This window comes from Tetrao urogallus, assembly GCF_951394365.1.
Source record: "Tetrao urogallus genome assembly, chromosome: 8".
Taxonomy (NCBI): domain Eukaryota; kingdom Metazoa; phylum Chordata; class Aves; order Galliformes; family Phasianidae; genus Tetrao; species Tetrao urogallus.
Window position 1 is genome coordinate 31028669 of NC_136821.1, and position 144179 is coordinate 31172847.

The following is a 144179-nucleotide window of genomic DNA, read 5'->3' on the forward strand; positions in this document are numbered from 1 at the left end:
GACTTTCCTCCTTCTGATGTTCACACTGGGCTTTGCTGCTGATTGTTGCCTCAGGCAGTGCCTGGGGAGATGGTACTGCACTGAGATGCAGCAAATGTCTGCCAGACTGGTTACACCTTTCTTCTTGGTGCTGTGATTATCTTGGCATGTGACACATGTAAAACAACCAAGTACATTTTATCTTCTGTGCAACAATTAAAATCTCAACGCTGTGTTCCTTTCCTTAATGTATTTTCATTAAGGAAAGCGTAAAGTTTATTCATCTCCACACTACAGTCAGAGGCAGCTTGCAGTCCTTCATGATTGTATCAGATCAGGAAGACAAAAATTGTCCTAAGCTGTCACACCTCTAGTGTTAAAACCAGGCATCTTGAACAGACGAGTTCTCAAAGTCAACCCTTAAACATGATTCCTGATACCCTGTTTAAAATATTTTTTGTTAAGATACTATTAGCAACCATCCACAATGTTAATGTATGATACATCCCTAATCCTTGAATGTACTCCTGCTTTTCATCGTAAGAGAATTCTTACGGCACTATTTTTTGTATTACCATGCAAAAATAAAAACAGAACAAGCAGAAAAAAACCCTAGTTAATTTATTCTGACCTTTGCACATTGTCTTATCTAAACTTACTAATAGGCCAACTAATTTTTAGAGGAAAACTGAGCTTCAGGTGCATTATTATGACAAAGAGCTTTACAGTGCTTTAAGGCTTTAACATGCGGTGAGATGCAGTGCAAAGTTTGGGCAGCACTAAAATTCTGGATCTTCAAAATCTCATTGATGTGTTTGCAAAGAGTACAAAATGCATGGTGCATATTAAGATTGTTGTTCTGCCTGAATAGTACAAACGTGGGCCGCTTCTGTTTAGGTTTCAGAGAATGAAAAATTGCATTCTATTTGGATCTGACGTACGTAATCATATTTTATGGACAATGCTAATTGACTAATTAATCTAGGTTAGATCCAGTCACTTCTCTCATCAGTTCTAACCAAGTTATGATAAAGCTCAAGCATCTTATGTCTTTTTGATTTACTGTTTTTTGTTTTATTTTTTATTTTTTTTACTAGGAGTTGGAAACAGAAATGTGAAGGAAGCATTCTGAAGTATTGGAGTAACCTGGCTTGGTGAATTAAGTAAGTACTTGAGAACAAAAACCAAATGCTATTAGGTGTCACTCTGGGAAGTTGTTACAAACTATTGTGACGAGTTGTTTCTTTTTTTTCTGAAGACAATTTTATATTTACTGGAATAGTAGTTGAATGAACTGGATATTTCATAGGGAAAAACTTTTTTAAAAAGGAGAAAGAGTGGGGGGTGACAACAGTTGCTACAACTATTTGCTGAGTTGACTTTAAATCTTTCTAATCATGGAAATAAGTGCTGAAATATATTTGCTAGACAAAAACTTGCTACTGCTAAGGTAAATCATTCTTCATTTCAAAACATGAAAGTGAATTTCAGGCAGTTATGCTTTTGTGAATAAAAATGTGCATTTCCTTTGAATCTACCTCTACCAATAACCACTGCTAGCATTTACACATTTTCCCACCTCCTATAGTCTAACAGATTGTATAGGGCCTTTAAACAAGTATCTGTTCTTGATTCTTACATTTCACGTATCAATATGAGCAGTAATATCTTAGATTGCACACCGCAGATGGTATTGTCTTGCACATTCTGTGCCCTAGGGACACTTTTAAATTCAGCTTTTAAATGAGGAATGAATTCAAGCTAGGCTGAAGCTACCTTTGAAGCGTCTAAGGGTGTTAATATTATATACTGGAATTATTTACAACCTTACTTAATAAACCGTGTGCCCTTCATGATCACGTAGGCTAGATTTAAGAGATAATGCTGCCTACAGGAATTACTCAAATGAGAGACTTAACGCAATTAGAATTATCCTAGAAACTAAAGCACTGTGGGGCTAATACCCCAGGCACAGTTAATGTGAGCGTAAATTAAAATAGACCAGCTCTTCAGATGGAGCGATCCAGGCAACAGTTAGAGTTAGTGGAAATGTACGTTCAAGAGATATCTCTTCTCCTTGTGTATAGTTACAATTTATCATGACTGAAAGAAAGGAATGCATGTTGCTTCTGAAACTTATTTGTGATAGTTACTAAGGGAGGAGGGGTACAAGAAGAAAAAGTAGATAAGGAGTTTTTCTTTTTATTGCTGCTATCCACTTGCATCTAAAAAAAGTAAAACACGATGGATTTTGCAACGGAATGCAATCAAGAGAGAAAATAAAACCCATTAAAATGTTTACAATCTCGTTTTTAAAAAGTAATGATGAGCCTTCCAGTCCCTGTAATGCAGTTTGCCCAGTGTAATCATACACTGAAATTTGCTTCCTCAGGGCACTCCAGCTGATAACTGTCTTTTTTTTTTTTTTTTTAATTCCTCCTTCTCCGAACAAGAACGCTGGTCTGCTGTCCAAACGGTTGAGTCTGAAATAAGTTATTCAGCGTCAGACTGCATTATGAAAATATTTTGTTGTCGTGCTCCTTGTGCATTGCTTAATTTATGCATGCTTTTTTAGAACACATTATCAGGCCAGGCTTGGCTGCACCAGGCACTGGTACATGAACAGCAGTTGCTGCTGCAAACTTCAAACATCTGTTCCAGGTCCTGCTAGGGGTGATGTACCCCAGGTGTGTACTGCTCTACCTTAGTTTGTTTTTTGTTTTTTTATCCTTCTGGGGTACAGTTCTATTTTCTTCTATTTTCTCTTATGGTTCTAATGCCTGCTAATTTTTCAAACGTTATCTAGAGCAGGTTTGATCTATTTGCAAAAACCCCTTTTTTTTTTTTTTTTTTTTTTTCTGTAAGCATTTCTGACATATAGGTTGGTACATTTGTTACAAAATCCACTGGGTGATTAGGTTGATGTGCACTTTTACAGGCCGAGGGAACTGCAGCACAATCCGTGTGAGATCTGTCTTGTACAGGTAGCGTTTTGATGAAATGGTGTAATCAGTAGTTCCTTCTAATGGGAAACAATCAAGGGTGAAGTTCCAAAGTCAGGTGTGAGATGTCACTGTGTGTATGCAATTCCAGCTGCTGGTAGTGCTGTGGCAGAAATTGTGTTTGGCTCATTGAGAGTGCTTTCTTTGAAACCTCGCATCAAAACTGCGTTAACAGGAATGTTGTTTTTAATTGATCCTTTGTCATATTTCTCTTCTCCACGTATAGTCTCAAACCCAAGTTGATTATATCAGAAAAATATGAAATTAATCTTTCTCTGCTATGCATTCGTATCTGTCCAAATCGGTCAAGTTACGTAAGTGTGGAATTTGAAAATTCCTCAACAGTTTGAGCATGGGTGGGTATTCCCCATGGCATTTACTATTCAGTCTCTTCTTGCTCCTGTAATGTTTCTGCTGGTCACTGCTGTGACAAAAGCAGCAGACAACAGCATCTGAGTTGAGCTTCAAAAGACAGACTTATGCAGTGACTTTGCTATTGCCATGAACCACTGTTTAGGGCAGTCCAACTGGGAACATGGCCACTCCAGCACACACAATTTCTAACCTGACTTTGGAGTCTTCTTCTGTGTTCTTCAAGAGGAATTGCTGAGAGTTAAGCTCTCCCTAGCTACCTGTGTGATCTTCCAGGGCAACTCCACTGTCTTATGTGAAGTAGAATAAATTTGACCTTTCAGGCCTTGTACTTCATTAACGAAATGGGTACAATTAACCCTTACGCTTAGAAGTTCTGTTTCTATTCCTTTCTTACAGGTACATAAGATCCATACTGCTATCTTGATTCTGAAAGGAGTCCCTTGCTTCAGTTCTCATTCAAAACACTGAGGGTAAGAAGACTCATTCTGTGAGTACTATGAAAAGCCAGACACGCAGGCCAAGAATTTAATCTCCATAACTTTTTCATTGCTTCTTAAAAATCCGTTTCTGGAAAAATAATCTTTCCAACAGTTTATTTTTGAAAGGTGTTTTAAAAATTCTTTTTACAATAAATAAAATATTAACAATCTTTCTTTTATTATCTTTGTTAAAATATTTATAGCTAATCTTACTTTTAGTGAACTGCAATAAAAATTTAATCATCGTTGTGCAACTGAGGCAACCTTACTGATTAATACAGCAAGTTGGGAAGTTAGCATTTTACTGTAATATAATCAGCATCTTCAGAGTGATGCGCTTAGCATCCTTTCTATTTTATTAAATATTGAAATGTGAACATGAATCTTGCTTAAATGACTGCAGATCAGTTAGAAGCAAACAGCAAGCCAACAGTAGCCCTCTTACTTTCCAATTGCTTATGAAGCAAACGTGAAACTATTTATCAGTTGTAATTCTCGCAGCTCTGAGTGCTGCTATTCAGCTTTTTTGTTTTCCTGTGTTATATCTGTAGATTATAGAGTATTTGATACTAAAATAATCATGATGATTGCTAAAACTAAGTCTAGATAGGATCTAAGAGTAAAGAAGCCTGCTTTGTGCAGTGCTGGCTCAGATGTTGGATCTGTTAGTAACTGCAGGTCTTTGGTCTCTGAGAAACTGAATAGTGTGAGGATTCAATTAATTGAAATGGATCTTTGAATGCTGGGTTAGCATTTGTAAGGGGCTGGTGTTCTGCAGCCGAGACTGGGATCAGCCACGCAGTGCAATCTGGAGATTCTCCTGTTGAGCACGCCTAGCATGCTGCTCACTTTGACTTGCGTTTATCTCTCATTCCATATGGAAAAGGAAAAGGAGGAGCAGTGAAAATAGAGGGAAGAGAAATAAAGAACATGCGGTGCAAGCATTATGTTAGGAAAGCAGGCAGCACGCTGGGTGTGAGGACTGACCTCAGCCTGGAGACTATTGATGAAGGGGCTGGAGGAAGACAGCAGTTCAGGGAAGTCAGCCTTACTGCTTTGGTGGCACTGGAGCATGCTAAACTTCTATAATGAATGAAAATGAATGGCTGCGTAGATATGTTTTGTGCAGAAAAGGCTTAATTTACTCACTGCATTTATTACTAAGATACATTTCCCTTTAGGAGTACAATTATGTATGTATGAAGTATTGTTTACAAATGCTAAGTTTTCTGTAGATACTCTCTGGAGTTGTATCATTTTGACAGAGCAGTTAAAAACATGCCTACCTAACTACAGGATTTAACCCATTAACTTCTGCAGCTCTGCTAATTAAAATGAACTTAGACAAGCAATTATTTACTTCCCAGAGCCGATTCCTGACTTGATGATGTTGTGCAGTAAATGTCTTACAAGTCCTGTATACTGTAGGAGATAATGTGCTGGAAGCATTACAGTAGATAGCACAGTGGGTAGTGGGATCAGCAACAGTACTGCTTTACTATAGCGTTTGCATTGTGTTTCATGCCTGCAGTAAATTATTCCTCTGTTATGTAAATGGAGATAGGTCCCTGCTACGTGACTGTCTGCATGCATGTAATTGTTTCTAATTCTAGTTGGTAGAATGGCAGATAATTGGTACTTCAAGGAAATCAAAGATGATTTAAATTCGAACGTCTTACGGGCATGCTAATTTAGCATTTACTGCACCTGAAGAAATTATAGCTTCTCATCTTAGGAAAATTTTATGAGAAAACACTGTTTCGAACACGAGCAGAAAAATGCCTGAAGTCTCGCCGGAGAGGAAGTCCTAATACATTTGTGATCTCAATAGAGTATGATTTACTGGGCTTCAGACATGAATGAGAGCATTGGATATGCATATAAATCTGTGAGAGTGAAAGGTGTTTTTAATACTGGCCAAATAACTTTTTCCTTTACTATTGCTGGAAAATGTGGAGCTAAAATACTCGCAATTGCATGAAAGTTGTTAAACTCTGCCGATCAAGAATTCCTTTCCAACTGCCTTTCCAACAACAAACAAGAAAACCTCTAACAGCTGTTAATTTGCACAGAACTTAAAATATTTGGAAAAATAGATATATCTCTGAAAAATATCATATGATGTATTTCTAACAGTTGTGTAGAAACAAACAAGCCATTTCAGCTTTTAAGTAACACGATGCACTGTATAGTTGCTTGAAAATACTTGAGAGCACAAAGTCCTGCTGGATGTTACTGCACCTGCTTATTTGAAAGCTTGTTGTGGATTTACAGGGCCTTGTATGCAGCGTAACGGGGCACTGGATTCTCCAGAATAAAGAAAAAATTATCTAGTGACATACAGTACTGTGAAGAGAGATTAAGGTCGCAGTCAGCAAATTTGCATGTATTTCTTGAACTTGTCTTCCTTGCTGTTTTGTTTGTACGTCAGAAATAATCTCAGTTAAAACATTAATTCACATAAAATATCAGCACAACTCGAAGTTGAATGCCTGCCGGTGCAGGACAATAGTTATTGTAAAGATATCCAGGATGGCTGCTCCAAAGCTGCTTTTCTCAGCAGGGGTGATTGTAAAGTTGTCAGATGTGCTTTGCAGACGTGTCACCTCTTACATTAAGAGATCACCATTAATAATTCTTGAATTCTTAGATGCAGAAGTGAGTGTAGGCGAGGGAAGAGGAGGTCTGGGGTGTATCTCTCATCAGACTAGAGGCAGATTTGGGTGCAGGGATGGGATGACTGTAGCCCTTGGGATCAGCAGCCTGTGTTGTGCTCTTCCACCCATCTTCTTAGAACATTATTTTTATTTTTAAGAGACAGTTTAGTGTAACTCGTTGTTTATACTTGGGTTTGAAAAAAGTATGAACTATCTAGTATGCAATCAAAGAAGAGTTTTGAAATGCAACGTTCTGTGCTTAGTAAGACCCCTCATAGGAAGTCACTAAGCAAATAATTTATTCCACATATTTTTAATGTAACTGATTATTATATTGAAGAAGCAGCTTCTGTGGAAGAAAAAAGCTGAAGAAGCTTTTCTGTGAGAGTAATGGAAAGTTTTTGTATCTGCTACAACTTCATTTTGCCAGCAGAGAATTCAGAATGTCAGATGTGTTGACTTTCTTCTCAGAAACGCAGAATCTGTGCTATGTGGCTTTGGTGAAAGGCTTGGACTTTGTGGCAGCTGCAGCTTTCTTAGGAGTGAATTATGACTGTGGGATTACCTCTTCACTGTGAGTAACAATGTAGCTCACTTTTTAATTGCATGTTTATGTCCTCATTTGGGATGTATTGTGCTTAAAAATTGGAAAAAAAGAGGAAATATTCTGAATCTCTAGGTTGGGCCTGGAGGATGGGTTCAACAATCCTTCGCAGCAAGATGCATGTGCTAAAACATTTCATATTGCATTGCTATGGGAGGCAGGTCTGCACTGAGTTGGGCGAGGAGGGCAGTGATTTCTGAAAGCACTTGGAATTCATTGTAATTACCTGACTGTTAATTACATACTTATGGTTGCTGTAGTACAGAGAGCAAGGAAAATGAAAAACAAAAAATAAATACTAAGCATCTTTTTTTAATTATATTTTTTTTTTACTGAGTATTTGTTAATTGAGCACCTTCCTAACGAGATCTATAGTGATGAACTTGTAAATACACACAAGCCCTGTGCTGCAACTCTAAACAGGCTTATGATGTCAGGGGTCAACAACAAGCAAATGCGTATTGAAAACAAACATATTGAGCAGATACTGTTTCTTCTTCTCCTGTTTCCTTTACAAGACAGTTGCTGTAGTGCAGTGCGTGCAGTGATGTGGCCGTGATGTGGACGGGAGCACATTTCCTTCTCCACTAATTCTCTACCTAGAACAATTAAAGATGAGAACTCCAGTATGTACAATAACTTAACAAAATATTTTTTTGAGTCATTTTGACATAACTTTAATTGAATATAGAAGTAAAAAGATAATATGCAGTTATGTTGGCATATATAGTGCTGGTCTGATCTACTCAAGTGGGAATTTCTTGCAACCTCATTAAGAAGTCATTGGAACCATACTGAACTCTGAGAGGCCACATGAGAAGGTTTCAGTGGGTTGCTGATGAATCTTAGATTCAAAAATGTATTTTTCTATCTAAATATTTCTTCCTCTTTCTGTATAAAAACTCATTATTACTTTCAACTGAAGAAGCAAGAAGGTACTTGTACAAGAATTGAGACTATTGCAAGCATTATTTCTGTATATGAATCTCCAATTTCACCTCTGAAAATTTAACATCTCTACTTGTAAGGCTGACCTATTAACTCTACTTAGGCATTACAGCATTATTCTTTTTGTAAACTCTTTCTTCCCACAGAATACTTCTTAGTATCTGTCTTCCCCTGTAACTTAGGAAATCACGTTATGAAATCATTTCAAGTTCATTAAGACTAGCAAAAATATTCTTGTTGATTTGAGTGAAGCTTGGATCAGGGTTAAAAGGTTAATTACGCATTCTTTCTTCTCCCTAGTTTTATTTCTCTTTACTGTTGTTCGGAGCCCTTTCAAATTTAGTATATAGTTTGATTTCCACTGAATTCCTTTGTACTCTCTGAAATTACAAGATTGGAGTAGCACTAAATAGCAATTTTCATGGATGCTCATAGTTTCAGAGTAAATTAGTCTGGTAGCACTTTTTAAGTCTTTAAAGTTCCTTGACTGTAGCACAATGAATATGTTTTCCATTTTATTCATTGCTTATAATTCTTTTGAGAAGTGAAATGTTCTCAGAAGAGTTTGTGGTAGAAACATTAAGAAGCTATTGTGTTCCTCTTTGTGTCTCTTTAGATGCTCGATTCTCTAATTGTTTTGCTACTTTTTGTGGTTGATCAGATAAGATTCAGAGAACGATGAAATCGTCCTTTGCTGCTTTTATATGTGTATCTCCAATGTTATTCTCTCTTCCTGCAAGCCTCCAAACTTTTCTTAGCTTTTGTTTTGTATGAAATAGTAGGTGGGATCATTACTTCAATTTCATTTCTTCCTTATGTCCCGCCTAGATCCTGTGTGTTCAGCCTTTACAAATATTCCCTCAGCAAGTGCTACAACAAATGCATGCAGTCAGTATTTGTAGTTGTGCTGTTGTTATTGCTGTTTTAGATAACGTCTTCACTGCCGAATACATTAAATCATTTTTCAGTCTACTTCCATCTAAAAACTGATCTCATGAAACAGAGCAAGTAGTCTGGTCTTTGGCTTCTTAATTTCACATTTTATTTACTTTTTCTGAGGGCATTGATCTGTGAATGCCTCCTCTTCTGATCCACATGCAATGCCTCTGCAGTCAGTGATCCTGATCCTTAGCAGAACTCTTTTTAATCTCTTTGCTCTGCTCTTAACTCTTAAAGAAAAAAAAAAAAAAAAAAAAAAAAACCAACAAAAACAACCCCCCCAAAAGACCCCAACAAACAATTTGTGTTTCCACAATTCTCCTGTGATACATTGTGGTGTGTTGTTATTATGGATGTGAATTCACAATCTTGTGCTTATCTACGTTTGTTTGTTCATTCATGCATTGTTTATTCTGTGCCTCAGTCCTTGCATTTCTTCTTTGTGTAGGGTAGTTATGGATATCATTCCAGTTTCACGACTCTCTTGTTGAATTTACAGTTGAGGGACACCACTGGTAACAAACAATTAAGTTTTATCATTTTTTCCTTTTTACCTCAGATGTTCTCTCTGGAGTAGGCTTCTTTGAGGTTTCGAATGTGCGTGTTTTCTCCCACGTATTAAATAGGTTTTTTTTAATCATGCAGTTTCAAGTCTATTCTGATCATCTTATCAAAATGGTTATTAACAGATCTGTGGTATCATGTACTGTTTCTTTTTGTCTCTTTACGGTGCTGATTATGTGGCTCTTTCCTACTCGTTCATTTATTCACGTATTTCCAAATTCAACACGTAATAGAAAAATAAGTAGGAAATAACTCCCTCATCCACCAAAATTCACTACTGCTCGTTATTCCTCTGAGTACTTTTAAATTGCTTTGTTCAATTTCCTTTGAAAATGAAATCCCCTTAATAAAATTACTGTATATAAAAAAAGCAATGAAAGTGCACATTGCTTTTAGGAAATGTAATGTTTACACTTTGCAAAGAGCATAAAGGTGATTTTGGCTTTCAAATGATGAGAGTTTAAGAAAACTGCTGTGATTTATTTTCTATGTGGACTACTGCAGGAGAGAATTTGTACTTGGCAGTATGAAGAAACGCTTGATGGACTCCTCTTCAGATCAAATGGCAAAGAGAAGGTTTTTCAACCTTCTGAGCCCCCTTCATTAAAAAAGATCATTGCAACATTTATTCTGGGACTAATTTTACATCAAGACAGCCTCTTTGCTTCAGTGATGCAAACTTGCGTAGTGTTAAGGACGATGTAAATGATTGAAATCAGAAAGGAATGCATGCACGCGTGCTCAAACCATCGGGATTCTGTCATCTGTGCATTTTCTCAACTGTCCTTGTCCTTTAGAATCACTTGTGTTAGATTTGCATGTGCTGTTTTGTTTTGCCTCCTGCTTCCAGCTTCTAAGCAGAAAACTCAGCATGGGTGCAGCCAAACAAGAAAAGGTTACAGCAGATCAATTTGTATCTGCAAATGCTGGCACGTAGCTCAAGGCTGGGAATAGTGGAATGGATGTCATGGAGGTGGCAGAGCAGGAAGGAAGAAATGAGGCAATCTGTGATGTGCAGAAAGTACTTCAAGGGACCATGAAGGTTTTCATGGAGAAATCATCTGACTTTTCATGACATAAATACTGCAGTGTGTAACTCCATGTTGCCCATCCTGGTCCAGTTTTCTTATAAACAGAAATAAAACCCATCTTTCCATAAGAGAAAATGTAGACCACACTCACCTTTCTCCTGCTATTGCTAGGAGGAAGTTGGAAGGAATACCACCAGTATTAGCTTACACTCTGATGTGGAAAAAGTTGTAAGACTTAGTTTTATGTATGTAGAAGGCTGTAATTTTTTTTTCTTTGTATTTAATGATGGGTGAATGAGCAGTGGTACAAAGGGCAACTCCAGGTGTGCTTGTGATGTCCTGGACTCCAGCAGGACTGCTGCCAGCAGCCCCTGGGGCTCTCATAATAACAGACTTCTGTGCTGTCAGTATGGGCCGTGTTACAGTACTTTTGGGTCATCTCACAGAAAAAGTGTCACCATTAATTCGAGCTGTAAAGATTTCTCTAGCTAACTCCTCTTCAAGGTGTTGAAAAAAACTTCTGAATAGACAGCGTGTGATTGGTTTCTTTTAACTTGATGTGTAGGAATACTATTCCAAGGAGATATGGAGTTATACCTTACAATTTCAACTCCTAGATTTTAAGTAATTGTGAGTACTGGAGTAGAGTTTGAAGGTAAAATTGCTCTATAATATGAAAGAGAATTGTCCCTGAAATGGTGCACTGAGTCAAAAAGAAGAAGGAAGAAGCTTTAAAGAAGCTTTAGTGCAGGAGGAGGGCTTTGAGGAGTCATACCGTTGTTAATTATATTGCTGATCGGAGTTTAGAAATGAAATCTTTCAAGTGGCAATAAAGTTTTGTAACCTTGAGAGACGTCATATTAAGGTTGCTTAGTGTTTTTTAGGCTGAAAATAAAGCAGAGCACAAAAAAAAGAACCAAAAAACCAACAACTAGAGGTATTGGAGACTTGGAACTGATAGCCTCTGGATAGTTGTAGGAAATGTAGACTGTGAGAGAAGCCATGATGTTCAGTGAATGAAGTCATGGTTTTTAAAACTTCAACTTTACAAGGCGAATTAAAGGGAGGTCTGACTAGCAGCTTTGCTGAAGCAATGGAGGGGTTCTATCCAATTGCTTTTATTTTACGAAATTCTTTCTAGGAAGACATTGATTGAAATGATTTAATAGCTGATTACCAAAATAGAAGTGAAAAGAAGCTGTAACAACTTGTAAAAGATGTACTTGGAACAGAAATCTCTTACTTTTAAGACAAACCTCTAGATTGTACCATTAAATATGAAGTACACACCTTTGCTTTAATCCCGAAACAGTCAAAACGAAGTGTGGACAATAGGAAATAAAATAGCTTGAATCCTGAAGGAGCTACCTGACTTTTTCATCTACATTTTAATGTATTTAGTATTGGAGTATATCGAGTGAGAAAAGCACAGTAGTCCTTTTTATTTAATTGAATCAACTATTTTGCTCTAAAATGAGTGAGATTATTCGTGAAATTTTTTTGCAAATCTGGAAAGTATCTTTACTTGACTGAATATTTATGAAACATTTGTATTCACATGTGTTCTTGTTCATCACGTTAAATTTGACACTATGTGGGACCAAATATTTGAAAGTTATAATGAAAAATAATGCTCATTAGCTTATTGAGTTGAAAACCAGGCTATTGCTTATTGGTTTGTTTTATACTCTGAGTTCTGCATCCTATTTTCATCGTGTCTCTCTGAACATCTTGCGTTTTGATTTGTCTTTAAGAATGTGGTTTATGCTTCGTAATTTAGATAGTAAGTAACATTCTCTATTGTCTCATGGAATAATAAGCACCAACAGTGTTCAAGAAGTTTACATGTCAGGCACTTGAACTCTACTGGCACTTTCTGACCTGGAAACTAGATAAGGAATTTTATTAAATCACATTTATCAAGTTCTCTCTAGTGCTGCAGGATATACAGGAGTTTTTGTGCTTTTTTTTTTTTTTTTAGGGTTATTTGTTGTTTGTTTTTGTTTTGTTTTAGTTTTCCATGACTTCTTGGTGAAAAATAGAAAACAAAACTTCAGGGAAACAACTGTAAGGGAACTGGAACTAAGAAGACGGCAGGTAGAAATGGAAGCATTCAGGGCCAGGCTGGATGGGACTGTAAGCAGCCTGGTCTAGAGGGAGGTGTCCCTGCCTATAGCAGGGGGTTGGAACCAGATGGTCTTAAAGCTCCCTTCCAACCCAAACCATTCTATCATTCTATGAAATTAACTGAGACCATATTTAAGTAGAAATATGGGCAAGAAAACAAGTTTATTGGGAATAAGTAAATTCTTGAAGCTGTAGTGTAGTTTTAGAAATCCTCACTGGCTATAGCCATTCACTGCTATTCCTTTTTATAAATAGTTTTCACTGACTGTCTTTTATCTAAGATGACTCATGATCCAGTTTCCAAGATACTGAGTAAGCAAGCAAATCCAAATTGATCTGGAGGAGTCAATACCATAAGCTGTAAGTTTACTTTGGAAGTGTTGGTACAATTTCCCTTGTAATCCTACGCTCAACACCAGATAAAACTGGTCTGTATTTGTCCAAACCCTCCTGATTCTGCTGACCTGCCAGAAAGCTGATAAGGATCTGCATTGTTTAACTTGAGGGGACGTTCAATCACTTCACCACTTATCTAATCAGTATTTTGCACGTGTCTTTTCTACATATGCATTCATGTTACTAACTCATGCTGGTTAGGTACACTTGAAGTTAACCTGGGACATGTCAGTGACATCTAAAGAAACAGATAAGTCGCTTGCTGTAAGAGAAAAAAAAAATTGTAGTATCTGTTTGCATTGAAGCAAAATCACTGCAATGTTTAGAAACTACCAGCCCAAAGGGAAATTAAACCTATTGGTTAGTGTGTTCTCTATTTGGAGAGGCAGTAGGAAGAACTTCTTCCCTTGTCTTAAAAAATAAAGCTCTGTATCATTAATAAATCAGATTGTATTCCATATTTAAAAAGTCTGTGTAAAGGCTTGAGAAGAAACAGGTAAGCTTCTTTCCTAGCATCACATGCACTTGTAAGATCTTGAGTTTCCCAGCTTTCCTTTATGTATATAGTATGTGTATCTATATATTTTTAGCATTTATGTGGGATATGTCTTTCTATCTAGTGAAAGTAGCTTTATTTCCTTGAACTGCTTCACTGCCATTGACACTTTTGCACAATTTCATGTCAAGTCATTTTCAATCTAGAATTAGACGACAAGTCTAATTCTACAAGTACAGCATTTTGTTTTGCATTTGTTCTTCTTTGTCATATGTAACAGAAATGCAATGGGCTAAGACCAACGTGCCATTTCATGTTGAGAACACTGCAACATCAAACAGTCTAAGAGAAATTTCTTCAATGTGAATACTTGATTTAAAAGGAGTAACTGCTTGGGAAGGTAATGTTTAAACCTGAACTGAGCTGCTTCTGTCTGACTAATGAAAAAAGATAAATAATTGGTGTAATACAGCTATGTCTAATATACTCCTTGAAAGGTAAATCTGTAAATGTATGGATTGTGTAGAGAAAATATATTGTATTATTTTGGTATATACTAGTCTAGGTAATTCAGTTCTCAGAAAGAGAATAAGAAAATGTGGTTGTCCAGCTGGTTTTAGCAATGGTTTGCAGGTCTCTTGTTGGATTCCTAACTCTACAAAGCATGTTCCACATGGTTGACAGGGGGTTATTTATACAAGCATGTCAAAATTTTAAATGTTAGAAGAAAACTTAATAGAATTGTGAGATACCCAGTGAATAATAGATTGCTTGTAAAGGTTTTGGAGGATCTCTGTGTGTGTCCAGCTATCGCTCAGTCATTTCAGCTGGTTACTGACACACACTTCAACATATGCAGCTCCAGGCCTTATCTTTTCCTGAATGAAGTTAACAATTAACTACCGGTATTAATAAGCAACATCTTGTGCAATGCTTAAAAGCAGCCTTCTACCTAAAGCGATGAGCAGTGCTCACAGTCACACAAAGGTGTCGAGAATCACCAGAATGTTTGGCTAACGTTTCATTTTAGACTTGCAATGATTTCAGTGAGTTTGTTCTCGAATCTATTATTCATGCTCCTGTGGCACATCTTTGCTAGCAGTAGTTTCAAGATGCTGTTGCAGATAGATGTGTTAAGAACATACCAGATAGAAAACAAAGCAGTTATGGGCCCTTTACAGCATGCAAGGGATAGATGTGTTGATGATGACCAGCTAAAAATAGTTCTGTGCTGCAGAGCAACAAAATGCAGTTTTAGAAAGAAGTTAAATTACACCTTGTGATTTGATCCAATTCCGAGGTGGCTGGTAATGGTTGAAGAGCTCATGTAGAAGGAATGCTAATGAAAATAATTTGCTGCTTCTCTTTTTCTTTCCCTCTCCATATCACGATTTTGTCCTGTTTTAGAAACCTTCGGTGAGGTTATGGAAGCTCGAAAGAAATATGAAAAGATTTTCCATCACTGCTTGATCAAATTTCTACTGATATCCAAGATGATATTTCAATATGTTTACCTCTACTTGGTTGTTTCCTGTGTATTACAAGAAATAGTGAGCTGAATGTTCTGGCTCGTTGTAATGGGATGCATTTGGCATTGATATGTTTCAATAGAATGTCGGGTTGGAGCGCTGTATGAGGGCTGTACTGAAAGTAATATTCTGTTGGCCCGCGATGTCAGAGGTGGATGTTGGTGGTATGGCAGTAGAGGTTGAACCTTCCCGTTAATATCCCGTTAGATCGTGTTGCCATGTGACAGATGGCAGCAGAGGGACAGGTTGACACAATGGCATCTGTGCCACTGAATTCCTCCATATGGAAAAAAAGCACCCACTGACATTGATACTTGCTGGAGACCAAGCACGGTGAAGGGGTGGGTGGCACATTTCAGCAGTGATGAAATGATGGTCAGTCACCTCCGCTGGAGCAGATATTTACAAGCACGGCACACAGGCTCTTGCTCATTGCTGGTGAAAATGCATAACTGATGGTGGTAACTATGTTAAAAAATAGTATTTTGTACTTGAGAATTTGCTCTCTCAGATTGTGCTTTTTGTCCTGCTTTAGTTTTTGTGGAAATAAGTAAGCGACATTACTATTTGAGCACCCTGTGAAATAGTTTCCTTTAAAATGGAAGCTGGTAAAAAATCAGAAAGGCCTGGCCTTTTTGGTTTTAGCTAGGAAATGGAGTGGTGCATTCCATCTTTATGGATCTACTGGATACATGTACACCTTTGAAGTGAAAACGGCCAAGTGATAGTGTGAGCAATTGCAGGTGCTGCTATCAAGCCAATATTTGTGAGGATGCTTTGTGCTTAATTTTATGTCTGCTATCTTTATCTGTAAGGACGGAAAATATTGCTTTCAGTTCAGGATGAAGAATGGCTTTAAAGTATGGAATTCAGTTCTGAATTGTGTAATTATGCTTAATTATAATCATCAGGATTAAATAAGGGAAGAATCTCCAGGTGTGGTCAGACGTGCCCAGGTTTGTGTGTCTTGTTTGCATTTTTAATGCAATTTTGCGCATAAAAAGCTGGAGAGAACTGTATAATTTTTTTAGTTGTTTTTTTCACGTCTTCAAAAATAAGTCCAAATTTGAAAATAAATAAAGTGCATTGAATATAATCACTAAGCATTGGAATGCATTTCAGGCTTACAGATCTTCATGCTCCATTGTCTCTTCCATCTGGCTTACTGGGAGACGTATGTGCCACGGCTGAGAGGCATTCACTGTGCTGGTACTCGCACTAAGGAGTCTTGCTAGCAGCTCTAATGATGAACTGCAGATAATGCTCATCTAACTTGGAAGTGATCTATCCAGTCTTCCTTGTTGACACTTTGCAGTGTTTGTTTCGAGGAAGTTTTGTGCGTCGTAGTCCCTCCAATTGTGTTTTTGTTGCTTGCTGTAAGCCAAAGCTGCATTAGCTCTATCAGGCACATGGGGCTGAGAATTGGATTTTTGTGCAAATTTTAAGATTGAAGTTCCTCTTTGTGACAGTACTTGGAAGGTCCCTGTTTCAGTTACTTTGGCTTCAGTGGCAGTTTTGAGGCAAAGAAGATTTCAGTGACCTGGGTGAAGGACTACAAGTGCATACTGCAGACAGCTGTATTACAGCTCACTTCTGCTGAGTTAGCTTTGCTTCACTCTTCTAGGAGTTGCTTGTTTCAAATTCATGAATTCTATTGACTCGTAAAGAGCAATGTGAAATGTAATGGTTCATTATTTGGCCTTGCAGGAGGATTATATGTCATGAGAGACCACAGGAACAGTGTATAACCTGAGCCATGTTCATGTAAGCTAGGCAATATATCATGTCTCAAGTCCTGGCTCCAGCTGGAAAAAGAAATCCTGACAAGGCGATGAAGGGGAAAATAAATAGGAGCCATGGATAGCTCTGGCAATATTTATTCTTGCATAAACTCAGGCTATCATGCTTCTCTTCAGCCAAGTTCCGGTGTAAGGTCAGGATATGGTATTCCTCCTCGTCTGTTTTCAAAAGTGAATGCAGATATATTGATTATTTGTCATATTTAGGCAAAGCTGGGATTTGGTATTCATTGCTGTAATTTGCATTAATCGCTGAAGGCAGCATGCAGCTTGTGTTCTTGGGAGCAAGGAGCACAGTATCAAATGGCTGCGGGGATGCTGAGACAAAAGAAATTTGGCAGTGGCTCTCTATTATAAACTGTAATTGATTATTTTGCGTAGAATTATGTATTTTCTTACTAGTAGCTTTATATGTGTTTAATCAGTGCATTTTATCTATTGAAATGTGCTCAAGCTGTTAAAATCACAGCAGCTTGTGCAGGACTTGTTCTACAGCTTTGAATACTATCTCAGTGATTACTTGTACTCACTGTGCAGTGCTGTGTGTACCTCATAGAGATTTTTTGATGGGCTGCCATACACAAGCTACTTGTTATTAGCTATGGAAAATGCACTGATAGAAGGATTAAAAATTGTTTTTGGAGAGACTGGATATTTTTTTGCCTAAAGACGTCGAAGTTGCGTATTTATTGTATGTGAAGCAGTCTTTCAATGAGAAATTTATGGCACTTTCAATGAATACTGTATTGCCTTCGTGTTTGTTGCCCTGTATCTGAGCTTGATACTGAGACAGTAGTATAAGGGAAGGGGAGCTCAGAACATCAAGTGGTGTGTGAGCGAGTAACAACTGCTGCCTTTGTCTTGGTAAAAAAAAAATCCCCTTTTTGGCTGAGATTGTAGGAACAAATGTAATACTATGTAAATTGAGTTATTTTTCCAACACGCGTGTCTTCAGAAGAGATGCTACATTTGTTTGCTTTAGGTTGATCTTTCTTAATCAGGCTGTTGCAAGTATAACTGTGTGTGGGCAACTGCAAATATTTGATCTGTTATCCCGCACTTCCATATGCATATGCAAACACGCTTGAGGGTATATGATTATTCATATTGACTACTTGAAGACTAAGAAAAGAATTAGGAGTTACTACATCAGCTGAGCAGTAGTCATAAATGGTTGCTGATAGGAAATCCATGAGAAACAGCAAATGCTTTAAAAATTCAGTAAAAATTACGGTATGTTTTAGTATTGCCTAGACCTAATGTGAGGTTACTCCCCTCCTTCCAAATACACTTGTAAGTCAGATGAACTCTGTAATTTATGGAGTAGCTGAAATGTTTCAATAATTCTCTGGTTTTCTGGTCTTGTAACTCAATATATTTCTATAATATATTGCTTAATATTTTCTTGGGTGCTTCAGGTGGAATATAAGGCTGCCTTGCATAATACTGATACATTACACTGTAATTGATTTTTGTTCTTTCCATTTTCTACTACAAACTCATTCCTTGTTTGCTTTCTGTTATTGATGCTCTGCACTAAGCTAATAATTTCAATATTTTCACATACACCCCCAAATCAATTTGAAATGGTTATCGTATGCTTGCTTCTTTTTAGAGGTGAGTATTTGCCCTCCCATTTTAGTTTTTACTCCATTTTAAAAGCTCTATTTATCCAATCTCTGCTGTGGTTTAGCCAGGCAATGTAAAACCATTTGCATTACTGCAAACGGGGCTTAAAAAATGTTTCACGTTATTGATTTCAAATAGCACTGATATAGGATGGCAGGAATTAATATAGGAGGTGAGCAGTAGGGGTGCAAGGGTGGAGGTTTGGCAGAGATGAATGAATCCAGTAAGTTCAGAAACACAAGGAAATTAGGAAAGAGGAGCTGATTGGGAATGAAGAGCATACTGTTGATTTAGAAGGCAGAAGTGCTGGGAAAGGAGGTCTGGAAGAGATGGGAGCCTCCATTAAATAGAAAAAAAAATGTCATCAGTTTAAAAATACACTGACTAAAGATGACCTTGGGTTAAAATAGCCAAAGGGAAAGAAGAAAGGGTGCTTGTGTATAAGCAGAGGAGGGCGAGTGACACCGAGTGTGCTCCGAGTGAGCTGAGGAATTCAGCTCGCTGCCAGTGTTAACTCCAGACACCAAGCACTTACAGCTCAGCTTACCAGATGGCTGCCAAACTGACTGCACTGATGTCAATTTGGACTGCATCGGGGTCACTAACGCACAGATTTCATATTTCCATCTTACTTTCTTCTCTCTCTCTCCCCAGTTTTTTAAACTAGCTTCCCTTGCTTTCTTTAAGGAAAAAAATATTCGTATTTTGCTGTCAGAGGACAGGAGAGTCTTGTGTACTACTTTTTTTGTTAGGATAAACATTTTACTTCAAATAGTTGAGAAAGAGTTATTTGTTGACAAGTCAAACTGAAATTTCTTTGCAGCAGCTTAAATCAAAGGAGGTAGTCTTTAAAGAAAATGATAATGACTTTAAAGGCGTCTGAAAATCAATGAAGTGTTTAATTAAAAAAAAAAAAAACAAAATGCAGCTAAAACTTGCTGTACGATACTTCGTATTACTGAAGGAGCAGTAGTGACATTTTGAGCGTATCAAGTAAATCACTGTTCTCTTGCAACATCTTTGACATTTCCTTTATAAAAGCATATATGTGTATTTACAGAAATAAATACATGGAGGGACAAACAGGATCTGACATAAAAGGGATGCTACCATGTAAGACTCTGAAGGGCAGTGTCTTCAGTAAATGTGTAAGTGAGCATTTAGCAACCAAGCAGACAATTGGAGTTAGGCAGTTTGTAGAGAATACGGAGGTTCATCCTTCTGGCTCAATAGCTACACTGGTTTGTCCTTTAAAAGAAATTGTATTTTTCTGTAACACTGTTACATTCTTGTTGATAATAGAGGCTGGTTGGCTGTGCCAAACTTGAGATAAGGTTTTGGTGTGTGAAACAAAATGTCACTTCTTAGCTCATGTTTGTGTTCTATTCCTTCTTTACAGAAACAAAACAGAGGCAAGAGTTGATCCCTTTCCTGCATTTCTCAGTTCACCCCCCCCCCCCCCCCCCCAATGCTGACATGTCTCTTACTTACAGCTTGTCAATTCCTGCAGTATTTTAGACTTGTTCAGCAGCTTATTGAATACGTCAAAATATTTTGGTGTATCTTCTCACACAATGCAGCCACATACTCAGATGTTATTTGCACTGTACTGCAGAGATGAAAAGCTTGACGTTCATTTAAATGTGTTGATTTCTGTCCATGTTTCTGAATCAAGTGATAAATACGGGAGAAATAAATTCTCCCTCTTGCTTTGCAATTTCTCAGCATTTCATTTAATTTCTGTCAATGTGAAACATGATGTAAGGCATCAAAGTGGAAGAAGTAGCAGGATATTGCATGTGACAGTGGTAAGCAGGAGCCGCTCAATGAGATAATTTGCAAGTATCTCATTTATTATTCAGAGAAAGAGAAGACAAGAATTACAATTTCCTCTATCGATATAAAATAGCAACAAAACGAGAAATGAGGAACCAAACTGACATGTGGTACACGTTTTTTAGGTTCGCCAGCATTGTTGTGAGAGCTGCAAGCATTTCCTCAGTGCTCTTTATAAGAGCAGGGTTTCACTGTCCGTATCGGGCCAGAACCTGAGCTGATTTAATCTGTCCTTGCTCTATTGCCTTCAGATGAAACACCACAACTAACAACTTAAGAATGAGTGTTGTGCATTCGTACACTTCGTTGCTTTCCGTCATAACCTGGCTTGCTAGCAAAGATCTATCATTCATATTACAAAGGTATTCTGTCATATTAAGCAAATGGTGGAAATGTGAGTTCTCAGGTCCAAGCAGGCCAAGTCAAATTAATTTTCTGTGCACGTGTCTCCAACATACTCATAAAACACAGTGTAATATTCTTTACATCTTAGAAGTTGAGAGACTGGTAGAAAAAATTCAACAAGCCCTGCTTGACAATACCATTATCTGTTTGGTTAACAATTTTTCTCCTGCTAAGTCACTTCACATTATTAAATAAAATACTAATAAACTTTTAAACATCATACAATGTCACGTGCAGCCAATATCTATAACAAATATATGAAGAGTCAATTATTAGTCTCATTAAATATATCTGCACTTCACAAAAGAATGTCAGCTACCTACTTTCCATCAGGAAAAAGAAAAAAAAAAACCACACAAAACCCACTGAGATGTACTCTAAGTCTTCAGGCAGTAAAATGTCAATAAATACAGAGGATTAACATCAAGCTGAGTTTACTACCGCAGGATTTATGTAAGAGTTGTATAGAAAAGAGAAAATGGTATCTAACTCAAACAAAAGAAACCACTTTAGCCCTTCCCTTGTTGGTAAAAACAAACAAAAACCAAAAAACAGCTTACACTGTCAGACAGTTTTGCTAAGTGGTCCCAGCCCCAATCTGCTGGAGTTTGAGGAGCATTTGGACAATGCTCTCAGACATGGGGTTTGAATTTTGAGTGGCCCTTTGTGTAGCCAAGTGTTGGATGTGACCATCCTTGCTGATCCCATGAAATATCCCTGGGATACTCTGTGATTCTAATTCAGCTTTTTTCTTTATCTTGAGAAATAAGTGCTCTGTAAGTGCAGGTATTATGATGAATCACCATCCTAATGCATTTTCTCGAACTGTAATATGCTTGTCCGTCACAAGTGAATTATTGAGTAAACAGAAACCCATCCAAAGCCAGGAGAATTATTGCCTCTGTCAGAGAGGAAATCTCCAGCACATTAAATTGTTTGTTATAATGTTGATAGTCTTTAAAGTCTAGAAATTCATCCCAAAATTTCATTGTAAGTACAAGTTTTGTTAATGTGAAGAGTCATCATGGAGACGTACAGGGAATAAAGGGCCTTCCTGTAGATTTCTGTGTAAAACTGTTTGTAACAGGGACGTAAGAGGTGAACTGTAGGAAAGGGGCAAGTTGGAGACCACCAATGTATTTCTAGCCTGCTTTTATCTGTGTTTCTAGTTATTGTACATTATGATTTAAATACCACTTACAGAAAGCTTACTCGTGTCTTCACAGCACTATTTCTGAATAACAGAGGTGTTTACGGCAAAATGCATTTTTTGGTCATAATAAACTCAGAGTGGTTTTTAGTTAATTGAAACTGATGATATGTATCAGCATTAAAGCCAGGTAATGGTTTCACCTCGGCAGTGGGGGGGAAATATGGTGCGCAATATAATTTTTTTTAATTTCAAAATCTGTATTTTGACAGCTTTAGTTGTCCCAGGGGTTTCTGCATCTTCCACATTCTTTAAATTACTTCCAGTATTCCAGTATTATGAAGTGGTTTGTTGTTTTTTTTGCGTTTTTTTTTTCTTCAGATTTTCTTTTCTTATGATGAACTTTTATCAAAATGCCAATTTTAATTAACTTGTAGTTTTCTGATGTTCGTATGACCTCAAATGTAATTCTCTCCAGGAATCAAAAAAAAAACCCTGATACTTCATTTTAAGAAGAATGAGTAATTGGTAAGAACAAAATATCAGGACAGTTTCAAATTGAATTCATGTAGCAGCTTTAGACTCCCGCCATTACAGCAGGCTATCTGTCCATCTGCTCTTACAGCTTGTCCAGTGTCTCAGAGAATAAGTGAGTGTGAAAATGAATGGATTAAGTCAAATTAGTATCTACTGGGCCTTATATCTTCCTAATCACAACAATTAATAGAATTCTTATACTCATGATGCATGAGAATTTCCGTTCTTAGTGTTATTATATCAAACTTAATCTTTGGATACTTTAAATGTACAATGCTTCACCTAGGTGCAAAATAAATTGTTAAATGGTCAGTGCTAAAGCTACTGTATGCCTGGCCTTCTCGCTATCCCTTAATCTCCATCACTTATCATGCTTAGACTTATAAATTATTTTTTAAATGATTTTTTTAATATTGTTCTGTGAGGACAAAATATGTGGAGCACACAAGTAACCTCTTGGAGGCGGTGCTGTAATTCATGGGTTAATGTCATGTGCCCTAACTCCCACCAAGTCAGTAAATCCTTCGCTTTTTCATTTCCCTTTTGTTTTATTTCATTCCTGAGATGAAGAAACAAAAACAAATTATTTTGATTCTTGTTTTTCCATCTCTCTTTTTTTTGTTCAAGTTCAGTCATCTTGTCTGTAAGCATACTGAAACTGTGATAATGATGTTAGTAGGAATACTGAGGTTTTTCTCTTCATGTTTTTTCAAGAAGTTATCCAAGTAGATGGTGTATTTTAACTGTGCGTATTTCTTTTATTTTATATTGTCCAATTTCACAGATGTCTATCGAACCTCTCATTGTTTGCCTTTAGAATTTATTATATATTTCTACTGGATTAAAAAAGAATAAATTTTTTTTTCTAGAATGTGTAGGTATTTTTAATCATCCATTCTTTGAAGTGCTGCTATACTAACAGTGTTGCAGTTTATGGACTGTAATTAATCTGCTTGAAAAAAGGGAGTACAGAGGCTCGAACGGACCATTTTCTGTCCTTATTTTCTGTCAGACCGCCAAACCTGTTGTAAGCCTGCATGGGAACATGCAGAAATATAGCAAACAAAGTATGTGCTTCTATCTACTGCAGCTGAGTGACTATCTGGAAGACACTGCTGTTTCCAGTTAGCCACGTGGGTTTTTTTTTTTTAGGAGGAGTGTTTTGTGCTTTTGTTTTGCTTTCCTTTTGGAAGAAGTGTTCCCCCATCATCATTAATCTCTAGATTCTTAATTGATAAAGAATTCCAGACCAGATGGACCATCCATCTAGTCCATTCAGAGTACATGGACCTTAGGGGACAAATATGAAGGCTCATGGGGCATCTAATTTTCTTGCCAGGTTTGCAATATGTATCTGAATGCAAGCGTAAAAAGTGCACATGCAGACAAAACCATGTACATCAGCATGACTGCCCAGTAGGTGAACAGTTCATCTCAACAGTATCTCCCAGTGGGAGTTAGTCAGTAACTCACTGCCTTAATTGACTTCTCTTGAATGTATTGATTTGCAAACTATAAAGATTACAGAATTAGAGAAAAAAAAAGTTGTGCTTATTTTATTGAGACTAATGAGAACTGCCTTCATGACAGCCTTAACTGAACTGTTACCTTTTTCACAGCAGGGGCAATCCTGAGAAAGAATAAAATAAATTCATTCTGCTTATACTGCTGAGAAACCATGAGCTAACTGCAAAGATCATGATCCTTAGATGTGAGGAATAGAAAAACAGGTCTTTAGCATGATTTTTGATAATCTGTGGCAGTGTCAGCTGCTTGCCCTTCTCTGTCTTTATGGTTTACTGAGGAGAAAAAAAAACCATCAACCGAAACAATGCCTGTAGGAGAGTGTGGAGGTTTGTTTTGATGTGAAACAGGACACCCCCCTCTGCCCATGCAATGTCACTGTAGGTTTGTGGGATGAATGTACCTGCACACACTGAAAAGAAGGATACCTGTTGTCTTACTGGTCCGTAGGCATCTCTTGGATTAAGAAATAGGCTTGTTGAGTGTGTTATGGGATTATCAGTTGCCATTGCTAACGTACACTGTTCTTTCTATTACTTGAGCTTCTGCTGACTAGATGTCTCACATGAGTACAAAACAAATTGTGCTTGACATAAAATTTGTTGGGGTTAAGTGATTTACGTAAACTATTTCAGTGTGTCTAATGAACAAAATTTACTGGGTCGCTTGAGGCTCTATTAAGTTGAGCACGTCCAAACACATTTGCTTTTCAGGGTTCAGATACTTTTATAAAACTGTTGACTCAAATTCACTAACAAGTTTGGAAAATTCTTTTACGAACAATCTCAGCTGTTGAATTGGAAGGTAAAACCTTGGCAGATGCACTCAAAAACAAGTTCTTTTTGTAGTGCGTGGCAGGATGATAACACCTAAGTTTTACAGAACGTTCATGTAATAGGCATAGCAGAACGTTTACCTTTTGGCAGAAGATTCTCTCTCACATCATTTTCCAGATGATAAACCTACACTTAGGTTTTTAATGCTTCATGTTTTGCGAAGTTTCTGATGGAATAGGTTCTGAAAATCAGGAAGCGTATCCTGTCCTCTCTTAAATCATCATGTCACCGAATGTTCTGTTTTCTGCATTACACGACAGTGGGAGGCACCCTGTTAAATCTCTGTCAGGTTATGCATGCATGTACTGCTCCCTGAGTTGTCCTGTTACTTTTCAGATCGTGTGAACTGTTGTCTTTATGACCTACAGCTTGGACAAATATTTCTCTTTTCCATCATGTCTTATGAGCCTGCTCTAACATCACTGCCTATTGAGATGAGTTCTTAGTTCCAGATAGGCTGGCTGCTTGTGCCCGCAAGACTGTCTTACTGTTAGACTTCAGAAGATTATTTTTTTTTTAATCCATGATAATGGAAACCAGTTTTCTGTGTCAGCATGGAGCCATCAGTTTATATACTCTGCTTATATCTGGGAAATGTTACTTCTATACCAGAAGTAACGTAATCTTTAATTATTGCATTCTCTTCTGTGTTTTGGTTGTATGAAGTTTGAACATTACATACACTATACCAATTTATTTAATATTAATTTAGTGGCTCTTTCTGTGCATGCTTACATCTGCACTATTTTACATTGCCACAAAGAATTTCTGTCTTCTCATGAAGGCAGGGTGAACAAATGGAAAACTACACTCAGAAGATCCTGAAAGATACATATTTTTTTCTTTTGCACTTGGCAGACAATGAAGTGTTTGCTATCAGCCAGGTCTTTCTCTCTCTTTGCCACTCTGAAAATTAATCTCTGGAGGAAAATCACTCTTCTAGTCTGCACATTCTCTTAAAATTGAGTTTCAAAAAAAGTGAATCAGCTTTTTTGGCTTTGAGATGTCATTATTGCTCCAAGAAGATTGTGGTTGTGGAAAGAAAATTCCAATTATTCTGAAAGTAAAAAGCAATCTAACAGTATCTACCTCGTATTGGACAGTGATGAATTGGCCTCATTTGATAGTGTCATTTTAGAATATTTTTGTATCAATTTCATTATATCTACTGAAAACAATGCAGTTGACTTAGTGATTAAAGCCAGTCATAAAAGCCAGAAAAAATATGCTTAAAAGGGAGGTAGCAAATAGAAATAATTTCCATACACTCCCATGAAGTACTGTAAAAAATGTAATTCTTTTTAAGTCACTGTGTAAAAAAAATCACTTTATAATTTTTTTTTTGTGTGTAGTTCTCATCATGATTTCTAAAATATTGCTATTATATTAAAACTATTGCTGACGATCTCCTATAGGTCTTACGGTTCACTATGATTGCATGTACATCTTTCTATTTCTCCAGTGCCTTTATTGATAAATTACCAGGGAACATCCCAGCTACTTTTTCATACAGTATGTTGTCTGTGCAGTGCTGGCAACAAATGGGATGTTTTTCTGTCAGATATTTTAGACAGTTCTCCCAGATAGATGTGAGGCAAGATATTTCTGGTGAATTTCATTTTTCATGTTATTCAGATCAAGGTAGAATAGAAAGATGAGGTATTACAGAACGCAGTGGCAGATGGGGAGCCACTGTAGCTATGCTTACCCTGAAAGTGAGTGCTGAGAGTTCTGGAAGGCTGGAAAGCTCAGGCGTTTGAAAATGGGCTCGCAGTGTTTTGCTTTTTGGTCACCAATTCACAGCTGATGCAGATGGGTAATAACTGAAAGCTATCATTGTGGTGTGGTAGTCTGCTGTCTTAATAAAGTCATATTATAGTGCTGAAGCCAGACAAGAGGGATAAATGATCACCTCCCAGTCTAGACTTCAGATAGCCATAAATTGAGGAGAAATGGCCTTAAGTTGCACCAGGGTAAGTTTAGGTTGGATATTAGGAAAAATTTCTTGACGTGAGAGGTTCTTAAGCACTGAAATAGCCTCCCCAGGGAGGTGATTGAGTCACCATCCCTGGATGTGTTTAAAATGCACTTGGATGTGGTGCTCAGGGACGTGATTTAGTGGAGAGTTATTAGGGTAGCGTGGTTAGGTTGTGGTTGGACTCTATGATCTTTAAGGTCTTTTCTAATGTGAGTGATTCTAAATAGCAGTATGCCACTGTGAAAAAGTCAACAGGAGCTGGCTGGATGATCCTCACTTCCCAAACGTCTTTCTAGGAAAAATGGATTGAATGGTAGAGATCAAATGACAGGAAGAAAAAATTCTCTTTGGGGAAAGCAAGCCAATGAGTTTGAGGACACTAATTCAAGTGAAGAATTTTCTCCTCTCCTGGAATGCTTATAGATTTTCCCCGTGGGTCTGAATGATTCCACTTACCTTGCAGCTTCATCTGCAAAAAGTTGCCAATAAAAGATTTGCAAAATAACCAGCAATAAAAAGAGCCAGTTATAAACAAGCTGCAGGCGCTTATGGAAGGCCTGAATTCCAGCTGGCAGGCAGGCATGACTTGTTATTCTGAACAGTATAGCTTCACAAACCCCAGCACTGTGCACTTGACCAAGAATTATATTTAGGGCGAAAAGAAATGGCCATGAAACCAGCTACTGCATAGCTTCATGTGAAATATTTAATGTTAATATATATAAAGTAAAATAAAAGAAAGAAAGGAGAGTTTTATCTATGGAAGGTGCAAAGTTTTCGTAATGCTTGAAAAAAATCACATAATTGGAGCAAGGATATCCTAGGCTACTGGTGATTTTTCTCCATTTAGTTCCTGCTCTTTTTCTGTGGTATGAAGTGGTGGGAAGATTCATGACTGAAGGAAGCAGGTCCAAATGTTCTCTTTTTTATTTTGGTTGAGTTGGTTTTCTTCAGCTCTTACATACGTGTTCTTATCTGTAGAAATCTTAGCTTTTATTCCTCACTCGACTGTTTATTCTAACCATTCATGTATCTTTTAAAAACGGACTCAGAATCTCTCAGCATTCACACTGACTGCCTGCACATTGCCCACTGCCTTTGGCTGCTATCCTATCACAGCCCTAACTTGCACCTTTTGCTAAAAACTGACCTCATGAACAATGTTTTTCTTATGAAACACACTAAAATATAAGGTAAATATTATTGAAGAGAAAAAAAAAAAAAAGGAATGGTTTTATCATTAGGCATGTTTTCAAATTTATGACCTGACTTGATTAGTTCTTTGGTAGATGCATCTCATCAATGAGAAAATAACGTGATAGAGTTATAGGGCTTGTGGTCAAAAAGAAAGTGAGCGCCTTACTTGTACTGAAAGACATAAGAAATACACTGTAGTCTTCACAGATCTTTTTAAGGATGTGTGTGGTTGTTAACTTTTAATCCTAAGAAATGTTGGTGGTTGCTTTTCTGTGTTTCCCTGAGCAGAACAAATGATGTAGAATGTATTACACTTCTCTGATGGGATTAAATGGTTTGCTCACTAGAATTAATTGGTTCCACTTTGATGGTATGGCTGAACCTTAGAGGTAAACCAAATATATTGGCGTAATTGAGACCAAAATACATCTAATTAGGAGGAGAGTCTGTTGGCATAAGCTACAGTAGAGAAATACTTGAATGGATAGTTGAATAGAAGTCTTAGTGAAGAGAAAGAGAAATCAAATGCAAGTAGAAGCTTTGCTTCACTTGAAACTTATGCAAGCTGAAAGCATTAAAAATCCTGTATGGTGAACAGAAGTCCTGACCGCTACAGACTGGGTCTAACATCTCAAGTTACTTGTGAGCTGTTATAGCTAACTTCCCAACCAATAGTTACGCTTCTAACAGTTAAAAAAAAACTGAAAATGGATTATTTTATCCAAAACAGTTATCTTCATTTTATTCATCAAGATAGTTAAGGTGCGTGACTGTGCTTATAAGCCTGAATTACCAACGGTTTGGATCCGTTTGAGACAGAGAACAGAAAAAATGGATCCTGGGACTGATTCTAAGTAGTTCAAATTAAAATGCTTGTTCTCTTTTTGAGGCTTGGTTGATTTGAATCTCTGTTGGTTTTGCTTTAAAGGCAATATCTGACTTTTGATTTTTCCATTTAAATTCCAAATCATAGTGAAAATGAGAGCAGAACTTTTTCAGCTGGTGCTCCGCTAGTCCACACAACTTGGTATGATCTATAAGAAAGAATGCTGGTGTATTTGGTCTTATAAAAATCCGCAGTAAATCTTGCTGTCAAGTGGGAATAAGGATTATTTGTCATATACAAAATGAAAACAAGAATTAAGAGATAAAGCTGTACTTGCCAAATCATTACCCGCTAAAAGGATTAATTATCAATTAAATATTGGACAAAAATAAAATGAATAATTAAAAACTGAAAGGAATTCCTCTGAGATGGTGCAAAATAAAATCAGTGAAAATATACGTGCCTCCTTCCCTTTCCTATCCTTCAGCCTCCAAATATCTCTAAGTAACTTTTAGCCGTGCTTAAAACAGACTACGGCACCAGGCAGGTCTTTAATAGGGTCCACTATTGTACTTGAGTTTAAGGAGAAACATTTTTGCAGCTTGTGCTTTTTTTTTTCTGCCCTGGTTATTTACCATCTCCCAACACTCCTCCCACGATGAATTTCTACTTTTGGAAGAATATTTTTGGTATTCTTGCACATTGAATTCCATGCCTCTTAAAGGAAGATGACTTGGAGTTATAACTGACACATCAGAAATCTCATTCAAATGAAAAAGGAAACTGTAGTCAAGTAGCAGAATGATTTATGAGTACCACAATGTATGTATGTACCTATATATGATGCCACGTATCAGTGTTTTGTTGTAAGGGTTTATTGTAGTCACATGGAATTTGATGTGACAGCTTTAAAAAAAACTTAAATTCAGGCTAACTGATGGATAATAAATGACCAGAAACTTGTTTTTGAATGGATTTTCAGCATTTAATGAATTTTCTTTTACATCTTCACATTTTCTTTCTGTAATATTAGAAGATGAGGAAACAAACAAATTTCTAATTAAAGTCTGGGGGGGTGGAAGGGGGGAGGGGAATGTCCCATTGAAGAACTATCATCAGCATGAATCACTGCACTAAAAAGAGAAAGATTTGATTTTCTGCAATTCAGCGTCAAGTGAACTAAGCAATCACTACCTGGTATTAACATGGAGGAAAAAAGAAAAAAAACTATTTTTGTAGTAGAGAAAGAAGCTGATGCAAACTGAATATGAATCTGTCACTTTTTTAATCTTTGAATCTGTAGTAGAAAAAGTGCTAGGAGTTGTAGCAACAATGACGGGAAAAAGCAGGGTAAGAAGTTCCATGATGGATTTTATTGCTCTGCCAACACTTGGGAACTAATTACGTGTTCTCACCTGCCTGCTGTCTCCAGCCTTTTGTTAATTCTTTTGTGATCTGTGAAATTTCTGTTGCCTCGTAGCGTGTGATCAAGTTAGAGCATGTGCAGACATACAGATGTGATGCATTGGGCGGCAAGGTCCTGTCTTTGGAGTTTTGCCTTAGGGATGGTGGAGTAAAACATTTGTAAGAGAAGTGTTCTTCATTACTGTTCCCTCCAAAGAACTTAAGCAACTCAGCTTGGAAAGTTTCAGAATTTCACAGGGCTTTATTAGATAGAGGTCAGAAACAAAACTGTTACAATATTTCTGACCAGGATAGGAGAGGGATTTAATTTATTTTTGCTAAAAATAAGTATTTTATTTTTTCCTTGAATCTTAAGATAGCTGCTTCTTTCATGAGCTACCTAAATAGGATGTTGATAAATTAGGAGTTTGGCTCGTCTAATGGTTAGACTATTATCTGCCTAAAAAAAATGATCAATTTAAAATGCAAGTAGAATTCACTAGTGCACCACTGTAATCCAGTGACAGTCGCTGTCAGGAAAGTGGAATGAATACAGATGAACATGGGCACTGAGGCTGAAGGCTTTAATGGGAAAGAAGCCTCCTTCCTGCTCCAATTAACTAGACCTTGCTCAATATGGTTTTAGTAAGGAAAGTTAGGACACAGTGCTAAATGTACTCTTATGTGTTCTAGGTGAAGGAGACAGTCAAATTGGGATAAGTATTAAATTTTCTGCTCAGTTTATAGGACCCTACTTGACAATGAATTGTCTCTATGAGAAGAATGACGTGGAATTTGTTTTGTCTTCATGCTTCAGATGCTGAAATTCAGCGGCACACCCTTGCTTCATATGCTCTTTCGTGTCAGCCTGCCCCTCTGCTGCCGTCTGTCACACAGCAACACAGTGTGGTGGAGTATTGGTGGGAAGGTACTGCCATACCACCATCTGCCTTTGGCATCGTGAGCCAACATAATATAGGAGACATAGCTTTTGGAGTAGCCCTTGCATTTAGAGTTTATGAACATAGAACAGTTGTATTTACCATTTACTCTCTTTCTCTGTCCGTGTTGTTACAGTTCCTGAATAGCTAGAATACTGAAAAGATGCAAGTAATTTTGGCTGTACCTATTAAAGAGAAAAAAAAGGATCACTTATTTATTCATCCTGAAATTCAATTTTAGCATGTCTTCTGCTAACCAGTTCTGGTAATTCTTCATTGCAATTGAGCCACCATACAGAATCTTCCTCCGCACAAGAAAATTGTTTGATTAGTTTTTTTAATTGTAGCTGTCGTTTGTCTATTTTTCACTGTTAAGGTTCTTCCCCATCCTAAAATACTACTTTACAAGAGGATATAGCAGTGTAAAAAAATCCTACTGAGAATATAAGCTTAGCAGAATCTTGAAGAAACTTTCTATTTTCTTCAGACTATTCTGTGCTTTATGATTCATTACTAATGCTTAAATTTCTTGTCTATGTAGTGAAACCCAAGCAGATGCAAACATTTCAAACTACCCTGGTTTGCTTATTGTCCTTAGGCCATCATAGCTGCATTGTCACTACATAAAATATCAGCACGTATTTTATTAAACGTGGGAAGTACCCACAGAATAATATTTGTGGGCGATAGTTTCAAAGAGCTTCAAGGAAGTTGGCATTTTGAAATTAAATGGTTTCTATGTGCTGCTGGAGCTGTTGGCTGCGTGGAGAGCATAGCCTTCTCAGTAAATGTTAGTGCTGGCAGATAAAGCATGAAGTACTCAGCTTTGACTAAATCAAACATACAGTCTAAGATATAGTTTGTCTTAATTTTTGCTTCAAGACATCAGTATCCACTTAGAATAAAACAGTAATGTATTACAAGTAAGTGCAAGCAGTTACAAAACGTCTGCATTAAGGAAGACACATGCTTTGCCCTGGTCAGGCTGCATCTTGACTATTGTGTTGAATTTTGGGCCCCTCACTACAAGAAAGACATTGGGAACCCTGCAGCCTCAGAGAAGGGCATCGGAGCTGGTGAAGGGGTCTGGAGTGCAAGCCTTGGGGGAACAGCTGAGGGATCTGGGGTGGTTTAGTTTGGAGAAGAGGAAGCCTTATTGCTGTCTACCACTGCCTGAAGGGAGGTTGTAGTGAGGTGGGAGTCAGCCTCTTCTACCTAACTAGCAATAAAGCTTGAGGGAATGACCTCAAGTTGAATTCAAGTTGGACATTAGGAAAAACTTCTCCGAGAGAGTGGTGAGGCGTTGGGTGGGCTGCCCAGGGAGGTGGTGGAGTCACTGACTTGGGACGTATTTGAGAAACATTTAGCTGTTGTACTGAGGAATGTGGTTTAAAGGGAAATATTGGAAATGGATGGATAGATGGACTGCATGATCTTAAAGGTCTTTTCCAACCTGGCTGGTTCTATGGTAAATTCTTCTTCAGTGAAAAGATTTTCTATTTTGGCTGAATGTCTCTCCTTTGTATTTGGTTATTATCGCTATGGTGGGTCGTTTTTTCAACAGCAACTGCTTCAATGGCTTGAAAAATATGGACTAAGTGGGGGATGAATTCTTACAAATAACGTAAAACAGAGCTTCTTGAAATATCACAGATGCTGAGCTGCTGATTTATCGAACGGCTTAGAAAAAGCAGTGATGTAATTGGCTCTATCTTTTATCCTGTTTTCTTTGATCTATCCTTGCTGGAGTGAGTGACTGCTTGCCATTTTCAAGCAAGATGCAATGCCTCAAATTGCTCACGCAAGGCTTTTAGTTAAGTTCAGCATGAATTGAAGCAGAGGGAGGATGCATAATGGAACAGGATCCATTTGGGATTGCAGGAGAACTGGCAGCCTGCCTTGCTTGATTATGGTTAAGTCTCCTTTTAAAGAGCAATACCTGATTGCTCTTCAAAGCTGTGTCAGTTGGAAATCTCCTTTGGGACTCTGAGAAGATCATAAGTACTTTTCATGAAGGACAGAAATGACAAATGTAGTAAGGTATTTTATTCGATTACAGTATTTGGGTTGTTATAATGATTTATTTAACTGATGTGGAGCTAGAATGTGAAGAATGAAACTGTTCACTTGCTGAAAAATTGTTTTAGTTATTGTTTCTACACTTGGTCATGTTCGTCATACGTTTGGGCTTTTTTGTTAGCAGATGGTAAAAAGAGAAAAGAAAACATTTTTAATAACAGTTGTAAATAGGATAAAGGGAAATAGCTTTTAACTAGAAGAGGGAAAATTTGTATCAGATGTTAGAAAGAAAATAATTTATTCAGCGGGTGGAGATGCACTGGTGTATGGGGGCCCAGAGAAGCAACTGGTCAACAACTGGGCTGGATGGGGCCCTGCCCATGGCAGGAGGTTGTAACTGGGTGGGCTTTCAGGTTCTTTCCAGCCCAAGTCATTCTGTGAATCTGGAACTTCTCCAGAGATAGTCAAGTTCTGTATATTCCTGAAAGGAATTTTCAAGTAATGAAATGTTTATTTACAATGGATATAACTCCTGACGTTTCTAGGTTTTGCTGTTGTTTTTTTGTGTGTGTTTTATTATCATTGTTGTGTTTAGAAGAGTGGAGTAAGCTGAAAAGAACACCGTGAAGGGGAAAAAGTAAAATATTTCACCAAATGGCTGATTTTAGAAAGTAGACAGAAGTTTCTCAGAGGGCAGCTGTGTTATAGTAAGTTCCTGGGCCACTAGTGATGAAGTCAAACATGGGCAATAAATTTGTTTCAAGTAGGACTGTACAGTTTATGGCTTGGCCGTAGCCTCCAACAATGTGTGTATTTCTATAGGACATAGAATATGCAGTGATCAGTAGTACAAGTCACTTGACTGTTGGTATATAAAATACTGTACTTGGAATTGCTATTTAAGAATGCCTGTGAATGCTGATAATCTATAGCAGAGTGTGTGGAATTCTTGCATAGATTCTTGTCCGTTTTTTCCCTAGAATCACTAGTTATTGAAGACATGTTTTGCATATATAGAATCATAGACTCTTTAGAGTTGAAAGGGACCTGTAAAGGTCATCTAGTCCAACTCCCCTGCAATGAACAGGGACATGCACAGCTAGGTCAGATTGCCCAGGGCCTAATCCAGCCTTGAAAGTCTCCAGGGACAGGGCATCAACCACATCTCGGCAACCTGTTCCGGTGCCTCACCATTCTCACTATGAAAAACTTCTTCCTTCTTCCTCATATCCAACCTAGATCTCCCTTCTTGTCCTGTCTTTCCTCTTGTCCTGTCACCATTTGTTCTGCTAAAGAGTCTGTCCCTTCTTTCCTGTAGCTCCCCTTTAGATATTGAAAGGCTGCTATCAGGTCACCTCGGAGCCTTCTGTTTTCCAGGCTGAACAGTCCCAGCTCTCTCAGCCTGTCCTTGTAGGAGAGGTGTTCCATCCCTTGGATCATTTTTGTGACTCTTTGTTGAATATGCTCCAACAGATCCTTGTTTCTCCTGTACTGAGCACTGCACATCTGGATGCAGTACTTCAAGTGAGGCATCACCACTGCAGAGCAGAGGAACAGGATTACCTCCCTTGACCTGCTGGCTGAGCTTCTTTTGATGCGGCCCAGGACAATGTTAGCTTTCTGGGCAGCAAGAGCACACTACTGGCTCATGACCAGCTTCCCATCCACCAGGCTGTGCTTAATTCTTAAAACCCCCAGCTTGTATCGGTAGTGATGTCTGCCTCGACCCAGGTGCAAGACTGCAAGGTGCATTTGGATTTGTTGAACCTCACGTGGCTCACTGAAACTGGGCCTGCTGCTCAGCCTGTCTAGGTCCCTCTGGATGGCTTCCTGTCCCTTTGGTGCATTGGCTGCACCCCACAGCTTGGTGTCATCACTAAACTTGCTGAGGGTGTACTTGACCCCACTATCAGTGTCACTGATGAAGTTATTAAATAGTATTGGTCCCATCACTGACCCCTGTGGGAGCCCACTCATCACTGATCTCCATCCAGTCATTGAGCCGTTCACCATCACTCTGACTCGATCCTGCAGCCAGTTCTTCATTCATGGAACAGCCCACCCATGCAGATTCTTCCAATTTGGAGAGAAGGATGTTGTGGGCCTTACTGAAGTCAAGATGAATGACATCAGTGACTCTTCCCTTGTCCTTTGATGCAGTGGCACCATCATAGACACTCACTAGGTTGGTCAAGCAGTATTTGCCCTTGGTGAAGCCATGCAGGTTCTCCCGTATCAGCTCCCTGCCTCCCAAGAACCTTAGGATAGCTTCCAGGAGGATCTGCTCCGTGATCTTTCCTGGCACAGAGATGAGACAGATGAAAAATATTTTACATGTTATATATGTAAATTTAAGTTTAAATGTTTAAAGTATTATATATGTTGCATGTAATATAATATAATATATATACATATAACATATATTTGTATGTAAATATAATACATATATATAAGAGATGCTGGTAAGATGTCAGATGGTTTCAGTCAGTTGGAACTCATAAAAACTTAATTCTATACACTGTTGAATGAATGTAGAGAATTCTAGTGTACGTCTATTATACTTTATAATTCTAGTATACGTCTGTAGTATAGTATATGTCTATTCTTGACATCTCTAGTTCATAAAGTTCTGATTGATTTTATTGCTTCGATTACTGAATGTCCTGAGATGTATGTCATCTTACATTGCACTATTGCAGAAAAAATAAATATGCAGTGGCATACTTCAGTATTGTAACAGACATTTTATGAATTTGAGTTTGGATTGTACCATTCAAAATTTCGAGGGTGGAAATACCGTTGAAAAAATCACAAGGGAAGTCTTGTCTTTCCGATACAGTATATTCAGTGTCCTAGGCTGCCACTGAAGTTGCTATCTGGAACCTTCAGAAAACTCTGGCATGGAAAGACTAAGATAGTATTTTCATCACTGATAAAGGAGATGGCACATTTGGGATGTCCACTGGTGCAGGAAACAAGGGTGTTTCGTTTCAGTTCACCTTAATAATTCAAATCTTAACTGTCAATAGGTATACAGCTCTCCTTGTAAGTCTCTCTGTGAACTGTTAAAGTAAAAAGGAATCAAGTTGATGAGGAAAGAGAGGTCTGAAAGCTCCTTTCAACTGACAGGTTATTTGGACACTGAATTGTGTAGACTAATTATTTTGCCTTTCTGTCACCTCCAAACTTCCCATCGCTGAACTTACTGTGTCATAACTCTGACTCCCAGTCCTTGTGGTTTCATACAATCTGGAAGGAATCTCCTAGACACAGCTTTGTTAGGCAGTAACGTATAGGGGGACGGAGGGAACATCAGAGGGCATTTAGAGATTTTGCTCTTGTTCAAAACCAGGATCTTGAACCTCCTTGACTCATCTCAAATTTAGATCTCGGTTCTGCTTTTTTTTTTTTTTTTTAATACATATATAATGATAACAAACATGTGTTAAGTGGCTGTTTAATATTTCAAGATGTTATTCAATTTAAATCTTGTCATTCACACCATGCAGGTGGCTTAATTTGTATCTTCTCTAGCCATATCTTCCTGTAGAGATGAAGACAACTCTCTGTGATTGCTAGGCTAAACTATGAGATTGTTCTTTAAGGCTTCCATTGTTTGAGTCAGCAGATTGTTGTGAGAGAAAATGAGGAGTGGTTCTGATTTGAAATTAGGACCGATGGCTGCAACATAACGAGTTGAGGCCACTCATTCTTGTGGATCCTTTCCAACTCGTGATGTTCTATGCTTCCTTCAAGTGCCTAGTTGTTTTTCCAAGCAAATTAAGGTCTTATGTAGACGTTTAAGACCTTAAGATACATACGTAAGGGATGAGGGTAAGTTTATCCTGGTATTATTACTGAGTATAACAATTTAACAGAATGATGCTCTGGTCCTGGAAAAAAAAAAAAAAAAAATCTGATAATCTGACGCTGAAAATCTGATTCAAAAATTGCCTTAAATCTTCCACTTCATTTTTTAGAGACAACATGAAGTTGTGTTTTCTGTACAGATAGTCTCTCTTGGATTTTAAGTTTTTTATGGCAGTGACTGTATTTGTAGTCATTGTGCAGTCCAGCACGACAAAACAACTCTACTTAATTCATGGCAATTGGTTTATATCTGTTCAATCTATTAAAGTAGCACACATACCAAGTAAAATGACAGCAGTATTACTCAACATCATTGCAATCAATGACATATGGTGAAACGTTAGGCTAAACATCTAAGAAGCATTTTATCAGAACAAGGACATGATCTCAATTTTGCTTTTGTCCTTTGTTTGCACAGCTGTGCTTAAGCACTGGTGTATTGAACGCAATATTAATTTGTCTGATTTATTCTTAAATGAGCAAATAAACGTTTCCCTCTTACAACTAATAAAATGGTTGACAAATGACGCAGTGTGATTGCTTTGGTTGAGTAAAGGCTTCACTGCCCTCGGCAAAGAAGGCAGCAGTCCAAAGGCAGGTTGAACTGCTGCATATGATCAAGTTTTAAGATGAAGGGAAAGAGCAAGCAGTATGGTGCATTGCACTTTTACGGTTTCTTAGCATACCTTCTGTTTTATAAAGTATGGTGATGTGAATAATAGAAATTCGTTTTGTTGAAAGTTGTATTTGTGAGGAATGCACTTAGCTATTAAAGTAACTATTGCAGTAGGAGAGAATACGATTTTGAAATAGCCTTTCAGAAAAGGCCACGTTTTAATTCAAGCAATCCCAGTGTTTGAAAAATATTGACAAAATATTGGCTGCTAAAGGAATTGTGGAATACAATTTGTTCCCCTTGGGAGGCAGCCCGTGCCTCGAGCTGAGGCAAATTAACTGTTTTTATTGAGAGTGGGAGAAGAGAATTCGCGACTTAAATAGTTTGTAACCTTGCAAATGCAAAACCTCTTGGTCCCTATGAGCAATATTTTACCTTGCAGTCCTGCCTCAGTGTCTACAGTGCATTACAGTGCAGAGTATCTAATTCAGTGTTGTCCACGAGGGTTCCCAAGCAGAAGCAAGCCGTGTACATCACCTGGTGACGCTGAACTTATCCTGAGTTTCCCCAGATCCACTCCTGATGCTTCTCCCTTTTCCTGCTCTTCCCTTGTCTTTCCATCTGGGATGAGGCAGCTTGGCTTTCATGATGCAAGTACAAAACGTTCCCCACACCTTTGAGGTATCAGTGGTCTGTGTAACCTTGTGTGGTGATGTGTGACTGGTGAGATGAGAGGAATTACAAAGGAGCAGGAATAACCACGCTGCAGCATTTTTCCCCAAGCCTTAATTTTTTGAAGGACGAACAATAGCTACTCTGTTGCTGTTCAGAGCATTTCTCTAGCTCTGGAAAAATTGGCTTTCTGTCTGCTTTGTGCCATCAGATCTGTGCAAAACAACTGAATTGGGAATGCAGCCTGGTCTCAGTAGTACGTCTACTTCTCTGCCTGTGTACCAGCGTAGATAACAAGAAAGTCTTCATAAATATATCAGTAAAACATATTTAGTGCTGTGTAGTTTCTTAACTGACAAAATAAGATGATTTGAGCTTCTGCTCCACTCTTTTTCTTCTTGCTTATCAAATAAAGGCCGTATGATTTGGAAAGTTGGGATTGCCTTCAGAGGGTTCCAGTCCAATAATGAAGTAATTTAGTATTAGTATCTGAATCCCCACAGTAGCACAAGTAAAGCTGAGGCATTATGCCTGAGTTGGTAGATCCTCCATATGTTTGTTTGTATTTGCTCCTTGAGGTATTGCACTATCAACAGAAACTGAAATGTAGCATAGCATTCATCAGGGACAACAAAAGTAATAATTCAGAGATTGATTCATAAATACTGAGGCAGAGGGGACCTGTTATGATTATGCAGTTTGGTCTTCTGCAGAAGACAAACTTTTGCTTGCATAAATCCCTCCTGAGCATAGGTGCAGCTTTCTATTTATCTAAATACAATAGAAAAGGAGATTTATTTCAAGGAACAATATTGCCTTTGAAAACAGCGTAGTCACTTTGTAGCTATGAGAACTGAGACAAGATCATTTACCTGAAATGCTAGTGAGGTAATCATTTATCAATGATAAGATTTTCATGAGTCATTTGAATTCTGCTGGAATTCTTGACTTTATTTATTAATTTTTCTTTATTAATTATATATCAGTATAAGTACAGAAATTTCTTTTATTACTTAAATAGAACACTAGAATAATAAAAGAAATTACAAAAATTCTCTCAAATAAGCATGTGTTGGGAAGAAACACAAAACTGAATTAATCCTAGCTTTAACATACGACTGATCTGAAGAAGAAAAAATTTAAGAGTTGCCTTTTCGTGAAATGTGTAGGAGTTTACAGATCCAGCTACATCAAGTCATGTAGATCCGCAGTCGGCGGGCCTCCCCAGCAGACTTTACACCTAGTGCACTCTCTGGTTGCGTCCTGACCGCATTTCAAGGTACAGCCTAGCTGAGTGCCATCCTGGACGATTCTGCTGTGAAAGGGGGGCCTGACCAGCTGGTTGGTGTGGGGACAAGGGGTAATGGAGAATCGCAGTCATAGAACGGCTTGGGTTGGAAGGGACCTTAAGCATCATCTCGTTTCAACCGTTTGCTCTGGGGCAGGGTGCCAGCCACCCGATCAGGCTGTGCTGGGCCGGATCCAACCTGGCCTTGACTGCCTCCAGGATGGGGCATCCACAGGTTCTCTGAGCAGAGTGGACCAGCGCCTGATCACCTGTGTGAGAAACTAAGGGCGTGTATTCTGCACAGCCTTCAATAACTGTATTTAAGCAGCGTGCATGCCCAGTTCATATGCCTGTGAGTCAGGTATGTACTTTCAGCTCTGCATATATCAAGCGACCAGACAATAACTTTTCCTAGCGTTGTTACATTTTTGCTGCTTTTTCTCGCTAAGTTATTTACGTAAATCTGTTTTTGGCATTGTCCAGTACAAAAGATTGACAAGCCTGTGATTCTGTCAGAATAGTCGCTTTTCATGAGCTTTGATTTGTCTGGTCTCAAATATTCATTTAAAAATTAGTAGTTTTACATTCTGAGGGAATTATTGCATTTTTTATTTATGCTGGGTTGTATTTATAGGTTCTTTTAAATCAGAATTTTGACCTAGTTTTTCAGGTTCTGTTGCAGATTGCGTTGCACATAGGAAAAAGAAAAAGTAAACTTATTTCTTGACTTTTTAAAAACAGAATACCCATTAAAAGCCTCCTTTATGAACAGGTGGGATTTTGTTTGGTCGGTCTTTGGGCTCTTTACACGATGGAATAAAAATTAGGAAGACCATACAGCTGTTTATAATTTAGACTGCTTTATATTAATTTGTGAGGTGTGAAGGCTCATAAATAGTAATAGTAAATACTTGTTCTGATACATTTAAAAGAGTATAATAAATTCCAGAGAAAACAGAGATGTGCAAATATACCCAACAAAGCAGTGGGTTATTATATAACATATTTACATAAAACTTATTGACTCATTTTTACTAACAATCGAATACATAATTATTAAAATTTTATGACTCTTTGAAATTAATTGGAGAATTTCAATGTGAGATTTATGGCATCTGTGGGGTGTCTTGGAGCTGGTTTCAAATAATGAGAGTAGCACCATTTTTAGGTATCTACAAACTGTTTTGTGGCACTTTCAATATGTTGCTGCAGGCTTTGGATGGACTCTAATGGACTTTCATTGAATATTAAAGAATTTGTGATGTTAATGTCAGTTGTCTTTTGAAAAGCTGCTGTGTGGATGGGATACAGAACGTCATGATTCTCTGACATCTTTCTAGGTTCTTCTCTAATAGTGTTTTCTGTGCAGGAAAAGTACTGTGTCCAGTTTTGGGCCCCTCACTGCAAGAAAGACATTGAGGCCCTGGAACGTGTTCAAAGGAGGGCAACAAAGCTGGTGAGGGGTCTGGAACACAGGGCTGATGAGGAGAGGCTGAAGGAGCTGGGAATGTTCAGCCTGGAGAAGAGGAGGCTCAGGGGAGACCTCACTGCTCTCTGTAAGTTCTAGTTCTATTAGTTCTATAAGTTCAGTTCTATTCCTGAAGGGAGGTTGTAGTGAGCTGGGGGTCGGCCTCTTCTCTCTTGTCAGTAGTGATAGGACCAGAGGGAATAGCTTCAAGCTACGGCAGGGGAGATTCAGGCTGGACATCAGGAAGTATTACTTTTCAGAAAGGGTGGTCAGGCACTGGAATGGACTGCCAAGGGAGATGGTGGAGTCACCACCCCTCGGGGTGTTCAAGGAAAGGCTGGATGTTGTGTTGAGGGACATGGTTTAGTGGGAGCTATTTGGGAATAGGCGAACGGTTGGACTGGATGATCTTTTAGGTCTTTTCCAACCTTGGTGATTCTGTGATTCTGTGAAAAGGAAGTGTGATAATAATGGAGTTTTTCCAAAGGTAGAAGAAAATACATCCTCTAATACAGACTATAGTTATTTGTGGAATTTTTATCTGCTTTGTCTTTATTCTGCACTCGATACTTGGGGAAAATACTTGCATGAAAAGAGATGTGCTGCTGATTAAAATGCATTAATTTTACATGACTAAATAATCATCATTAATTTAATTCCATACAGCGTAAAATGGCTAATTCTTCCTTCAGCCAGTTCGCATTTAAATTGATAAAGGAGATAAAAGCGGTTTAGATAATCTCATTAACTGTGTAAAGATATATTCTGATTGTGTGCGTGTGAATCTCATTCCCTTAATCAATCATAACGTAACAAACACTATGGTGAGACGATGCTCAAACTGCCCTGGAAAACAGAAATAATGAAATGTGAATTGAAGCATCCCCAGAGGAACAGTAGCTCTCAGTTTGCGTGAGACAACACTTTTTGCTAGGAACTACACTTCAACCCGCCGTGTCTGGGCAGTGCTGGTTCTGTACCTCTAGGTTTAATTTATGGTGGCTGCATTTTAGAGCCTGTACAAATTAGAGACTTCTCCTTATTACCTTCTCTATGTGTCATCCGATAATCTACCTCTTTACTGGTTCCTTCTCATTTTGTTGCACCAATTTCTCAAAGTCCTCCCCGAAATTTTGAGTAACACTTTTTCTCTAGCTTGACAATTGCTCCGAAAAGCTCTGCTATTCTAATGATTGTTATTTATCTACTAATTCCTACCTTCCCTTCTACTAGAACAGCCGTTAACTCTTGAAACAGGGAGTTAATCAGCCTAATGAGTCATATTAAATGGCTTCCATAGTTGTCATTTATTAATAATTCAGAGAACTACCCAAATGGTTGCCATTAGTTTATGTTCGCTTTCATGCTGGCTGTGTTGGATACAGTAGCTACAGTGCGTTGAAAATATCATGTGAGGATGTGGGTGGAAATTGGTGGCTGTTCTCAAATACATTGTGCTGCTGGCTTTTCGGGAGATAAGCAGAATATACAGCATTATTTGTATGTGCAGTCATAAACTCAGAAGGCGGTGATGTGGATTTAGTATTCAAAATAAAAACGTAAGGGCCTTCGGAAGTACTGCTTTCCTTTTCCTGTCTATCAGCTCAGTGTGCCTAAGGGAAAGCGTTCTCATCTTCTGGTGCATCCAACGGGCGACATCCGAGCCCAGAGATAACTGGGACACCGCTGTTCTCTTGGCAGGCAGGAGTGAGAAGTGTGCTGTGTTCTGAAGGCTTAGGCAGAGTTTGGGTGGTTCATAGATTCGTAGAAAACTAAGAATGTGTTACAATATTGTCACCTAATGTAATTTAGAAAGTGCACGGAAACTTTGGCAAGCAGGCAGTATAGTACTGCAAGAAGCTGAGGTTTTTACAGTAGTTCAAGTTCAAAATTATGAATAGAGAAACTGAGAATCAGAGATAATTTGATGCAACATAGTTAATAAAAATAAGCAGTATCTTTTTACTAGCGTCAAATTTGAAAACATGTAAGTGTATGAAATTGGGATAATGTCACTCAAAGTCTCATTAAGAATTCCTATTTTGTCTTGGTAACATCTGTCATTATCAAAATGAAATTCAGCAGTCATTATTGCAGTCCCTCTCGTTAGAGAAAAAACTACTTTTGTATATCTTAGTGCGGCAGTTAAAAATCCCTGTGGGGAATTCAATTTGGATCCTTTATAGCAGCAGCATAAACTAATATATTCCAGAGAAGTTAAATTGTCTGTGACTGTTCCAACAGGATGTTAGATAAATCCCAAAGTGTTACCTCCAGAAAAGTCAAATGTCGTGGGTTGCAAAGCTGGAGTAAGAACTGCATTTTAATTGCTCTGTAATTGAAGCAATAAAGCACATTATGAACTGGCATCGGGCTGTCCATTTTTATATCTGCCACTAGGTTGTACACACAGCATTTCTCTGTGATTACACAGGGTAGCAGAGCCAGGTATTGAAAGGATTTAAAGCTGGTTGTAATGTGTGGATCGGCTCCGCATGTTACTAACTGCGTGCACGCAAGAGCAAAGCATGGCTTGTCTTGCATCTCCTCGGCTCTTGCCATCAGGGCTGCGGGGTGTTTGCTGGCCTGAGAGTTTTCTGGCAGCATCGCTCCTATCTGACACATTGCTCACAATGGGTGCCAATGTATAGGCATACTGCAGAGCGTGGCGAATATTTGAGCTCTCGCTTAGGAAATTCATACACCAAGTTCTGTGTAATTCTTTTTGCAGGTTGTCTCTTGTAGGATTTGCTAAGCTTTTTTCCTGCTTGTATTTTCTTTATGTTTTGTACAATTGTGCAGTGCCAGCTGATGATGGGTGTTTCAAATGTCAGTGGCGCTTGTCCAACTAAAAGGTTCACGGGATCATATAATCCTTACAGCTGGAAAAGACTGCTAAGATCATCTGGTCCAACCATCCACCCATCCCCACCATGCCCACTAAGCCACGTCCTACGTTCCCATTTGCATATCTCAGTGTGCCCGTTGGAGACTGAAGGACAGTGGATTGAGCTTGATTAGAAGCATGAAATACAATATTTTTGAATGGTCGGGCTCATAGGTATGTCATTAAGGGGAAGATGCAGTGCAGGAAGAAAGCGATGATTGTTCCACGTGAAATCTTGGCCGCTGGGTTTTCTTTTTAAAGAAATGTTGCTGAATAATTTGGTGAGAGGAAGATGTCTGAGTTTTAAGTTCAAAGCCATTGTATGGCTTAAATGAATCCATTTTTATTTTTCTTATTGCCTGTGTTTTATAGAATATTTAGCTGTACTATTCCACAGTAGTACTTCTACAGTATTTTGTTATATTCATTCATTCTGATTTTTTTTTGGATGTAAATGTAAAGGAAATAATCTCTGATAATAAATCAGGACAAAAGATTTATCTGAAAGACTTAGGAAAAGTGACTGTCAGAACTTTTAACCAAATGAAAGATTGCTGGTCCCCCAAATCTTCCAAATGTAACAATTTGTCCATGGTACCAGTTTATTCACAAAGATCACTTGGTCGCAAATGGGAAGCATTGGATGCATTTTTCAGTATTGATTAATAGCATGTTACCATCTGAGATGTGCATGAATGTACGAGGAAGGAAATGAGATGTGATCACTTAGAACAATCCAAGTCCTTTCCGTGCAGCATACACAGCTGTAACTGCAGCTTTATTGGTGTACTTGTGGACATAAATTTATAAGACCTGCTATCTGCCATATAAATTCAATTCAGTAGAAAAAGGTGGGAAGTTCTGTTGACCTGGCTGCTAATGTTGCACATGTGGCTGCTTCTTCTGTATGTGGGAAATGGCAGATTATCTTCCCAGTTTTGAATTTAACTAAAGAATTTTAGTCTAACAATATTTTTCTTACAATCAGAAGACAGGACAGTCAGTTAAAATATTGCCTGCTCCCTTACTTCCTTCTTTTTCTGGCCTATCCTTGATAAAAATATTTGTGACTACGGGTTTTATCTTTACTATGATAGTTTATTTTTTACAAGCAGTGATTTTGTTTGAAGAAAAAAAAAAAACAACAAGCAAATATGCTCCTTATATTACATACTGTTATTGACTTAGCTTAGAAAAAAGACCGTTGAATACATAAAATAAATACAAACGTATGAATGACTGCTAAAACATGGAGCTGGCAGTAGCTGTGACATCTGGGAGGCCTTCAGAAATTTGAAATTTCACTTCACTGTGAACTTAGTAAATAAATAGGATGGTAAAGCAAGAAGCAATTAATAATAAAGTGACCTCTTCAATTATTAACTGGCAAAGCTCCCAAAAGCACTACAGTAAGTGAAGCATAGTTGGAATAAAAGAGGCTTGTATGTAACTTTGCTCTAGGTTATACTTTATAAATTTAATTTAAGATAAATGGATTGTTGAAAAGCATTTGACTTCCTAGACTATTATTGCTACAACCACATTGAGTGATTTGCAGATAGAAACTGAATGAGAGGCTTGACTGTGTCTTAATCCATTCTCACTATCACTTTTCTGTCTTCCCCGAACAGCATCAGTTGGCTCTTGTTAAAAGTCCAATCCCTGCACAGTGCACGTGCAATTCTCAATTTAGCCCATTCTCCAGCTGTTTTATACATAAAGCCCTGCGTGACTTTTTAGGAGCATTTTACTGCTGTTGCTTTGTAGTGCCTTTCATCAGCATGGAATGAGTACGGAAATAAATTTTGAAACAATTGGAAGAAATAGAATAAAAGCCTATAAAACGAGCAGTGAGCAACTTGGACGGTGCATTTAATATCTGCAGGACTGTGGTCTGCTGCGCCCCTTTGTGACCCAACTTTCAGACTTCGTCATGCTGAAAAGTGTTGTTTTTGTCCTTCTTCCAGCTGAACTTCGTATTTTCTTGAAGCCTTGGGTAAACTGCTCTGGATAATAGGAGTATAGATGAAAGAGAGTTAAGTAAGTTTCCCTATTTATTTTTTTTTTCTTTTATGTCATCTTGCTTTTTTTGAAATGATTTACTGTGCCAGAATATTCTGAAGTCTTTCCCTATGCCTATCTTTAGAAGCATAAATTTGAGGGTTCTTATTCTGCAACAGATACTGCATTACTTCCAAAATGATACGCTCCCTTGAAGGAGAGAATGTTCTGGTAGATATGCTTTTCCAGAGGAAGTTAGGCCACTGAGAGGAATAAAGGTGTATTTGGGGTGAATTGTTGTCTGCCCGCATTTGGAAACCTGATTAAAGCTTGACATCTCCATTCTTCTGCATATCCATTGCCATGTATACCTCGTAGTAACAGCCAAAGCCTCTGTATAAAGTGTAGTACTGAAGTCAGGTAACTTGTCATCTGGCATCATGCAAGATATGTCATTGCCTCCATTTATTATCGTATGGCTTCTTAATACGTTTTAATTATTCCTACCTTTGTTTATGCGTACCTGGAAAGGAAACTCCCTCAAACTCAGGGCTGGGTGATAAAAACCAAAGGTTTCACTTGGACCCTACATGTAAGTCAATGTCTGATGTACATAAAGGAAAGCAGTAAGTTCCAATAATTTTTTTTTTGTCAGAACTGAATGAAAAACAGAACAAAACAAAACGTGAGAAGGTCCAGCAAAGCAGCTGTGATATTCTAATTTGTGTCTGTTACAGGCAAAAACTTTTGCATTCATTACACACCCAACTCCTCCACTGAAGAAAAAAGAATTGCTATGTGAAGAATTTATCTGAATCAACCCCATAATTTAATCAAAATATTGAAATGTGAGCATTTTCAAAAGCAAGACTATGCTATGAGCTGCAAGTTAATTTGACACGAGAGAAAAAAATGGTGCTAAAAGCACACTGCTGTGGTAGAGAATGTGGAGAGGCAATTGGAGCAGAAATAGCAAGACTTCACTAACAGAGAGATAATTTGAAATGCAAGTGTAATTGTACTAAATTAAACTGAAATCAACATTATCAACTAAACTGAAAACTGAAACGTGTTGTTAGAAGCATTTTACATTTCATAATTTTGTTCTGATTATTGAGAATGGCAAAAGCATTTAAAAATAGAGTTGTGTAGATGTAGTTCTTGTGTGTAGGGTAAGAGGGTTCAGCTTGAGCAGAATCATGATTAAGCGTACATGATACAGACAGCTGGTAGGAAGACAAAGAATCCAGGGGTGTTGTGCTCTTGTAGACACTATTTTACTGAGGGATGGCTTCAGTTCAGCTCTCATAGGGGGGACTGCCAATTGGTGCTGTGCTTAAGGGTCTGCTGTTTTCTGCACTGACATCTGACAACTGAGATGTTTGTTGCTGCCATCGGTAGACATGAGTGGGCCATTAGAAAATACGAAGTTAATAATACTTCTGTATAGCTAAAGTTCAGTGGAAAAAGTCAGGACAGGTTTGTGTGGAGCATTCAAGTTCTAGATTTGAGTTTTTCAGAAGTACTTTTTGACATCAAATAGGATGGAAATGGTCAGTGTTGTTCCTTAAGATAACAGTTGTACTGGCAGGTCTGAAGAGCTGGATTCCGTCTGAGGAGGTTTGTAGGAACAGAGATGAATCCTAAATCTCATCCTGTCTTGCAAGTGAGCTAGAACATGTCTGTAACATCTGAACAAAAGGCACAAGTGAATTGCTCGTTTTATAATCTTTAAAGCACAATAACTGCACAATCTGCACAACTGATCTCAATGATGCCAAGAATAGGCATTCCTCTATTTATTCCATGTGCACAAACCCTTTTGAGAAACCTTCTTACAGAGAGAGATGGAAAGGTACTCCCTCATGTACTCACATACATTGCTTTATTTTATTCTATTCTTTTGGTGTCAGAGGTTTTATTGTTATTGTGTACATTTGAAAAGTGCTTTTGATTTTTTTATGTTGTACATCTGCTAATTTTTGCAAGTTCCTTTAGTAATACAGAAAAGCCCCAAAGCCGCCTTGTCTACCCATGAAGTTTTCTGTACTACTAACGCTCCAATTTGCACATGAAAATTGAGATAAAAACTTGGTGGTTTTGCTAATCACTGTAAAACAAAAAACTTTAGAGAAGGCTCTAAACAACAATACAAAATGCATTTCTTTTGCTTAGATAGTTTGCAACATTAATAAGATCACAGAATTAAGCGTGGAAAGCTGTTGCCTATGATACAGAGCCATTAAACTACTCTCTTTGCAGAAAAAACAGTGATCACAACATTTCACATCTGTTCTTGTTCAACCTTAAAGCATAGAAAGAAATGAAATATTACAGGGAAAAAAAAAAACAAAAACAACAGCTCGGTGTGCTGCTGCACAGGATGGCAGGTTCTATACTTTTCTTCGTGCTGTGAAATCACTTTTCATACCCACTTAGAAATTATAACAAATGCAGCATTGTCCTAAATGTGCATTTAAGCACAATGCAGAAATAGACCAAACAGCTATGTGACTGTATCTGACTTAAATGCTGTTGCCAGAATGCTTCTCTGAAAAAGTCACAGCTAGTTTATCTCCTCGTTACCTCTGCTCATGCCAGTAAATACTGGTGACAAATGTTACATGGAAACGAAAGGATTTTCATATCCTATTAATATAAAGATTACTTCTATTGGAAATCAACGTACTGCCCTTGCTCTGCTAGTTTACCTACCTAGAATGTTCTTCAGAGGTTACAAAATGAGTTCATTTAATTTTGCTTGGTTTCTAGGGCCGAAGAAGGGGCTGAGTGTGCTCTAACACAGTGGTTCATTCTATGGCCTGCATTCATTGCTCATTGGAGAGTCAGAGGTGCCTTGCTGTTGAATAGTGGGAATCCAGACACCTGTACTTTTGCTCCTAGTTACTCGGCGGTACAAGTTTAATGTTACTTTTATTAGAGATCAATATCAAAAAAGCATGCAAATTATCACCAATCTCCTTGAGAGATTATAATGATGAAAAGTAAGCTAAATGATTTTTGGGATGCCTGTGGATGACTTTGCAGGGGAAGAAAGTTCTGCAACATCCGCAAGACAAAATCAACTCATCTGAAATAGGTGGCACAGTTTGTTGGTGTTGCTTTTAAAGAGGTTATTCTCATGTCTGACCTCAAAGTATATATTCTGTGTAACATGACATGGAAGTGACAACAATCAGTTGTTTGGTTTCTTGTTTACCAGAAACTTCACGGACAGAATGTCATCTCATTGTTTTGCCATCAGCTTACGGTTGAGTCTTCCAAACTATTAGCATTAACACATTTTAAGGTCTCTCTTCTTCCAGTTATCTGGTACATATATCAACTGTGTCTTCATTAGCAAGTCATGGGGCACACCAGTGGAACTTCGTAGGTTCTACCCTGCCCTGTGATGAGAAATCCCTTGATTTCTTGAAAACAACTTCTGTGGTCTGAAATGCAGGCATGAGCATACCAAAAATTGGTGGAGATAATTGTTTTGAACTACAGCTGTGCCATAATTTAATGTAATGGCTGTGCTTCTGTAAGCTTGAAGCTCTGGAAGGGAAGGTCGGAGTCTAGAGGACTGATGAAACAGTTCTTTACAAAGTCTCATAATGACTCATCTGCTCCATCTCTTGTTTGCAGAAGTGTGTTTGTGACTTTAATGCTTAATGTTTAATCAAACTGAAAGTCCTTTATGATTAATTAAGCTTTAATTAAGTCTTTTAACGTTTATCAGTTACAAAAGAGGAGGAAACTGATATTTATTCACATCAGCAAACAGAGCAGTGTTTTTGCTGAGCTGAGCAGAGTTGGTGTTTATAGCCATGGAAAAGTCACTGAAAACCAGACTGCATACAAATTACTGTAGTACACAAAAGGGAAAAAGAGTATTGCACCCATTTATTAAAGCGTTATTGATGAATTTTACTAGTTTAACTAGCTGGATATGCAACAGGATGCATCTCAGCTCAGGCCAATGGAAAAATGTCCACTGGTTTAAATAGAGGCCGTTTCAAGTATTGATGAAGATTAGCTTTGTGATTCATTCATACAAAAATGAATGTACATTATGCCACCTGCTTCCTCTCCTCACTGTCCTACCCTACAATCTCCCTTTCAGAAAGTCAGAAAAATGATAAATAATATCATAAAGGAGAGAATGAGTTGCAGTCAGCTCTTGGGTCTGCATTTACGCACTTCAGTGTGCAAATCCGTGAGTACAACAGAGGAGACAGAGTATGCATCAGTTTAATCTTAAGAAACCAAAATCGTAAAGAAAAGGAATGGAGGGAGGAAGACAAAAAGCAGAAACAAGTCTTAGTTTATTTTAGAAACCCAATCTTAATATCTATTTCTTGGGTGAATAAAGTGGATAAAGTTGAAGAGAGCTGCCAGTTATCTGCTCTGAATAACAAGTTCCTTCTTTTTTGAGTAGTTTTCCCATTGTTTGTGGCTGCCACATTTAATTGTGCTCGTGTAGTCCTTTAATTTGCATGAAAGAAGATAATATAATTGAAAAACTCTGGAGTAAGACAAGTTCAGATTACTAGCGGAGGCAAGTTAATTTGTTATTCATTAAATGCTAATGAACCTGGCACCTATGTTTTATTTGTTTCACTCAATTTGAAATTGGAAAGGTCTTGTAGCACAGCTAAGCCTATGATAAACAGAGGTGTTAAATTAAACTCTTGTTTTCCCCGATGTTCCACTAGAATAAGCAAGTTTGTAAAACCAGGTAACTAAATATGTGTGTAGTGAAGCATCCTCAAAAGGCAAACGTAAAACAGTTAAGGAGCTGATTCTGTATTCAGGTTCCTTCAAAAATTATTGCTGAGCTTGTTGACGTTTGGAACTTGGTTTTGTTGTGGGTTCTGTATAGAATGGGTGAAGTTCTGGTGCACTGAGGCTTTTGCAGGGAATCTGGCTTGAAGTACGGGGGCACATTCTGCCTTTTTACATCTGCTCTCAGTTGTCTACAATAAGAATAAATGTAAAAACATGGAATAGCCTTTTATTATCACTGATACTCCTGATCAGTCTACAGTTGTTCATAAAAGTTCTCAAGGCATGCAGACATATATGGCTTATTTTCTCTTAAGCTGCTAAAATGAATTTGAAGACAATTATTTGTATTCATGTATTTTATATGTTATTTTGGCCTTAGTGTCTTTGTTACTTGTTTGAAGTAGGTATAATTATATTTAGCCTTTAGTTAAAATATATTTTAGGTTATTTACTGCATATTATTATACTCTAGAATAGGAGTAAACTTCATTTTTGATGACATCTTCCACTTCTGAAAAGTTGGTTTCATTTTGTACTAATCTTTATTCACTGTACCTTCAAAGTATACAGAGCCTGGAAAGTAAATCAAGCAGAAGCCAAATTGCACACGTTACTTCAAGGATGTATCTTAGAAACACCGGAAAACATCCACAAACAGGTCTACAAACCTTGCCTGTGCAAAGCACTGTTTCTGTCACGTGTTTGAAGGACCTTTCATGGTTTTGAATGTGGAATAAAATGACGAAAATATGGTTTTATTTTGTTTGAGTTAATTATCCCACTTGTTTTTTTCAATATTAGTAATGTGTACAAACCCTAGAACATACATGTGGTGAGCTTTTCTTAGGTGAAATGACTGCACATTGGCTTTAAGTTGAACAGAAATTTGGCTTATTCTATTTAAATTGGTCTGGTAAAATAGTGTGAAAAATAAATGAGAAATAATTTTATTGACTATGAAGTTATTCGTATGAAACATACTGTTATTTTATTTCAGTGAAATTTGAGGGTGTTCTTGTTTGATAAGTGTAGGAAAAGTGTAAGGAAGTGTAAGAAAAAAATACCTGAAATGTATGTACTGTAATTTGGGATTGTTCTTTCTATTCACAGCATTGTCTTGAGAACAACTGGAACATTTCATTCCTGGCATCTGTGAATAAAGCTCTGGATCACCCAAAACCTCATAGACTTGCATAAAATAAGTGGTGACAGAGGGAAGAGACTGAGAATTCAGGTGGAAAGAAGGAAGGCAGTTCTTGAGAGTGAGAGATATGGTGAGATTTTCTTTCTATCGGTTGTCAATGCATGTTACTCGCTGCAGAGTCAGAGGGTTTGAAATGTGCGATTTATGTCTGTGAAAAATGCAGTACTCAAACTGCTTTCACAGTCAGTTCTTTAGAATGGATACTGGTGATTGACAGCCATGTTTCAGAAGGTTAACCAACACCTATTAAATGAGCATCCAACACTGGTTTGTTATCTCAAGTTTATTGCAGTTATTCCACTTGGTGGTGTATGCACAAATGAATGTGAAATCAGACTGTTTTTTAACCGTGTTTTTACCATTAACATCACCTCGTGGTGTTTCTTTCCCCAGACTCATCGATCTCAAAAACAAAATGCTCAAAGATAATGGGTTGTGTGTGTATGTGTGTGTATATATATATATATATATATATTTTTTTTTTAAATTTATAAGTTGTCGTGAAGGTATTGTTTGTTTATAGAAGTTTACTTAGAAAACTAAGCTTGGTTTCTGAGCTAACCTGACAAGTTGTCATTGAAGAGAAAATAGAAGTAGATTAATTTCAGTTATGATTAATGGTATGTTGAGAAGAACGAAAAAAACCCCAAAACTTTGCTCTAATAAGTTATAGTGTTTGCATCTTTAGAAGACTGGAATTTTCCAGGCTGGGTTCTCGTAAGACATGAAATACATTGATTTTTAAAAATAAATGTCTTCTCTTTTGAAGCCTATTCTTCTTACCTTGTGTCTCTTTTAAGTTATCCTGGCTCTAACAGCATCATTTTGATTTTCTTCCATTTGGTCTCCAACTTCTGTACTGCTTCATACAGCCGCTTAGTGGCTGTATATATATTTTTATTTCTGCCCTGCCAGTGACTCATGGAAAAAAGAGAACTCATCTTGAAGATTAAATGAAAAAATGCCCACGTTATTGTGCTGAATCAAAGAAATTGTTATCTTTGCTCTTTCTAATGTGAAGCAAAAGCTGGACAAACACATTTTTCAAAAGGAGATCCTGCTCTCCATGATGAGTATTCCTGGAATCAGTAACTATTGGTAACACATGCAATGTTTATTTCATAATCTTTGCTCATTTTCTGAGACATTCTGGTGGAATGTTGCTTTTCTGTAAGACTGAGCAGAGACCCTCAAACAGCCTTATCATACCACCGAGTAATTATTTATCACTGGGACCTCCTGATGCTTTTGCACTTCCTTGCGTCTGATAGTGGTGCTCATTGAAGCTAGATCTCTTATTTAGAAATGATTATATTAAGGACAAATGAAGACATTCCACTTGAAGAGGCACTGACCTGATACTTTCTAAACACTGAATTAATGGAAAAACCTAAAGATCACAAAGACAACACTTTTGTCTATATCTCTTTTAGGTGATACTTTTGGGTAAAGTTGCAGATCATTGCTTTATGTAGTTGTACAATCCATTTATTTGGGATTGGCGAGCAGCTGAATGCTGCATTTATATCCATTAAGTCTAGAATTGCTAAATTATTCATTATGGTGTATCCAAAAATATATCTGAACTAGATTACAGGATCCCTGATCCTGTAATTCCAGTGGTTTCTCCTTTGCAGTTCAGTATTTGTTGGTGTTGGAATCTGGTGTTGCGAATAGAAGACTCACAATTCACTAAATAAGGTTACTGATTTGAAACAGTATCTGAAACAGTAGGATGGAAAGCATTTCAAAGTACATGTCTCAGTTGCACCTCTAAGTTCAAAGCACACAGGAATATATTGTATTCATATGCTTATTTTGTGATTACTTTTTAAACCATGTGCTCTAAATTTGGGATTTTTTTTTAATTTTTTTTTTTCAGGTTCTGCGGCCATTGTGGAAAAAAAAAAAAAAAAAAAAACAAAAAATGGGGAGAAGATAAAACCTCCCTTTGATCTCTGTTCCACTCTCATTTTAATGCATCTTCATATTAAAGCAGTGACATCTCATTTTCATCCGAAGACTTTTGGAAATGGATCTCCTAAAAAGATGTCAGCAAACAGGCAAGTGAGTAAAAATAGATAAACTAGTTTTACAAAATGCCCTCTGCAGAGTTCACTGATTATGGAAATCGTAGTGAAATCTGAGAGTGGTTTTAAGCTTACACAAGTTGTTACTTGAACTGTGATCTTTCCAGACATCCTACTCTATTCCAGGTTATTTTTCTGTGTTGGATGAGTGACTTTTTTTTTTTTTTTCAGAGATATGTGCTTGTTTTAAGGGAGATACAAGAAGTCTGCTTGTCTTCTAGTACACTTGCATTTCTTCTATATTTATTTAGTTATTTCAAATCTAAATAGTTTTTTCCTCTCTTCTTTCTGTCACTTCTTTCCTGGCCCTTCATCCCCAACTCATTTTTCTGTGGAAACCTTTTCCATTTATCCGTCTTGAGATAGCAACAGAGGTATTTGAACTTTTCAAGTCAAAGTGTGTATGTGAATTCAAAGAAATGCATGGAACAACACTGTGAGACCTGTGAAGTATAATTATTTTGTTAAGTGGTTGGGTGAAATTGAATTCTTCAACTTGTACAATTGAAGAAAACTGGTTTCCAGTCCTGGTTCTAATACACTCTACTTCAGTAGTCACGTCTGAACAGCCCCCAAAATACCTTCTTTGACAACATTCTGCTTTGGAGAAAGCATTCTGCTTTACATTGCTTGACAACAATCTGCTTTGGAGTGTGAGGTAAAAGTAAACAGTTTATAGCTGCTGAAAATGAGTAAATACACAGAAGTCATTCTTATGCCATAAATATCTGTTTTCACATTGTAAGAGTGCTACTGCAATTTGTCCCTATATGTGAAGGCAGTATCACAACCCTTATTAAGAAAGTATAAACTATTGCTAATAATTCCATGTTTTGAAAAAATTATCAGAATACAGTATTAAAATAAAAATTAACTGCTTCCTTGATATTATTCAGTTATTCAGTTTTGGAAATTCTCTTGATCAGCCTTTTAGCATGGAAAGTTTTAGTTATCCAGAAAATGTGATTAACTTTCCTAATTCAAATTCAGAGTGGTGAGAGTTGTTTATTAGGTCCTGCCACCTCTCTGATGTTATCGACGGCTAAAGAAAGAAAAACCAATGCTTTAGATGCTGTCTGACTTACTTATTGCACACCTATTTCATTAAGAAATCCAGGTCATTACTATTAGTGGTTGTCTCAAGACTGATTGCCTTGTAGAAGCAATGGTTATGAGTCTCAGTATTAAAAGCTGTTAATTTAAACACACGAATTTATCTTGAGGTTTTTCTCTTCCACTTGTCCCATTTTCACGGTGTTTCTTTTTACCAAAACTTTCTGATACTTGTAGAATATCATTTATTTTGCTCTGTGATGGTTAGGATTTTGTCGGCAGTCTGTTCAGGCAAAATATTCTTTGTGGTCTCATGGCTGCCATTGCGCTCAGTTAATCCATGGTTATGTAGGCAGATAAGGAAACTCGTATCTGAATAAATTCCGGAAAAAATAATTTACAAACTACAGGAGGTTTAAGATGCTATACCAGAAAGAAGCAGTGAATGCCTCCTCAGTAAGATCAACTATGTTTAACTTTCATGTCAGTATTCTTAAGCAGTAAATCCAAACTTTTTACGTGTTTATTACTACTCTGGCCCCAAATGTATGCTCCTATCTGCAAAGGAGGTCCACTGACTCTACAGAGTGCCAGTAATGAATTAAACAGGTAATGTAAAAAATCTCTGGAGTGATTCCTTTCCAAAGACAAAGGTAGCATTCAACAATTTGTACCCATGGGTTTGAAAGTGCCAGTGGGACTGGTTTTCCCATCTTTTTCCGTATCATCCAAAGGTAAAGCAATGTTCAGAGGACATAAGGCACAAGTAGCCTTTAGCTTACTGAAGCTAGTGCTACGTGAATAGTAGTGCTATGTGCCAACTAAGAACTGATGTGTTTCTCTGTTACTGAAAACATTCCCTATCCTTTTCTGTACTTGACTGGAAAGATCTGATTTGAGACACTTTGTCCTAAGGCTTTTGAGAAACTTTGTCCTATGGCTTTTGAGACAGAGCTTGTGTGCAGAAATCCAGATAAATGACGACTAGGAAATTACTTTCTCCCTTTCTTTCCCTTTCAGTACTGTTAAACAATGAGAGATCTCTGTGTGTGTGCAGCACTAGATGATTTTAAGGTCAAATTTCTCCCTACAAAGTAGGGAGTGTACATTTTTTTGTAAAGCACATCTGCTGAGTTGCTTATATGCATCTCTTGTGATCAGGAGAGTTCCCAGCTCTAGTGGTACCAGCTGATTTATGCCGTGGAACAAAAATAATCTACATGCATATTCTTTACTCTTATCTATCTTGAATGGACAGGACTGCAAACAGAGAACTGGGTCACGATGGCCCAGATTCTTCTGTATCTCTTAGAAGTGTCTGCTTGTTTATTTGCTCTCTAGCCAAAATGCATGTTTTCTGTTCTCATATGCTTCACTGTCAAAGGAGGTCCTTATCGTATTAGCAAGACAAGGATGCCATGTAAAATAACTTCTAATTTTGCTGTAGTGGTGGCCTGTTGGCCCTGAGTAACTTAATATAAAATAAAACTCAATGTTTTAACCTTAGAAAAATGGCTTCTGCACCGTCTGCTAAGAACTGAATGCACAGATCTTCTTTATTACTGACGAAATCAGAACAGGATGGAGTATCAAAGAATCACAGAATCGCAAGGTTGGAAACGACCTGCAAGATCATCTAGTCCAACCACCCTCCCATTCCTATCAGTGCCACAGGCACTAAACCATCTCTCGTAGCTCCTCATCCAGGCGCCTCTTGAACACTACCAGGGACGGCGACTCCACCACCTCCCTGGGCAGCCATTCCAGTGCCTGACCACCCTTTGAGAGAAAAAGTTTCTCCTAATGTCCAACCTAAACCTCCTCTGGTATAACTTCTGGCCGTTTCCTCAGGTCCTACTATTTGCAGTCCTAGCAGAGTAGCAGTCCTAGTGGCCTGAAACAGCTTATAGTGTCAGCTTTCTGTTATTTAAATGCAGTTGCTACAACTCTAATATTTTTCTAGCAGCCTCCAGGTCTGTGATGATGTCTCCTTGAACGACCTTGTTGCTTCTTTGGCTGCCCACACCACCAACTGCTGTGCTGTTTGCAGCAAAACCTGCGGTGCTGGTGACAGATTTCTAGCACAGATTTCGGACATCCCAGCTTGCCCTTATGGACATCTTTCTCTTTTGTTCTCTCTGATTCAAAAAAAGTTGAGGGGAATAAGGAATATAGGATTTTAACTTCACGTCTGTTAGTGCTGCACAAAACATGAATGTGGAATTCTTATTGTAAGGGGGTAGAGAATTTTTTTTTCATGTAGCCTATTTCCTATAGTAATTTGAAGGAAAAAGTTTTCTTAATCTGCTAGAAGTTAGTAATTAAAGATAACCAATGTTATCAAAACCTACAATAATAAAAAGAACATTATATTTAAGTATGTATTCACTAATAAGCTGAAGCTGTAAAATCAGCTTTTTTTTTGTAATATATATTTCAATTTCTAATGACACTAGTGGGAACATAAGTTACAAAATAATGGAAAAAGTCCTCAGATTTTTTTTCCACACATTTATATGTAAATGTTATATAGAACAAAGTAAGGGTGAACATCAGGATTGACTAGGAGCATGCTGCTGACATCAGCTTGAACACTGAGCATTTTTTAGGTAGAGATCTATTGTAGGAATATATCATATTCTGTTTTTACTTTGCATTTAACTAGCGGAGTCAAAGGGATTAGGTGAATAGCTATTTGTAGCTTTCTCCAAAAAAAAAAAAAAGCAAGCAAGCAGATAAATTGTAATAAAAGAGTGTATTAAGAACAGGGCTTGATTCCTCTCACCTGCCCTCAGTACCTAAGAAGTGGGCTCCAGGATAAGCGATGAGGCATGTCTGGTTTGGGGTTGTTTTCTTCTTAGTCTTACTCCTGAAAAGAAGGTTTCAAATCCTTCTGTTCCATGTAAACCCAGAGCAGGAATTGTGTTAGAATGACCACTGGATGACAAGTGGAGAGATTTGAACGTGTTAAGGCAGCTGTCAGTGTGTGCAGATGTGTGCATTAATAACTGTACAGAGACATGTATGGTGTACTTTAACCTGAGCTTGCAGTTCAGAATTAGGCAAAGGAAGGAAACAATTTTATTAATTTTCTCCCCCTGGAAAAAAAAAAAAAAAAAAGAAAAAAAAGAAAAAAAAGAAAAAAAAAGGATATAAAGAATCTGGAAATGTACCTATGAAATATGGTATGGAAAATTAAGTACTGTAGTGTAGATTTCACCACAGATGTGTACTTCAAAAGCATTTCAAGAACAGGTACACAGAAGGACCTCAGATTTTGAAACTCTAATTATCTTTATTTCAGCCAGCTTTCTTCTGCACTAGAAGGAAATGAAAGATCAAAAACCCAAAGGTTGAATTATTCAATTATTTTGGTATATTTCTACTTCTAGGAAAAGTAACTTCCCATTTCTCCATTTTCCTTTTATGTTTTACCAAAAGCATGCACAGATTCTTTATTTCTCTGTAGAACCCTTCATTAATGGCAGAAATTGCAAAGCCCAGTGCCAAAAAGCAGCAGTTTTCCATCTATGCATACATACATGCATATATGTATATGTGTATTTAAGATAATTATTTCATTATCTGACAAATCTTGAACCATTTAGAATGGAATGCATTCTCATTTTTCAGAAAATGCAAGTTCATTTGCATTATGTAGGGTTTTCTCAGTAGCCATGTAATGAGGCTCGCAGAAACACAACACAAAAAATAGAATGAATAACTCAAAGTGTAACAAAAAAAACCTCAAGGGTCTGATAGTAGTGACAAACAACAGGGAGTTCTGCTGCTTTCCTCATCGGTTAAAACTCATTTCTTTCTCTATTCTTTGAATATCCCCATCATAGTATAGCAAGTGCAGTCTATAGAATCTGAGAGGAGGTGCTTGAAAACCTCCAAAATTCATTTTGGAGGCTGTGGGGGAGAAGCTGAAGCTAAATTAATTCAGGTTCACTGAGCCTTCTGTGAGGTATTCACTTACAGAACATACTTTTGCCACTTGCAAAATGTTTGTAGCAGATGTGGAATAGAGAATTAATGTTTTTCAACCTTGTGAATGCGAGATGACTCCTCCCTTGGAAGATAGGGGAGTTGAGGCTGCTGGATGGTTAAGATCTGTGGTATATCTTTAGCACATAGATGCTCTGCCTGGACAAATGCAAGAAACATTAGCCTTTGTATCCAGCAGCTCTCTACAATTGCTCTGATTCAGTGAGTCTAAGTTGAAAGAAAAATAGATCTTAATGTCAAGCTATTGATCCATTACAGAAGGTCATAAAAAGTAGTGTGACACTTCCATATCCCCATGGTGTGCAGCAGTTGCTCAAGTGTGGTTGAAGGGAAGTGGGTAAGTAGGAAATAAGCAGGAAATGTCACAAAGCTATAGAGAAATGAGCTCCAAGCACAGATCGATACATTAAAATCCTCATAATGAGAAGCATGCCCTGGCATCCCACACCTTGCCCAGCCCTGAGGACTTGGAGCTGCCTTTCTGCCTTGAGGAGTGAGCAGCTGATGGTGACGTCTGCTCTGTGGGGTCCTGTCATCATTACAGGGATGTCAATCTACAGACCATTTCTCTAAGAGACGTGTATAATTACACAACAAAAAAAACAGAGTAGAATGTTATCCCGCCTGTTGTTTTGCTGCTTGGGCTGTAAACCCTCTTAGGTAGTGGCACGGTAACGATCATCACTAACTTCTGTCACCAGCAGCTTCGTTTTCAGTGGCATGTAGCTTTATACACTTGAGTGATTTCCTTGAGGCTTTTGAACAAAATCTTCCTTCAGTTATTGCCGGGGGAACACGGAAAATCGAACCGAGGCTTGAGTTCTCCCTATCAGTGGCATTGCTTCGCTTTGCAGGGAAATATTGGATGAAGTCTTGACAGTCAAAATAACAATAAGTCAATTTCGGCATTGGAGGCTCAAATAAAATGAAATTATATAGAAATTATACTAGAATATGTATAATTTTTCACAAATTAACTTTCTGGCAATATTTCAACTAGTCCTTTGCTTTTAAGAAGCTCTTGGAAACATCAAGTGTGTGTTTGTTTGTTTGTTTTTTAAGTCAATCTGCCACAATGCAATGTGTTCCTACTGTCAGTAGTAAAACCAGCACCCCATATCTATGGTGGTGCAGTTTAATCATAATTTTTTAGGTAAAAACAACAACTTTCTAGTAAGCTTTGGTTAATGAAAAGTAGCAGTTAAAAGTTTCTGCGCTGTCTGTAGCCATTATTAGAAGCTGTTTTTTGCATGCAGCAAGATTCCTTGTACACTGAGATTTTAAAAGTTTTTTTTATTTAAAAAAAAAACTTTCATTCTTTTTATTTCGTCTTAATCCAGCTGCTGGAGTTGTTTGGAGTTGGATGCATCAGAAAATGTGTGTTTGCTACTGGCTTAAAAACATCTTAAACATCTAAAAAACATCTCTGTTCTCCTCAGCCTTCATTTGTTTTGTTCAATCAAAATACATAGATAGTTCCTACCTTATGTGTACACAGAAACTCTCTTTTTCTTTCTCCTTTTGTCTTCTAACCACCTCACTCCTTGCTCATCATTTCCAGTTTTCATTTAAGTTTAAATTAAAGTGTCCAGAGTTGGTTCAACAGTTTGTTTGGGTAGCAGACACACATGTGAAAGGAAATCCTGTGATCGTTACTCTTCTGTGACTTGATAATATTAATGACTTCAGGATTAAAAATAAAACTAAAAACACAGTCAAATTAACCATAATGAAAAATTCAGGTGCTAAAACTTAACACAGATACGTACATAATCTTATTTTAGCTGATTTTGCTTCTAGTGAATGAATTAAAATTATAACGCTACAGAGGAACACTTTGTGTTTGGTTTTTAAAAAAATTATCAGGAATATTGAGAAATTGCAAAATGCTTCTCTGATGTTTACCTATGTAGCAGTTTAACAGGATGTCATAATGAACACGTGAAGTTGAATTTATTGTATCAAGAGACAAAAGAACCTCATTATACAAAAAGCTGCAGCAAACTGAAGCTTGTATAATATGTAACCCAGTAGTTTAATTTGTAAACCTGTTTATTGCTCTTAACAGACTTCATTAGTACCTCAGAATTCTGTAAGATGTTTGAATGATACTTGTTATAATTAATATTTAGTCTTTAATGCTATTTATGATTTCTCTGACTTTCAAAATGGTTCTTGTGATTGCTTTTTTTAAAATTAGCCAGCTGTACAAACTTTATTACTACAAGGACACTAGAGGGGGTTCACAGAGGCAGCATTTCATTGCATTGATTAATTGACTAATTGCATTCTCCCATAACAGAAGTTCTGAATATCCTTTCTGAATAGTTCTGCTTCCTCTCATTCACAGTTAAGTATTACTCCTATATCCTTTTTTAGGTCATTTAATGAATTTCTAGACTTGGACTGGTTTTCTCCAGGGAGTTATGTTGGAGCATTTTTTAGTGAATTTCAAGGAGTGAGGAAAAAGAAATCTACAGAAAGCACGCACCAAAATATTATGTGAAAGAGGAAGGAAAGTAGCAGAGCATGTGTCTCTAACCCAGATTAATATTTCACGCATGATTTGCATCAGCAGTATTAGCAGACTCGAGTTATAAAATTCTGGGAAGCGCTAGCTCTAATTATAAATACTTGTGATATTCTCAGAATGGAACTCGGAGCATAAAAGAGTAGCCAAATCTCAACTCCCCTCTCTATTTTCTTTCTTAGAAGCAGGAAACAATTTACCATTAGTGTGTCTACTGCTTTGCTCCTACAGCTTCAAAGTGCCTTTGTTTGTGTGTGTGCGACTCCTTGCATTTTTGCTTGCTCTGCTCATTAAGAACTGGCGTGTCAGCAAATTATTATGCCTTTGCCTTCACGTCTTCCAGACTGGAGTGATTGTGCCCTCCAACTGCTGAGAGCCTGGCAGCTTCTGGGTTTTGATCGATTAGCATAGGATTGCTTTGCTTCCCTGCTGTGCTCACATTTCATTACATCAGCAGAGTCATTGACAAAATGGTGTGCAAATACTGCAGCACTATCAGCTGATGGTAACTGTAATTAACACTGTCATCACAATAAGTACTTACACAGAAAGTGCTCTGTGAAAGATGGGGGCACCCCGTCAGGTGTGATGAACCAAGAGCATGCATGGATCTTGCTAGAACCAAGGATGCTGTGATGCATATTGCTGATTACATGCATCTTGGGTGAACACTCACTCTGGTTTTAGTCACAAACTCTGGGTTTCCCCATTGGCACAGGAGTCACGGGGGAGGGGGAAAGTGCATGCTCCATGTGTATAGAAAAGGCAGCAGATTCCGTGGGAATCTGTGATACTGTAGCATGTGGGGGCTTTGTTATTAATAATTCTTGCTACAAATCTCATACTCATCCAATTATCAGAGCTGAATGCATCAAACAGACCCAGAGGTGGGGGTTGGTCTCCAGTGAGGCGTCCACCCCAGGCCCGGGCCAGACGGGAACCCGGGCCAAATCAGGCCTTTAGGATGGAAACAATGCTACCAGAGTGGTAAAAAGCTTCCAGGCAGCCAGCAGATGGTTCTCCGTGTCTCTTTGTTCCCTGTCGGAGAGTTCTGTTACGCACACCGACTCCTCACCTTCTCCTTTTGTCTTTACGGCCGGCACTCCCTGCAGCCCCACACGAGGCGCTCAGCCCCACCCCGCGGCCTGCGCGCTCTGCGCAGCTCTGCCCACGTGGCGCCTCAGCCGGCGGCCATTTTGTGCCCGACCTGCGCCTCGCGGCCGGCTCAGCTCCCTCACTGCTGCCACCACGTGGAAAGGAAACATAAGAAGCCTTTTCCGCCGGTAGGATGCTCTGCAACAAAAGTTCTGCCGGTGGCGATGTGAAATTAAGAGTAAAGAACAGGTGCTAAATCGTTGTTATTCCAGTGGGTATTCTCCTTTTGTAACATTAAGCATTGCTTTCTGATACTTGGGTGCAGCAAAAATAAGAATTGAATGTGAAAGAAAAGAACATTTTAAAGTATTTTGACTCTAACAAATACAAATGCAGATGTTTCAGACGCACAGGGAAATGCTTTAGCTGTGCGCCCACAGAAGACCACGATGCTCTTGTCCCAGTTCAGGCACTGATGGGTTCTCCTCCAAAGCCATCGCATCTTCTGAAGTTCAGCTTTTCTTGGTTTCTGATAGCAGCTGAAAAATTAAATCTGTCCGCTCGGATGGAAATAACCACAGCTTATCTGAAAGTGCTCAAAAGTTTTAAATATTTTCCCCTTTACAGTTTATCCCGAGGTAGAGGTAATTCAGTGGTTTCAGTCAGCGCCTGAGAGAAACGCTTCACTCTCAGGTTCAGCTCGAGTTGTTAACTATCTTTTTCCTGCTGCTTTTACTTTCTTGCTGTGCTTCAACAGAGACCTTTTGGAAGGTAAATGTAGCAGGCAGCAGTTTTGCTGAATAATTAAATGAGTTTGAAAATCAACTGTTTTTCAGGCTGTCTTATTAGTGATCCTGCGTCACGAATATCTGCCTGCTATTCTATTAAGGAAATTCTTGTAACGTAAGGATAAGTGTTTTAGTTTGGTTATGGTACAGGAAGTCAGATAGGAACAGGAATATACTCTCATTATTTTATATGATTTCATATATAGATCTCCATAAGTTCTAAGTCAAACAAACCACAAGAAGACAAATTCCAGGTTGGTATGAATCTGCACACTTAAACTGATAAGATTAGTAGCATTTTTCCACTGCGTGTGAAAAAGGATGCTATCAGTTCAGCACTGCCATTATGCCAGCTTGAGTGCTCATTGCTGTTGTGTCTCCTCTTTTCTAGCCATCGTATTCCCAAGATGCTAGAAACAGCAACACTGAAAAGCTCTTATCTCCAGGCTACAGATGGAGATATGAGGCACAGGGTAGAATAAGGGTGAAATTCTCAGCAGAGATTTATAAGTTACTCATATGCTTGACTCCTATTTTCAGAAGTGATACAGGCCTTTTTAAAGCAGCTCTTCAGCTCACAAGAAAATAATCTACTTACTAGCTGCAAGAAACATGCCACTTTATATTAATCATGTAACTTAGCAAAAGAAGAAGAAAGTTGACCTGCATAGGCAGAAAACAAGAGAAAGAGCAGAACATAGCTATGTGCAGTGTTACTCTGGGACATTTTCGGCTCAGTGTTGAGCCAATTATTATTCCCAGATTACAAAGTAAAACATATGCTTTTAAAGCTACAAGGATACCTTTTTTTCCTCTGAAATCTTTGGTGGGGAGAGTTTTGCTTTTTTATCCTAGCTTTCAGTTTCTCAGCTGCTCAGTTCTGTAGACTCTCCTGGTGTCCAGTGTTCCTAAAAAAATGTACTACATCTTGGCCTCTTTTCCTTCAGAAAATCATTAGAAAAAGAAAATAGCTCTTGCACTACATGGCGTTTAATAAGTGCTCTTAGAAAGCAAGATGCCTGAATGATATGTGGTGTTCCGGAGGACCTGTGACTCTTAAGGCATCTGATATATGTGAGGTTCTTTTGGCTTAACTCTATGTGTATCTCTACTGTTCTACATTGTTCCTCCATCCTGGGTTGGATTAGCTCTGTGCTTGCCTTGCTGTCTATCCAAAGCTGATGAAGGTTTAATCTCATCGGAGATTATAGATTCAGGAAGTGATTGCTTTGTACAAACTGCTTTTAATAATGCCTTCATCCCAGTCTTAACAAAAAAAAAAAAAAAAAAAAAAAAAAAGATTTAGAAACTGGACCATGTGATGGAAATGAGAATGTTAACAAACTCTTAATTCCACCCTTGTTTCAGAGGATCCTTAAAATAACATGTAATGTTTGTGACCAGGCCTCTGGAAGAACCTGCATAAGAAATTGCATAAGAAATGCTTTATGAGCATTCTGTGGTATATAGAATTGGTTTCCTTGTCCTTCTAACCTTCTTGAACGTGCAGTTGCTTTAATAGGAACATTTGCTATTAATACAGATGTATAAAGTCTATCTATGGCAGAATTCAGGCTTTCATGATAAAGAAGGAACAATAGCCTTTTCTGTCTGTGTTGCTGCTGCTATCTCTTTGCTGCTTTTTTGAGGTCTGTTGTATGTATTTATAAACCACGGAGTTCACTCACAAGAGAAGAATAGTGTGAAGCTGAAGCAAATAGCTCTTCTTTTGTGAGTGAACGATGAATTTTGTGCCACACAGCTTACAATGATTTTATAACCCTATTTCTGTATTCCTGACCTTACCCTAGCAGCAGACACTACATGCTGCTGCCTTTGAGATACACTAGGATCCTCTGATTTTCTCTATCCCTAATGGATGAAACTTTTACAGGTGTCTAATTATAATTTTCTGTGAACAATACAATCTCTAGGAACACTGCTGAGCTAGATTGGTTTAAGCAAAGAGAGAGAATCCGTGCTGGTGTTCTGCTGCCCACTAGGACTTAATCATCTGAGTTTCAGGCAGAAGCTGAGTACTGTGCACAGCCAGCTGGTCTGGTGAACTTCACTGCTGAGGTTTGCAAGTCATGTACTCATGCTGGGTTGCTAAGAAGGAATTTTGTGAGATTCTGAAAGTGATTTTTTAAAAAATTCCACTATTTTTTTTAGGTTTTTGTTTTACTGTAACTTGGAAGAGTGTATTAAAATACGCCTAACTAACCTTTCTTGGGGGCTGTTTTTCACATTATGTTACAAAATTGGTCCAACTATCTAGGACATACAAAAGAAGATCCATTCTTTACCTGGGTGCATACATGCCAGATTGTCTTCTACATTACTGAGATTCATTCAGTTGTCATGAACTTGCACCTCATAGAAACAGTTCTCCTCTCTTCCTGAGTCCTGTAGTCTACACTTTAGTTTCAAAGTAAAAAGCACTCCCTTTTTTGACACTGAGTCCTAGCTGCCTTCAGTTTTGCAGTACCTTCTTCTTTTAATGCTGGCAGATGTTCAGCATTACTTCGGGTTGAGACGAGAGTAATGTCAGTGCAGCCCTCAATTCAGCAAACTGGAGAGGCATATTTTCCAGGGTTGCGGGAAAAATCGCAGGTGCTAATAATGCTATGTAGGCCAGTCTTGTGGTCATAAAATACTTCCCTTGAAACACGATGTTTTCTTCAGTTCTTCTCCAGCTGTGCTTCCTAGTGTGCTTGCAACCTTAATACTGCACAGGTAAAACAAAATTGTCCTTTTATGACCTATTATCTCAATCGGATTCTTTCTCAGTGAGAGAAAAAAAATAATTGTAATTTCATATATTTTGTCTAGACTTTGTTCTGCATGTATTTTCTTACCCTTTTACTCTTCTGTAGTAGAGCTGAATATGCCTCCAGGAATACTTGAGTGCTGGCACTTCTCTAGGGCCTAATGCAAACTTTTCCTACTGATGTTTCTTACGATAGTTTTGTTTAATGGCAGAGTGTTTTTGCTCAGATTTACAGCTGTAAGGAGAGGACGTGTTCCATGAGCCATTACTGCATTTACATGTGCTTCGTTCTCCGTTCGTGTATTGCTTCCTGCTTCTAGCATAAACATAAAATAGCAGAAGATCTTGAAACTGTAGCCGTCATTTCTCTGTGATAGGTAAGAGCCACCTTATGGCCCTGTAACATCTCGTATGTGTCAACTCCTCGAAGTTTCAATTCAGAACAACAGTATGCTCTGAGTTTTCCCCCCTGCCCCTCCCCTCCCCCCCGCCTTTAGGGTCTTGAGTTCATACCCCCCAGTTGGAAATATTCTTAGATATGGACTTCAGCACTTTCTGGCTAAAAGCCATTGCCTTAACGTATTTAGACATTTCTGATGCTTAGACATTTTAATTTAAATAACTGATTACATCTTAACTCTGCTGTGACAAAGCACGCATCAGGCTTATGCATTTTCGTTTTTTTTCACTGAGCTGCTCTTGCTGTGTGGGTACAAATCTTTAGTTATTCCGTGCTTATGCTGTTGCTGTTAATCATTCTGCTTTAAGCGCTCTGCGCCTCTTCTAATGTTGTTTACAGATGCAAAGAGCTGCCTGAGCTTTTAATTTCTGCCTAAGGATGTCTTAAAATTTAAATGTGTATCTGCACCTTGAAAAAGCTGTCCACAAGTGCCTATGGCCCACAGAACAGCATCCCTGTGCTGAAAGTTGGAGCACTACGTACACTGCATAAAAATAAAACATTGGCACTTTACCTAGGCACAGCTGGAAAGGACGGAAGAACGTATGTCTAATGCTGGTACTGAAATAGGTGTGGTCAGAGAGCCATAATCACCCAGGTTCCATTTAGGGTATTTGTACAGAGCAGTAGGTAGGTACCTCAGGTGACAGAACCCTCCTAGCATCTGTTACCTTCTGGATATGCCTGCCTCCATGCATTGACAAGGGAGGGGCAGTGCTCCAAAGTTTTGGACATTCTGTCATGTGCTTAGACTTAGCTGTGGTAAAGTCAGACCAGACAGATTTATTGAAGTCTGGAAATCTGGGTATATGGTGTGTGGAGACAAACATGAAGTGAAGTGAGTCTCCATCCAGGAAGGTGCTCAACCCCAGTGTAGGTATTAAGTTCTCATGTGAAAAAACACAAATCGAATGGAGGTTTTATTAGTGTCTTGTTAGAAAGTTATTGCATAATAATACAGTCAATTTTTTATTTATTTCATATATTTTTGTGATATGAGAAGCTATGTGCATTAACAGACTTGTCTGATACTTGACTGATTGGACGGATTGCTTTTTGGTGATGTGACGTCAGACTCCTGAAGGAATGAGATTGTTGACTGATAGCTGGGGAACATTCCCACACTAGCAAACGGCTGACACATTGTCGCATGAAGAAGGATAGTAGGGAAAGTGGCAAAAAATATCCTAAGTGGAATTTAAGAGGAGGCATGAAGCTTGGAAGGAGACAAAAGTAGAATAAGTTGATAAATAACTGAAGGCAATGAACAACCTGCTTAGATTTCTTCCTGATAAAGTGCTATAGAAACAGTTTTGCTGCGAATTGATTTTCTTTCATTTTTCATGATAGCTTTAAATGACAAAAATATGACAAAAGTGGGAGTTTGAGAAGGCTATGGACTAGTTTTTCATCCAACATTACACTTAAAAAAGGTTTTTTTGCACGTGTATAAAATAAGCACAATACACTAAAACAGCAAAGAATTTTTGTGCCAAATGCTGTGATGCCTTTCTACAGCGATTTGTAGGCACCCCTGCTAATTGATGCTTCTTTCCTTTTTCAAATAAAGCATATCAAAGGGAGCAAATAGCTAAGAAATCTTGTTCTGAATAGACAGCCATTGTCTTGCATGCAAACCAATATATAATATATATGTATTTTTTTCCTCCACATGTGCTTCTTTATAGGTGAGGCACAAAGAAGGCGCCAACACAACTTGAGCATGATTCTGTAGGCAAGCAGCAGCAACAAAGGCTGCATGTTGGGATGTGTATCCCCAACCCACCCTGAATGCAATTTGAATCCACCCATGAAAACAGAACCATGGCATACCCCACTGATTTCCCTTTGGTTTTGTGCTGGTGCTTTTCACTAGCAGATTCAAACAAAGGCAGTTCAATGCAATCTGTAAACCCTCGGATGTATTTTTTAGTTTTGTAGGCTTTTATGAAATTATTCTCACGCATCCAAGTTAAGGTGGAAAAATATGAATAGGAAAAAAAAAGAAAACTAGATTAGTGATAACAATTTTAGCAAGTGTTAGCAGTTCAGCGGGTCTTCTTTTTACTTTCTCACTTCTGTGTGTGTGTAGAATAAAGGAATTAATTAATGAGCCTCCATTCTGGATAAGAGCAAAAGTGTGAATGCTGAAACGCTAAGAGGAAGCGTACCCTCAATCTTAATTCCTTCCCTCTTTGATTTCTTGTCATTTCAGATGAACATAGAACACATATCTAAGCTATTGGATGTTTCTAAAAGGTCAGTATTTGAATTTTCTTTTTTGCTATTTAAATTTTTTCTGAAGATTTTTTTCTTAAGCTCTTCAGTACTGCTAGTATGACTTGTGTATCATTCTGAGCATGCTAATCCATAGCAAGATGAGAATTACTTATTTTTCATGTTGGTAATCACACTGATTGATATCAAGGTCAATGATCTTTGAAAATATTTCATTTAAATACCAAGTACTATTCTAAAATGTCAAAACATTAATTAGTTCCTAGTTAGATAACTTCTACAGCGTACTAAAAAAGGGATCTTGTTTCTGTAATTCATAGAAAGTCTAATCCAGATCCCACTGAAGTCTGCGGGAGGTTTTTCAAAGCAAATAAGATGAAGATCATCAAGTCTTTGTACTTCTGTGGGATGCCGTGCTTTCTTTGTTTTTCTAATGAAGGCAAAAGAGAGTCTGAACTGGGCCTGTGGGCTAGAAGATTGCATAACGTTTTCATGTGCCCACAACATAGAGCTCAATGAATAAATATTAATAACAATAACAATCTTATTTGTGCATTCAGGGTAACGCAGTGCTGAGCAATTGCTTGGAAGTTGGGATTGTCTAGCCATTGCAAATAGCATCTGTGCTCAATTACATTCAGTCCATTAGGAGACGGAGTTTTCAGAAGTAATAAAAGCATCTTAAGAGAGGGTTTGCACTAGAGAGCTCATGATTTCTGAAAAAGACAGACAATCGACTTGATTCCACAGGTACTGCAGAAGGGAAAATGTTCCAGATGAAATGGAAATAATTTCATGAATCATCTCCTGATTTCACAGAAATAAGGGAAGTATTATTACTGATTATTCTCTGTAAAACAAGTTTAAAAACATACCATCATCTAAAAAGGAAGAAGTGAAAGGTTTCTAAATTGGATATTTCAATATTGCTGATGAGAATGAAGTGAACTGATGAATGTTGAATCATTGCTTGGCAGTTTTTAAACAAATAGTATCATTCCTTCTCTTTCCTGCATTGACAGATGATGTTTCTTGCTTAAATGAGGCTTCCTGACTTTTGATAAAGGCTGCTAAAAATAGCACTCCCCTGCCCAAGCTGTATATTCACTGCTAGCATATACTGACATACTGACAGGGAATGAAAATCTGGGATGCTCTGCAGTGTTCTGCCCTTTCATGAAGGCTTTGTCTTATGTGTGAAATATGGTGTACACCATGGTATCACTATATCACATCACCCCGTGATGAATTTAGAAGCTGCCACTGCTGTCTAATTCAGCAATCCATGTTGAAATGGAGTAGCCTCTTCTCTCCCTTAAAAGTAGGGCATCGTTAAATTAAAGTAACCTATTGTGTGCAGCAGAGCAGGCAAGGAGTGGGTGATGTTCTCCTGCCTTCAGCTGTCTGTCCCTGCCTGCTGGCTGCTTTCTAACAGAAGAGACAAGTCTGACGGGCTGCTTCAACTCCTTCTCTCGCTTCCCCCCATTCTTAGGCTTCATGGAGAGCTGCACTTTGAACTGTAAAGAATAGCTAGTTACCTCACTGATGCTTTATATACTGATTTCAGTGTGTCTATGCTCATTTTTATATCTTGTTTATTCATAACTGTGGAAGGCCATAGGAAGTTAGAGCTGAAGAGATGCTTTCCGGTAAGGGGAAAGTTGTGAGGTACAAGATTGAAAATGAATTTTGCAATTGTGGAGCAGGCTGTGTGTAAGCAAATGCACTTGGATTATGTGGTGTTTTTCTCCTGTTACAGTTTTTGCATTATTCTCGAAATATTGCTAATTTCGCATTAAGCATCCAAAGATAGTGCCAATTCTAATTTCGTCAGCAGGTGAGTGTGAAAAATAGTCCAATGTTTTAAACTTAGAAGTGGAAAAACAGAAAAATAGAAAGCCAATTTTGTATTAATTGTGATAGAGCATTATTTGAATTTGAGGAGCTAGTAATTCTGCCCATTTTATCAGAGACTCGACCTAACATTTCCCACTGTTAGTGGAAAACATTGATATAATGCATAGGAATCATTATGTTTGTGTGTGGTGGGTTTTTTGGTTGTGTGTCCATTTCTTACTTTCTTTTTTTAATAGCACTTGCCCAGATAGCCAGTTAATTATCTTTCTGCAGGCAGAATTATTTAATTTAATGAATTTTTAAATGTCAGTGATGTGAAAAACCATTACTGTGGTTGTCAGTCCCTTACTCACCTTCAGCTTCCATTTCCCACTACCCCCACTTTTGCTTTAAGGAGCATCTGAAGCGACAGAGCTTTGATTTCAGTTGAGAATGCTGAGCACAGAAGTCTTGCAAGTAATAAATTATTAAAAAATTGCAGCAAGAAAATTAATTTTTACTATGGTATGCCATGCTGCGTGTATCACTTCTAACAAATGACGTTTTTTTTTTTCCATATATTCATTGGTAGATTTACCAGGACAAAATAATTACTTTTTTTTCCACCTTTAAGAAAAAAAAAAAGCATTTTTCTTGTTTGTGTGTGTTGTTTTGTTGTTTAGTTTTTAATTGAAATAACCATGCAAAGTGAATGGATTCTGTAAGATAAAAAGAAAAAGGGAAGAAAGAAGAAGGAACTGGAAAACCGCACATAAATGAGGCACTGGCTCCCTGTCATGTTATCAGGTCAGTAATATTTCTTACTGTGAAATTCCTGCGTGTTCACAACAGTTCCATCATCCCACAACACCCTACAGTTACAGAAATTAGTCTCACCAGGCATCATCTTCTATTTCAAGTTAACCAGCAGCACAGTTTCTAATGCACATAAATGAACTGTGCTTAATGAAAAGGCACTTCTTTAAAGGTTTATTGAAATATCATTTTCAGAGTGGGATAGTTAACAACAGGCAAAGTGTTTATGGTGTTACAACTGTTCTCTTAACAAGTGATTTTACTGGTCCCTATGAAATGCTGAACTTTTTTCCTGGTGGAGGTGGTCAGGGCCCCATGTGTATCCATGTGCAGGAGGCATTTGGACGGTGCCCTTGATAATGTGCTTTAATTTTTGTCTCTGAGGTGGTCAGACAGTTGTACTTGGTGGTTTCTGGGGTCACTTCCGATAGAGCTGTTTAGTATTATGCTATTCTATTCTCATGTAAGGTCATAGAGAGTTTACAGTAAGAAAAATCTTGAGCATTTTTGTTGCTCCTTTAAATAGTTGATCTTTGTGGCATGAATCTGTGGGTGATTGCTGATAATAAGATACAAAAATATCTGTTAGAATAGTACATAAGAATTCCGTGGAAAACTGCTACCAGGTGAAGTTTCGACTGTGTTTTGTCTTACTCAGTCTGGCTAAAGACTACTTGTACTTGAATTTGGCTTTGTCTTCATTACAGTGAAGATAATCTTCATCTTTTGGGATTTTAATCTTTACTGGAGTATCTGTATAATTCTCAATGTTGTATCTGGGCTATAATAATCCTAATTAATGTAGAACTCAGTAAAGGCTAAGGATTGCTACCTTTGAATGTGACAAATAACTTTGTTACTGTGAGGGTGACAGAGCACTGGAACAGGCTGCCCAGGGAGGCTGTGGAGTCTCCTATTCTGAAGATATTCAAGACCTGCCTGGATGCTTTCCTGTGTAACCTACTCTAAGGAACCTGCTTTAGCAGAGAGGTTGGACTAAAGGACCTCCAGAGGTTCCTTCCAATCTTTACGATTCTGCAATTCTGTGTCTGAAAACCATTTCTTACTATGCTTTCAGTTTTCACCATTGTGCTGGTCTGGTCTTGTCTGGAGCTCTTGTGAAGGACATCAGGAACATGAAATACAGCCTCCCTGCATGGCCTTTCCCAAAGGCATAAGAAATGAATGTTTTCTGTGGAACCAGAATGCAGTATTTCAAGAGTTGTAAGTCTCTTACCATCATTAGTTTCAAACAGTGTATCTGTCCATCACTAACACAAGGAAATCTCTTGGAAAGCAGTGTTTGCAACAGAAAGTGATAGCCTAAATCCTTGGATCTTCAGTAAGCCCTTCTCAAGCAAGTTTCACTGAAATCTCACTGCCCTACCCTTCCATCTCCATGACTGCATGACATTGTCCATTGTGTAGTCCCATTTCCATTGCCCCTGTACAGTTCTGCCAAACATCCCATTTCTCATTTTGTGCTTCTTGAGTTGCATTTTACAGAAGGAAATCCTCTGCAGGGATACCCTGATGCTTAGGAGTAAATAGCAAGCAGGTGAGCTCACCTGTTTGTTTTGCAAAACCATGCAGCTCAGAGTGAGCATTCAGTATGCTGCCCAATTTAGAAGCAAACTTTACTGGATTTCCTCTATTTACCTGAATTTGTGCTTAATCTTGGCTCTGCTTAATTTCTGCATTCTGAGCATGTTAGTTCTTTGGAGGTGCTGGAGAAGGAAGGGTACGTGCGTTGGGAAGTGTTTGAAAATGCCTCTTTGGTTCTTTTAATCCTCTCAGAGATTTTATTATAGGATCCCAGTTGAAGTCAAGAGAGCTCTATGGTTACACGGTTTCCCATTTTTCTTGCTTTTGAGAGAAACATCTGTTTATCCGGAGAGCCTTATCTGGGCTTGGCAATGAGCACATTCCACAGCCAGAAGAAAGACCAGACAGGTATTTGTCTCCTTTATAGAAACAATTTCCTTGAGAGCTCCTGTATAAACATAGTTTCTAGCTGAGTGGAATAGCAAAGAGGACAAGAGATCAGCAGGCTGCTGATTAATGAGCTGTTGAGTGGTGTTGGATGTTGTGAGTCTGCTCCACATCTCTTCCTGAAATGTAACATAACGAGGTCGGCAGTGATCAGCACACCCCTCACACTTCATTATTTGATCTCTAAACTGTCAGCAGTACAGACAGTAAGCTACAAACTGCAAGCATTGCTTTGTGATGTGCTTGGGCACATTTTTCAGCTCTGCAAGGAAAAAATAATAATAAAAATAGCGCAGCCACTGCATTACAAACAAATATATTTTCTTTTTCTTACTGGAGCTTGGAGCAAGGACAGTAGATGTAGATACACACTGAGATCATATGAAAAAGCTGAAGTCAGTACATTCGGTATAAGATAAAGCTGGCTAGAACATAAATATGGCGTTTGTAGGAAAAAAAATGCTGTACAAGTTAGTATACCGTTGATCAACCTTAAGGTTTTCAGCTCAGACAATTCTGAAACAGTGTATTAGACAGAGATAATTGTATAATCATAAGTCTGGAAGCAGTGAGCCCTCTCATTGTCCATGCTGGCTGCCTTTTGCCACATGGGAGATCCACACAGCAATTTTAGAATACAGGCATTAGATCAGCATCGCTCAAGGAGATAAGAGCAGACATCTATTGCTTTCTTAAACAGCTGATTTATTCTGCATCCATCATAGGCTCTCTACAGCAGTTTAGCTTGAAATTTAAATCAAAAGGGGTCAGCTACTTCTTTTGCATATAGATGTAGTACTGACACAGGTTGTCTAGACAGAGGAAGCAAGGAAGAGATTTGGTAGCAGTTAAATACTTAAACCCAAGTGTTTGCGTAAGAGGAGTCTCAAGTGGTGCACTGGTTGCAAATGACTCGCTGTGAAGGGATATAATGTAGTATGTTTCTTAGGATGGGAATGTAGAGAGAAAATTATTAACCGTTTTAGCAAGCTAATATCTGTGTCATATTTCCAGGCTGTGCCTAGAAACCCACAGAAATGGATTGTTTGTATGTTTTACAGAAAATTGACCCAAAAAAAGGACTTAATAAAGCAACAAGTCAGTAAGTAGATTCTACACTGAGTTCAGAAAATGCCATTAGAACAGTTTAATAATTTTCATGTCACAACACATGGAATTTACAAGACAGAATTTTACTTTGACTAACAGATAATTATGAGAAATATTGTTCGTGGTAGAGAATCCACTGCTCTTGCTGGTTGTGTGTTTGAATGCTTATGATTATGTTTAGTTGTTCTCACTGTTGAAAAATAATGCATTCTTTTTCTAATCTAAGTAATTGCAACTTCCAGCACAGCTATTTCTTTATTTATAGTACTAGGTAGTTATTTCTTACAGATTTTTTTTTTTTTTTTTTAAGAAGGCAGACTTAATTGCAATAAATTCATCTTTTACTGTGATCCTTGAGTATTTTGACCCTCACTGAAATGTATGTATTTACAGCTCTTCATTTCTTCCATAGCTATACTCTGCGCCACTTCATCTGAAAAGTTTCCTTGAAGTACGCTAAAGACTTCAATAAGACTTTCTGACTGTGTGCTACTGGAACTACGCCATAAGGAGATGAAAAACAAGGTATTCTCAGAAACTGGTAACCAATGTGAATTTAGAATGCAAAGAGTAGGAAGAAATGGCCTTTTATTTTATTTTCATTGGGATGCTGGAGTGGCTGCTATCTGACATATTCCTGTGTAAGCAAGAAGAGATGAATAGCGAAGTAGAACATGAAAACTGAGGAGTTCTATGATCTCATAGTGCCAAGTGGGCAGCAGATTAAATTCAGTTGATCATAAAATACGGTACACACAGGCGGAAACAAAACTTTTTAATAGCTTGATAGGTTCTAAATATGCCATTAGTGTAAGCTGGTCTGTGGTTACCTGCAGATGTTATCTTGGTTTTGGATGGTGGGCAGAAAAGTGAAGGTGTCAGAAAACACTGAAAAAGATGAGATGGAAAATCATTATACAGCTCCACACAATTATGGGGGACTCACATTTAAATGTAAGCTATGTGCCTGCTCTCCTCATTTCAGAAAAGGGTGTAGAAACCTAGAAAAATGCAGAGAATAATGATCAGAGGTACTGAACACCTTCCACATGCAGAAGAATTGAAATAGCTAAGACTCTACAGCTTAGAAGAGAAATGACTGTGAATGGTTATTATAGAGATCTATACAATCCTGAATGACATGGTGTAAGTCTTGAGGGAATGATTATTCACTATTCAAAAGAAACAAACCAAGGCACACAAAATGAAATGATCAGGCAGACAGCTTATATCAAATGAAAAGAGGAACTTCTTTGTGTTGTGCATAATTAAATTGAGAAACTCTGAGCCAGGGAGATTTTAGATACAAAAAGTTGTGATGGATTCAAAATGTGATTAGATAAACGATGGAAAGTCGCATAATCAATACTGGGGAGGGAACTGTCAGCTTGGAAGCTGCTGGAAGCTCAGAGATGGGAAGCATCACTCCATCCCAGGCTCATACAATTGTCCTGAGCCTCCACAAATGGTTATTTTTAAAGGGTGGTTACATTACTGGATGAATCTTTAATCTGATTAGTACAGTCATTCCTATAATCTTTACATGGTGGATGAAAACTAAGAATTCTAGGATGCCAGTCATCCTGTCCAAAACAAAACAACCTTTCCGCTTTTGAGCATGAGTACTCCTCTGTTCAGATACATTACTGTAACCCCCTTGGTTGCAATGCAGTGCTAGAACTCAAATTCCCATGAGCCTCAGAGCGACATTTTCCACAGATTCCTTCATTTATCTGTAATTGTTAGTTGTATTTCAATTCCAAGTTATCTTTTGCCTTGCTTTGTCTAACAACATACTCATCCTCTCAGGCCTGTGCTTGTTCATAGCTGAATTAAGTCTGGGCAAAATTTGCACGTGATCTGACTCTGTTCTGGGTTTCCTTGGCATTTAGGTAGCTGTGATAGGTTGTATAACCTATGTGCAGCCCATGTCCCCTCTGCATTTGCATTGTGAATGCTTAGCAATACTGCATGATCAGTCACTTATCTATTTGTTGCTCCGAGTTTCATTATCATTCATTTAATATCCTGCTCCATTAACTACTGTCTTTATTACTCAGTCACTCTTCTTTACACTGCCCAAACACAGAGTATGTTGTTTTTTCACTGTTTATTCAAGTAACTGCAAGAAACATTACACACACACAATAAATACTTTTTTCACACTTCATCTCTATATTATTTCTGCACGAAGCCAAAGCTGGAATGCAGAGAGCATCATGTATATTGCTGCACTTCCTGACTTTGTTCTGTCTTCATATTCTTTAATTATGCTCTTTCGGACAGTTTTATTGGCATATGACTGAGGAAGATCTTAGACTAGTGTATGCTGGCCCTGTGTACTTAAATTATGCATATATGTTGAGTTCCTGCACGCACACCCCTACTGGTACATTTAATCTTGTGGGGAAGACTGCTTTGCTGTCTACTGAGTTGTCTGTCTCACTTTCCAGATACACCCGATGGGAGGAGCGCATGCTTGTACTTAAGTTCTTCTGTTTCTCATTCAGTCGTGTAAATATTGATTACTGTTGTGTATCACTAAATGTTTTTACTCCAAAACTGTGATTGCTGTGGAGTGTTTAAAAATCTTTTTAAAAATTAAAATTCCATCTACTGAGTACATGCAGGAGATATTAACATATTTAATATGAGAGCAGTCTCGATAGCGTTGTTAAGATCAGTGCTAAAAATACATAGATTAAGATACAGGCAGGCCAACACAGTCACTAATATTAATGGGATTCACTGGTACATTTCTGAAAGTTTCATGGAACTTTCTGCATGTTCTTTGCTGCAATACTGAGCTGAAAAGAAAAAAAAAAAAAAAAAATTAAAAAGTGGAGGATAAAGACTTGATCTCCACCAGCCTGCAGACAGTGAAATCAATGAGCTCTCTGCAACTGGAGTGAGGGAAGAGCCAACCTAATTTAGGAGCCTGCCTCAAAAATTCTTCAGAAAGAAAAATAAATTGCTGCAGACTCATGCAGTGTTGTTAAAAAACAAAAACAAAAACAAACAAACAAAAAAAACAAAAAAAACCAACCTGCCTTTGTATGGAAGATCTGGAATTATTTCCTCAAGTATTTACATTTTTGTCTAAAAACAATAATAGTAGTTGTGTTGGGAAACTAATACCTGTAGGTGAATGTGTACAACAGTAGCAACAGATGTCTCAGTAGCTGTGGTTTCTAAGAGTCTCAGAGATGGCATGGCGTTATGTTGCTGTTTGTCATTCTACATCTGCAGTATTTCTGAAGGACTCTACTCCAGTTACTTCCCATCCTCTTAGAGGCATGGTACAGATTCTAACAGTACTCATTTTCAGGTTGTGTTCACATGAGTGGCTGCACTCAGAAGTTCAGTTTCCATTCAAAGGCTGCTTTACTTTTGACAATTGGAAAGAAACATACAATGAAGTGCAATGTGAGAATTTGATTTTTAGAGATGCTTAAAACTTTTAGAACTTTGTGGGCTGTTGATGTGTAAGTCCAAAGAAAAAGCAGCTTGACTGGGATTGTAACCTTCAATTATTTATATAAACATTATCTAACTGGAAACAATTTTATAATGGTTTGAGCATTCCTGTAAAAGCATTGCACGTAATGCTTGTGTTTCTGCAGCTTGCTGAATTAAATGCTTTAGTTGTGAAGAGTTACCGAAGTGGTTAAACGTTGATCCTTGTCCACAGTATCCTCCACAGTAACAGTAACAACAGTTATAACAGTGCTGTGTTACAACAGTAACAGAGTAACAACACTAAGCATCATCTATAGGTGTGAATGTACGGCTGACCATTTACCACTGCCTGGTCACAGTTCATCGCCTTTCACAGAGACCACTGGGGTTGAGGTTACTGTCTGGAGGATTCTGCTCCCTACTTGTCATCATAGCTGATGTTGGGACTTAATACTTTATTCCATTCAAACAGATAAACATTTGTGCATTTTAGAGCGATTTCAGGACAAAACCAAAAGCAGATAAAAATTCAGATTTGGAGAGGCAAACCTTTTAGCCCTGTTACTCTGTAGTGCCAATATGTTGAGGCGTGGTAAGCTGGAGACACCAGCAGAGTGCTTGAGCTGACAGGCAGCCTCTGATGGATGCTGCTGGGGATGACAAGACATTGTAGGCTTTTGTCTTGGGCTGCAAGAGTCAGTGAAGAGTGAGCTGGGGCTGGCAAAGGCTCACCACTAACCCATCCCTGCCAGGGGAAGCAAAGCTCTGTCCCATCACTTCAGTGTGATGGACAGCCATGATGCTGTGGGGGGACCTCCCCTCAGAGGGAGCTGAGAAAAGCTTATGTGCTCATGCATTAAACTTGTCTGACCTGCAAATACAGGATGGGTGTATGGAGGGAAGTGGGAGCTGAAATAAGGTGTAAAGCCTGCTGTGCTTTGTTGGTATCATTTGAATACTCAGTAAGCTTGGATACTGTTGTGTTACTAATTGAGGTCTTTGGGATTTTGACCATTATTTCTTTCTCCTGTAAATTCTGTGCATTTAATTTAGATGGAATGTATTATTTGTTATAGAAGTGAAGGTTTTCTAGAATTCAGCCTGGCATTTTGTATTCAGCAGGGAAATCAACAAGAAACTTTTGAGCTTCCAGATGATTCTTAACTGTTTTCAAGTGTCAAAGACTATCATAAAATGTGACCTTATTTTTATGTAGCACGGTGTAGGCATTCTGTGAAGCTGCAGAAACAAAAACGCACAAATACTCACTGAAAAAACTACGCAGAGCTTTGAATTCCTCAACACAATACGGTTCAAAATAAAACTTTTCAGTTACGTAGTTTAAGCAACAACAAACTATTCCCAGAATTGTCAATAATATAATGGCAAGAAATTTGCTCTTTCAATCCTAGAATAAAAATCACATCTCAGAAATCTATTATGAAAGTCATTACTAAAGGTGATGTACCATGTAACTAATATTCACTTGCTCTATGATTGTTTTTCAGATGGGCAAAGGAAAATGCTGTCCTATCCCAAGAAATGCAAAAGTATTATCAAGCATGTCTGTGTCTCTCTTGCCATTTTGATATCAGGGAACTCATCCAGCTGTGAACCAACAGCCTTGTGAGTATACACATACAGTATACACATATCTATGGTATCACAATCTTAAATTCTCATTGCATTGTTCCTCCTGCATTATTTTAGAAACTGGTTTAATAACAACGTTAACTGTTGAGTCTTCTCCCTGAATTTTCAGGTGGAGGCTCCACATATTCTGCGTCCTTTGAATGTCAGTACCTGCATCCCTTGTCCTTCTTCCCAGAAAGAGCAGTGATGCTGTTGACATTCCATATGAGTGAAGCAGTGGGAAACTGCATGGTAGTAGCCACTGTTTCAGTATCTCTAGAAGTGCTATTTTATGAGATCCTTCCCGTGGTCATAGAGGAGAAGTGTATTTCCACGTAGCTGTGCAGATCTGCTGCATTATACTCTATGAGGAGCGTAAGGTTCTCTTGTCCGGTGTTTTTACATCCTAAAGATGTGTTTGAACAATCATTCATATCTTACAAAGTATTCCCTAAAGCAATGCTTGACTCTGAGCGTCAGATGATTCCCTCCAAAAGCAGTATGCATACAAACATGGATGCAGAAAGATGTCAAGAACTGTAATAGGCCAGGGAAGAATCAGTGGGAATATCAGAGTATAGAAGCACCAAAGGAGCAAACATGAGGAAGGAGGCTTTCTGAATGGCTTACTTTAATCTACCAGAGTTGGAAGGCCACCCAGAAATCAGTGTACCTGGGTCTGGTTTCATGAGGCACCCAGTTTTGGAGACACAGGACAGTGATGGCTTCCGATGTCCCACAGAGATAGGTCAGGATGGAGAGCTGCTCTGCAAGCTCTGGAAGGTCTCAAAAACATCCATCCATAACTTGAACACTGTCACCACCCTACAAAGAACCGCTTAGATGTGACAAAAACTTGACAGCTGCCATCTGTTGTCATTCCTGTCATCACAACAAATCTTGGGCAAGAAGCACAGGAAACCAAACATTCGTGTTCTGGCAAGTGTGAGAATCTGAGAGTCTGAGTGAAACGTTTCTCATTTGAGCTTTTACTTTTAGATAAGTTCCTCCTTTTTGCCATATTGCTGCACTTTGTTATGGTGCTGTTACAGTTTCCTACTTATACACACACCCAAAAAATGAGACTGTGTCTTTAATATGATGAATCTAAACCAGATTCCAGATGATCTGACTGAAAACTTGTTCTTGGGCCCATTCTTTCCAGATTTCCCCCTAGGAATCACTCAAGCAAGTTTATCAAATACTTCAAAGTTACACGGTCCAAAACACTATACATTAATTAAAATGTAAATATTCTTTTAATTCTTGCCAACTTCTTCCTTATTAATAAAACCCAATTCCCTGTATGCTGAAAAAATGACCTTTTATGTTATAAATTCAAGGATTCCTGAAACAGATGGTGAAGACAAAACAACAAAAAAAAGATAACAAGTAAAATCCCAGCTTGTCCAGTCTGACTGCAAGGACCAGAGTATGCATATTAAAATAATCTTGGAAAGCTGGCTGCATGAGCTAAACCATATGGGCTTAGTTATGTTACACAGCACCCTTGAGTTAAAACTTATTAGCATCTCTTCTGCTGTTCATGAATAAAATGTAAAAAGCTCTCTGATGATGGGGATGAGATGTTTAACACTAGTGAGCGAGCATCAAAGTTCAAAGGATTTGTGCTGTTTGTAGGATGCAGTATTACTGGTTTTGGGTAGAGATTGTGATATACAGGAGAGAAATGTTGTGTTAATGTGGTTGTAATGACGGTGCTTAACGTAAACAAAAGAAAATCTGTTCAGATTAAATAGCTGAAGGCTCCTGAAGGTTTTATGTGACAGAAAAGTTGTTATCTTTTTGTCCACTCTAGTGGCTTGCTCTTCTTAAAATGTAAATTATAGTAAAATAACAGCATTACATTGTCATAAATCCATCTCATTGCTTTTCCACAGAAAGTTCTCTTCTGAACTGGCCCCAGTATGGATTGCTACTTTTGGTCTTCTGACCAGATTCCAATGTTTTGATTTGTGGGCTGTTTTCATTTTTTGTCATCAAGAATGAGATGTATTTACATAGTTTTGTTATCCTTGTGCTTGTTGATTTTTGTTTGTTTGTTTCTGAATGGTGAGAGCTCATTCCTCCCTATCCCAAGCCTTCTGTGTGTGCTGCCTTTATAACAGTACCTGTCAGTCTGTGTGTGAGCTTTGTGCTAAGCTAGTAACTCCTGCTAAAAAGAGCTTGCTTTGCTTTGTGAGTGTGGCAGCATGCGGTCTGCTGTAGTTTCTGGCTGTTCAGACTGTGGGCCTTGTGCACAGACTTTGCAGTCGTGTTTGTCAAAATACTTGCTAGGTGCTGAGACAGACTCTTGAAAACTGCAACGATTTGTATGTATGTACTGTTGTACATGCTTGAGATGTGCTAGTGTGTGATTATTGGTTGATAACAGAATCAAATCCATTGAATACAAGAGGAGCTACGTATTGCTTAAGCTGTCATTTTTAAGACTAAGCAAGTAGGTTCCTGGGTTTTACTTATCGAGAACTAGGAGGTACATTATGGGTACATTCCAAATCTGTCTATAGATTTTCCCTTGTACGATTTATGTCTGAAGTGTAGAGTCTGGCACTTAATAAATTATCACATGCAGATGCTGATGGAGAACAGATAGAATTAATAGTAAGGACAAATCTGTTAAATTTTTTTTAATCTTTTTTTTCTCCTCCTAGTTGCACTTGTTTATTCATCTGTAATTTTGTCTCCCATCTGTCTCCGACTTTATCAATCCTGGATTGAATGTGATGGATTGAGGTGGAGGAGTATACTTAAAGCTGTCTGCCAGAAAACTAAACTTGTGGACACTGAGACAGCTCAGCATCTGACATCATAACTTTGACTTTCTCCTACTGCAGTGTTCATTTCTCTTATAGTAAAGTGGACTTGCTGTAGGTTCTGTGCAGAATAGATATTTAGATAGCAGAGCTTCTCTGGCCTGTTGTATTGTATTAGTATGCTGCTGATCATTGTACAAATAAAACATAAAGTGCATATTTAATCAGTTACCTGACATTAAATCCAACATGAAAAATGGTGGTCTTTAAACACGTTTGTCACCCTGACATTTTTCTGTGGAGGCAATGGTCAATAACCCTTAAAGTATCAGTTACATTCCAAAGATCATTTCTTACATTGCTAGAGCATTCTTCAGAATGGTAGAAGGAAAAAAGCCTGGTATTTGTCCAGGAGGGAAAAGCTGAGATGTCACTTTTTCAAATTAGGACCTACTGGACTTGTGTAATTGAATCAAATAGAGCAAATAAAGAGTAAACCTTCCTCGTCGGGTTTGAGGCTTCCCTTTTAACTTCTGTAACAGTATTTCCAGCGTAGCACAAATCTGTTTCTGGCTTGATAGATAGCAGTACTCTGCCTTTGCTGCCCCTATTGTACCTAGTTGATACTTTGTTCACATGCTAGTAATTGTAGACCATTGGTGCGCGTGTCTTTCATTGGCGCTTAGTTTATGCAGCTTAATTCATTTTATACTCCAGTGGAAATTACTGGTTTACTTCAAATGCTGCAAAACTTAAGCTGTTGAAGCAAAAATTAGCATCTGACCTGTCAGAAGAAATGATTGACATCTGTCATCCCTGTTCACTGTGCTGAGGCTTGGCAGGTTTTCTAGTTGAATACTTCAGATGTACTGACAGCTGTTCAAGGCTGACAGATGCAGTTTAAAAAGATAAAATGAATCTTAGAACGGCAGTTGATATGCACAGCGACTTGCAGGAAGAGGATTCTCTAGTTGAATTTTGTTGCTGCTAATGTATAAAAAATGTATAAAATATTTCTGTGTATCAAAAATATGAAATTTAAGCATTTTAAATTCAGTGAAAATACTTTTGTAAGAACTGACTGTTAATTCTGGAAAAACGTGTCAGTTCTGCATACCAGTCTCCCAGCCTCATTTCCATTAGAACGAGCATCTTCTGTGGTGTTCCAGAGCTTTCTGCTGCTAGCAGAGTAACAGTCTTCCTGTTTACCAGCCCCAGGCACTGGTGGTTTGTTTTTTTTTGCTCTCCTCATGGATTTTTGCTGATATTTGGCCAAACTACACTGAGTGTTTGGATGCTAAGATAATGACTTTGAAAGATATAATACATTCAGCTTGCAACTGCTTTCTGCTGGCAGCTGGGCCCTGGCAAAGGACAGAGCCCTGGGGTCACATTCATCTGGTGCATCCCATGAGGACAGGGTCAGTGGGATCCCAGATCTGGGGATGGAATGGGGAGCATGATGACAACTCAATGACCTTCCTGCTGGCCTTTGAATTTTAGTTTCCTATAAATAAAATGGTGATATTGATGCTTCCCAGTCTCACAGGGATGTTTTGAGAATAAACACATTGAAAGTGTGTAAGACTCTCAGATACTGTGCAGATGGGAGCTATAAAAGTCCTTCAGACAGAAAAACCTGAGCCTTAGCAATTCTGTGACCTAGATCAAGCAGCCCTATTGCCATCACCAGAGCTGTCTGAGCTCAGCTCCCTCAACTGTGTAATTAGCTGGTCTCAAATTGCCCTAAACATTTCCAGAAGCCTTTGCAGCTCTTCCTTCTCCCTGAGCTGTGGGTATGCCACTTTATTTTCAGAGATCTCCATCCTTTAGGTTATTTCCTAGTCATACTTCCAGGTTAATTTCTACCTGGTTTCCTTTCTTTCCTGCAGTTGCTTTGCTGACACCATTAAAACAAAATATTCCATGTAATAGTGTTTTCTCTTCAAGAGGGCAGAATTAAAGCTTCTCTAGATAACTCCCATCTCTGTGGTAGTGTCTCTTAGGATGTGCAGGATTTTATCTTACATCCAGCTCTTGATATGGATACTGGAAAATCAGTCATGATCATTGAACTCTTTTCTGCAATAAACAATCTTTTTTTTTCTTTTTTTCTTTTTTTTTTTTTTCCCCCTGTTCTTTCTTCTAAATACAGAAAATAGTGATGCACCATGCAGATGTTTCTTGTGCTTGTTTCCTGGCAAGGGAAGGCAGCGATTAAGGATTTTCTTCTCCTTTACAGAATACCAGTTCTGACGTGCTGCCACTTGAAAGGGAGCATTGTTGTAGCTGAGCTACATTTATCTTATGTAGATGACTTTGTTGTAGTTGTTGTAGGCAGGTGAACAAATATAATTTGATGCTTGGAGTTTTTTGAAGTGGAGCCATTTATTGAATGATTGTAATTTCTAAGTGATGTTTGAGGAAAAGCTTTTTTTCTGCAGTTTTCTGTGCGGTGAAGCATGGATTTCCTTTGCAAGCACATTGATAACAAAGCCAATTAATGTAATTGCTCATTTGTTTGCAATGAGGAGAGAGGAAAAGAAGGGGACAAGAAATACAAATTATGCCTCTTTCCATGTGATTTAGGGAGGTTGTTTTCTATTTTAAAACCAAAACTTTCTTTTCATTCTTACCAACCACCATCACCTTTTTTTTCTTATTCTAGCTTTGGAAACGGCCGCTTCTCTCTTTTGTTGCAGTGTTTTTGTGTTGTCATTGCAGCAGGTGCACTGCTGTGAATGGGGCAAAGGGCTGCTGCTTGCAGTGGCTGTTTTGTTTGAGGGTCTGTGGAGAAGCTGACGAAACTGAGAGAGCTTCTGAAGGCCACTGATGCAGAGGTTTCAGGAGGACATTTCTCTTTTATCCAATTGATAGCAGTAGTTCTCTTTGAAGAGTTATTCTGGGCCACTGTCAGACATGGCAAGCACAGCTCAGAATTTCTCTGTCAGCAGTAAACAATACCTAAGGCGTGGGATATCTCAGAATGAGTAAAAGGGCAATATAAACCAAATCTGCATTCCACTGCAAGGATAGAGGCTGTTAATACATGAAGAACCTTTCCAGACCTGAAGTTCTTCTGCTTCCAGATAGAAGTAGAGCAATATGGTAAGATTTGCCCTAATTCTGCACCAGATATTCTTTTTCTAGAAAATGTAACCATTTCTAACCCAAACTATGTCCTCTAAAGACTCTTCATTCATCTTACACCTTCACAAAAATGAAAAAGTCATTCACAAAATTGGATCTGAATCAACCCTCTTTCACATATTCCTTTTATTTCTGAGTTTGAATTGCTTCTCTGATACTCCATGAAAATGGGAAACTCAGAATGCTCAGTTGGAAAGAAAAAAAACTTATTTTCTGTACTAAATCAGTTGTAAACATTTATAAATAAGAATGAAACAAAGGAAGGCAATGGGCTGCAAAATAAAGACTATTTAGTGGCCTTCTTTGTTCATAGTGAAAAATGGGCATGTACAAATTTGTTTTGTTTCTCTCTTTCAGAAAGAATTAGTTACCATAGCAACTAAAAGTAGCATGACATATCCTTTGCTAGTCTGCATCTACAGAGCACTTTTTGAGAGAAAAAAAATGTCTTAATTAACATCTAAAAGAATTAAAGAGACAAGGTACTCCTGCAATGGAAGGAAACTGCACTGATACTTAGCTTTCCTTTGTAGATCTTGGATGAGGGCTGTGTGAAAGCCCTGTTTTTTCCTTAATGAAATTGGGCAGAAGGAGGAAATGGTTTTGGTTCTCTTTAGAGGCCAGTGAGAAAATCTATGAGCTGCCTCGTTGAAATTTTGTCTGAAGTAGAGTGAAGTCAAGTTGGTTGCAATAAACGATCACTTCTAATGTTAAAAAGCACTTATAGCATCTCAGTAAATGCTGCACATTAAGCGCATGGCCATAAACAAGACACTCGGTTTAACGATCTAAAGTCTGGAACGACTCAGGAACCAAAGGCATGGGTCTTAATTTATTTAACAGTGCTAGTATCTGCGTGAGAAAAATAATACTTCCTTATTTTGGGTACTGATGCCATGGATTATCTCTCCAGAGTTCACTTGGCCCTGATTCCTGGCGTGAAGTCAGTAGCGAATGAGGATCTTCCACATTCTTACTGTCTGAGATTGAGCTGATACTGTCAAGAAAGCTGCTAACTCATGATATGTTACAGGCTGACAGAATATTCCCGGAAAGTATACGCTGCTCCTAACAGAAAGTCAAGTATGTGAGGTTGACTTCACACATGTAGGTGGTAGGCATAATTAAATAGAAGAAAACTGCCTGTCTAGAATGCCACATAGCAGTAACCCGATGTAGGAAAAGGCCTGGCTGGGTAATGCTTCTAATTTTTCCTCTAGATAAATTGGGCATAGGAAAAGTTATGTTCTTCCTGATAAAACCCCGTAGAGCACAGGAAAAAAAATTGCTTGCAATGCCTGCTAGTTTATTTTCTGGGTTGTGGAAAATTAGTGATTGAGCATTTTGCAGCTCCTAGGAATTATTTTCAGATAGCATTTATCTATTTCATATCTAGATTCTTGCCTTAAAAGGGGAGTACTCAAAAAAAAAAAAATACCTGATGGTAGTCATACATAAGAGGTTTATGTTTTTAAACTGCCTGTGGTCCACATCCCAGACAATTGAAATCATCTGAAAGTATTCCTTGTTTTGTTCTTGTCCGTGATTTCTAAGCAGTCTTCACAACTTTTCTCCGTAACATCTGTTATCAGTTCTATGAGCCTGTTGGACCCCCTAGTAAAATAAGTTCTCTATGCATTTACTGACGTTTGGAATTAGTAAAAAAAAAAATAAAATTAAAAAATAGCTTTTGGAAGATGTTTTTCTGGATCAGAACCAATAGAAAGCCTTCGAGCCAAATTTTCAAATATGTATGGTTTTATTTTGCTCCACTGTTGAGCCTGCTGGTTGTGGGTCACTATATGACTCTTCCCAAACACATTCAGGCAGCATCAAATCCTTTGTATGCAATGTTTCTCCCCAATGTGAACGTGGATTTACTCTCTTGCTTAATGTTACAGAGACAATAAAATAGATTATTTTACTTTTTACTTTGAATGCTAGGTTTGAATGAAGAGCCATTAAAAGGTTAATACCGCATCTTACACTTTGAAAATACAAAATTCACTGCTCCTGTCACCTTCATGTTTGAGTCGTAAGTTCCAGCTGATGACTAAACAGACTGGAGAATATCACACAGGAAACATTCATGTGCAAAATGAAATTCCTACTGTAGTACTTTGCCTCAAATGAAATATGCTTTGTAACTCCTCTTGTAGTGATTCCTGCTGAGTTCTGTCAATGATGTGCTGAAATGCAGTTGTCTCTCATCCTTCTGCTTAGGCCTAGAAGGATGCAGTCCTTTTAATGAGACTTTGTGAAGTTTTTTTGGCAGAAAATGCTAGCGATTATTGAATTATTCAATTCCTTGATTAGAAACTGGTTTTGTGCCAGAATATGCTTGTGTGTTTGAAATTAAACAAACAAAAAACCTAATGTCGAATTGCTTTCAGCTAAGTTTTTGAGTTAATTTGAGTATGCACACTAGAAATTGGCATCTTCAACGAGACTGTATAAAGAATCCTTGCTCTCTGTCTTCATAGTCCTCCAAGGCTTTTGTAGAAGGCAATTGGACTCAGATGAACCTGCTTGAATCTGTGTCCCGTGTCAGGGCATCCAACAAGTCAAATGATCAGGAGATAACTTCACGTATTTCTCTGACGTACTCATAGTCATGGCTTCTGACTCCAAAGCATTGCAAGGCTTTGGGTAACACACAGCTACTTAAAGCAGCTCTTTCCCCTCAAAGTTATGCACAGCATCATTTTTAAGAAGCACAATTATGTTTGTTTTGCTGTCTCTTTATCTATGTGCAAGTAACCAACTCTGATGTCAGTTTCTTTTAACCCGGGTATTTTTTTGTCTAATTTTCTGGTGGAAAAAAAAAATTAGATTATTTTTTATAATTCTGCAGTTTAAGTGCTGTATTAATTTGCACATCGCTGTCATTTAGGAGATGAGGATAAGAAGAGCTTAAAATGATGTTACTCATGACATGAAACGTTCCTTAAATCCGTTCCCATTAAATTGCAGTCTGTTGCCAGAGATGTTCATTTCAGATACCATATGCTTAGTGAAAACAAATGTATATAATTCCTTGTTTAGCCAAGTATGCTCTAGAAAAGGATCTCAGAAAAGCGTGAGAGAATTTAGATTTCCAGAGCTAGGGCTTGTTTGCTTGCTTGTTTCCAAGACTACAGAAACAAATCTTTGCTTTGGGGGTTAATTTTTCTTGTGGCGCAGTTAGCTTTTCCATTTAGTCTGTATGTAGGTTGCTCTGAAAGTAATGCTTCCTATTTATTTCCATGGAAACTACAACACATACCAAGAGCACAATAAAACTGTTTGATAGAGCAAATTCTTGGCTGCAAAACACAATTTTTCAGCATATTTACCACCACTAGCTGATTTGCATGAATGAGCTGATCAAGACACTTCATTTTGTGATGCAACAGCTGTGCACACCATCCAGATTGGAGCTTGTCTTTCACATCACTGTTAGTACTACTGAAACACACCACCCACTGCCTCACTGTGCTCACACCCACTGTTTGGTCTCCATAAGCATTCAGCAAGCATACTGGGTGCCATTTTTTTCCACATGGAGGAATTCAGTTCCACACCTTTGCTTTCTGTGCACTTCTATGTCAGTCTGCCTCTCTGCTGCCATCTGTCGCACTGCAACAAAACGTAGCAGAATATGGTGGGAAGGTTCAGCATCTACTGAGGTATACCAGTATACCAACATTTGCCTCTGACATGGCCAATAGAATAAAACAGGAGGCAGCCCTTGCATTTTTGGCTTATGCAGTGAGCCTTATCAGTTTCATTTCAAATTGTTGAGACAGGTTGGAAACGTGCCATGCCGAGTACCCTGCTTTGTTAGCTATAGCTGACTTCCTTGGAAGTATTTCTGAAAATCGTCATCTTAACATGTACATTTCAAGTGAAATTGGGCAGCTCTGTTGTCTTTGAATCAGATGGGCACACACATGGTGCAGCACTGACAAGATGCGGCTCTGGACTTAATTTCATCTGTTTTAATGTAATGCTGTAGAGGGTGTGCCTACAGGCTCCAAATCTCTCCCACACAGGTGTTCAGTTTATCCTGGACATACAAACATCTATTTTAGGTTCATGTCTCTATGACTGATGGTGTTATTGTATTGCTTTTAGTATTTGCAGCTAACGTTAACTCTGAGGGATGATTTTACTTGTGTGCTCCCATTACACTTGAGGTTCTTCAAAGTAGTGGCCAGGACAGAGGAACCCCATGGGGAAAAACAGTAGGAGGACATTTTTTCTTCCCCAGGGATCCATTGAGCACAGTCAGGGAAAGACCATCTTGGAGGACACGAGCGATTCACAGTAGCAGTTTGGATTCTACAGCAAGGAGCAGCATCAGAGGGGATGAAATAAATGAGGCTCCTGGGGGCTGGAAAGGACATGGAAGAATTTGCTTCAACTCAGAATTTCAGTGGAAATGAAGATTGCAGAAGGCAGAGTTGCTTATGAATCCTTATTTCTAACTTTTACTTGCCCAGTTGCTTCTCTAGCATTGAATATGTTGGCCTATATTCCAACACGACACCTTCTAGCTTAAAATCCTTTTAATTGGTCTGGGGAGACATAAAAGGCAGCCACCAAAAGAGGAGAAGTTTGCACAGGCCCACCTCAAGTTCAGGGCAGTTTGTTGTTCTGCAGCACTGTTCTTCAACAACGTGTCACTTCTTATCTCCATCAGTGAACGTTCAGGCCTCCTTTCCTATTCAACAACCGAGCTCAATTTTTGACCTAGCGTCAAAATGCAGAAAACTTCTAGGGTTCAGTTTTTGTGTATCCTGATGTAAAAGGACAGCCATTGTCTTCTTACTGCAGCCACTCACATTGGCTCAGTTATGTTAAAAGTGTTGGCCTTCACACTTTATTCTGCCAAGTTTCAAAGCTTGTCTGTTATGTAAGTGGACATTTTAAATATGTATTTTTAAATTAATTTCATTTCAATATGGCTTACTCTTAAACTATAACATCTGTAATTTCGGCAAGGTTAAGAAACTTGATTAGCTAAACATTTGTGTCTTTCACTGTTTTGAAGAATGTTAGCGACTCGTTCCTTTATTATTGAGAGAAAAAGATGGATGTTCACTTCAAGCTCGTGCTCTAAGTGGGTGAACTGTTGTATTAACCTTTTTCCCAGTTATATTATTTCTCAAGAATAGAACTTCCATTATTGTTAATCTTTAGCTTCTGCACATATCTATCTATTTCTGCAACATATTTTTTTCCTCTGAAAAATTTTAAATGCAAACCTATGTGGCAGCTGTCATCTTATATGAAATACAGCAATCTCCTCCTGCAGCTTTAGTACTCCTCCAAAAATACTCTGCACAGGGAAGTTGTTTTACCTGATTTATTGATGAACAGATTTACTGTAATCCTTCAAAGCAGCAAATGCTTTGCCAGGTGTTGCAAAGGGAATCCTGTATTTCTAGCTAATCTCCTTTCGTTGCCTTTTTATTTCTGTTTTTTTACATACTCTCAGAGAGTTGGGTATTTTTTGTTTGGGGTTTTTGAGGTTTACTGTTGATATTGTACGGTGTTCAGGAATCACTGAGTCAGAAAGTGTGGCACAGGACAGTTTCGTTTAGAGCGCAACTTCTAGGCCATTAATTTTATCAAGTACATCCTATGCAGAATTTATCAGATACAATTAACTGCCTTGGATGACACAAAAAGTGTATTTCTGTGAAGGATGTCACTGTGACTCAGTACATCTCTTTTAAGTAAGAAAGAAGCCTATGCTTCTTATTCTTCCTTGTCTATCTTGCTTCGGGCCTTTAGACCTGTTCTGCACACCTAAAATGTATTTTCTTCATTATTTCTAGTTATATGTAAATATGGCTTTGTTGGAAAAATATATCAGTGAATTCTGATTTTACCTTAATCAAATTTTCAGCCTTTCTTTCCCAAACTCTGATTTATTTTCTCGCAAACCTGGTTAGTCATAACAGATTGGAGGCATCTACACCACTCTCAGTTTGTTCCTTCTCTGTTGAAGAATTGTCTCTCCTGCTGCCAGGTGAATACAATTGAAAACATTTGTGTTCTCTATTTAGCCCAGCTGGAGTTCTCCCCTGACTGAAAAGGAAAAGAAGAGGATGCCAATTGTTTTCTATAGATTTTTCAACAAGTAGAACTCTGGTGCATACCGGTGTTGGAATGAAAGCTTTGCAAGATAACTAGACTAGCAAACTGGGAATTATGGTATGCCCTTGGCCATCAGGGCCTTCAGTACATGCACCCTAATCTGCGAAAAAGATTTTCCAGCTCTGCTGAATGGCAAGGTTGTTATCTCCTGAATTGCTATACCATTCACCACTTCAATCACAATGGCTCACAGTTAGACATCTTCAACAGCATTAAATTAAAAAAAAAAAAAAAGTTAAAAAATAGAACTTCTAAATACGAAAAGATTTAAAGTTTATATTCCTAGAAAATGTGTGTAATTATTTACAAGCATAATTATGAGATAATGACTGGCAATCAATGGGATTGTTATAAGTAACTAAGATGAAACAACTACAGTTTTGGGTTTTTTTTTCATGACCAAGTTATATTTGTATTATTTATTCTTTCAGTGTAACGGAGCTTGCAGCAGGAGGACCTCTGGAAGATTGAAGTGTTGAGGATAAAGCTGACCTGCTACCTTCATGAAAATATAATTTAATCATTTCCTGTTGTCTGAAATAGCACGCTAGCAAGAAATCAGGTAGTTTAATTTTGTAATTTATTTCATGACTTTACTCATTGTTTCTTCAGCATTAGACTTCTATTTAAGAGTGAAGTCATTTTTCTTCTCTTCTTTAATAATGGGAAGCTGCATTTTTTTTAAACTTCTGTATGAGTAGAGCAGTAGAGCAAAAGGTGACTATTAAAGCAAAGCCCAAGCCCCTGAGGAGGAGTGTACATCTGATGTTAAGTAAGGAGTAAGGTTAATTTATAGCTGCAGTACTTCTTCCCCAATGCTTTAGGGAGAGTTTATGTTTCAGGATATCGAAGTATTTTTCATCTTTGGAGGAGATTGCATTAGGTAGATGTAGATTTCAGAAGTTTGTGTTGTACAAGTGGATTTGGAAGTTAAAAGCAGTGCACTCTTGCATAAAATGTGTGTTGCTGATGTTTGAAACCGTTCATTTCAACTCTGTGCTGTTATCTGGACGGCGTAGCGAGCTGCTGGTGTAAAGTTGTGTACAATGGTGTTGTTTAAAACACTCCTGTGTCTGGAAACTCGGTTATTTAAACTCTAGCACTGGGACACTTTGTGCATCTACATATTTGCTAACATTAGCCTCAAATGTACTGTGTCATGGAATTCTAGCTTGAAATCAGTAAAAAATATTTCATAGATGCAAATGTTTTTGTAAGATGTATTTGAAAAGCAAGGAAACATCTGTGTTAGTGAAACATAATAGCCGTTATGTAGCCTTGCCTCAGCTCATTACAATGAGCTCTCAGACTAGTGTTCCTCAACAATTTATGCATTTAAACGCTTATTTCTTCTGTTTTATGTGCATTATTGCTCTGTAACACGGCTAGCAAATCACTGTATATTGAATTATCTTTGCTGAATGTTCGTGTGGAAACGAAGGCATTAAAGTGGGTGGAAGCAGGCTTTCTTTTCAACATTCAGCATGGTGCCAGAACCTCTGTTGCCTGCTGCAGTGCTGTCAGCTCCCTCGGTGGGAGAGCTGCCCTCATTAACACAGCTTTGAGCCTGGAGACAGCACAGAGTATCTTCAAACAGCATCCGCTGAATGGGGTTAGTTCGTATGAATCAGTGGGTAGATCATAAAGTTCCTTCTCCTGCTCAGTAATTAATGAAGCTAACTAGATTTTTCTGCACATCTTTCGTATTTCCTGGTATTTTAGGAGTCTGTGTTGCCGTATGTTGGGCTTACTGCTCTCTGAGGGCTGAAATGGTACCACAGGCTCCTGTGGAGGCTGTGCTCCTCCATGTAGGTGATGCCTCTTTGTGTTAATGCAGATAATAATGTGCCTACCTGGTAACAATTAATGGCTTATGATTATATTATGAAAATTTTATATTTATTATATTATGAAAAAATTAGGTAACCTGATTGTGTGGCTTCTTTGAAGCAGCCTTACTCAATGCATCTCTTTGATTTTTTTTAACCTGAAATAAATCCACTTTCAAAAATGAATGGAATTTCAAAAATTTCCATGAAATTTTACAGCAGCTCTTTTTATGAGCAAGTTAAAATTGCTTTGTGTATGACTCTAGTACAAACGAGCATAACCACCATCTGCTGCTTCCAGCCTGGGGTGCACTCTGTCCACCTGCCTGCAGTCAGGTGATTCCCACTGCACTGTCTTTGAGGATGTACCACAGGAACGTGTGGTAACCAGAGACTGACAAGCCTATGATGTGTTCACTCAGTAGTGAGGTAACCAGCTGAATACAGGAGTTACTTGGGGTAAACCAACGATGCCTGTGTGTGTATTTGTTCAGCTTAGATTGAACGGTGCTCTGGTTGTGCCTCCAGCATTTTGCTTGGAAAAGCTGATATGTGCGGTTCGTTTGAATGTAGCAGCTCAGAAACGTTTAGAAGACAGTGCTCTTAAGAATCTGAACATTGATGTTAGATTGCACAAGCATGAAAGGTTTATTTGAAAATTTGAAGCATCGCTTGCTAGCTTTTTTTTTTTTAACCTAGAAATAGAGTTATAATAATATATAATAATTACATAAAATTATATAATAAATAATATAGTATGATATTATTTTACTGTAAGTTAGTCTAGTACCATGATACGCATGAGTTTATCTGCTAATGGCATTTCATGTTTCAAAGATGTAGTACGGGACAGATGTAGATACAGTAAGTTTGCAGTGCTCCGAGTGTGACAGCTGGGTTAGGAACTGGGCCATAGCACTTCTACCAAAAACAGTATCAGGACTTACCTTACTCTGGCTTTGCTATCAAAAAGCTTGCTCTACACTCATGTAGCTGGGGTAAGGTAACACAACTAACTATGTCTTCAAAATTAAACTGAGGAAAAGCAACAAAGATGAAACACTTCCCAATTTTGCTTTGACATGGTTAAGGCGGGGAAAAAAAATAACAAAGTAGTATATTACGTAGTATATTATTTGGGGGGAAGGAAGGAAGTTTTCATGAGAAAAAACCCAGAATTCAAATCCTGGTGCCAAAAGATAAGTGGATAATTTGACGTCTTGTTTCCAGTCTCACAGCTGGAAATTCCCTGTTAGCGTCTGGTCTTGCATCACAGTCTTGGGGGTGCACAGGACAGTTGTCTGTACACAACCAGTTGTCGTTATCAGCATCTACTGGTAAGTTAAGTCACTACATTACAAGACTAGATACATCTAAATTGGGTATAAAGCTGAATATGACATACTTTCATATAAAACTTCTTTCTGTAAAGAAAGACAACGCAAGTTTTTTGTTGTTCATTTTCACACGCGACCTGACAGACAAGTGTAGTGCAGCAAAATTTGTTCACGGTATCACATACAAAACGTAGAAATGAAGGACCGTTTATCAAGCTTTCTCTCATCTATTTTATTCACGTGGCTTTTGATAAGGTGTGCTAAAGTAATTAAATTGAAATTAAAAAGCACTTTTTTGTAGATTTTTTTTTTTTTTTTTTTTTTTGAGCAGTGAATAGCACAATTGAATACTCATATAAACATTCTTAGTTTAATAGGTACAGTACAATAGGCAGGAACTTCATGTGTATTTACCTTATTGAAGGCACACTGTCTGAGAAATATGGAGTATAATTTTTCCTTGAAGCATCTCGGCCCATTCAGACAGATAAGTGATGCACAATTTCAAGTATGGTTCGACTTTTTGACAGAAAAATCAAACTCATTACTGAAGTTCATTTCTTTTTTCAAAAATTGCATGCATTAACTGCTAACACCTTTAATAAGCTGGAAGATCGTCAAATCTATTTGGTAAATAACTCTCAATTTGGAGCAAAATACTGCAGTAATTTCTGTCAGCGTTGTGAATGAATGTGCCTCCTGTAAAACTGATGAGCACGATCACAAATTTTCTCTTAACAGTGAGGCATATGGTATGTTTTCTAGTTATACATTTTCCTTGCTATTAGCTCTTTGGCACAGTTTTAAACTTCTTTCAATATAGCATTATGTCTGGAAGTGTAGAGAATGTATTGGCTAAAGTATAGTAAGTGTGTTTAGTGGAACTTGTGTTTAAAGCAATGATAAAGAAGATGGTGTAGCATACGGTCTAAACTTTTTAACACGCAGACCCTCTTGTGGAAAGTGAAAGTAACAAACGTATGTATTTATGTATATATATGAAGGCTACTCCGAAAGTAATGCCTCAGTTTATTATATTGACCCACAATGTCAGAAATGGATGGTGATGCTATGGCAGTAGAAGTTGAACCGTCCCACCAGTATTCCGTTACATCTTGGTGCCATGTAGCAGATGACAAGAAGAGGGGCAGTCTGACAGAATGGTGTCTGACACGGAAGTGTGAATGAAGCAGGTGTGCCTCTGAATTCCTTCATACTGGAAAAAATGGAACTTACTGACATTCACTGACACTTGCTGAATGTTTATGGAGACCAAACAGTGGATGTCAGCACAGTGAGGCAGTTGGCGGTGGGTTTCAATAATGGTCACAGTGACACAAAAGATAAGCTACGTTCTGGATGGCTATGCAGAGCTTTAAAAGCGGAGCATGCAGGCTCTTGTTGATTGCTGGTGAAAGTACATAGCTAATGTGGTGTCTGTGTTCATAAACATCAGTGTTTTGTAGCTGAGAACTTGCTCTACCCGATGGTGTTCTTGCACTCCTTGTAGCAGTTGTAGTTCCCATAAAAATAAATAGGAGGCATTACTTTTGGAGCAGGCTTAGTGTAAATTTTGCCTAGACAACAATAATGTATCCACTGCAGACAGCAGTGAGGCTGGTGTGCCTTACCTCTGTCCCCAAGAGGATCATGGAGCGGATCCTCCTGGAAGAGATTAGTTAAGGCACATGCGAGATGAGGTGATCTGAGGTGCTTGGAGCATCTCTCCTATGCAGAGAAGTTGAAGGAACTGGGTTTCTTCAGTTTAGAGAAGAGAATATATCTGGAATCACAGAATCACAGGGTTTGGAATGGACATCTGGATATCATCTAGTCCAACCCCTTTGTTAAAGCAGATTTCCTACAATAGGTTGCACAGGAAAGCATCCAGGTGGGTTTTCAATATCTCTAGAGAAGGAGACTCCTCAGCCTCTCTGGGCTGTCTGTTCCAGTGCTCCATCGCCCTCAAAGTAAAGTTCTTTCTAGTGCTCATATTTTACCTCCTATTTTCTAGTTTATAGCTTTTGCCCTTTGTTCTGTTGCTGGGCTCATCCACTTGTCGCCCACCTTTTAGATATTTGTCAGCATGGATAAGATCTCTCAGCCTTCTCTTCTCGAGGCTGAAAAGCCCCAGGTCTCTCAGCCTTTCCTCATAAGGGAGACACAGAAGACCCTTAATCACGTTTGTGGCTCTCCACGAGACCTTCTCTAGAAGATCCCCGTCTGTCTTGAATTGGAGAACCCAGAACTGGACCCAGAGGTCTGGATGTGGCCTCACCAGGGCTGAGCAGACAGAAAGCAGAACTTGCCATGACTTTGGAATAGGTATTACAGATAAAGGAAAAAAATGAAAAGAGAAGAAAATAGAAATTTTCTTAGAGTTTCAACTCAGATCAAGACAAATAAATAATCACTGGTCTTCTTTCCCTCCAGCAAGAAATAATCTTTTAATTAAATCCAAAAGCTCTTTTTAAGAAGCTTTTTCTCACTGGCCTTGTATTGACGACCTCTTCCCTAATTTTACAACTGGCTTTTCAATCACTGCTATAGCTATAAAAAGCGAAACATCTCCTCCTAACGCCATTATGGTGAAAGCTTTGAATTTTATTATTCATTTCTAATGGGAAGAAGTTGAACTCCCTCAGGAATTATGAAAGGTAGAAGTTTTAAGTATCAGAGGAGATGCCACAAAGTCATGCCTTCACTAGACAGTCTGATAAAAGGATTACCTTGCACTTGCACAACAAGAGAAAGATTGAGAATGCCCATTATTATTTTCAGTTAAGGAAAAAAATAAGTTGTTTACACTTAAATGGGTTGGTTTTGGGGATTTGTTTGTTTAATTTCTTACCATCGCATGGTGTCATAAATAGCCAGTGAACAAACTGTTATATGGGAAATGGAAGCTTGACCAGCAATTCAGTTGGATCTAAAGCTTCTTCAGAAAGTGATCCTTCAACGAGACCAGTAACTAGGAGAAAAGCTGGTGAAATAGGGGAGCAAAAAGGAAGAAGGAAAAGCTAGATGTAATCAGTTAAATAGAGAGCAGTTGTATTGTCCTTACTTCCAGCCACTACTTGGACTCGCACAGAAACTAGAATGCTATTTTCATTAATCAACAAAAAGACACTAAGTGAGAAAGGATACAATTGTATTAGCAAGGTTTATGTCAAGAACTGCTTGTGGCTGCTGATTTCTGAGGATAGTTTTCTTGAAAGACCCCATGTTGAGCTATATTTGCTTCCATTGAAGATTAGAGGCTACTGCAATTGATTACATCCGCAATTTGCACTTTACAGCATCCTAACACTTCAAATCAAACATCAAAACGCTTAAGGAGTCTGAGGGCCTGAGCTGGAGGGTAGGCATGAGAATACAGTTCCTCTGATCTCAGTACTTGTGTTGATTTACTCCACCCGGGGAACTTTTAGCTGGCTTACACTGTCTGCAACACTCTGTTAAGTACTCTTGGTATAGCTGCACTTCTGAGAGAGAAGAACTTTTGATCGTTCCCTTGGCTGTATTTTCCCTTTGCCTAAAGTTAAGTCATAAAGGTAGAAGAGAATACTTATTTTTTTGTGTGAATAACTTCTTTAAAAAAATAGAAAGCAGGGGATCGTTTCTCTGCTTTAGTGTTGCTAGGATAATGATCAGCCAGCATTAAAATTGTTTCTTGTAATCCTTACCATCATTAGGTGTTGGGAAATTTCTGATACGACAATCTGCTAAAATGTTTCTTGTAATAATAGCCTACAGCTTTTTGGACCCAAGTTATGCACTGTAAACTAAACAAAGTGGCTGAAAATTGAGGAGGAAAGTGATGTCACCTTGACCGTTTGGGGGCTTTGCAACCTTTTTTAAGGAAAGCTTGTGATTGTTTCTTGAACAAGCAGCCATTCTATTTATTTTTTTTTTAATTAATTTTAACGTCTTACTGAAAGCGAAAGAAAATTGCAGTACAAAGAAAGGGAGACATTAACGTGAGAGCAAAATAGTGATTTGATACAGGTCCTGAATGAAAGCTTTTTAACTGTATGGAATTGTGTTGCCTATGTTCCCTTTGCACAGTTGTGTGTGAGATTAACCATTCAGGTGACAGCGTGAGTGAAGCTGCACGATTAGCTCCCTGATTCATAAGGACCTTCCCCTGTTTAGACGCTTTTGTGAGTGTTCTGCATCCCTAGTTTAAGCAGAAATAGGCGGAGGGACTCTAGGGCAAAAGCAGAAGTTATGAAATTTGTTAAATTTAACTGAGGACAAGGAAAGATGAAGGCAACATGCATGTGCTTCTGTGCAGTGCAGGAATAAGAGAGGCCTTTTATATCTCTAATAAAATATTGAGAATCTTGCACACTTTCCTAATCAACTTAAGGAGATTAACTGTAGCATGCACTGATAGGAGAAGGTGATGGTTCAGTTTTCTGAAGCTTGACTCAAACGTAGTTGACTCAAAAGAACCAGTAGTGCCATCTGGTAGATCTTAATTGTCAATATTGGAACTAATGCTCTGAATTTCTGAGTGTTTTTCATGAACTGCTGCTGGTTTCAGAGATTACTGGTTAAACATCCTCCTTAGGTTCCGGACAGAGAAGACCAAATCCTAATTAAAACCAGAGAAATGACTACTGAAGATATTTCTGCATGTCTTTACTAGCACAAGAGCTGATGAGAGGCTGTCACTTCTGTCTAATTTGAAAAATCTATACTTGCTGGGCCATCAGCCAGGCACTCTGAGATCTCAGGGTAATTTTGCAACTTGATGTACGGTAGACAACAGTAATACACGCTGCTTGACTGCTTGTTTAATAAAAAGTGCATTTCCCAACCTGCTACTTCAGCTCTTCTAACCCCACTGGAAAACTGGGAAGATCAGCATTACTTAATCGCAGCTGCTCCCTCAAAAAAAAAGAAAAAAAAGGAAGAGGTGTATATTTTATGGTAGACATTGATGCGTATTGATGGAAACATATTTTTTACAATTAAGGGCTGTTTCATTCTTGAAATAATTCTTCAGAGCTGCCATCTTATCTGTCTGCACGTGTTTTGAAGGGTGTATTAACTGAAGCTATCTGGTCAGCTGGCACTGTGTGTACCAAGGTAGTTGTCTTCTACAGTGGTTTGCCATATTTCTGTGCGTGTCTCTACGCATTTATGATCATTTGACTTTCCTTTTATCCCATACTTGCAAAGTTACCAGCAAGGTCCAAGTGAAATTTGAAAAGCTCTTCAAAATGTAACCCAAGTATCTGGAGAAATCATTTATTTATTTATGTCACATTTGACAATGTAATGTAAAAAACTTTCCCAAACATTACATTAGGTTTATGTTGTATGTCTGTGTGGATTTTCCCCCCTTTATTTCACTGTAACGCCAGGTAATTAAGAGAGAAGCAGTATCGCCCCTCATTTTTCAGCGTGGTGTTCGGAGGAAACAGTTAAGCTATCCAAACTCTTGGTTTCCAAAGAATTCAGTAATAAAACTTCTAGAATTAAAATGCACGGAGCTGTAGATAAATTGCCAGATGTTCTGTGGTCATTTCTTGGCTTGACTAGTTCACAAATACTTTCTTGTACAGATTGGAAGTGCTAGGTATCACCTTTTCAATTGAGCTTTCACAGTGCCTGGGAATATTTGTTTCCTCCAGAACATCTAAGTATTCACTTAACTTCATTTCTCACAGTGCTTTCTATTTTTAAAAATATCTGGATAATTACATGAAACATGACTGCTTAGGCTGTAAAAGGAAGCAAAAAATATCTGGAAAGTACTTAATTATTAATACTTTAATAAAGCGTAGTTTAAAAAAAAGCCACCCACAAACATAATAAACTTCAACTTTCCTACATTTTCTGGAGTCAAAAACTACAACTAGTAAAGGAAGAAATACTTGAACAATTCTCTTTTTACAGATATGAATTCAACTTGCTTGTTGAAAATAAGTTATGTTGAAAATAAGTCAACAAAGCACTCTAAATACGTTCGGCATTGAGTTCTGTGGGTAAAATTCTTCCAAAGGTAGAGGAGTGAAAATGTTGCTTGATTTCAGTGGGTGATACTGCTTCTCATATGGTCCTGGAAATTACACTTAGAACTTGCACAGATAAACTGACTAAATTTATTGATCAGTTTGACTAAGAGGAAGTTGCCCTATATTAAATGTTATCTGGACACACATAGAGACATGTTTCCTATCAGAGTAAGAAGCTAAGTAATTGCTTAGCTTGGTTGGCTGCGTGATCAGATGGGAAGATGTGCTGAGGAGTATTGCTCGGGTAAGTGAGGCTTAGTAGGTGCATGTCAGCATCACTGCGTTCCATTCCCAGTGAGATGTATTTCCCCAAAGTTTAAGTGTGCTTAGGTGAAAGTTACTCATCTAACTAATACATTTTTTTCTCCCTGTGTATTAATTTTAATGAACAGAAACCACCAAATCCCTTAAAGCTTCAGTAAAGGTGTATACGTACTCTGTCTCAGCGTTTTTATGTAGACATACATCAAGCTTTGCTGGATCTGTAGAAACAAAGCTTTTCATACAGCAAGCATGGACAAGCATCGTGTTCCACAGAGGTGAGCAGAACTGGGTGAATAGCGTACTTGTAACTTACACTGCATGGAACAAATGGTGTCATGCTAAGCAAAATGAAGAATTGATTGGGATGCAATATATAAGCAATCCCCTCCCAAAAAAAATTTCTTATCACTTTACTTCTTAAAGCATCTAACTGAGTAGCTTTCTGTATAAAAACACTTCATTGGGAAATATATCTCCATAAAGAATGTTTTGAACAGAACAGGCAAATCTTCTGTAATAACTGTGTGTGTATATATAGAAAAAAATTTGTCTTTGGAGTAGAAAGAATTTGTGCTGCAGTAGAATTTGTGTTTACCAGCATCTTTGAGCATGGTGTGTGCTCATAGTATGCCACTTAAATAGCGCTGCTGCTGCAGAGGAAATAAAAAATATATACTTATATATCTTTCTCATGTCAAGTGGGAGCTTTCCAACTGTTATGGCTAATTGTGTCTAAAAGCAAGTCTGAAGTCTTGCTTTTAAATAATCATGCATCTCTTCACGAGGATGCAGGAACAGATCTTTGGCTGATAACTGTTGGCTTTAGCATTATAGATTTGTATCATTGATGATGTGGGGCTAGTAGTCACAGTAATCAGATCATGTTTTCTAGTAACAAATTGTATTTGACAGCCTTCAATTTAAAAAAAAAATGTAGGAGAAGGTTAACAAGTACCTAACTTACATTGTGATCCTATTTATTGGGTTATTTTCTTGACTTAACATGACTAGCAAGCAGCAGAACAGACTGGAAACGCTGCTGTTGCCTATGTCTAATTACTCATAGGTTGCTCCAAAAAGTAAATCTTCCTATTTATTACTGTGGAAGCTACAGCAGATACAAGGAGTGCAAGAGCGTCATGGGATAGAGAAAATTCTCAGCTACCAAACACTGTTTATTAACATAGACACCTCCATTAGCTATGCATTTCCACCAGCAATCAACGACAGCCTGCATGCTATGCTTGTAAAAAAATAAAATAATAATCACAATAATATATATATATTTTTATATCTACATAGCCATTCCCTGTGCTGCCATCTGTTGCACAGCAATAAAATGTAATGAAATATTGATGGGAAGGTTCACCCTCTGCTGTCATACCACCAACATCCACCTCTGATGTTGTGGGCCAACACAACAAAGCAGGAGGCATTACTTTCAGAGCAGCCCCCTTATTTTCTTCTACAAGTTACTTTGAGTCTTATTTCTCTTCTTCAAAATGCAGAGCAACTGTCCAAATTTATTTGAATCAGAATGTATCTAAATTAAATCTACCGAAAAAGAAAGCCACCTACTAAAATGCGCAGTATAATTTAAAATTCAGGGGCAGTATAATGTCAGAACAAATTACAAATGTTAATTCTGAGCAGCTCACTTATTTGCATATTGCAATATCCGAAGATAATATGATTAGCTTTTTTTGCACAAGAAATTCTTTGTTGATCTGCAGAGTCCTTGTGTCTATTAACCAATCTGTGTTTGTACTGTAGTACCGCTGTGCGTGTTGCCACTAGGAAAGCTCTGAACTGCCTTCAGATAGGGATGATTAATCCAACTGATGGCTCCTTGGATGGCTCAGTTATTAATTGAGGCAGTTGCAGTGCAGAAAAGAATACTATAAACTTTTAAAAAATTGTAATTTTTTTTTTTTTTTTAACTACGCCACTATTGACTGCAGCTAATAGGGGAAGGACGAGGGAACAGTTGAGATAGCTTGACTGCATGAACAAACGTGTAGTCCTTCCTTATATCCTTCCTTCCTTGGAAGACTGAGGGCAAAAGCAAAGGCTATGTAATAACCAGGGACATGTCTCAAGGCAGACAGACCTTGAAAAGAAAGAGTTGCTGAGCTGTAACAATTGCTGTTTCCAGTTCTGAAGAAGAAAATCAGATGTTGCTGACTTTTTTTTAGATTCAGCAATGGTGATTCTGAATAGCACTTCTAATACTACCTCTAAGGAACTTGATTTTGGGATGTTAGCAATAGCATGTATGGATCAAGGCTATAAGAATTTCTGTGCAAACAGCTTCTCAGGCTTATATTTACAGTTAGCTAGGTAATGCTGGTATGCTTAAAGTAAAACCCGTTGGTTGCTTTCTTTTTTCTTTCTTTTTTTTTTTTAAAGGGTTTTTGAAGTTGCTTTTGATGTAACTTAATAGAAGTGTGTATAACAACATCTATTTCCTGACCTATTCCTTGTACTCTGCAAGTAATCTGACTGCAATTTAAAAGTATTTGAGTCTATGAACTTATTGTGTTACTTTATGATTTCTAGTGCATGGTAAGTATATTGTTTAATGTCCAGTGTTCCATACTAGTGCTCTGTTTAAGCTTTTCTCCACAAAAATAAGTGCTTGAATGTGTATTTGCAGTGACAGTGAAAAGATTAGTGCTATTTAGCCCAGTGATTACTTTTTTTTTTTTTTTTACATACTGAATCAGTCAGAACTACAGAATTCTTACATCTAGTTTGGCCAAGAAGGATCAGCGTAATCTCACTGAATGGCAAAGCATAGTTAAATTTGTGTATGTGTGGCTGTAATAGAAGAGTGGTTATGTATATGGAAACATATACACAAGGGAAGATCATAGAAGATAGAAAGGATTTCAAGAGTGAGAACCCATAAGGGCAGCAAGTGCAGAGGTTGTCTCATGGTTGAATCCTCTTTCATGTTTCTGAAAGAAAAAAAAATTCTGTCTACAGTCCGTGCAGAGCAGCTACGCCCAAAGAGCTGTCATGGTGCTCAAACTGTTTTCCTAAGGAACATAAATAATAAATTGGTTTTGCTTCTATGCATTGTCTTGAATTGCAGTGGAATTCTTAAGAAAAATAGAAAAAAAAGCTTAACTGTGCCATGCAAATTGTGAGTCTGCAGACAGGCTGAACTTTACTGGACTGTGAATTTTTTTCTCAAGTTCCATGCTTTAAGCACAGGATCATGTTTACATTTATCACTAATATTAGTGTGAACAGGTCCTTAAGCTCGTTAATGGCAAACTGATCTGTTCTTGTGTGTGTATATATATATTGTGTGTGTGTGTATGTGGATTTTTTTTCTTCAAGCTAGAACTGTTCCTTTGTCAGCAAGGTCTGAAATGTATCCACTAATGAAAATATGGGAACTGGAAACATCTAAATTATGGTAGCTACTCTTCATGTTCTAAACTGTATTTTACTTAGTTAAGCTTAATGGATGTTCCTTAAAGCTATTACTTTCTTGGCTCCCCTTGTGTCTCATTTGTCTTAAGCTAGCTAAATCAATTATGCATGTCTTCATCTTTGACATAATCTATGAAGTTACCATTTCCCCAGGTATAGCATATTTATCTTCATTTCTTAAAGATTATGCCTAAGTTTTCGATTATCCCGAGTTCTCAACATTTGTATTTAGCTGTTTTTTCACCCCTCTATATTTTCCTCTGACCTCACTTCAAGGGAATGCTGGTCTGTCTTTCTGTTGCAGAGTGACATAACTGTAAACATATTTGCATTTCATTCAGTATGCATATTCGTATGTTTAACTTGACCTAAGCTTCTTGCCTGAAGGGTATCTGTAAGAAAGCTTAGCAAAAGGATGCCAACATATTTGGCCTATTTTCCTTCCACTAAAAAAAAACGAAAGCTGTATTTTCTAGGTCCTAATCATGCAGTTTATGAGAAGTTACTAAGAGATAATACTCCAGTCATGCTATTATGTTTTTTCTTTAATGGGAAGTCTAATTTCTTGTCCATAGCTCTTTTCTCCTGCCCTTTTGACGCTGGCGGTCTTACCGTTAACAGCAAGCTTGGTACCTGAGCATGAATACTGGAGTAAAATTGGGGCTAAATAATGATCCCAAAACACAACGGGGTCATGGGATACCTGTCGTGTGAGGCTTTGAAATGGTGGTGACCTGCGGGGACACAGACAAACTCCTTGGTTAGCATGGGCACGGAGGTTACTCCTGGACCATACAGCTCATGGTGGCTTGTGCTGTTGTTGATACAGCTTGATGAAGTTCTTGAATGAGTCTTAAGCCAAATCCAGTGTTTGGAGAAGTGAAGATCTGCATCCTTAGCCCTTTCCCTGGTGTTTCTGACACTGCTTGCAACGCCAGTGGCCTTTCTCTGCCCTGGCACTGAGGCCTTCTGAGATTATGTGTAGCTGTGATGTGTCAAAACTTCTGTCCAAAACGTGCTAATGATAGTGGCAACATGGCTTATTTTGTTCCTCTTATTGGGGGCAAATTAAACACTTACCTGTGTAAACTCAGTCTGATATGAGCCAAACAGTGCCACCACCCACTTATTAAAGAAAATAGCTGCAATTCTGTCTTATCGCTAGAGCGCTCTAATAGCTGAGAAAGACATGGTTCTTCTTTTAGCTGTTAGCAGAAATTGAAATGGGCATGTTCACATTTTGAGTAGTGATGTGATTTTACTGTAAACAAATTCTTTGCCTATACATAACCTTGTAATAGAGTAATATTTTCAAAGCAGCTGTGTTTTGCTCAGCATTATCATTTTAGCGATGATAAATATTTCTCCTTGTTAAGAAATGCCTGAGGTTTTATGCTATTATGTACAGTGAGTTTTGGTAATAGTAGCCTGCCAATGCTGTTGGCTAACGAATGCAGTCTGATCTCTTTACTCTCATCAGAAGTATTTGTCAGTTTGGGTTGAAGTCAGTATGTTAGCCTTCCCTTCATAGGCGAAGGGTTAGTGCTAGGAGCTCTTTGACATTTGATTAATGATGAGTGAATCTTCCTTAAAAAGATGTTGAAATCATTTCAATAGATCCTTGATGATATTTGAAAAGTTTTGATTAACACTCCTTTTGGGACAGGTTTGGAAGCGCTTGCCAAGGTTTCTCTCTAAAACAGAAAAAGAGGAAAATAGCACTTGAAAATGTGACAAATGATTTTTTTACTTATTTTGGTAAGGATAGCCCTTTCAGTACCGTTTTTTTTTTTTTTTTTTTTTTTCTTTTTCCCACGATTTTGAGGTCTATCAGAAGAGCACCTCAGCTTTTCATTTATGTTGCAATCATTTTGTGTGGAATTTATAGTAAAAATTAAATTTAAAATGAGGAACTGAGGAAGTTAAGTTTAAACTGTCCCCTTAATTGACAAAGTTCAAGTTTCTTAGCTGTTGCTAAGGTCATGTCATTGGAGTTAATTTAAGACACATCCCAAGAGATATGAATGACCTGCTGGGTATCTTCAGTTCCTGTAACTGCAGTGACAGCTGAAGGTGTTAGTGATGGGTTAGACCAGACTGATCCACCAGAAAAGTCATTACAGTAATCTTTATCTGCATTTCCCTCAGTGTTGCTCTGTCCTTTTCCATGCAACGCCTTGGAATCCATGTCTGTCTCTAGGACTGCTAGCAAGTTGTAAACTATCAACTGGTTTTGTTGATCAGAAATTATTTTTTTTTCCATTCTCAGACAGAAATTTAAACATCAAATGCTTGTAAAAATGTTGGAAATGTAAAACTAGTCCCACTGAATGGAACAGCAGTGCTCCTTGCTGCACTGGTAAATTCTAGCTTTCAGATGACGTCTAAAGTAAGCCATGCACTGTGCCATTGCACTGTCACTCCTGTGTATTAGAATGTAATCCTTAAAGCAGTATTGGAAAAGTTACGGATGTGAGCTAGGCATCCCAGCTGTGTTGTTTTGTGTAATGTCAGGCAATCAGGGCACAGTCAGCAATTAAGGGGGGATCCTCCTGCAGTTGAAATTCCTAGGAAACAAATTTTGTATGTGATCCTGCCTATCAGAGAGGGCTTAAATACAAAGGATCTCGTGTGTACATCAAAACCTTTACTGCCTAAAGAAAAAAAATTCTATCTGCCAAAAAACCTGACTGTCTTATCTATTTAATCTCTGTAAAAACCTTATTAATAGTTCTGCATGGAAGAATGCCATTCCTTTATTTAGATCTCTGATGGGCAGAGGTTGGCTGAGTCATCTCACTGGGTTTAAATATAGCCACTGCTTTTGGAGCCCCTCCAGGCTTGCAGGAATTATTGGAAATCAATTCTGAATCTTCAGATGACTCTCTTAATTTGTACTCTAAAGATTTTATTTTTTTTTTTTAATCAAGAGCTTTCTAATTCATGATGGCAGAGGGAAAGGATTGCATCTGTCTTGCAATATGATTAGTTCATACTGGGAAGAAAGAGGCTAATATAGGAGCATTTATAGCTGCTACTAATAGATCCCCATCATAAGACTACTGACAGCTATTAATATGCTATTATCAGTATTTTTCTTCTTACCACTGTTTGACAGACAGAATGTGTACCAGAATTTAGGGTGGGATATCTCAGGTCTCATACTTCTGACTTCCCTGTTAGATTTTCATTTTTCCCTGATTTCATAGAAATCTTTGTTGGATTAGGAGGAAACCAAGCAAACCATACAAGTTGAAGTGCTTCGGTCTTTGCGGGTTTAAAATAAGTCTTTCAGTGGCGAGGAGACATTTAATTCCTAAGAACAAAATAAGTTCAAATTTGTGACCTATTCCAAGGAAAGTGCACTGGGGCTCTATGTCAGATAAATCTTAGCAGGGTGCATGTGGATTCTGGCAAAAAACGTGAGGGCTCCCTGTGCTTCAGGAATGGGTTTTGTTGGAAGTTCAGGATTTGTGTTGGATCTGAAGTCCCTGGGCTTCAAACAAACTGCACATTTGGAAGTCAGGAGTTTTTGAACAGCACTCAGCTGGGCAAATCTGACTGTTAGCGTGACCTTTAACTGTTTTTTCCAACTGGCTGCCATCATAGTCTCAATGTCTCAAATTCACAGGACAACATACTCTGTTAATTCAACTTCATTTCATGAGTTGATTGCATATTATTACAGCTACGCACAAACTGGGTGGTAGAAGTTGAGTGAACACTTGTAACTGCCCCAGAAAGAGAAATTAGCTATACATTTGAAATTAAATACGAAGTACCTTCTAGATGGTTGATGTGAAGATGATTGGTGGTCCAAACAAAGCTTAATCTTGTACATCATGGAAATGAACAGCTGCTTTACGTTTTCTTGAAACAGGATCATGCAGTTGTTTGTTGAAAAATCCCTAAACTTCTGCTTTTGTATTATTGTTGATGTTTTTAATTCAATTCTTCTCATTTGTAGAGTCTCAGGAAAAATATCCTTAAAGAAGCCTTCATTAGCAGTGCTTTGAAAATACACAGAAATAGATTTATGATGGCAGCACGTCTGATTGGGTATCAGGGGCAAGAATTACAAAACTGGACTAGGATATGTTAGAGACCTTTGGGGATATTTAACAATATTGATGAACTTTACATTTAATTCAAATTGCAAAAATATCTGAGATAATTGATAAAAATACTGTGCTCTGTTAGTATACTACAGTACAATCAAGGTAGTTACTCTAAACAAAAATAGAGCACTACAATCCTCATATTTTTATTGGAATAGTGACGTGGCTGCAGCTTCTCAGCTGCATCTGTTTTCAATACAACCACATTAATCTAGCATGTAATTGCAAGAGAGTATATTGTAATATAATACGTTGCTAAGAGTGATAGCAAAATATGAACAGCATAACAAAATCAGAAACATTGCAGTGGAGAGTATGTATATTAAATTAAACTTCTTCCTCTATGTATGTATTTATTTATTCTAATAATGCTTTGTAACGAAGAATGCACTATTAGAAAATCAGATGTGACTTCATCTTGCTCTAAGGATTGATTGATGTATTTTTCATCTTTTATTTAATTTTAATTAACTGGTATCCTATGTGTTATTTATGTGATCATAACTAACGAAACAGAATCAGAGGACCATAGAATTGTTTGAGTTGGAAGGAACCCCTAAGGGCCATCTAGTCTAACTCCCTTGCAACGACCAGGGAAACCTACAGCCAGATCAGGTGCTCAGAGCCCCATCCAGCATGACCTTGAATGTGTGATTACTTGTTTTAATTAAATCTTCAAAATAACCTTCTGTATTCATTCTTATATGTTAGTTCTATAATGAATGTAATTATCTCACAATTTTAACTTTTCTTAAGTAAGGAAAAAAAAAAACACCACAGAAATCTCAGTGCTTCATTTACTGTTTCCTGAAGGACTGAAGTGGGCTTCGTGTAGCTGAAACTTGAATAATTTTTTCCCTTTTGTTTGTATTTTTTTGTCATGAAGTATTGCAAATAGTGGGACTATATTTTAATAGTTCACAATTTCTCACCTTCTTTGAGAGCTGGTACAAAAATGTAACAATGAGGAATTGCAAATAATTTTTTTTTTTAAGCAAAACTGTGCAACTTCTGTCAGAGTATCCCCAAAATTGTAGAACCTGAATATCAACTGAATCTTTCCAACAAGAGTATTTGCTTTGGTATTCCTACACAAAACAAATGTATCATGGCAAAGCTGCCTTGGAAGGAAGCAAACAGTCTGCCATGGTAGATGTTTCTAAAAGGCACCAGAACTCCTCCTCTCCATACGATGCAACTGATAGAATTAATTTCTTCTAAAAAAATAAAAGATGAATTGATTCGAAAATATGTTTCAGATAAAATAAGATCTACAAAGTAGAACATAAAATGATTTCAGTGCCATAGTTTTCTATTGACAGACAGTAGATTTGTTTGCATATTCTGCAAAGCTAACATTTACCAGGAACTGTAAAGCATTATCTAAAACTGCAGTAACATGGACATTTTTAGTATTGTAACATAAGGTTATAGCTGTTGATTTTTCTAAAAATAGGAAAATCTGGGAATTTAAGTATAAAATGGGTGGTTATGATTTGCTCAGAGTGCTGATGAGGCGTTAAAAAGGATTGCGTAATTGTGAGCGGAACGTAGTGGAGTGGATTTTGAAATGTCGCAGCTGAAAGCGATAGGGCAAGAAATACTGCACATGGAACTTCTCTTATAGTGAACCTATCATGTCCATTTTATGAAGGCTTCTCCAAAAGTGCTGCCTCCTGTTTTCTGCAGACACAGAGAGGTGGTGGGTGGTGCATGTCAGCAGTGGCTGCACTGGGTCACCTCTGCTGGTGCGGTCTTACAAAGCGCAGCACGCAGGCTCTTGTTCATTGCTGGTGAAAAGCACAGCTAATGGTGGTAGCTGTGTTGAAAAATGTGTTTTGTAGGCGAGAATTTGCTCCGTCAAACAGTGTTACTGTGCTCTTTGTGTCAGTTGTAGTTCCTATGTATATAAATGTGAGGCATTACTTTCAGAACAACCTACCTATTTAGATAGAAACAGACTAGACTAATGAACTGATTTGGTTTAAGGCATAGAGGGATAGGATTTGAAAGGGGAATCTGCATTTTAATGTCATTTCTAAATTTAGTTGCTGCACTACTGAGACTGCAGTGTGCTACTTTATTACTTATTTTATACAGATAATTCTGAATGTTCTGATTATTTTTGCCATTTGAAAATAATTATATTAAATACCCTAATGATTAAATAATTTTAAGGCTTTATTTTAGCTCTAATTTAGATCCTTTATGTCGGGATTATAGCCTGTCACTTTTCAAAGGATCAGAAAAGGAACATTTTTTAGGGTTATTAATTTTTTCTCTAGGATAGACATTTCAAAAGTACTCTCATCTTCCATCAAATATTGGAATAAATTAAAAAAAAAAGTGTTGGAATAAATTACAGAAATACAGAGCTATTGTGTGGTTGCCAGTCACAAGGTCGTTATTAGTAGGATATTGTAGATAAATGAATAGGAACTAAATGAAGTAGCATACTTGATTACTTCTTTCAAAAAAGTTCCAGACAGCAACAGCAACCGAACTTATTTGTTATCACAGGGGTACAGTTTCAGGTGTCAGACAAAGCAGCTGACTGCACTTTTTCAGAGCATTCTTCTTGTGCCCAGCCTTTCACTGCACAAGCTAGGAACTGTCTACTTCTTATCTTGTTCTAGCATATTGCAGTGAGCACATAAGGTCAGAAGCCAGCTCAGCAACGGGAACTGAAAGACTGGGAATGAGGCATGGGGAGATGACCACTATTTACAGATAGTTGCCTCAGTGTGCCTCTTCATACAAATTCTCTCCTGTATCAGGTCCTCTTTAGGTGTATCTTAGAAAACCTGAAAGCTCACACCCCTCGTAGCAATGAGAACGCAAAGCTGGATGTTGTTAAACAGTTTTTCTCCAGTTGTGGCATTGACTGTTTAAACCACTTTAATCTGGTAATTTATTTGCCATGAACATCCGCTTGCTGATAATTCAATGCAAACCTTGAGGCAGCTATTGAGAAAAAATAAAGGAAGGGTAAAGTAGCTGGTTTATTCTTCCTTTCCTTGCCCTCGACTATTATGCACCCTGGAACTTTATTTTGTTCCAAAATAGAACAACTTAGATTCAATAATATGGATTGTTTGTGTAAAGGACACTATAATATTTGCCTTCATAGGCTACTTTGCAAGCTGTTGGTAATTTGATTTTTTTAGAAAGAAAAAAAAGTCAATTGTGTTGCTGACTTGTGGCAGCTGACGCTCTGTCTTTGGAAGCTGGGAACAGCTGCATAGAAATGAGGTGGATGCAGCAGTCTGAGTGTGCTTGAGAGGTAGGAGGAGCAGAACAGAAGACATGAATGCCAAGAAGGCCATAAGAACTAATGAACAGTGGTGTAAGAAACAATTGGCAGCTATTTCTTAAAACAGCAACAACAAAAAGGAATTCAATTGCTACAAGGTGTGGTCTGGCTTCTTTCTGAGATGCACAATGGGGAGTTACAGAAATACTGCCAGTACTCACGTTGAGCCTAGTGTTTCATGTATCCTCTGTCTGTTTTAAAGTTGGAGTAATCAAAGTCTTTAGCTTAGGAGATGAAGGGAAGCGATGGTGTCCACTTTACTGATGATTCCAAATAATATTCTTGAAAACACTATAGGCATCTTCAGTACTCTTCTTTGGAAATGTCAAATAATACCCAAACTGGTTGCCATTAATGTAGAGGTATCTTTTCTTTCTTTGAATGAGGACTTTCTTTAAAGCAGCTGCAGGCTGTGTTTTTTGTGGGGTAAGAGAGGGATGAGTTGGTAGTGGATATTTCTGTTTTGTAGGGTTTTGTTTTATTTTTATCATGTTCTTCCTTTGTTGCTTCTAACTGCATGGTTTATGTTTTAATGAGTTCTCTTGATTCTATTCATTTGGCACGGGGAGGCACTGAGAGTAAGTTGCAAAACATAAGTACAAAAGTTAGTCAAGATCAGTCGATTCGTGTCTAATAGTGTGTGAAGGTCAGGTAAAAAAATCACGTAAGTGAAAGTGATGTGATGAGGGGAGCTTAGAGGCTGGTGAAGGGCTGCGTGGGCTTGGGGAAGTCCTCTCTTTCTCTATCCCCTGCAGCTCCAGGTTGTGCACCCCAACTCCCATAGCATTAATGATCCCAGCTCTCACAATTTTGTGGTTGTCCTGTACACCCAGCTAGAGAACTGAAATATGGCCTTTGTCTAAACTCAAAGCTAAGCTTAGAGTTCAAGTAATGCTTTAAAAATCATTGATTTTGAGCTCAAAGAAAATGTCATATTCAGGGGATGCTGTGCTGTCTTGTGCTGTTTCATCAGCTCTGATCATCAATTGATACTTTCCTTAGCAAGGCAAAAGAAAGTCTGTTCTAATGACTTTTATTGCATAAGTTGTGCTGACTCAGTGATTGAACCAACTAAGTTAATTTGAGAGAGACATTAAATTGGGTGGAATTTGAGGGATTTTAGTCTTCTAAGCCTCAGCCCCTCAGGCTTGACACAAAATGAAGCACATAATCAGCTTTCAGTAAGCGCTCGTTTACATTAATCATAAACTATAGGCAAAGTTGGAGCTTACAAATTTAGGTCTCTTACTGTTGTTTCATGTTAACGACTATTATCTCTTCTTCCTATTGTATACAACTCTTTCACAACTGTGTTAGCACAGATGGCGAAAATCCCTAGCAGAAAAGTAATCAGCATTTGTGAACATGATGCATTCAAAATAAATGACAGAGGAGGGAAAATGCATTGCTTGGGAAATTAGAAAGAAGATTAAACAATAATAATGCATGTAAACACATCCTGGGAAGCAGGCTGCAGCTTTGTTTTCGACACAACTCAAACTTCAGTATGTGTAACCTTCTGCTGGATTTATTGACAAGACAGGGAAGTAAGCTACATTAAAATTGGAGAGCAACTGGTTGAATATCAATAATTTATAATGTTGTGGTTTTGTTTCCTGAAGCCTGTTATAGATTAGACCGTTCTGTGAAGAAAAAAGGATGCGTTGCTCTACAGATTTTAATTAACATATTTTAACTGAAATAGAGCTAAACATTTGACCTATTCACAAGCATAATCGACAAGCATTCTCTATTAGCTGGAGGACCAACAGTCTTAGGTTTAACCTAAGACGAATCTAATGTGCTGCTGATTACTTGATCTCCAAACAGTAGAGTGAGCATCATTCATAAACCTGTCACGGGGTTTATGGTAGTGCAACACTCGAGTTTAAACGGCACTTCGGCCACTTTGCTTCTCATCATAAACTAAGCAACTTGTCGCCAGTTACAAGGCCCATACTGCAAAGATAATTCCTGAGTGACCAAGTTAATTTAGGATGACTCTAGCTTGTTCCTTAATTCTGGTAGTCACAATGTAAATTAAATGCTAAAACTGAGCTCGTGCCCTCATCAAACCCTAAAGCTAAAACTTTTTTTTTAAAGAAAATGTTTTTTCCTCTCCATTCCCTGTGATGTGGTCCTCGCTTTTCCCAAAACAGGCCTATTGCCTTGAGTGTTGGCTAGTGGAGATGTGGAAATTCTTTGTGGTTGTTGGTCTGGAGAAAGCGGGCAGCAAGGAGGAGAAGCATGACAAGAAGGAGGAGTGATTCTTCCCCAGGATCTGGCATTAAATCCAGGGAGCTCAAGTTTGCATTTTTGTTAGATAAACAGTAAGGAAAGCTGTTAGAAGCATCCACTTAATTTTCTTTCAGCATTTATTGCTGCTTGTTTGTGGTGATAACAGATGGAAGATAATGCACACGTATGTTTGTTAGGTGAGCGTAAACCATTTCTTACATGGGCTCTGTGCAGCTTTGCACAGGACAGGTGGTTGCCTGATGGCAAGTCAGCATCGTGTTGTGCACCTTAATGAGAGCCTTGGAGCTTAGGGAGTGTGATAACTCTAACTTGAGAAATAGTGAGGCAGGGGAGGGTAGTTTCATATGAAGAGGTGAACTTTGTTGTGGATACATGCTTCAGCTGTTCCTTGCTTGTATTTGTGAATTAATGAGGAAGTTTCTTGCGCTTCTTCCTTTCTCCCCTTTCCTGCTAGCCGATGAGAAACACATCAATATAGCTTCCATTTTCTGGGTAAAGAAATTAAGGGTTATGGTTGAACTTAATGAACTACAAAGATTTCCTGTGTTCATGCGAGGATGTTGAATTCCATTTTGGAATTTCAGAATGACTGATGTTGGCAGGGACTTCTGGAGGTCACTGGATCCCTCTATTCAAGCAAGGGCATCTAGAGGAGATGTCTAGGAGATTTTGAAAATCTCCAAGGATAAGACTTTACAGCCTTTGTGAGCAATGTCGTACAGTGCTCAGACACTGCACAGTAGAGCACTTCTTTCATGCTACTACATATATTATTATATATACACTAATGATTAATACTTAAATATATTTTAGTGTATATATATATATATAAAATGAGATTAAAATGGTTATAGATACTAAATAAGATGTGAAGGCTTGATCTTTGCAAAGTTGCACCTAAAACTTATTTGTTGGTCATGATTTGTTCTGCCTGTAAATGGAGAATGATACTGTACCCTTGTAGGGGTAGGAGATCTAGAAAGAATATTTCATCACTGCTCCTTTGCTGGTGCATCATATTTGAGTTTTTCTCCAATGTTTTGTATATTATATACAGATGTTTACATTATTGAGAAATACTGTTTGAAACACTCATGCCATTTTATACCATTGATACTATGTCATGTCCAGTAATATTTGGTCTAGAGGAGGTAATTTCATGTGGGTTTGTTTGTTTGTTTGTTTGTTTTTGCAGTTTTGGTGAAGTGTCATTGAAAGGTGCTTGATCAGTGTAAATAAATTGACTGTTTTTAATCACCTTGAGAAACAAGCTTAAGGCACAACATGTATTCAGTGTCCAATGCTCAATCTTCTTCTCCCACAAGATTCTCTAGTAGATGCATCACCTATTTTGCAGCTACTTGTGGAAATTTCACAAGGCTGTATTTCCAGTCTCTTAGGTGCTTTCCCATTTGTGAAGTGCTTAGATTGTTTTATGTTACCATGAAAGAATTAATAGGCATACAAATGGTAGATTTAAGATGCCTTTTGGAATTTTGGTGGTGAATAGTTTTATAGGAAATGCTCCCGTCTCTTAGTTTTTTAATAATATATCAACATGCAAATTCTTCTACTAGGGTGACTGTTGTTTTCAGTAGAATGAAGAATAACTTTGAATTTTCTGAAACAGTGCATTGCGAAATGACAATTTTAAATAATTAAAGAAAATAGAAGAATATTTGACTTCTTGCTCTAATGTTTGTTAAGCTCAAGTCCTACTCTTTTAAATAAGGTCGCTGGATTTTGTTATATTAAATCAAAGCTAGTACTCTCCTGGCAATTCAACGCCAGAAACTTTACTTCCAGAATGTTTGATATAGCTTAATCTTTTCTCCCAGGTATAGAAAGGAAATATTCAGGGTATGAGACTGTTGCAGCCGTCTCTTTCAGCTGACTCATTTATGTATCTTCACGTATATATGAAGGTAAGTTATGTTTTTTTCTCACTGCTGTACTTGAAATGCGCTTAATCTCACAGTTAGTGAGTTGCTGTCTTCCAGCTTGATGTTTTTTCCCCCCATGCGGTTTTACACCTTCTCATACTGTTGTTTTGCCTCCTGAATTCAGGAGGTGCTAGCTGTCACGGTCAGAGCAGTCTCACCTCTCCCTGTAGTTTTACCTTTCTGCCTTACTTAGCTCTCAAGTTTCTCACGAGTCTTTTTTTACAACTTAGCAGTAGTCTCATGTATCCAAGACAAGTTTGCACTGCTGAGGTGTGTAAAAATTAACCTTCGCTCCTGGCAAGAGGTTTACAAAACCTTGTGGCAAAGATGATGCAGGTTCTGTTAATCTGTTTTCAGATATGGAAGATCTGAACTGGTGCTCCTCCACTTCTTGATGCAGGATCTCTCCAAAAGCGCTGTGTGCGAGTCTTCCCCTTAAAACTTTGAGCCCTGCATAAATTCTGCTGGTCAAGAGGCTCCGACTGTGACTGCAAAAGGTAGGACAGCTATTTTGATTGGAATGGTTATATGTTCTCTGAAGTTTTTATGTGCTGACTGTTGTTGCCATTTTTAAAAACTTACAAATCTCATTAATTAGAGCTCTTTGAGATCACGTGTGCTGAGGGAACAGCATGGAGCTGTGCCGAGGAGGGTCAGTCTGGGTGTGAGGAAAGCATTCTGCCCCAGAGGGCAATGAGCATGGAACAGGCTGCCCAGGGCGATGGGCATGGCCCTGACCTGGCAGGGCTCAAGAAGTGTTTGGACAATGGTTTTACTTATAAGGTTTGAATTTTGGGTGGTCCTTTGTGGAGGCAGGAGTCAGACTTGATCTTTGAGGGTCTGTTCCAACTCAGGACATTCTTTTCTGTGATTGTAAGATAATTCCAGGTAATCAGTATTCTAACACAGTAAATATGCTGCTTGTGATTATCTCTGATAAGGATTTAAGGTTTTAAGGTTCTTCTTTAATTGTCTTAGAGCTGCAGCATCTCCTTCTATGAAGACAGGCTAGAGGAGCTGAACTTGTTCAGTCTGCAGAAGGCTGCATGGAGACCTGATTATAGCTTTCCAATATTTAAAGGGAGTTTATAAACAGGAGGGAAATCAACTCGTTACATTGGTAGATAGAGATAGGACAAGGGGGAATGGTTTTAAACTAAAGGGAAGATGCAGATGAGATTTCAAGGAGCAGTTTTCCACTGAGAAGGTGGTGAGGTGCTGGCGCAGGTTGCCCAGAGTGTCTGCAGGTGCCCCATCCATGGAGGTGTTCAAGGGCAGGTTGGATGGTGCCCTGCACAACCTGATCTAGTCCATGATCTAGTGGTTGGTAACCCTGCCTGTTGGGTTGGAACTTGATCCTTGAGGTCCCCTCCAAGCTAAGCCATTCTGTGATTCTATGTGTGACACAGTGACTTTGTAATTTAGTAAATAAAAGCTATTACAGCAAAAGTTGAAGGCAGGAGTAAAGGATGTAACCTTGACTTTACTTCAGCATTGTGGGTTGATCACAGTTATTGTAGCTCTGAAATTCTGCAGATGCTTTTAATGAGAGCTATTAATTCTACTTTCTTTAATGACATTAATTGTCCAGTACAGGACACAAATGGCTTGCCCTCAGAGAGAAGATTCATGCCTTGTTATAATCAGTATGAAATTCTTTCTGTCATTTATGCAACTGTGCTTTCTTTTCTTACTGGTAACTGTATAGAACACACCAGCCAACACAACGTATTGTGTTAGTGTCTTACAGCTGTTATTGGTGAAGGGGTATCAAGCCATTAAACTTAATTAATGTTAAGCTGAAGTTATTTCACATTACTACTACATCCTATGGAATTTTTCTTGTGTTATTTTACCAGTTCAAGGGATAAAGAATACATGGAAAAGAATATTTATTCCCCCTTACAGAATTTGTAACCAAAAGTTGTAAAGAGGAACTAATCGTCCATTAAGGCATCTTTTGAAAGTATTATATCTTTTGATATATATATATTTTTTTCTTCCTTGGTACTAGGTGAGAGTGTATGTAGCCTCAGGGCCATGCAGCAGATACAGTTTCAGCTTTCTGGCCAGGATGCATGCCTACTAATTGAAGAACTGGTCAGAAGCTCTTAAATCCAACATGTGCCTAGCAGTTCTTAAGAAAGTTCATGAAGAATTCTTGCCTTGTGAAATTCAGTCCCCATACAAAGTGCTTCTGGGAAGTTTATCAGACTTTCACAGGCTGGTTCAAAATTACAACAGGTGAAAAACTGTGCTGCTGGGTTTTGTTGAAACCATTTTCAGCTGCTCAAGTAAGGAATCACGGCATGGTGTAGAACTCTTAGAGAAAACTGACATAACTGCTTTCTTGAATCCCAAGAGAAACGTTTAACTGGGAACCTAGATTATTTTTTTTCCTTTTTTCCTCCATTAGACAGCAATAATTTTTCTGTGTAATTAGGTAGTCAATGTAGCTTGATCAAAGAGAAATTTAATATCTTTCAGGCACATTTGATTGGCCTCTACTTGGTTTTATAAGCGTTGTGTATAATTTGGATACTCATTCTAAGGTGAGCATACAGCATTTGTAGAAGCACATTTTTCTTATAAGTGCTGGTCTGTTTTGACATATTTCATTCCTTCTCTGGAAATAAGCTGGAAGAGAGGACTGGTTGATCAAAACAAAATTACTATTAGAACTTAATTTTTCTGGAGTTTTTGCCACTTGTTTTGATTTTTTTTTTTTTTTTTTTTTGTAAAATATAAAATTAGAAAATGGTTTTTAAGAAGTGAATTTCTTCCTCTTGTAGTAGCAGTTTGATTTTTTTTCTTAAACAAATGCAAGACAATAGAAGATAAAACAAAATACACAGGAAAAGGCTGTGCTGCCTTCCACCCTTTTCACCAACAGGTGCTTATGCTTCTGACGGGATTTAAATGAATTGAATTCTCACTTGAAAGAAACTGAGACATACCCAATTTCTAAAGACACTCCATCCTTTAGAGTTGAGCTATTTTAGACTCAGGAGAAATGAATTTTTTTAATATGTCCTAATGAACCTGGTCTAACCCCTTGGGTTTCTGTAAGAAATGTAAATATTCACTTAGTTGGGCAGAATGAATTAATGAATTAGTGATTATGGAAATGTAGCCCTCAAAGTATGTCTCCAGCAAGTGAGACCTTAAGATTCAGTCTTAAGGTTCCTATGGGTATTCAGTACTTGTCCAGAGGAGATAAACCAAAGCAGATATCACTGAGAATATTTGTCACCAGTATAAGATATGGAAATCAGAGCACTGTCCTTGCAGATCCTTCAGACGATGTAAAGGTTCTGGGAATAGTGTCTGAAGACAAAAAAAGACTTGGCATTTTGGTTAATAAGAGGAGAAGAGTTGTTTTATCTATTTCTTTTCATGAGTGTTGTTTTTTTTTTTTTTCCCCTCTTTTGAGGACTAAATCACCAAAAGTGGTGAGTTGTCAAGGTACTGAATAGCAAGCAACATGTTCAGTTGTAAAGGTTTTTGCTAAGGGTATGTATTGGGGTGAAGAACAGAGCACAGTTAGAAGTTACAGGTGTAATGAGTTGTGTTTGAAAATGTATACCTGTAAGTAGACTCGTCGTGTAAATTGAACTCCACGCATTACAAATGAAAAACTGTTCCCGTGTCTGTTCATTCACTGAGTCGGTAGGATTTTCATGTGAACTAGTTCACTGCAAATAACACTGATTATGTAGGTAAAACAAGGCTTTCGTGCATGTTGCAATTTGGGTTTTATTTTGCTTTTGATTCCCGTTCAGGCTCAGAAGTCTCATTTTTATGGACAATGCATTTTGCTTCTGTTCAGATAAGCACCAGGAAAATTAAGTTTGGTGTTTGTGGAGCTGTCTCTCTCTGTCAGAGTTGCAATCAAGATACTAAAAAAAAAATAAACCATGAGAAGCAATATTGAAGGCAAGTCCTTGTCTAATAAATTCCTGAGAGGGTTAGGTAGTGAATCTTGTGTTAATGATGAAGGATGATTGGAGACTTCGGGCTGAAGATATTAACGTAGCTGCATAATACAACCACTTAATTGTTGCCTTTTCTACAGCAGACAATTTTATTTATTCTTCTTTTTAAATTTCAAAAAATAAAGAACTTTAAGGGTGTTTTTCATATACATGGTATATTTCAGGTCAAACGTGAACTAGGCTGATGTAATACTGAGAAATACTGTGAGGGTGACTGAAGAGAGTGAAATAGCCAAAACTAAGCACATAAGGAAAACAGGATATTGTAACTGTCAACCCTTTCAGGAAATTTGAGCTGAGGAGGCTGAACAGTCTACTGGCCTATGGCTAGCTAATTAAGACACTCAACTAGTGAATCTTTGAAATCAGCATTAATGTGAAGCTGACTCTAAGGTGCTTGGTAGCATTCCCGGTCTTACTGTGTAATCTTAATAAGATCTTGTTTCAAGCACTTGGATTTAATAGTCTCATGCAGGGGATGTGAAAGGCTGACTTTGCATTTGACGTGGCCTCCTCTAAAGGATATGACAGAGAGATATCATTAAGCCTTTAGTGAAAGGATGTTAAATGCGTATTGGTTCCTGTGATGAGCTTAGCCGTATAAAGGTGAGGTGACAAATCATCTGAGTAATTCCAAATACATGGTAACTCTCTGAAACGCTCTCTAAGCAGTTATTATTGAATTCAAAAGGTACATCCAAGGAGTATTTAATCATAAGTGTATTACAGCAAGAAAATACTCTTGAATGTATTGTTTCTGATATTCTGACAATGTGTTTTTGCCTTGTTCTATATATTTTGATCTATTTTTTCTATGTTGACGCATTACTTATTGGTTGTTATGTTGGTAGAGTAGGTGTGTTTGTTTGTTTGTTTCCCTAGTAGTGATGTTTGTTGTTTATTTGACTCACCTTACTGAAGAGATGGCAGTTGGCTAAACAGATGATTACAGTTATGCACTGTGGGCAGTGGATTCCCTTCCTCAGATGCTTAACTGGAAGCAAGCATTTTATGGAGGCTGAGAGAGTTTCTTTTCCATCTCTCTTTCCAAGAAGGTTTCTTATAAGCTAAGGACTCAAATGTGTCAGTATTTTGGCTGCCGCAGTGGCAGCTCAAGTGTTACAGAGCTACAGAGACTCACTGATGATGCATTCTTGCTTCAACTACAAGAAGTGCTGCACTCACAGGCTCTCATCTTGATGAGGGGTTTCAACCACCCGAATGTCTGCTAGACAAGGAGGCTAGAGCTAGATGATCTTTGAGGTCTCTTCCAAATCAAGCTGTTCTATGATTCTTTGCTGTTCCCTTACATATTAGTGAATGAATCCTCAGTTCTATCAAGTGGGAAAAGAATCAGGGAGGTAGTAATGAGAGAAAAGCTGACTGGTGGTGAAAGCTTCCCTTTTGCGTTGGATTCAGTCCAAACTTGAACTCTCAAAGACTGTGAGCTGAAGGCAGGCACAGAGCGATGCAGACTTCCTGAAGATGATCTGCAATTTTTAAAGAATTTTTTGCAGTTGATGAACCTGCAGTTGGCTACTTCTGTCCTAGGCATTAATCATGAGTAAATGTACTACAGCAAAGGTATGAGGTGTTCCACAAAAGCAACAAGGTGAAAGGAACCACCTGCCTTTATCAGTGACCTTGATTTAAAATTGTGATTCATTTTTTATCTATCTATGTAATACGGTTTTAACTTGTTCTGCCATGGTTTGAAATCCTCTTCTTTCTTTGTGTATCTTTATGGCAGAAGTCTTGCTATCAAACCTTCTGACCTTGACCTGAGCTAGAGCTGTAGAAGGAAGCAGAAGCACTCTTCTGGAGGTGGTTTTGTCTTACTATTAACTTGTGTAAGTATTTCCTGAGTGTTTCAAATGGCTTTGTAAAGCACAGAAAAACTGTATGTCACTGAAAGGCAAAAGAACTCTTTTCAGTAGGAAAAAAAATAAATTCCAATTGCATTTTCTCTCTTCTTGATTATAATTCACAGGGCAAGAGAAATTAAACTACATGGCGTAAAAATAGCATTTTAGCAACTAGTCACATTTAGCAATAGGATAACATGTAAAAATCTCTGTGACATGAAGAAAAATGTCCATCCCATTTAACATGTCCTGTAAATACAGTCTAGAGGAATACAGCTACTTAAAAAAGAATTCATATGCTTTAGAGAATGAGTGTTGTGTGATGAGTTGGTTTGTTTTTTGTATTGTTTTTGTTGCTGCTGATTGCATGCCAAGTATGGAGGTTTTCTTGAACTGCTGAAATACTCCCTCTTCATATCAGCAATCTTGGTTGTTGAGTTCATGATGGAAGAGAAGTTCAGCCAAAAGCTGGGATAATAATTTCTTTCTCAAATCACTTATTTTGCAGCTTTCTATTGTTACGTGGCAAATCATCTGTTGTGCTGAAATTACATGGGTGTAAATAATTCTCTGTGCCAAGATATCTTGTTCCTATACAAGCCAGCTGTTAGAAAACTGTGAAGACTCCCATTAACTTATTAGTCAGAGCTCCCAAATTCAGACTCTGAAGGGTGGCTACCCTTCAGTTAAGGAAGGGAATTGGATCAGCAAAGCATTATGCCGAGTTTCACCACAGCATCTTCAGTTTTATGATTACATTTAAGTGCTGGAATTCTTATGTATAGTCTTAAGCACACTGTGTACAGAATTACGAAGCAGGAAGATTTGAACATGTTAAAGCTTCATAGTAGTATGTTGCTTGTTCTCCAGAAATAGCCCTTGCATTAGAAATAAATCTATGTTTTGAACAGGCTATTATTTGATAGGGAGTTATTCACCTGTCTCTGACCTAAACACAGCGGGGAGGATGGACTTAAGGAAGGCCAAGAGAGCTTTTCATCATGATAACTTCCACCATTTCAATTGTCTAAATTAGCTTCCATTGCAAATTTCCGCGGAATAGGATTTCTGAGTGAATGTCAGTTCTTGAAACTGATGGCAGCAGCAAAATGATTCTGTAAAAATGAAGGGAAAATGAAGAACTATTTGTTTATACCTTAAGGCTTCACAGCCTCCTGTGAGAAATTAAGTATTATTCAGATAAGAGAGTTATTTAATCGTTCTTATCAGCTGCCTTTTTTTCCTCTCGAATTTGGTCAGCTGGAGGTCACTGTCTGATTGCTTTTTTTTTTCTAAAATAGTATGAATATGAATAAAAAGTCCAAAAACACGTGTAGAGTTAGGATATAAAGGTAACTGACATAATTTGTGTGTCACAGAGAATACATTGTTTGGTTCATAGGAATAGGGAAAATTTGTTTCTGTTTTCCTATGGTAATGCCGATTCCTTTCAGGGATGGATGCACCAAAATATTTATGGCTGCTGTTTGGGATGAAAATAGAATCACTGAAATTTCTATATCTTCTACCAAATTCTTGATTTTTATTTTTATAGAGTGCTCTCAAACAGTATCTGGCATATCTTGATGTGTGTGTATTTTTATTTGTATTTGTTTTGGTTTGCAATTCATTTTGTTAACTGAAACAAAAGCTCTACAATTATTTAAACCTGTATTAAACTTTTGGACAGAAATTTGCTAAGAAATTCTATGTAATGTTGTGCGTGTGTGTATATGTAAGCATACATCTTGAACTTTTCCTCGAGAGGGATGCAGTTGCTAGTGCAGCAGTGCTTAAACCAGGGAGAATTTCAAATCTCCATCATAACTCTCCAAGTTAGTTACCATGGTGATTTCTATCACTGTTTTACAGGATAAGATTTCTATGGAAACAATTTTTATGCAGCCTCTTACTCTGTGTGTTCTTTGTCATCCCCTTCCTAAGTATTTCAGTCCGTTGGCTGGATTTGATCAAGAGAAGGTGATTGCCTTGTTGTGACTTGTTGGGTTGTTTTTTTTGTTTGTTTCTTTTGTTTTGTTTTTTTAATTATTTTCTTTAAAAGGCACAGATTTTTTTAAGTGATGGTGAGAGTACACAGTGTCGTGCATACCTCATAGATTGCTTCAATTAAAGATGACAGTCTGCTCATGTGTTTCTAGAAGGGCAACTGTAAATAACAAAGGAACAAATATACTCAGCTTTGACTCACTGCTTATCTGCTCTGCTAGTAGGAAGAATAATTTCATGTCTAAATGAGCACATTTACTGTATTCTCTGGGATGCAATATCAATTCCGATAACAGGGCAGCTCATGGTGCTCTTTAAAATCCTTTTCTTCTTCCTAGAAGTGGAATCAGTCTCTCTCCAGAAATGAAATGCAATTAAAAGAAGAAGTTATGTGATGTTCTTGGGAAGGATAGCAATGGCAGTAGCATGTTCAGTAATCAATTCAGTTCCAGCTCATGTCAGCGCAGCCTGTTCCAAACAGTCAACAGAACCACACAAGTGTTAGCAGAGCTCTTGGTGCTCCACACACAGGAGCAATAATTGAAATTTTTATCTTGCTTTCTAAAATGATAACAGCTAAATCTGCTGATAGCTTAAGATGTAATTGGGTTATAACAGGGTTTATGAAAACAGTCTCTATGAGAATTGCTTTTTTAAGATTTGTATTATTGTTGGCAATATGATGCAATCGTTTCTAGTAGTTCTGCTGCATCTATCAGTTGATATTGCCTCTTGAGATCATGCTGTTCGTTAGCCTTGAAATATCTAAGCATAAGTTCTTTTTTAAGAACTAAACTACAAAACAAATCAAGACTAGAATATATTTTCTCAACATTTTCACTGTATGTTTTCCTAGTCTTCTTAGAAATTTTGGATTAAGGAAACAAGTTAGGCTTGTTCAAGCGTCAAAACCATGATTCCCCATTTAAAACTGTTAAGTGGAAAAATGAGCTTATTTTCCAAGAACTATGAAATAGGCTGTAAACTATGTAACGGTGTCCTGCTTGTTCCCCTTCTCGTTTCTCCTTTGGCTTGGCCATTATGCACAAGGCCTCGTTCAGACAGGCAATGAGAAGTCCAAGGCCCTGCTCAGGACTGATAAGACTGTCTTGCGAAGAGAAATAGCAACCATAAATCTGTCTCACATTGAAGGGCTGAAAAAAATGACCATCAGACAAGGTTCAGCAACTGAGAACCATTTGAATGTGTGCTAGTACACAGTTGAGTATACTGTGACTATGTGTTGGCCAGCTTAGGCCGTTAAGTGTGAGCAGCCTCTGAGGCCCTCTAGCATGGCAGTAAGCTGCACACTAGGGTCTCTCCTTGCGTAGGGATGCCTTTCAAGGCTACGCCTGCACAGAGATTCCCTGTAGCTTGACACCTTGCATTCAGATTCTCATTCATTCAGATCCTCATTCAGTGATCAATACCTTGAAGGTTTCTTAACTTTGCTAAGGTTATATCTTTGTGCACATGTAATCACTTAAACATAAACCATTAAACAAGTCTGAGACAAGGACTGGATTCAGCTGCATGCAGGTTCCTCTGAGAAGGAGTTGAGAAAGAAAAGGGGTCCACTCTGAACCCTTGTGACTCAGTGGGGCCTCTCAGAGATGAGTGTGTTTACCTCTACCCCTTTGTTGTAAATGATCAAGGGTACCTTGCCATTGCTTATCTTTTTAAGTCAGTTGTCTTTATTAAGTCACTATATTGTATTAATAAATATATCCCCACTTCTCTCTCAGAATTGAAATGTAGTTTCCAACCACACAGTGCTTGAGCTGCGTTAGTTGCCAGTTATTACACTTAAATGATTCTTCTTTGGCTTAAGTGGATTACTGTTTCTGTACTGGTATTACCAGATTTCCTACTGAATTAAATAAATGCAATTCAGAAATAGTATGTCAGATTTAGATTTAGATGCCCATGCCTGACCTGGCAGGGTCTTCCTACAAATAATTCTACTGGAATTGTTTTGTTTATTGTGTAGATACAATTTTTTAAGGTCACCCATGTGAACAGCATTCTAGATAGCAATTTGATGTGGTTTCACCTGGAAGGAGTGGAACTGACTTCAGAGCATAAGGATGTGCCTCATGCTTCCTCCTTTTGGTGGTTTTATTTGGTAGTCACCCTGAAAGAGCTCTGCCTGGCCAGCACAAGCAAGTTGAAGCCTGCAAAACACGGTCCCGATGTTATTCTTCCTGGGGTTCATATTTCTTATGGCTTGCTTCAAAAGTAATTACTAACTGGTGGTTATGTGGATTTCATCCATTTTACTTTTTTCTTCACTCTGTTTGAAATCTTCCTTTGGTCTCCTTTTCTGTTTTGTTGTCTCAAAGCAGGAAACTTTGTTGTTTGTTTCTGTTTTGTTGAGCCCAATCAGAAAACCTGTTCTCTTTAGTCCCTTTTTGTCTTGTTTCCCAAGTATTTTATGTCATTGTTATAGTGAAGTGTCACCCCAAAATGAAACTCATCAAATTAAACTTTGAACAGATTTTTAAAATTGTTGTATAGCCTTGTTTTGCTGAAGCCAAATCAAATCTAGATGAAGAGAGTAAGCAAAAAGCAAGCTGAAGAAACACATAATCTGCTCTGCTTTTTGCAAACAACCATGTGAAATCAGCTTCTTTGCTTCTCATCAACGAGGAAACCTGTTAACAAACTTGGAATAGCTGTGATTATCCCCTAGCGAAGCTGTGCTGACTATAGAACTACTGTTTGGTTTTTGTTGTTTTGTTGTTTTTTTGTTGTTGTTGTTGTTTTGTTTTACACAGGTGTAGATTTCTACAAGAAAAGAGAAGAAGAAAAATCCCCTATGGTTTTTGAAGCTGATTACTACTTGGTTACATATAGATAGATAAAATTACAGGAAGCTGTGTCCAAAAGTTGGCAAAAACAGTTACGTATCACATTGTCAATGGATGTTTCTTTCAGGCCTATAATACTTGCCCAGTGATGCTCTCTTTTCTCACTTGATAATTTTAGTCTTCAGAACTGCTGGCACTTTTTGGTGTGCTATGTGTTACTGTTAAAGCGATCTGTCGAATGCAAAGATCATTCCTAAAATAGTTGCATACCATTTTCTCCCACCTTGCCATTCAACTTGCTATGCATAATACTGAAGCTTAACATTCATGGCATGGTTTTTTGTTTTTTTTTAAGAGTTTGTGAACTTGCTTATAAGCAAATTGTGGTGTCCAGTGCCTCTTGGTTATTGTTTTGTTTTGTTTTTCAAGTGGCTTTCAGGTCTTTCTAATCAGTGATCAGATTCTGTTAGAGACTTGCAGCATTAAGTGCAAGGTGATTGCTCTTCAGTTTACCTGCTTTTCCTTGCATACTTGAACAGCAAAAGCCTGGAAGCTTACTCTAGGTTTTGCCAATGACATGTACTATATAGATCAAATTGCTGTAGTGTTGTCTGAAGAACTTCCTTCTGCAGCCCTTCTCCTCCTACGTTTAATAACCAAACTGAGTTGTGAGGAGAGAGGAGACTGAGGATTTGCATTGCAGGCTTGGTTTTTGTTGACCTCTGAAAATTAAGGTCAGGACCTTGAAGTTATTGCCACTATTAGTATGGTAAATAAAAGGAAGGCTGTGTGAGACCTACGTCTGATAAACTCGGTGAGCTAAGGTTTTCAGACTAAGGGTCAAGAGACAACCAAGCCGGTGCAGTCACTGGAAGAGGTTGCGTGAGTCAGTAACCTGCAGAACACTCATGTGTAGGAAGGCAGTGTGCTTCCAAACCACTCATTTTTGTAAGTTGTTTAGTAAGACAGCGATTCATGTTGGATGGACCAAGACATCATGACAGTAATTACTACTTTTGAGCATTTTATTGTACAGTGGTTAGGGGACCACTGCAGAGCATGTTTCAAATAGCATGCTCACAAGGTAGATAAAAAGGTAGCTTCTCAAGGAAATGGGAAATGTAAGTATGCTTAGGCGCTGAAGAAATTGATGTTGGAGTAAACTGTTTGCAAATTTATTCCAGCCTCTTGTAACCTGAAACAATAGCTATCTATAAATAAAAGCAGTAGCTCCCAGGAAAGATAGAAAGCTAGCAATACCATAAAATGTATGTATGACACTGTGGGTTTTTTTTGTTTTTTCTTTGTACTATATATCTTTCTGATCACACCCACCTGAGAGGAAGAGGAATTTCCTCATTACTTGTTGGGGCATTTATGGGCTTTCAGGCAGAAATATGACTGACCTTCAGTAGTCAGGCAGCTCCGTGTCCTTAAGTACTTAGAGCTTTTTGTTCACCCACGTGAATACTGACTCATTTGGTAGGTGGTTGTTGTATTGTGTTGTGTTTTTTTTGCCTTTGATTTGTTATTTTTTTGTTATGTTTATATTAGCATCGTGTTTAGCTAGTTGCATTATTTGGTCTATTTCTGGTTTAATACCTCTTTTGAGAGAGAATTGCCTTGGGTGTTCGGGGTTGGTCAACATGACTGCTGCAGGACAGGTGCTTTACTCAGGTGTAAGGCTGATGTTCAAAAAACATTGCTTGGTTCTTAGGACTCCAGTAAATAACGTGTGTCATGTTATTAAGTATAAGCCAGAAGAAATGATCTATTCTCATTGTGAAACATCTACTCTTAATGTATTCTTAATTAATAAGCATACTACCTGCTTAAGTTTTTTGCCCTCTTAATCCATGTAACTGGAAGCATTATTATGATCCTTAAATCTAAGTTTTGTTTGTGGCATTTTTCTTTTTTCTTTTTTCTTTTTGTAACTGTATCATAGATTAAAGGTTATCAGCTACAAGGATTTCTTTTGTTTTGCCAGTACTATCTTTTGAAGATGACTTTGTCTGAGATTTCTAATAAATGTCAATTTGCCAGCATGAAACCATGGCAGTTATTTGAAGCTTTTTAAAAATGCTCTGAAAATACACATTTTGTGAGACGTGAATGAGATCTGACATCATCAGAAAACTTGGTCCTATATCCCCATGTTTAATCCTTTAAAAGCAGGGATGTTTGTTATTGTTGTGAAGTTTTCATTCTTTTGAATGATCTCAGAAAGAGAGTGCATGCATGCATGTAACAACTGTAGATAAGCAGTTTTCCCTTTCCCTGCCTGACTAAGCAGAGTTAGTTGTTTGCATAATCTTCAAAGTAGTCAGCAGTGACTAGCTTGGGGATTAAAGGCCATCACATGTGAATTAGTGAAAATCATGCTGCACAAAGATGTGCGCTCCATGGCAGGCATGCTTAAAGTGGTTATGTTTATGTATTTATAAAACAAAGCTGATTTTGTCCTTTTTGGATGTTCTGCACAAAATGAGGCTTTTAAACCTTAGGTTAGTATCAGATTAGAAAAGGTATGGTATCATCTTGGAAGGTAGATGATGTCTTGTTGGTAAATTTTGTGGGGGTAAAAACCTGATGCAAATCCTGATCCAAATTCCTTCATGTTCCATGTGGGAGTGAGGGAGCATCTCCTTAATTTTCAGGGAACTTTTAAACTAGATACTGCACATATGGAACATATGGGTGAAATATATTTTTTGTATGGATACATGTTATTATTAAAAAAACAACAAAACAAAACAAAAACAAACAAAGAAACCAGCAGAAAAACTTACTCAGTTGCATTACATTCATATACCGAATTCAAATGCAGAGTCAGAAACAGCTCCCAGTGACCACATGCAAGAATAAGTGCCAAGTCTGAATTCTGACACAGGAAAGCTATCACCTGCATGTACAGAAGAAGTTTTACTAGTTATGATCAACTTTGTTGTAAGCCAAGAACAACTGCTTTCAAAGTAGGTTTTACAGTATGGAGAATGTTTTATCCTCCATACTGGTATGTCATGGCTCTGGTATGTCATACAGCTCTGGTATGTCATGGCACATGTCATATTTTTTTCTAGTTTATTTGACCGTGCATATCTATAAGTGACTGTATGATGTGACTACATCAAATTTAAGACTGTACTGTGATGTAAATGTTGATGAAGTGGATGCATCTGAAACTCATGCATCTCTGCTATCAGAACAAGATTCCCTGTGTCACCTGTGACCAGGAGCGGGCATTTAGGAAGTCTGATGGATTGTCTGTTACAAATGGGTCAGGTTGTGTTACTGTTATCAGTATCAGATGCCTGAATTTTCTGCAGGATTTGCTGAGTGAGAGTCATGTGATTTGTCTACTGTGTTTAAGTAGTGAGGAGAAAAAATGCTTTATTCTATGTTTTTGCAAACATATTAATTAAAAGATAATTGAATCCACAGGGAAAGTTCTTGAAATTAAGTAACCCATAGCAAGTATTCTTAAATCTCAGCTAGTCATTTGTGTTAGCTGTCCCAAAATGTGTCTCTTTCTAGTATGGTGGCGAGGGGTAGACTAAAATGCTGAGATTGAATTATACCTATATTTTATGACTCAACTGTATTTTGCGATAACGTAATCCATTCATGAAAGAAGTGGTGTAAGTTCTGTGTTTCATCTTTCATATATATGACAAAACTGAGGAGGAGCTTTGGGTGCACAGGCATGAAAGTGAAGCCCTGTCATGGGCGTTTTCATCTTATCGTCGTACCTTGTGTTGTTCTGTTGTGTTTCTTCAGTGTGGTGGGGAATGAAGCAAAGAGTGACTGAGCATAGTGAACCCCTGATTAAAGGCTGACTGACCAGCCTTTAAAAATAAAAATAAAAAAAATGCATCTCGGAGCAGTTCCCAAAAGCTGTCCTCCTGCCAGAATTTTGTTCTGATGTTTGTTTACTTCTCCTATTGCTGTCTTACACATCCAGTCATAAAGGGATGGTTCTAGGTGCTGAGTAGATTTGGAAAATATAAAATATACATTTTTCCTCATAAAAGTAGCTGTTTGTTCTTATATGTTAACAGACAACATATTATTCATAACAAGAGTAAATTTAGTACAAGGTGTCATGTTTTCAGAATGTTAAATGAGGAGACTGACTCCAGAGTCAGTGTTAGCACTACAACTGCCAACAAACTCTGCAGGGGTGCCAACCAACCTCCCTGTAGCTTGCTTTAGATCTAAGCTGTGAGAAAAATGCATCCTGAAATTTCACTGTTGTCTTTCTGCTTTATGACTTAGCCGTAAATATAACCTGAAGCTTCATATGGAAGATAAGTATCAGAAATAAAAGTATTTTATCCAAAACTGGAAGGCAAAAGTAAGGAAAAATCCATCTTTACTACTATCTGAAATGTCATTCATTTAAAAGAGCACAATTTATGTAGAATGTATATAACATATAATAAATGCAACTTCACTGAGGCGGAATGAAAACCTACCTTTTCTGATGGTGGTGCTTCCCTTCCTCCCTGCCCATAGGCTCTGATGGTCACCATACTTTGATCCTGTAGTACTAAGTCAGTTCTTATATCAGATAATGTCCAAATCATCTCGTGGAATTTTAGTCACTGAGATAGTTTGTGTTTGGTAAATATTGTCCTGGTAACAGGGATGGTCAGATTGGCTTCTTCTGTATGTGGCAGGATGTGAAGATTTCTTCACCAACAGAAACTGATTTATTAGTTCTCCATAAATATGCTTTAATTACCGTCTTGCACTGTGTTTGTTTTCATGTGCATTCTAATCGTATTTTTAACAACATTTCAATTAGTTCATTCAGTTTTACTTACCACATTTGTTATAATTTCCAAATATAGTTTTTCTTTTTTTATTAACACAGTTCCAAGTAAGATTTTAGCAAATGTCATGTTTTGTCAAGGAAAGGAATGCACAGAAGTGATTTATAATAGTTCAACACCACTGTAGTCTCTCTGTGCAAGACATTGAGAGAAAGTCAGTAGTTGTTTGGAGCATTAAATAACAAGTAACTGAACCATCAAGTATTATTTATATTTTTTTTTTTAGTATATACTGTATTTGAATTAAGCGTTTTAATGAGGAGTTTCAACTAGAGACACTGATCTTCTGAGTTGATATTGAAAAGCCTGAATAAAAACTACCCAAAAAACCCCTTTGTTCTTCAAAGGCAACTGAAACTTTTAAAACAAAGGTTGCATGTCCAGATCATGGCCAAAGCTGCAGCTTTGACACCATGTAATATCTGTCAAAAAGCGTCTGGAACCAAAACTTTTTTTTTTTTTTTTTTTTTTCCTATTAAAATAAAAGAACCCCAATGCTGCCCCAAAGTAAATACAAGCTGTAACTGCTTTATAGCACCAGAATAGTCTGGCTTTTTCACAGTGCTTTTTTATAAATAATTTCTTTCTGAATGTTGTCATGATTCACCCCCCTGTTCTGCAAGTCTGAAGTAAAATGAAAGGAGAGCAGCTCAGAGGCATGCAGTAAATGCTGCCATCCCAGCGTGATCCTAGGTGAGAGATAATGAGATGACCTGATTTGCCAATTATGAACCATATCAAAATGGTTCTGTTTCTTAATTTAGATGACACTTAATATTTGTACAGAAAGTTATACCAGATCTTACTGCTACAAAATAAGCATTTTTCTCCAAGAATGATACTTTCATGGTACATGAACTGCAGTGAGGACTTGATCAGCCCTAAGGCTGGTATGTTTGGTGCTCACATTGGCTTCTAAAGTAAATGCTTGGAAAACAGGTTAGATCCTATGACACTGTGCAGAATAAGTTCTGGGAGGGAGGTTGGGTAAACTTGAAAATTATACCTGAAAATTATATGTTCGTTTAGTAGACATTTATTTTAGGAGACATTTATTTTCTGTATCCAATGTACAGATTTTCTCCTCTAGTCCTCTCTTCTGCTCTTCTCTTTCTATTTGGCTTAATTTTTTAACATCCTATTTTTTGAACTCAGTTATGTTGTTAAGAAGAAATGATGGAGTAGGTGCTGGGTGTTGGGGTGAGAGCAAGCTCTATTCGTCTTCTTCTCTCAGCTCTTGTGAAGAAATGGCTTGTTTAACTATGAGGAGCTGGGACGTGGTTGGTGAACAGCTATGGGAGGCTGGGTAGAAAGGGTAGAAATAATTCTTAGAGATTGTGGAAAACAATTACTAATACGGGAAAGAGTTTATCAGTCACTTTGATAGGAGGGATTTGTTAGCTTGTCACCAGCATCATAGGGTTTTGGCTACATTCCCAACTGCTGTTAGAGATGCAAATAACAGCAAGTGTCCGAAATACCCTTTTACCACCTTCTATTGAGTATGAGATTCTGACTGTTTGTGTACCCAGCTGCTGTGATTTGTGCTTTGTCACCTGAGAATTGAATTGTCACAAATTAAGCCAGTGTGTCAGCCATGTATGCTCAGAAACAGGAAGCTAGTTAAGAACAAATTACTGAAATATTAGCAGGCAGATCCCGCTGTAAAAGCATGACTGAGAAGGTCAACGCTGTTTCTCTTTTCTGAGTATGCATGAGGTAAAACTGGAAAGCTTTAGATCTATCGTCGGTATATTTTGTGTACACTTAAACTAACTGTGTTGAATAATCAGAGCAGATCCCGTCTTCAACACAAAATGATAGGGTATATCCATTTGCATAGTTCTGAATAGAAAGATTCTTGTGCGTTTTTAGGTCTTAAATACTGCAGTCACGCTGAGTGACAGCACCTCAGTAACACTAAGAGATCAAGGCCTAAGGAGGTAAGAACACAATTAAAAGAGATCTCGAGTCATCCATCATCATCAACATAGTTTTAGATGACGGACTTGACCTTTCCAAGTCAGAGGTTGTTCTAGAACTTCGGTGCTCAGCTGACTAGTATTTCAGCCTGAACGTATTGATGCCCCTCTTGTTGTTATTTATTCTTGTTTTGACATCACCTTTTCCACTCTCTGTTCCTCTTCCTGGAGTGTTTGTAGTAAGTGACCGCATTTTTTCTCTATTTTCATTTAAAGAAACTAAACTCTCTCTAGTTCTGCAATGATTTCTCATTTTTCACTTCAGTTTTTACATGCTATGGCTCTAGGCTCCAAGTGATTTCTCCTAATGGTATTAGTGACATCTAGCCTGCAGGGAAGGGAAAATGTCATTCAGATTTCATGTATGAGGTTACAGTTTTCTTTCCTCCATTGAAATTGCAAATTCAGATGAAGTAAGAAAGAACACCAAATGAGATTAGTGTAAAAGAATTGCTTGCTGCTTCTTGATAGCTAGTGTTTCCAGCAATGGGAACATGGGAGAAGAAAGTTGAGGTCTTCAAAACGTGTCAGGTATCAAAATGTCATTGTAAAAAACATAGAAAGTACTTTGGTGTGTGACAGTGTCCCTGGTGTCCTGACTGTCTTCTATACAAGACTGTGCCAGGAGGACCAGGGGGCCAGCAATGGGGATTTCCCTAATACAATTCATATTCTATTTTGCATAACAGCAGGCCGGAAATGCCGTGTGCCTGTTGGGAACATCCTATTGCATTATTGCAGTGTTGTCACAGCCCACGTATCTGAAAAGCTTGATAGTTATAACAGTGTATTTAGTCTCTTTCAATTATTCACCCTTCTTACTTATTCACTAATTGTAACTTTATCCAATGTAAAGGAGAGTAGCATCAGTAAATGGGAGAAAAATCTCAAGTTATGCTAGTAAAAGAAAATAAATTCTTTTTAATGTGAATTCCTCCCTAGCATGTGATTGAGGGGCTGGTTTGTAACCCGTATATTAAGCATTGGCAAAATGGGGAGAAATGCTTGAGGAGGGGAAGAGAATACACTTGTCAGTGGAAAAGATGTTTGGTGTGGCAGATGGCTAAGCATCACCAGGGTAGGTTACCACAGTCGGTCACACAGCACATGGCTACAATGCATAGCCTTCATCTTCTTAAAGCAATTATAAGGACTGACAGCACAGAAAAACAAGGGCAGTGCACGTAGCTATCTGTACACGTTAAGGACATGTAATTAGCAAGTACACTTAACCCTGTGAAAAGCAACTGGCACTTGAGCTGGAGGCAAAGATGAATCATCTCGCTGCCTCTGCAGTCACTGGTGAGGAGCCAGCCTGGGAAGATTAGGAATCAAGATTAGGAATCTAAGGAGACGGTTTGTGTTGATGTCTTGTAGCAAATCATCACTTGGTATTCTTAGCCTTTCACTTTAACATACCTTGTGTCCAGTCATCCATCCCACAGACAAAAAGTGACTTGCTGAAATGAAAATATAATCCCGAGAATCTTTCCAAAGCCCATTGCCTTCATCTACCTGCCTACAGAGAAATAAGACAAGATTCCGTTGCCTCCTTTTGTTTTACAGCACTTTGGATAATACAACAAAGAGGGCTTATTTTCCTTCTTAGTCATCTATTGCCATTCTCAAGTGTTTATTCCAGGAGGAGGAAAGAAACGCATTAGGATGTCAGCAGCTTTGTACGAAAGTGTCTATGCTGAGTTGACCCTATGGTTGTGTTTCCCTTTTTTCTTCTCTTCCACCCTTGCAATGCTGTTTTCATTCAGCACCTCCATTGCTACTGTTTCTTCAGTGTTTGGAATAAATAAATACAAACAGCCAAATACCCTTTTACCACCTTCTATTGAGTGTGAGATTATGACAATTCGTGTACCCACTTGCTATGAGGCCACGGCACCAGCACCACTGGTCCTTCTTGGTGTTGCTGGTGCCTACTGAAAGGTCGTGGGAAAGCCAGGAGCAGAGTTAAGTGCTTTAGTCCGTGCTGCAAAGCCCTGTTGCTTGCAGCTGAGCTTGCTGCTGTTGTTTTGCACATTAAACTTCAGTGAATATCAACAGGAGTGGTCCACGCTAAATCAATTTTGAAACGTGTCTCGGTGTCTGTGCTCATTCAATGAAAGTTAATTGTTAATTGAATTGTAAAAGTAATTAATGGTAATAACTACTCTGCATTTAAATGGTCTGCTGTGATAACTCTGTGCATAAATCTAGATGGCTGAAATCCTTGACTTCAGAAGGGAAATGGAAGTGAAAGCAGGCTGTTCCCTCCAATCTCCTTCTGACTGTGATCTGCTCTGGCGTGAGGAGGGGACCCTGGCCCAAAGAGCAGTACCCAGTGGTCTGGGGAACCTGTTCTGTGGTGAAGTGGCACTTGGGCATCACTGGGTAGCAGAGGGTTGTAGAAGTTACTGCAGAGGAGAATTTTGCCTGATGGTGGTGGAAATTCTGGTCCCACAGCAGGGGATGCAGACAAAGTGAAAAAGTAAGAACTATGCCTTTTCATTTTGAAGTCCTGATAAACCTATTTTTTTTTCCTTCACTATACTTGATTTCTCTGTAGCTACTTGTTTTTATTTTTTTTAAGAAGGTAATGTGTAGAGAAATAACATTAGAAGAGTTGGCAGAAAATTGAAGCGTAGAAAAAAAATTCAATATAGGAAACTAACATTCATTTCAGTACTATCAAATATCTAATCCTGAAATTAGCTGTTACATAAATAAACATCATAACCTTCCCTTGGAACACTAATAGATTATTTATAGGATTAACAGAGTCTAACTAGATCTCTGAAACAGAACAACGTATGTGTTTGTCCAGGGCGCAGGGCTGTGTGCGTAAGGCTTTAGACGTGCTTGTATGTGGGTGGTTCTACTTAGTCTTTTGTAACCTTGAAATGCAAAGTAAAAGGTTGACACATTTTGATAAATACTGCTTTTTCTCTGTTGGGAACAATGGGGCTTTGGAGAATGGGGCATTCCCCATTCTAAAGCAATGTCTTTAGAAATTGGCTGAAAATGGCATCAGGTGTGAGCGAGCCATCTGATTTAGAAACCAAGGAAAGCATGCAGAAATCATATTGCTTGTACTTTTCAGTTAGAGATCTTAAGCTTCATATCAAGGCACTATGGTACGTGGCTAACCAACAGGAAATATGAAAGTGCACCATTATTTCTAAAAATCTTGTTTTCCTCACTTATCAGAAATTAGCACTGTTTTTCATTTAGTGTTGGGTGTGTCTTACCAGCTTAAGTGTGGCTATGCCAGTAGGAGTAAGTATGATGACGGTAATTCCCAGGGTGACTGTGTTCCTAGATGAAGAGTGAAACATTTGATAACTAAAAAGAAAAAAGAAAAACACCATTTGACAAAAGAAACCTGTCGGTGGGCTTTGATGTCAAAATGTTTCATTGTTCATCTTTTACAGGTTTAACATGATTAAATATTAAAAAAAAAGTTTCTTATGCCAGGGTGTTCTTGAATGAAGAGCTGATTAGGCTACTCTGTTGCAAACTTGGTTTTTGCATACTTAGCTGTAATTAATATTTGCAAAAAGTTTTTCAAGATCAATACTGGCTACGATAGAGGTTTGAAAGGCAGTAAATACTGACTTACATCATGATAAAATGCTGGTATCTTTTTTCATCACTTCACTAGTATCTCATTAACTCTAGTGAAAGCAAGAGGTATGTGCAACCATATGGAATTCTTTTCTTGTCCTGTTCTTGGATGCTTGCCTCCCACGCACGCATCCCAAAAGGTTGGCAAAGGTCTTCCCATCAGTCATTCTGTGTAAATACTTATTAGTTATGGACTTTGCAGGAAAGCCTACTGAGGCCTTATTGTCTTTTCAGTGAGAGACAGTTTTGCCTGCTCATCTGTTCTATTGGCCCGTGATGCTAACCTCATGCCAGAATTGTTATTGCTGTATAAATTAATGAGAACATGTTATTGCTTCAGCTTCCCAAAACTCCATAATTGCAAACACTGGAGACATAATTGAGTAACACTTTATAAAAAATTAGTCACCTTCCCCAAATCTTTTACATGAAAATGCCATTCAGAATAACGTCTGAAAATGCCGAGAGCTTGTTCTGATGCTAATGTTGTGCAGCTTGTGCTAAGGTGTTATAATTAAGCCAGATTTCATTTTATTGAAGGCAGGAAAATATCTGGGTTTTTTTTTTCTGCCTGTCGATGCCAGCTAATAACTTACCTGCAGACATGCAGGTTTATAGAAGAGCTGCTGCAGTTCTGTGAAACCACTGTGGGCACCTCTGCCATCATGATAAAGAAAGGTTATCAAGAATGTCAGATATATGAATTACATACAGTTTATTGTGTTTAATTCTTTCTTGCGGAGTCTACTGAAAGAGCTATTTCCTTCACAGCACACATGTTCTTTTCTCGTCGAGTCCCCACCATTTTACCTGGTTAGCTTCTATTTTTGATGCCACCATCTTTTTTTGTGACAATAAGCAGGAGGGCTTACATTGTTCTCCTGCGCTTTGTAGGGGAGAGGGCAGGGCGGATGTGGGAACCTTCATTTCTATTCTCTGCTCTGGCCTTTTGGCTGTTTTTCATGCACTTGCAGCATGCGAATAGCAAAGTAGGCACTGAAGTCACTGAAAATTACTGCAATTTAAGTGTCAGTGTGCAAGTCTTTGTATAGCTGCAGGCACTTGATGGTCAGTGTTGAAGATCAGAATGCCACAGCTTCAGCATTCTTCAGTAGTACGCACTCCATGTCCTGTTGGAGAAATCAATACCAAAGCCACTTTGATCTCAAGAAAGAACAGGTCAGAAGATATAAACTGGGCAACATTCTGCAAAATGAGACCATTGAGCACTGAGCTGTTTTGTGAAAGTGAAGGCAAAAAAGGTTTTGGGAGAGAAAGCAGACACACAAAGCACTGCTTTAGTATCATTTGTGGAGGCTGAGGGATTTTTGTTTTTGTTTTGTGGTTTGACATATTTCATTATAGCAAAGGAAAGAACAAATTTACAGGCTACAGTACTGTTAGTTTCTATTTGATGAATAACCAGAAAGTGAATAAAAGCATCATTCTGCTTCTACTTTTATTTGGATTATAATTATGCCGAAATGAGAAATAAACCGTTTTTATTATTTTTCTTGCTGTCAACAGATTTTTCTTTTTGGGTTTGCACTCTGATATGATACAAAGGCATTGGTAAAACACAGGACCTATGAATCGTACTGATCTGCACCAAATTAGAAGCTGAAGAGGCACAGAGAAATATCACCCTGAGCCTGCAAAATATGCTCTCATTTTTCTCACCTGGAGATCCTTGACTCAAATAGTCAAGACATCCATTTTCATTCTCCAAATATTTGTCTCTTTTACTGTAGTCATCTTTCCTAAAGTATATTTCTTCTCCTGTGGTTTGGTTTGCTAGGAATAGAGAGATTGGATAAGATAGTAGGTTGGTAATGAACAGCCCTATCACTGTCACACTACTGAGAAAAAATCTCCTTAGGCCATAAGTTGGATTGGAGTTTAACTTCGGTACTGGAGAGAACATTAGATGAAATCCTTGTTTTCATCTTATATTGCTTTTATGGATGTTTACTGAAATAAGTTAGACCACTAACAAGTTGAAACAGTCTTAGGTGTTTCTTTACCTTACTTTCTTGTCTTAGCGTTTGTAAATCTGAAGTGGATCTTAACCTGTTGGATCAGCCTTCTGTATGGCCTTCTCCACTTCAATTCTTGAATTTTTCTTAACAGCTCCTTCCTTCTTTCTTGATTAAAAAGAAACACATCTTGTCCCTGAATTGCTGTCACTAACATCCCAGATGAAGTCTGCTTGTTGGCTTCTCTTGGGTAGAAAGAGCACATCAAAAGGTAAAGCCAAAGCAGCGAAGGCTTTCATTTGTTTACCTCCATGCCCTATTACTTTTCCTCACTAATTTTTTTTTGTGATGCTAATTTCAAAGAACAGCATGTGATTCCCTTCCTTTTCCTCAGCCCGAATAGCTGCTGGAGAACTGTGTGCTTTCCCTGCTTTATGAGGGGTTGTAGAGTGCATTACCTTAAGCACTACATGGCAAAGCAGCTGCTATTGTTTCCTGCCATCGAAGGGTGGACAGAGGTGTACATATGAAGCCATAAGCTTATTAACATCATAATTATTGCCTCTACATGATTCGCATATCAGAAGGATTGGCTAGTAAAAGTTGGTAGAACAGCAGCTGACAGGGATAACTGTCATGTTTGTTTTGTAGAGTTTCTGAGGGAGTAAAGAACCCCCAACTTCGTTCTTAGCTGAAATGTCTGAGAAGCGAGGCTTCTTATCCCTGTAAGCTTTTTATAGGGAAGACAATGTGCTGCTGTTTAATTCCTCGGAATAGTTGTTTACATACTTGAAGGTGATTATGGAGCAGGGGGAAAAATGTTGCTGCACAGCAATATAAATCCTTGTACCACTTTGTCAAGAGTAAAAGAAATAATGAAGGAAATTTTAAGGATATGAAGTACCTAAAGTGGCTCACTAACATTTTCAAAGACATTGCTACCCAGGTTCAGTGAGCCTAAAATGAAGGGTAATCTTGGCCACGGTTTCTTTTTATACTGTGAACTCTGTGCTTTGATGTATCACGTCAAATCGTGTATCTGATAGGATCTTTTCCTATAGCTATGTGGGGATTTTTAAAGTATATGGATGTAATTGATAGAAAATGTTTGCCTGTGTATAAATTCTCTTTTAAAAGCAAGACTTGAGAACAAAATTCTCAGCCATGATTATAGGGTTAAGTTGGTCTGAGGAGGGGATGAAATGATTCACTTGAAATACTACTAAAAAAATTATCTATCTTGGACACTTACATGGGAGATTTGAGAACAGTATTCTACGTTCCTTACAATTACAAAAAATCTGCATTTATGCAAATGCAGACCAGGACCTGCTTTGTTTGTGGGTGTCCCTGCTGCTGTCCGTGAGAGGGTTGCTAACCTATGTGTTAGAATTCAGTGCATATATATTGCTTTTATCAGAAATGAATTCCAGCCTTCTTTAATATTTTCACAGAATCACAGAATCGTAGGGGTTGGAAGGGACCTCCAGAGATCATCCAGTCCAACCCCCCTGCCAAAGCAGGTTCCCTACAGCAGGTCGCACAGGTAGGCATCCAGGCAGGTCTTGAACATCTCCAGAGAAGGAGACTCCACCACCTCCCTGGGCAGCCTGTTCCAGTGCTCCGTCACCTCACTGTAAAGAAGTTCTTGCGCATGTTTGTGCGGAACTTCCTGTGCTGCAGTTTCCAGCCGTTTCCCCTTGTCCTGTCTCCACTCATCCCTGAAAACAGTCCGGCCTCGCGATTCTGCCCCCCACACCTTAGATATTTATAGACCTGGATCAGGTCCCCTCTCAGTCTTCTTTTCTCAAGGCTGAACAGACCCAGTTCACTCAGCCTTTCTTCATAAGAGAGATGCTCCAGGCCCTTCACCATCTTTGTGGCCCTCCGCTGGACTCTTTCCAAAAGGTCCCTGTCTTTTTTGTACTGGGGAGCCCAGAACTGGACGCAGTTCAGAATTTTGTATTCATTTATGAGCTCTATTAATACACTGAAGAACCAGCACTATATTGCCAATAAAATTTAAAGCATTTTAGCGAATTCAGCAAGTCAGTAAGCTAAATAGAGTGTTTTTAACTATTTTCTTAGGAGGAATTGTATTCACTGCCTATGGAGATGTCTATTTTGCTTCACTGCAAGTTAACTGATGCGAGTTTGTGTGATATGGTTGTACCTGGGGGTGTCACCGTTTCATTCTAATTTTTAATAATGCGCAATTAGTTCTGGAAAGCAGCATCAGTAGCAAGTCACTGAAAGAGAACGGTGTTGTCAGCACGTTCCTACATAAATTAAATCATGGCATGGGAAAAGTAATTAGCTTGACAACAGACTCTGCTAACTTTTCTCAATATTTGCTTTTATATTGATAATGAAATAATCGGTAAATGAATGTTTGGGAATCAGCGCTGAACATCTGTGTGTTTTAGACAGCTTCTTTTTTTCTTTTACACAAAGAAATCATCAACACATTTAAATAACTGTCATCAAAACGAGAGGAATGATTTGTGACTTGATAAATAAACTGCATTCCTCGGGAGATTTGTGATGAGAAATCAGTCTTGAGTAGAAAAAACTATGAAGTTAGATCTGCCTTTGAAGTTTGCAGAAATACTCGAAGCTATGAAAAATAGAGCAACGTAACTGTGAGGTTTTAGAGGATCAACTTCACTGGTATCCTTGATTATAAGTGTTAAGTTTAGGAGAAATTGTAAGTTAATTGTGGTAGTGATCTCAGTGGCTGAATACAATCCGATTACTAGGAAAATAGCCCTTTTCTTTAAATCCTGGGTTTTCAATTTTTAAAAATGCGTATTTCTCACAAAGGTCAGCAAGTTTCAAGTATATGCGAGGAATAAGAAAACTCCAACAGGACATTCACAACGTGAAAGTAAAGGGACTTCTGTATAATGACAGATAAAGAGGGGTTTTTTGATACTCTTGAATGGCTGGGGTCTGGTTTCTGTGGATGATGCCACGATATGAATCATGCTGCAGATACTTTGATCGAGACTCCGAAGTTGCTATGTTTAATTAGAGTCTGAGTATGTATTTGAATATATATTTTTAAATTATTTTACTACTGCTGAGAGTCGTGGTCAACTTAAACGCTGCTCACTGAGATGTGAGCATGATGAGCTGAACATCATTATTCCCTCCTGTGGCTTTGCTCACTGCGGCAGTTCAGCTGTTAAGAGATTTGCACAGCAGGTTACGGGTAGTTGTAAACACAGGAGAATCTCTTGCATGAAAAGACTTAGAAAACTTATTACTGAAATATTTAGTGAGTGACTGTGACATCTGACCTAACTCTGTGTGTTGGTTTTTTGTTTGGTTTTTTAATTATTTTTCTCTTACATAAGTGCATCTGACGCTGCTCACATAGCTCACAGTAACCTACTGAGTAAGCTGTGTAACTTCCAGTCCACGTTTTGTATCGTTCCTGGTAGACCTGAAATTAGAAATCAGGCTTACGCTATTTGGTCTTGCAGAAAAGAGTGAGTCTGAAGTTTTCCATCACACACTTGCAATAATTTGTCCTTTTCTGTGAATCAGCCGTATTTCCCATGGCTAATTGTGTCTCATCGAAACTGCAAATGAATATGAATGAATATATTTCAGTTGTGAAGAGACATCTACTCTGTCTCCCCTTGCAGCACTAAGTAAACCCAGCTCTGGTCCCTCTGGCACTGCTAGCCTGTTTTTGCTGAGCTCTGGCAAATTATCTATTCCTACTGCTCTGAAAATCTCAAGTTGTGTAACTCAAACAGTTTTCTGGCAGCTGTTTCCAGGCGATTTGGAGCCATGTAATTTCTTTGGAGCAAGCGGCTATATTTCTGCTCTCTTCCTAACTAGCATTTCATTATTGAGGCTGTCACATGCAGGCCATGTAAGCATTAAGCACAATGGCACCGTACCTGATGCTGACAGCTGTGCATATTGCTGCAGCATTCGGTGACATCTGCACAATTGCTACCTTTCCCACTTCTCAATTAATCTAACGAGGAAGATGTACCATTCCTAATGTACAAATCATCTAGAAATGCTCTCATTCCCTGTTTCCTGATTGCACCAGAACGCTGGGTGTTTTATACACCTCAAACATTTGCATGCCTCACTGTGCCCTAGTGAGTGATTTTTTCATGCATAAGGTGCCCTAAAACTTACCTGCTGCACACCTATTGCATTTCTTCCCCCAGTCTTTACTATAACTGCCTCTCTGTGATGCTAAATTGCTCTCTCTTATCCATTACGTCTCCCTGGGCTCTCTCCTTCCAGCTACTGATTTGGATGCCGTTGGAAGTTGTTGTTATAGCACAACGCAGCACTGAAATGGAAGGAAATAAGGATTCCAGTAAAAAGCATTTCTGTGCTTATGATGGCATGTGTAGGAGGATTTATACTAACATCAAATCTCCAGATGTTTTTTTAAAAAAGAAAATGATTAAAACAGTATGTTCAGCATTAACTGAGGTGTTTAAAAGTTCATGTCAGTTATTTTCTGAACATCGTGAGGAGAGCAAGGAAAACACTTGACTTATGTTCTTTTAGAAAGCATGCTATATGCAGATGAGCCACATCCTTATTTTCACCAGTA